The sequence below is a fragment of the Anolis sagrei genome, chromosome 1 (assembly GCF_037176765.1).
Source record: "Anolis sagrei isolate rAnoSag1 chromosome 1, rAnoSag1.mat, whole genome shotgun sequence".
In the NCBI taxonomy this organism is placed as follows: Eukaryota; Metazoa; Chordata; class Lepidosauria; order Squamata; family Dactyloidae; genus Anolis; species Anolis sagrei.
The window spans coordinates 133,737,398-133,881,576 of record NC_090021.1 but is presented as its reverse complement, the minus strand read 5'-3'; the positions used below and the strand labels follow the sequence as shown (position 1 = coordinate 133,881,576).

General features: G+C 39.6%; 1 protein-coding gene across 6 annotated transcripts; it reads left to right on the top strand.

Moving 5' to 3' along the window:
- The first annotated feature begins 62,228 nt into the window (after positions 1-62,228).
- CYRIA (CYFIP related Rac1 interactor A) lies at positions 62,229-119,104 on the top strand. 6 transcript variants are annotated; one of them, XM_067468678.1, is made up of 12 exons: positions 62,229-62,268; positions 67,887-67,934; positions 95,623-95,702; positions 103,543-103,664; positions 105,404-105,509; positions 107,600-107,736; positions 107,860-107,937; positions 109,246-109,362; positions 109,590-109,669; positions 114,847-114,973; positions 116,089-116,159; positions 117,343-119,104. In XM_067468678.1, exons 3-12 carry the CDS (start codon positions 95,633-95,635, stop codon positions 117,404-117,406), a joined length of 972 nt encoding a protein of 323 aa, XP_067324779.1. In that variant the 5' UTR covers positions 62,229-62,268; positions 67,887-67,934; positions 95,623-95,632; the 3' UTR covers positions 117,407-119,104. The 6 variants fall into 6 exon arrangements, with proteins under 6 accessions (XP_067324779.1, XP_067324777.1, XP_067324780.1 ...); XM_067468676.1 differs by lacking the exons at positions 62,229-62,268; positions 95,623-95,702 and adding an exon at positions 95,878-95,957; XM_060787363.2 differs by lacking the exons at positions 62,229-62,268; positions 67,887-67,934 and adding an exon at positions 72,641-72,767.
- Positions 119,105-144,179: the final 25,075 nt, after the last annotated feature.

The following is a 144,179-nucleotide window of genomic DNA, read 5'->3' as shown; positions in this document are numbered from 1 at the left end:
AGTATAAGAAAAGAGTGGGGGGAAAAGGGCGGGTTGTCAGGAGGAGGGGGGGTCGAGAGTAAAATAGGTCAAGGGAAGAAATAATAGAGGGGGGAGGGGTGGTAAAGAGAAAGTAGAGGATAAAGTGTGAAATTTTAAAAACAAAATAGAATTGAAGATTGAGGTTTCCCCCTTCTTTCAGTCTGACTTCCCGATGTTGTTGAAGAGAATTCCTTTTCTTTCTTGATATTAATTCTCTTATTTTTAATGTTGCCATCTTTTCCCGGGCTTCGGGGTGGAGGTTTTTCTTTCTCTCTTTCCACCTATCCTTTCCATCCGAAATAGTCATTTATCAATGTCCAATCCATTTCTTTCTCTAAAAATCCTTTACCCTTTTGTATTAAGTAACTTAATCTATCCATGTTTCTTATGTCCATTAGTTTGATTTTCCACTCCTCTATGTCAGGTGTATCCTCCTTTCTCCTTTTTTTTAGCGTAGCATATTCTTGCCGCTGTCGTGGCGAGAAAGAAGAGTTTATCTTTGTTCTGTTCAATTTTCTCCTCTGTAAGTCCTAAGAGAAAGATTTCCAGGTTCAATGGGATGTTTATCTTGAGTATTTGCTGCAACTTTTCTTGTATTTTTCCCCAGTATATTCTGGCTTTATTACAATGCCACCACATGTGGTAGTATGTTCCATCTGTTTCTCCACACTTCCAGCACTTTGTGTTGAGATTTTTGTAATACATTCCTAATTTCTTCGGCGTCATAAGCCATCTATAAAACATTTTTAGCCAATTTTCCATCAGATTATATGCTTTTGTATATTTCACCTTCTTAGTCCAAATATTTTCCCATTCTGTGAGTGATATCGATCTTCCAATGTTTTCCGCCCATCTTATCTTACTTTCTTTGACTCTTTCCTCTTCTGTGCTCCATTCAAGTAGCCTTTTGTATATTGTTTTTTCCTCTGATTTTATTATTCTGTCCCATGCGTTCTCTTCCATCATAAATCCCAGCTCCTTATCTTTATTGAAATACTCTTGTAGCTGTCTGTATTGGAGCCACGTCATGTTTGTATAGTCTTGTTTTAGCTCCTGTTGTGACTTCAATTGGAATTTTCCTCCTATTTTTTCTAGAACTTCTTTGTAGTTTGGCCAATTTCTCCATCCAGATTCCCTCGTTTGGCAAGCTTCCATAGGGGAGGTCGACTATATATTCTATCTTTGTACTTTTCCCATGGTTTTATAATGGCCGTCCTAATAAAATGATTTCCAAAAATTTTCTCCAATTTATTTTTCCCATACCAAATGTAGGCGTGCCATCCCCTTCTTAGGTTGTATCCCTCTAGATCTAATAATTTTTCCTTCTTTAATTTTATCCAGTCTAAAAGCCAGGTTAGAGCACACGCTTACGCATATAGACCTAAGTCTGGCACGGCTAGGCCCCCCCTTTTTTTCTCATCCATCATGTTTTTAAAATTTATTCTAGGTTTTTTGTTTTGCTAGATGAATTTTCTAATCTCTTTATTTCACTCCTTTATTCCTTTTTCGTTTCTTATTATTGGGAGATTCTGAAATAAAAACAGCATCTTCGGGAGGATATTCATCTTAATGCATGCAATTCTGCCCAATATTGATAGCTTTAAATGTTTCCATTTTTCTAAATCTTTCTTAATTTCCTTCCATTTTGTAATGTAGTTATTTTGTAAAAGTTGTGCATTCCTCGATGTTATAATGATTCCCAGATACTTTAGTTTTGACAATATTCTTATGTTCCAGTTTTCTTTGATCTTTTCTATGTTCGTTTTTGATATATTTTTTGTTAATGCCTCAGTTTTTTCCAAGTTTGGTTTAAAGCCTGCCAGTTTCCCAAACTCATTAATTATCTCTAGCCATTTTTCTAAATTTTTATTTGGTTCCTTAATAATGCAGATAATGTCGTCTGCAAATGCTCGGCACTTGTGATTGTTTCCTTTAATTGTAGCTCCTTTTAGTTCTTTCATCTCTCTAATCACATCCATTAGCACTTCCAATGTTAAGATAAATATCAGTGGTGAAAGAGGGCATCTCTGTCTTGTTCCCTTCTTTATCTCAATTATTCTGCTTTCATCTCCGTTAATTACTATCTTTGCTTGCTGATTCTTATAAATAGCTTCAATTGAGTTTTGGAAATAAAAATCTGTATCCATTTCTTTCATTAAAAATTTGAAAAAACTCCAATTAACATTGTCAAAAGCCTTTTCGGCGTCTAGGGCTAGGAACATAACTTCTTTTTAAATGTTTTTTTCATAATATTCTATCAGGTTGATAATTGTTCTCACATTTTCTCTTTGATGGCGGTTAGGTAAGAATCCTGATTGTTCTTCTTTTATTCTTTTTGATAGCAAATTTTTTAATCTCTCTGCTAAGATGCCACTAAATAATTTATAATCAACATTTAATAACGAAATCGGCCTGTAGTTTTTAATTTGCTCTGGGTCTTATTTTCTTTTGGTATTACACAAATTGTTGCTTGCTTCCAGGTTTCTGGAATTCTCTGATTTTCCCTAATTTCATTCATTACTCTTTTTAGATATGGGGTTAGCGTTTCTTGTAGAGTCTTATAATAAATGGCTGTAAGTCCACCCGGGCCAGGAGCCTTGTTTTCTTTCAGTTTTTTAATCTCTAATTTTATTTCTTTTTCTGATATTTCCTTATTCAGGAATTTTCTGATATTTCCTTATTCTTTGTCTTCTTCTGATATTGTCTGGATTTTCCTCTTCCTTAGATATTGTAGAATGTCTTCCTTCTTAATTTGATCATCTTGGTATAATTTTTTGGAAAATTTTTCAAATTGATTTCTTATTTCTGTATCCTGTGTATACACTTTCTCCTTTTCCCTTATTTTTATTATATAGCTTTTTTCCTTCCTCCTTGTTAACTTCCTCGCCAACCAACTCCCTGGCTTGTGTGCATTTTGAAAATGATCTGCTTTGATAAACTTTAATTGATTTGCTTTTTCTTCCAACTCTAAATATTCTCTTTTTTTCTGAAGTAGTTTTAGTTTTTTCACCACTTCTTTATTTTTGGGTTTTTTTTCTTCTTCCTTTTGTATTTCTTCCATGACTTCCCTTATTTTTCTTGTTTTTTCTTTTCTCTTTTGAGCTTTCTGTTGTATGAAGTGTCCTCTCAAGACCGCCTTGCTTACTTCCTATATTGTAAATATATCCGTCTCTGGAGTATCGTTAATTTTAAAATTATCCTTCAATATCTCTTTGTTTCTTTCTATGTCTTCTGGTTTCCTTAACAGATTCTCATCCAGTTTCCATCTCCATCTTCTTTCACTTCTTTTGATTTCAATTTCTATGGGGCAATGATCCGAATTTGTTCTTACCATTATCTTTATCTTCTTTGTCCATGTTACTAATGATCGGGAAGCCCATATTATGTCAATCCTCGACCAGCTTTGATGTCTGGCCGAGAAAAATGTATAGTCCTTTGTTTTTGTTTTTATTTCTCCATATATCTTCCATTTTTAGATCCTTTTTTATATTTGTTAGTGATTTCGGTAATACTCCTACTGCCTTTCCCTGTTTTCCTTTGGAGGTTCTATCTATTTCTTTGTCTAACACACCATTGAATCGCCGAGTATTATCAAATTCCTGATTTAGTATATGTGTTTCCAATGTTTTTGCAAATTTTGATTTTGTATTATTAGGGGTGTATATATATTACATATTAGTATTTTAAGGTTTTGCCAAATAATATGTACTCCTACCATCCTCCCTTCATGATCTCTGAAGGCCAATTCTGACCCAATTTCTTCACTAATATAAGTGACCACTCCTCTCTTTTTTTCGAGAGCTGATGAGTAATAAGTTTTACCTAGTTTCTTGTTTTCTAAATGTGCAACATGTTTGCTAGCTATATGTGTCTCCTGTAAAGTAATTATCTGAAACTTCTTTTTCTTTAATTCATTAAAAATATATTTCTTTTATTGAGGGAATTAAGTCCATTAATATTGTTACAGAATATCCTTAGATTAGTCATCCTTTAAAAAGTGTTTCTCAAGTCTTCTTCTTGTGCTTCTTCTTCTTCTCGTCCTTCTTGTGTTTCCTCTTCCTCTTTGTCTCCTTCACCTTCTCCTTCTTCTTCATTTGTTATCTCTTCTTGGTTCTCTATCTTTTTCTCTACTGTTGCTTTCGTTGTTATCTGGTTCATATTATACTTGCTTAAATCCAATTCGTCCCTTGTTGGAGATATAAATCGTTGTCTTTTGCTCTGTTTCCTCTTAATGTCGTATTCTGATTCCTCTTCATCCACCTCTTCTCCTTTGATTCCTTTGTAGAACTGCTTATCCACTGATTTTATCCAGTATCTCTGTCCTTTGTATGTTGTCATTAATCCTTCTTCTTTCTCCCAACGAAATCTCATATTCTGTCTTTTTAATTCATCTGTCAGAAAATTATATTTTCTTCTGTTGCTGATAGTAGAGGTCGGGTATTCTTTCAAGATCACAATTCATTTTTCTTTATAAAAAGCTGATTTTCTGCTGCCAATTCTAAGAATCTCATCTCTCGTCACTTTCCTTGTGAGTTGTATTATAACATCTCTGTCTGTCTTGTGTTTTCTTGCATAATTGGTGTTAATTCTGTAAGTCCTGTCAATTTGTTCCTCTACATATTGTTTGGTTTTATGCATTAGTTCTGCAAAGATCTCTATCACTGTCCCTCTTATATTTTCTTCCTTTTCTTCATGAACATTTCGTAGTCTCAATTGGTATTCCGTCTCTCTTCTTTCCAGGTTTTCTTGCCTCTGTAAAATTTTTTGGTTTAATGTCTCCAAGTTTTTCATCCTTTCCTTTGTCTTGTCCAGGTTCTCTTCTTGTTTTTGTTTTTCTTTCTTTAGGCTTTCTATGTCTTCTTTCATTGCTACTGTGTCTTTCTTCATCCCTTTTATTTCCTTTCTTATCTCCTCCTTCAGGTCCGCCATCTGTTCTTGTGACACTTTTTAAAAAGTGTCCTGTTTTTCGTCCATTGCTTTCAATTCTTTTCCGATATTTTTTATTTCTTTCAACAGTTCTTTTAATCTTCCATCTTCCTCTATTGAGAATTTTCTTCCAGTTTGAGTAATTCCTGTTTGAATTATATCTTTTTGTCTCTTTGTTTCCTTCTTTGTTTCCATCCTTATTTGTCTCTTTCGTTGTTTCTTTAACTTCCTTGGTTTCCTTAGCATTTTTGCCTCTTGTTGGAGGTCATCTATTCTTGCTGCTTAAGTTGTTTTTTCTGAAACAAATTCAAATTTTTGAAGTCCGACCACATCTATTATTGTTATTGTTGTTGTTATTATTTTTTCTCTATTGTTTTTCCTTTATTTTTCAATTTTCTATTTCTAAATTTTAATTCCGTTCTTTTTATTTTTTATCTACCTCTTAATATTTTTAACAATTTTAATAATTTCTTCTGTCTTTATATGGTTTCACTTTGCTCTTAATTTTATTCAGATTTTTCTCTTATATTATGCCCTTTCGTGGTGGACCGCTTCCTAGAATTAATAAATCCTTAAAATGGTAAGCCCTTTATGTCTCCTTTTTGTCTACTCCCTTGTCTTTCTTTGTCTAATCTTTCTCTCTGGGCCGCTCTTTTCTCTTCATCTCCCCGCCTTCCTCTTCTCTTGCCCTTCTCTCACACCTTTGCCCTTTCTCACCGCTCCTTACCGCTTCTTGCTTCTTCTTCTCCGAGATCTCTTGGCTTTTCTTTCTGTGGCTATCTTCTGGCCCTGTCTTCCCTTCTGTTTTGTAGTTCTTCGTCTGCTTTTGCCGTCACTTTTAAACTCCCGCTTGCCTGTGTCTATTCACTTTGCTTCCCTTCCGCCTTCCGTTCTCGTGTCTTTCTATTTCCGCCCTTCTTGAAGTTCTTCTGCCCTTTTCACCTGTTCTTCACTTCCGGCTTCCTCTGCGAGTTTCTCTCGCAGTCTCGCGTTGCTTCGCATCTCTGTTTATTGTCACTTCCGGTTTCCCCCTCCTTTCTTCCACAGCATCTCTCTCACTCTCTCATGAGGGCCGGGCCTTCTCTCCTCCCCGCGCACCTGCGGACCACCCTCTCTCCCATAGACACAACAATCTATGGACTCAAGGTCAGTTTTTACTGGTGTTAGAGGGAATTCTGAGGGGTCTTTGCTTCGTTATTTGTTTGTTTAGATTTTCCAGTTGTTTGAGCCAATCCTTACTTCTATTTTGCGACTGTTAACATGCCAGGAGTCCTAGGGGTTTCGGCGGGAGTTGTGGCATTAATGATATTAAATAGTTCAATAATGTTAAATGCTCCAAAGATTTCCCTTTTCCTTATTTGTCCTTTCTAAAGCATGCTTCTGGTGGGTGAGTCATCAGTCTTCACTATTCTCACAATTCCCAGTAGTTCTTTAATCTTTATATCACTATATTCTTAATATTTAATTGGCATTGACTAGTCTTTGAATTGAGATGGTTGAGAGTAATTCTCATCTCCTTTCCTCTTTTCTCTCCCTCATAGCTGGATATATTATTTTTTTTAATCCTCCTCCCCAACAATTATGGGGGACCTTTTCCCTCTTCTCTAACACCTTTTCTTTCACTTACTCTTTCTTGTCTTCTGTCTTCTTTTCCTTATAAAATGCACGTGGTCGGAGATGTTTCAGGAATTTGTTGCCTGGACGCCTTGCCGCGATTCGCCGTACCATGGACCCCTTGCTGGACCTATTTGGCGACCCCCTCTTGAGGAAAGAGCCTCCTTTTAGGTCATTGGCGTGGCCCTCACTTTCGCTTTTGCTCTACCCAGTCGCTTGGTAAGGCTGGCACTGCAGCGGAGCTCTAAAGTGCCTGTCTCTCTGCCATGCTCGCGCATGGTTTTTTTTTTCTAATTTGCAGTTTCTTGGGCAAAGTAGTGTTGTTTCTTAGCATATTTTGGAAGGTGCAAAATAAGGAATTTTCTCATGTTCTTTTTCACTTTACTTATATAATGCCTATGGCATCCTAATTTCTTTGGCCCCTTCTACACTGCCATATAATCCAGTTCAAAGAAGATAATCTGGATTTTATATGGTAGTATAGAAGGGACCTCTGTCTCTTTCTGGAAATGCAAAAGTCACTTAAGAACATCTTGGGTGATAATTTCCACCTTTCCATTTTTTAATTTAAAGTAAGCATTATGTAGTGGCTTGAGTGTTGAATTATGACTCTGGATGCCAGGATCTGAATCGCCACTAGATAACTGTGGGCATGTCACACTCTCTTGGCCTCAGAGGAAGGAAAAGGCAAGCTCCCTCTGAACACAACTTACCAAGAAGTTTTGCTTAGTGGAGGCTAGTGATAGATTTACCATAAGTCAGACTTGAAGGCACACAGCAAGAACAATTACCCACGTTCCCTCTGATCTTGCTCGACTTTAAAGAAAAGTTAAGTTGGTCTGTACCCTGAAGAACATTAAGATTGAATTTGGTGTATTGGGAATCTCTGAGTGCTGTTTCTATATGTGGGTTTAATAAAACTGTGATGGGAAATTATTGGAACAGTTTTGAAAAAAAAAATCTGCGAACTGGAATAACCTAGCTCCACTTCAATCATCCTTCTTTCAAAACATTTGCTCTGCTGCACAGCTAGCTTCAAAAGCTCAAAAAAGACTTGGTTGAGATGGTGATCCTTCCAGGGGAGCACAGCAGTAGCAGCTCAGCACCTGCTCAAGGGAGGAAAAAGACCTTTGATGTCTTCCAGTCATTCTGAATATAATATAAGTCATAGTCTGTCCCTTCATTTTGTGGCTTAGACCCCTAAAATTAAGGGAAAACAATCTTAAAGTTTCTTGCCTCTAAATTAACTATTTCCAGATTAAGTCCCAGAAATGATGAGCAGTTAATAACTTGGGGGTTTTTTGTTTGAAAAAGGAGGATTTTGTAGACCTTGCAGGGTTATCTTGACTGAAAAATGAAAAGTTTGACACCTTGAAATGCCATGGTTCAATGCCATAGCATAAAGGAAGTTGTAGTTTTGGGAGGCATCAGTACTCTTTGGCAGGGAAGGCTAAGGACCTTTTAAAAATACAGCTTCCATAAATTCATTACACTGAGCCAAGATACTTCAAGTGGTGTCTGACTACATTTATTCTACAATGTAGATGTACCCACAGTTAGGAGAAGTTTTGAGGGTGGGTTCTTTCAAACTATTGATAGTTGGGATATTAGACTATACTAAAATTTCTGGAATTCAGTAATAGGGAATTGGAGCTTGGAAAACCAACTTTTAAAAACGAGTTAATTCCTATGGACTTGTTACAGTGATTGAAAATTAATCCTTTGATGTTACTTACTCTGATATTGAAAAAGTATATCAGTATCACATTAACCATTGTGGTGAATACTTTTTAAATGGCTGTCTGTTTTGTCTTTTAGAAGGGAAAAAAATCCTTGAGTATAAACAATGTGGCCACTTCGCCGTTAACATACTATGCCTCTGTTTCAGGAGCACCTTGATTTGACAGAATGGTGATAATTTCTATAATCTCAAAATCAATCTTGATGGAAATAGCTGGGCAATGAAATAGATAAGGATACATTCCAACTCATACAGCTGGGAATTGTGAGAAAAGAAACTTCTAGCTATGCTTGTTTTTCCCACTATATGGAGTGCACACTCCAATAAACTTAGTATACATTTTTGGTTAATACTAAACTTAGCATTTTTGTTTTGTTTTAATGGCATAGCCATGTGTTTCCTGCTTGAGGTGTGAGGGACACATTGACAAGATATGAAATTCTAACATGATAAATGAAATTATTGTGTAGGAGGAAGTTCATTGGGGTTAGAAAGCAAATTATCCTTACTGTATTGTCACTTTCTCATTTCAGAGGAGATTCTGGAGAACATTAAGTGATACTGGAATTACACACTGGAAGTAGAAAGTTTAAGAAAAGAGGAAATTAATTCAGCCTATATTTGCTTTTTGGGGGGAAAAAGATGAATCAAGTCTTACTATGCCCCTTGGCCCATCATACACCACTTATTCTCCCCTTTCAGGACTGAGTCTGTTACACGATGCCTATGTACTTCTGGCTGGGCTCAGTCCAGAAAGGGGAGAGCAAGTTGTGTATGCTGCCGCGGCAACACAGGAGCCTTCCCATGTTATCTTACCAGCAATTTGGGATGGGGTGGGGGCAAAGTTATGCTTTTGGACTGTGTGATTTTAAGTAATTATTTTAAGTGATATGTTTTAATAATGTGATTTTTAAGTTTATGTTGTTTTACTTTTATATGTATTCAAGACATCAAATTGTGCCTCTACTGTGAGCCGCCCTGAGTCCCCTCCAGGGTGAGAAGGGCACGATATAAATGTAGTAAATAAATCAGGTAAGTCCAGGAGGTGTGGAGTGATGTGTTCTCCACACCCCCCATGGATTTGCCACAATGCATGATGAATCCATAGGCCCTTGTGGTTAGGTCCTTAGTATTGAGGGTGAAGCTTTTACTGCACAATCACCCTGTCTCATTAACCGGATTTTAAGGGAGGAATCCAAATGACCATTAGGACAAATCAGGGAAACCACCATTGTAGCTGGACCATCATGAAAGGTCGAATGCTGTGCACATACTGCTGCTGGTCTGCCTCTTCCCTGTGATTATCTTGTCCATAGTTCTACACCAGGCATGGGCAAACTTCAGCCCTTCAGGTGTTTTGGACTGTAGGAATTGTGGGAGGTGATGTCCAAAGCACTTGGGGGGCTGAAGGTTGCCCATGCCTGTTATAGGCAGTTCCCAGTACCACAATGTTTCCCTTTCCCTAGCTCAGTGCAATAGGTCTGTTCCCATTCTATGCCAGTATGCTGGCAGTGATATCAGGGGGTGGGATTCTTCTCTTCTGTCCTCTCTACTTGAAAGTTGTCAATTTTCCTTTTATTTTATACTAGCCACCCCTGCCACATGTTGCTGTGGCCCAGTCTGTGTATATGTGTTTTGTGTGTGTTTGTGTGTATATATGTGTGTGTATATATTTGTGTATTTTGTGTTGATATGTGTATATGTATATTGTGTATATATGTGTACTTGTGTATATGCATATAGGTGTGTATGTATGTGTATATGTGTTTAGGTATATATGTATGTATGTGTGAATGAAACACACGAGAAGGGGGCTAGAGCGCAAATGGAGGAAATCTCGAGACGTGTCTGATCAAGCACGGGCTAAAGCCTCTCTTAAGGCGTATTCCGTGGCTATACAGGTAGCCAGGGAATCTTTCACAACTACCCGTATAGCGTCTGCAGCAAATAGATCGCTGGAGTTGTTCTGGGTTGTTGGGGAATTCCTTCACCCACCAGTGGTGGAGGAGACCTTCGATGACCCAACAACTCGGTGTCGCAAGTTCGCACACCATTTTGCAGACAAAGTTCCTCAGATACATCTTGAGCTGGACTCCAATTTCATCAGAGTTCCAGAGGAGGTGATTGTCGCATCTGCTTGCCTAACTTTGTGGGAATCTTTTAGGCTTGTTCTTCCTGAGACTGTGGAGGAGGTCCTTGGTGCTGTGAGGGCGACTACGTCAGGTCTAGACCCTTGCCCGTCCTGGCTAATCAAATCGGCCAGGGAGGGGTTGGTAGATTGGTTTGTGTTGATCATTAATGCATCTCTGGAGCAGGGGTTTTTTCCATCTCAATTGAAACAAGTGGTGGTTCATGCATTCCTTAAAAAGGTTTCCCTTGACTCCACGGTGCTGAACAACTTCAGGCCGATCTCCAACCTCCCTTTTTTGGGCAAGGTGCTGGAGCGGGTGGTCGCCTTCCAGCTCCAGGGTTTTCTAGATGACGACAACTACCTAGATCAGTCACAGTCTGGCTTCAGGCCTGGCCACGGCACTGAGACGTCCTTGGTTGCCTTGGTGGATGACCTCCGTAGAGAGCTGGACAGGGGGAGTGTGACTCAGTTGGTTCTCTTGAACATCTCAGTGGCTTTCAATACCATCGATCATGGTATCCTTCTGGGACGACTCTCTGGGATGGGTCTCGGGGGCATGGTTCTGTCGTGGCTTCGGTCCTTCCTGGAGGGTCGATCCCAGATGGTGAACCTGGGAGACGCCTGCTCGGACCCCTGGCCTTTGACCTGTGGGGTCCCGCAAGGCTCTATTCTGTTTCCCATGCTTTTTAACATCTACATAAAACCGCTGGGAAAGGTCATCCGGAGCTTTGGAGTTAGGTGCCATCTCTACGCAGATGACACACAACTCTACTACTCATTTCCACCCAATTCCAAGGAGGCCCCTCGAGTGCTGGGTGAGTGCCTGGCCACTGTGGCTATCTGGATGAGGAAGAACAAGCTGAAGATCAATCCCGACAAGACAGAGGTCCTCCTGGTCAATCGTAAACCAGATCGGGGTATAGGGTGGCAACCTGTGCTGGACGGGGTTACACTCCCCCTGAAGTCACAGGTCCGCAGCTTGGGAGTTCTCTTGGATTCATCTCTTATGCTTTGAGGCTCAGGCGTCGGCGGTGTCCAGGAGGGCTTTTGCACAATTAAGACTTGTGCGCCAGCTATAACCGTACTTTGCAAAGGCTGATCTGGCCGGGGTGGTCCATGCCTTGGTCACCTCTAGATTGGATTACTGTAATGCGCTCTACGTGGGGCTCCCCTTGAAAACGGCTCGGAAATTCCAACTGGCTCAATGGGCGGCGGCCAGGATGTTAACTGGCGCTCCTTACAGAGAGAGGTCAACCCTTCTGTTTAAGAAGCTGCATTGGCTGCCGTTTACCTACTGAATCCAATTCAAGGTGCAGGTGCTTACCTACAAAGCCCTAAACGGTTTGGAACCTGCCTACCTGCGTGACCGCATCCCTTCGTTCATCCGGAGAGGCCCTGCTTACGATCCCACCTGCGTCACAGGCACGTTTGGTGGGGACGAGGAACAGGGCCTTCTCTGTGGTTGCCCCCCGACTCTGGAACATCCTCCCCAAAGATATTAGACTAGCACCCACATTGGCAGTCTTCAGGAAGAATCTGAAGACCTGGCTATTCCGATGTGCCTTTCCGGAATAGGATAATCTCCAACACCACGTCCCAGAAGCACTTTATTAGAGTTTAAGACTCTCTGCACATTGCACTTGCCCGGAAATCCAAAATACCACCTGCTACACCCAGCACTTTTTTAACCTGTACCCATCACTGGCCCGGCCCTGGTTTTTATTGCGTAATTGATGTGTTATTTTCTTATTGCTTATGTTTTAATTTGCTTTAAATTGTACTGTTATTGTTTTGCTGTTGTTGTGTTGAGCCTTGGCCTTTGTAAGCCGCATTGAGTCCTGCGGGAGATGCTAGCGGGGTACAAATAAAGTTTAATAATAATAATAATAATGATGATAATAATATGTGTATATATATTTGTGTGTCTATGTATGTATACGTATACGAATGTATGTGAATATGTATATATGGTTTACTGGGGGGGATTAAAATCCATTCTGCTGTGTGTGTGTGTTTTTTTAGGGGTGATGGACACTTGTTGGACTATTAGATGTATTGTGTCGAAATTTCATGTCAATTCATCCAGTGGTTTCTGAGTTATATTTCTCCCACAAACAAACATTGCATTTATATATATACTAGCCATCCCCTGCCACGCATTGCTGTGGCCATGTGTTGTGTGTGTATATATATATCTGTAAATGTGTATGAATTCTAGTTTTTGGCTTTTGCTGTGTTTTTATGAGTGATGGCCACTTGTTAGCCTGATACATGTATTGTGTCCAAATTTAGTATTAATTCATCGAGTGGTTTTTGAGTTATGCTAATCCCACAAACAAACATTACATTTTTATTTATATAGATAACATTTTTATAGTTATATTTGCTTCCTTTTTCAAAGATGGAATTGCAAAAATTCTCTTAAATAAAATAAAGGTACAGAACAGCAGGAAGGTAGCACAACTGTACAATTGAGAGGAGCTGAGATATTCACTATCAGTGATAGCACAGCTGTAATAGAAAAGCAGGTTCTTGAGGAGAGATAGATTTGGCTTAAATGAAGCCATGAGACACATTTCCTCCACGGTTTAAGCAAACTTGGAATGACTCATTTGGAATCTGAAAGCATCTCAGAATTGCTTCCTCTCTTCTTAATATAGCCCCTGCTTGGCTGCTAATAGAGATGTACATTCCTTCTGAAAAGATGAGTATTTTGAACCCTGTTTTTTCAATCATAGCTTTTAATGGATAGCGTGACATTAATATGACACGTTTTCTTGCAAATATAGAAAGTTTCATTCATAAACACCACTTTGATGCCTACATACTCAACCTAACCTGGCTGTGTAGACACATGTGGCTTTTACATTGCAGCAGGTTGGACTGGACAGCCCTTGAGCTGTCAACCAACTCTATGATTCTATACTTATTTTTCTCAGTGAATGGTCTTAATGATTAAGTATGATATGTTAAACATCAACCACAGATGCACAGGGTATGCCGTTTAAATGCACACACACCAAGACTAACAAAGGAAGAGCTCTGAGTGCCTTCTCCTTGACATGCAGATTGGAGATGAAAAATGAAACCCTGAGAATAAGGCTAGGATCTGAAAACGCAAAATCAAACTATTTCATCTCATTTGTAGATAAGAGCTTTCTCTCTATATTCCAATGGGGAACCAATCCCTGTATGCCTGTCCTTATATAGCCAATATAGGAGCTTCTAGTTCTAGAAGGAAGCATTTGTAAACCTCAAGGCTTGTTTGTAGAGAAGGCTGTATTAAAAATGAGAAAGTGGGAGCAACCCAATAAGGACTAAATATATTCAGTGAATTGTTGACTGACAGACAAAGTCAATGGAAAATTGGGAAGTGAAATGGAATACAGCGTTGTGAGAAAGGGCAAGGCTAAAAGCTCAAGAGCAGAACATGGTATTGAAATATTTTTATGACAGTCTGAACATCATCTGAAATTCACTATAGGAAGCAAAGATCATTCTGCATTCTGCCATAATGAACTAGATATAAAACAGCACAAGCAAATGTGTCGTTATCTCACAAGTCCACCCATTTAATGCTCTTTGTCAGTTTATCAGTTCATTGACAGATATTTCAGTTCATTAAAATCTACCTGGTGAAATGATAAAAATTGGCAATGGTAACAGAAATTCTCAATAGGCTTTTTAAGTAGGAAGGAAGGATGGGGGAGATAAAATGTAATGCCATACAACAAATGTAAGCAGCAAGGAAAAAACAAAAACAAAAGCCTGGCTTAAAAGAACGTGGAAGCAGCATTATTGAAAGAGGTTTAAGGATTGTAAAATTCAGCATCGGCCCTTGTCATTTTGCTATTTTCCAAAAGTGAGAGTCCCGCTACTATGCCGCTTTGCCACTTCTGTGCAAGAAAGTCTTTTATCACAGTATATAATGTTGGTAAGAGCCTTTTACAATGAACTACACATTCTTATAAAGTGATAATGGCTTTGCTATAGTATGCAACACACATACAGAAATAAGGTTTGCTCAGATATCTTAACATGGTATCAGCCTTAGGATGATCTGCTTACAGCCCCCCAGTTTGAACTACAGAAGATATGTCAGACATGGCAGTTATAAATATAGGCTCAAAATCCATTGCTATTTAAAATCATTTTAATCTTCTGAGATATCCAGGGGAAATGTATGGCAGAAAATGTTTTCTTTATAGCAGTGTCTGGGAATGGAAGTTTATTTTTTCCTTTCCTGTTTTCTGTGTGCATGTTTACAGGCCGAAGCTGACACAAGTCTAAGACTGCAGTTGAATTCTCCAGCCAGAACATGCGTGGGCTTTGTGGTTACTTTCTGCATAACCTCTTAAAATTTCCAGAGCTATTTCCTAACCTTTTCCTTATTTTGCCACAGTGAACATAGATATTTTTTCCCAAACTATAGGTGGTTGTTTTTACACTCTTACTCTGAAATGCTACCGGAACATAAATGTCATGAAGTGAATCTGGGCATTGCACTATTTCAATTATGAGCCATTCTAAGAGCACAATTTGTAATCCAAGTAGAAATTTAACCTTAAACTTGAAACAAGTATGAGCGATAGAGACAGTAGTCCCATCAAGTCCCCTTGAGGAGATAAGGCGGGGTACTAATAATATAGTAATAATAATTGATACCAGATAACAAACTCACAAAAGGGTGAGCAGAAGGAAACAATGTGCACTAGTGCTCTATGGTTTGCTTAATCACAATCTGGGCCTCAAATGGGTTCCAGGATTTCCTATGGACTCTTCTGCACAGCAAAACCACTTTCTTCAATACTGTTTTGAAACTGTATTAAATGGTCAGTGTAGATGGGACCTTAGTTTGGTTGTATCCTCATCCTTATCATAAGATGCATCCAGTCATTTCCATGATGTCTGGATTAGAAATATAATGTAATTACAAGTAATATCCACATCAGTTGTAAAGGAAAGATGTTTCCACATTTGTATTTCCCATTATGGATTCTTTCCGTTGGAGGAAACACTAGATAAGCAATCATTAAAATGAAAAACACAACTCCTTCCTGCTGCCTCCCCTGACTGTTAGCTCCTGAGTAATGTTTATAGTTATGTGTTTTTATGTTTACTCTGGTTTATAACTACCTGATGCTAGGGTTTTCTTGGTAACATTTAGTCAGAGATGGTTTGCCATTACCTTCCTCTAAGGCTGAGAGACTAACTAGATCTTCCATGGCTGAGCAAGGCTTTCAACCTTACTACCTCACCAGACGGAGTGATTTTAGTGCCTTAGAACACTTCCACCCCATCTGGAGGATTGATGTGCTTGCTGCCCATCAGACAACGAAAGGGAGCTTCCTGTGGTAGCCCCACCTCCAACTGGAGTGAAAGCATCACCAGATGCTTCCCTGGCAATACGAGAGGCTTCCTGTGTTGTGCTGGCTCCATTGGAGCTAGCATGGGGCCTCCTCACAATGGCAACACTTTCCCCATGTGATGGGGAAGGGTAGTGGAAAAAGTGCTGTGCGTGGGGTGACAGATTCACCTCACTGCTCCCTCTTTCCTTCCCAGAAACCCGGTGAAGTGAGATGCTTAGTCAGGATGAGGTAGTTGGTCTCCTGGTAGTCCCATATTCATACCATTAAACCAACCTGGGTCTCAGTGCATGTAATGATATGTAGCTTATGTTAAATCTCACCATCCCTTTTCTACATCTAGTAGACAATACAGATCTTTCTAATAGTCCTGCAGAGAGCTTAAGTTGGATTATCTAGAAGGCCGCAGTGATTTTCTTGATACATGAGAATGCCTATACTGTAGAATTAATGCAGTTTGACACAACTTTAAGGGCTATGGCTCAATGCTATGGGTTCAGGGACTTGTAGTTTTGTGTAGCATCAGTGTCCTTTGGCAGAGAAGATTAAAGACCTTGCAAAAACTACACCTCCCATGATTCCATTGCATTGAGCCATAACAGTTAGTGATGCCAAGCTCCACACAGTCCCCAATTTACAAACATCTGACTTACAAATGACTCACAGTTAAGAATGGGGGTGAAACAACAGGAAGTGAGTGAAGAGAAATTCACTCCTCTAAAGGTTATCATGGGGGAAAGATGTCTCCAATGAAGCTTTATCACCACTTCTGGTTTCCACAAGAAGCCAATTTTTTCAAAATCCAATTATCACAGGGGCAGAAAGTGAAGTGAACTCTTCTGAACAGGGGCACAGTCAGCAAAGGGAACACCACAGAGATGTTAACTCTTCTCTGTCCTATTCAAATATAAAAATATAGATATTTTTGGCTGGAGTTACACTTTAAAAATGTATGCGTTTCAACATACATACAAATCCAACTCATCCTGTTCTTAACTTGGGGACTACCTGTTCATGAATTGTATAATATAGAGGCTAGACAGAAGCCAGACTGGAGCATAATTGGAACTTTTCTTCATAATCTTTCACGGATGCTTACCTTCCCATTATAGGTTTTCTGCTTGTTGCAGCTCTCAAATGTAAAATGCCATTCCAGCGTAAACTTCAAAGCCTTGCAAAATGCTTCTTGACAATTGTAACATGATATCAGAGAAGGATGCCAAGTTCTTCTGGCAAAAGACAAAAGCGTGTGTTTATACTATTTCTGTCACAAAGGCAAGGCAACAAGATTTGACAAAATCACAACCTTTTAGACAGCTCCTTTTAAGGGGGTTCAAGAATTATGGCAGAATGGCAAATAAAGAGCATTGTTCTTTTGAAAAGAATAGTGACATGGCCTAAATCAGTGATTTACAGGCTAAGAGCATATTAGTTGGTACAATGATGTTGTTGCGAACGGCACAGATGATACAGTGACAGGAGTAGTAATAAAATGTCCACTAGCACTGTAGTGTTAAGGGAGAAAAAGAAAGCAGACCTAGCTTTCCTAATGGCTTCTAAGGTCCCTTCAACACGGTCAAATAATCCAGATTATCAAAACAGATAATCCACATTATCAACTTTGAATTGGATTGTCTGAGTATATACTGCCAGATAATCCAGTTCAAAGTAGATAATCTGGATTTCATATGGCAGTGTAGAAGAGGCCTGTTATGTTGTGTTTTATCTGTCCATTTCAACCATGTTGTACCCCAACTTGAGCCACAAGGAGATATGGGTTGTTGTTGTTGCCTTTGTTGTTACTATTCTCTCTGTTTGTGTCTCTCTGCATTTATCTAATGTGAATGGGATCTAAAATATGCATATATTGCCTGGCTGTCCCATGTTTGAAATAAACTGAAGGGGAAATAATATATATATTCTTAAAATCCATTTATTTCTGCACAACTAGAATAGACAATGTCAATGTGACTTTCATTCTAATGACGCAGGAATAAACATAGGCACAGCCTTGTGAGCACCTTCAGCAAATTGTTGTTCTTCACACTTTGATCTTACGTATGTGGCCTACAGCTAGCATCTTGCAATCACTTGCATACAATAAGCAGAATACTTTGTGATCCAAAAATATAACGTCGTTGCCAAGGATACGATTTTGAGATGCAAGTGGGACTGTGTTTCTACGAAGTCGCTGAAATCAGTTTGGTAACCTAGTGATATTAATAAGATCTAAGGGGAGATGGCAAATCCATTGAGCAACATCTGGCAATATAATTAAGAATAGCTTTTAAGTTATTGCCAATTCCAAGGGAATCATCTCAAACTTTGGCGAAATACAATTTATGCTATTTATATTATGTCCAGGTCAACTGTCACTATGGAAGAATCATCATGTTGTGTAACTTATTTTGTTTTGAACGTGTTTTCTTACATGAAAGAAGGCTGAACTGTTGTTTCGTATGGGGGTGAAAAATGGGCCTTCCTAAGGCAGAAGTAAAATAATTTTCTGATTCACTTTGTACTGTCCCTTCATTTATTTATTTATTTTGTTGTGGGAGGATGGTCGATTTTGATACATACAGTTTTGGCAAAGGATTTTGTGTGGGTGAGTGAGTGGGCCTTTTATTCTATGTTTGCGTTGTTATTTCCATAGTCATGTTCAGCCACATCTGTGGTACTCAGTGTTAAGACTGCAGGCAGGTTTACAGTGCTTTCCTATTTTCTGTGCCTCCTTCATACATATTAATCATCCTGTGCATAGAACATGAGCATTGTTGTTGCTTTTGGCAGCTTGCAACTATGTATGAAAATAGCAGTAGTATTGTTCAGCTATTAGTAGGGAAGGTAAAGCTCATCACAATACTTAGAAAAGTTGCTTTTTGGACAACAGCTTCCATGACTTTTCAGGCAATATGGCCAGTGGGTCCTGAAAGATGTAGCCCCAAAATATCAATTTTCCAAGTTCTTGCCAAATGCTAGACTTGTACTTTCGGGGTAAACCTTGCGCTGTTTTGTGTATCGGCTTTCGTTAGGTGCCCTAATTTGTTTTTTGTGAGCCTCCTGAAATTGGGAGTGTTGTTTTCGGTTCTTTTGTTTTGAGGCCCTGAAACTCCAACCATTATGCGTGGGGGGGGGGGGGCATCCCATTTACTTGCTCTCCACCCACTGGCTCCCCACCCACTGGCTCCCCTTTCTGGCATGCATTCTTCCTACCTGGCACCTGATGTTTCTACTGTAGGGTAAGAGGCACTCAGCTGTAGGCCCTGGTAGGCACACGTGCTTTCCGGTCCTGCCAACAAACCACGGCACACATGCATTCTCCTTGGAAAAAGAGCACATGTGTGGCGGGGCATGTAGGCAGGCTGGGAAAGCACACTTGCCTGCCAGTGCCTGCAGTCGAGCGCCTCTTACTCAAGAGTAAGAGGTGCTCAGCTGCAGGTATGTTTGGACCTGCATGCATGCCCCACCACATGCGCCCCACTACAGTCTCAGAGAGTGCATGTGTGGTGGGGTGTGCAGGCAAGCCCGGAGCATGCCTGCAGGCCCTGCCACGCATGCCCTGCCACACTCTCTGAGAGTGCATGTGTGGTGGGGTGTGCAGACAGGCCTGGAGCACACCTGTAGCCGAGCTCAGGACCTGCTGCCTGCGTGTCCTGCCACACACTCACTCTCTTTCCAAGGCAAGGAGGCAATTTCAGCTGCAGACGAAAGCAGCATTTGTGTTGAACAGATTTCCATGCAGGGAGGTGGCTTCTCATTTTGTGCTCCAAACAAAATGGAAGACACAAAAGAAATGGTAGGAATGAATTTCACACGCATCTCTACCAAATGCATGATGTTCCTAGGTGCTACAAGGCAGAGCTTTCCAAACATTTCATTTTGGTTTTAGACATGCATCATTTCACAACACAGTAATTCAGTTTAACTAGTAAAGCGGAGGTCAAACCAACCCCTTACAAGAGATGCAGTCACATATGTAAATTGTAATAACAAAATGTTTGGGGACACAACATATTTCATGGAAATCTTTCATTTTTTTAAAGTATATAATTGATTGCTTGTTTTACAGACTCTGAAGTTTCTCATTACGTTTGTGTGACACACCAACACAGTGCAGCCAACACACTAGCATGTCTTACTATAAGGAGATCAGGACCTGGGAATCCAGGAAAAAAATTGTATAAATTCAGGCAGGGCAACATTAGTTTGAGAAGTCCAGGGGAAATCCCTTGAGACAGTTGGGAAAGCTGTGCTGGTGTGTAAAGAAATGAAATTTTCTTTTGCTGGTAGTTAATGCATATAGCAATGGCAGGAAATTGCTTCCTGCTCTTACCCATCACTTGCTTTGCCTTGCCTTAGGCGCCTGGCAGGCTGCTGGGTGATGTTCATATGCTCACAGGCTGATTCCCAGCTGCTGCCTCTGCTGCTGTTTGCCAGTTCTCTGTACTCACTGCATTCCTTGTCCAATCCGTTCAGCACCGAAGCCACGACCCTGCCCTATTCTTCTCCTGACCTGGAGTTTATGTTGAGTCGTGGAGTTTTGTAGCCAGACCATTTCTTCTATGGCCTTTGGCCCTGTCTGCAGACAGCTGAAGGCTGTCTTTCTTATCCCAAACATTACACGCGGGCATCTATTCACCTTGCCATACAGTGAGAAATCTGTAATAAACTGTCAAGGCTTTGACTAAGATTTTGACTACTGGTCCTCCTTATCAAGGATCCTTTTGAAAATATTGCAGAACCAGCTCTCCATGAAACTGAGAGGGACAAGGCGCCATGATTAGATATTAAGGCTGATATTCTTGACTCTCCTTAAAACTGCTAGTCTAATGGCACAGCTCTTTAGGGTAGATTCCCATCACAGGACTTCCAAATGGTGTGTCGGCTGCAATGTGTAGGTGTGTCATGTGATCTTAATGAGAAACCCCTCAGGCCCCTTCCACATAGTCCTATATCCCAGGATCTGAATCCAGATTATGAACTGGATTATATTAGTCTACACTGCCAGATAATCTGGGATATACAGATAACTTAGGATCAGATCCTCGGATATAGGGCAATGTAGCTCAAGCCTACATCTATGTGAAATAAACAAAAATATTAAATACGCTTTAGAGAGTGAAAATGGAAAACAATATAACCTTGTTGGCCAGGAATTTTGGATATGAAATTTGATTAATGGTTGACTTGTAAAATGTTCACTGTTTTGTGTCTTGTTTACACTGTAAGTTGATAATGTATGTAAATAAATAAAACAAAAAATTAAAATAGAAATGAATGATTTCAATGAAATATGTTGCATCCCCATATGCTTCATTACTACCATTTATGTATGTGTCCCAGTCTTTTATAATGTGTTGGTTTAACCTCCATTTTGCCAGTCAAAGGCCCCATCTACTCTGCCATGTCATCCAGTTTTTGAATCCAGAGTATCTGCTTTGAACTGGATTATTTATGGCAGTGTAGACTCATATAATTCAGTTCAAATAAAACAATCTGGATTCAGATTATATATATGGCAGTGTAGATCCAGCCAAACTGTGTCTCAAAATGATTGCTGTCTAAAAAGTGTGCCACCAACATGAAATGTTTGGAAAGATCTGTCCTATCATGAAAATAGTGCCCAAATTTTAGGTGAGATGTGCAGTTGAAAGAAATTTTCTGTTAAAACTGTCCAGCTTTCATTAAGAATGCTTAACTTTATTAAATCACATAGTAGGAAATTTGAGTGCATCTACACTGTAAATATAATGCTATGGAATCATGAAAGCTGTGGTTTTATAAGGTTTTGAGCTTTCTCTGTCAGAGTGTTGGGGCCTCAACAAACTACAACTCCCATGATTTCATAGCATTGAGTCATGGTAGTTAAAATGGTATCAAACTGCATTCTGCCGTATAGATAGATACACCATTTGTTTTAAAGTGCCACACTTTTAAAACTGGTGCTATGGCATAGTATTCACAATATTAATTAAAACTGAATTGCAGATTAAAGTAACTTTCTATAATTATTTCCCCCCGAGGCATTTGCACATAGCTAAGTGGAACATTTTGTTCCTTTGTCACTTGTTTAACTTGTCAGCCTGCAAAAAGTGGGGTAAATATCTTTATTTGAACCGATTCAGAAGATGCTTGTATAATGGGAACATATGTAGCTCATATACATATGGAGGGGTGATTCATTGCACTCCCAGGCTTCTGGTTTGCCGTGTACTTTTAACATGTTTTTGCAAACTAGTCACCCAGAAAGGGCAGACTTTATCACCTCTTCAAGTAAATCTGTGAAATGCGAATTTTGATGAGAGTACACATCTTTTTTCCCTCTGCTGCTCTTAAATAACTTCACAGTGGCATAAATATCGTATTGTCTGCCATGCAAAAGAGCCCTGTTGTGGATATGAGACTAGAATAGTTGGCAATGGTTAGAGACCATGAACAGGAATGACAAGGCAATAGATGTCTGCCTCTTTCTCTGTTTCCATGATCAAAAGAGATGTCATGCCACTTCTACTTCAAATTTTTCAGTTGAAAAACTTTTTAAAGTATTGTTGAAGGCTTTTATGACTGGAATCACTGGGTTTCGGTGAGTTTTCCGGGCTGTATGACCATGTTCCATATATGGCCATACAGCCCAGAAACTCACAGCACCCCAACTTTTAAAGCCTTTAAAAATGCATTGTCGAAGGCTTTCATGGCCAGAATCACTGGGTTGTTGTAGGTTTTTCCGGGCTATATGGCCATGTTCTAGAGGCATTTTTTCCTGACGTTTCGCCTGCATCTATGGCAAGCATGACCTTGGAGGTGTCTACGGACCATGCCGGCTCTTTGGCTTAGAAATGGAAATGAGCACCACCCTACAGAGTCAGACACAACTAGACTTCATGTCAAGGGGAAACCTTTACTTTTTTATCTGTGATGGAATAGTTGTTTTTGTGACAATTTTGGATGAAAAATAATCTGTTTTGGGGAGGGAGGGGGCAGGAGATGTATCTTTTTAAAAACTATTTTTATTGATATTTTGCTTTGTGAACAGATTTATACAATGAATACATGCATGCTGTCTATAACCACATTTCTCTACACCCTTCCATTATCCTCCACCTCCTCCATTCAGTATTATCCACTCACTTATCTAGTATGTTTTAGAGTTCATTCACTCTTTTGTTTTAGTGAGGAATCGGAAGTCTATGAAAAAAGAGGCTCTAGACAGTAGTACATGTATTGTGGATATAGCACTTTCACACTCCTGTATTAGCATGCATCTACACGGTGAAATGATTGCACTTTGACATTGGTTTAACTGTCATGGCTCAATGCTATGGAATCCTGGCTTTTATAGTTTGGTGGGGCACCCGCACCCTTTGGTAGAGAAGGCTAAAGACCTGGTAAAACTAAAACTTCAAGGATTCCATAACCCTGGTAATTAAAGTATCAAACTACATTATTTGTACAGCACAGATGTACACTCAGAGACTGCAGAATCTCACCAAGGTAGAATGTAGCACAGAATGACTCATGTGATGGCACGCCGGAGCCTTTACTCGGGGGCTATCTGTATACCTTCTGTTAAGATCAAGACCCTTAGCACACAGAGGCACTTTAGGCAAGATGAAAAGATAACCAAAATAAGTTTACTGAAACAAGATGAATAAAGGGTTATCTCCACCAGGAATGATCACAAAGTAACTTAAAACAATACATTACAAAAGGAGATCTTGCTGGTTGCAGTCATCTTTCTAGGGTCTTTGAAAGTCTTTCTTGCCTGAGGTGCAAAGCGATGAACTGTCTTAATCTTCTCTCCTGTGAAGTTTAGGCTGGCCTTTGGACTGTGAAATTTAGGCCGGCTTCTGTTGTCCTTTGGACTGTTGGTATAGACATAATGCTAAACACAGCAGGTGCTAAGAATGCCCGTTTATGGATTGCTTGGCCTAGGATTACCAGACAATGTCCCAAGTCTCTAGTGACTGTAGAAAAGGGAGGAGTCCAGCAAGAGAGCTCTCTACGGGGAAATGGAATAGACCTACTAAGATTGGCCTCTCAAGGGTGTTATGCTCCACCCAAAAACTAATGCAAAGGAAGGTCTCTACGCTATTGGGAAGGCCTATAAACAGGGGGAACTAAAGCAGAGGAGAGGAAAAGGTTCAGGGTAGGGTTAGACAACTCTAGTAACAACTCGGTTACTAGAAAGACTGCAGTCCTAATATGGCCAAAGCCAAAGGTGTTGCTACCCCCTTTTTCTCTACACTTCCCTTTTCTCCAGTTCTCTTTCCCAAATCCCTCTCCCTTTTGACTTACTACACAGTGTCCTTGAAATGCGTCTTGCTTTTTAGACTTCTCCCCACCATTATGTTAAATATAGCATGTAGAGAGAGGGATCCTCCGCCCAGGTTTATGTAATCACCAATTTCATGCAGAGTGTAGAGTACGTAGGTGCAGCTAACTTGTATAGGACTAACTGTGACATTCAGTTCCAAGTGAGCATGCAAAGAACAAAGCTATTAGTATTCAGCTCACTGGGGGTGCATTTACAGTGTAGAATTAATACAGCATGTTATGGAACCATGGGAGTTGTAGTTTTATAAGGCCTTTAGTCTTCTCTGCTAAAGAGATGGGTGCTTTACCCAATGGCCCTTCCACACAGGCAAATAACCCATAATATCAAGGCAGAAAATCCTACAATATCTGCTTTGAACTCGATTATCTGAGTCAACACTGCCATATATTCCAATTCCAAGCAGAAAATGTGGAATTTTATTCAGCTGTGTGGAAGGGACTCAACTTTCATGATCCCATGGCATGGATGGCAAAGTGATGTCAAACTGCACTAAAATCACTACAGTGTAGATGCATCCTTAGGTTGTTTTCAGATCACTGCTCCTACCAAAGGGTGGGAACTGTTCTTCAATTGCAGTTCCCAACTCTTCTTTTTCTTTTTCATAGGCGATCCCTTGTAGTCCGAGGATGATGGTCCTCCAAGGTCGGTGTTGTGTCGGTGGGTCCGTAGGTGACTGTGGAGCCCAATTCTTGATCTGTATCTTCTCCTGCAGTGAGGGCATCGGTTTCCAGGTGGAAGGCGGTCCCGGTCGGGGTTGGCTTGACGCGCCTTCCTCTTGACATGTTTCTCTCTTTCGCCCTCCATTGCTGGTCACAGCTGACTTCCAGCTGGAGCGCTCAAGGGCCAGGGCTTCCCAGTTCTCGGTGTCTATGCCAGAGGTTTTAAGATTGGCTGTGACCTGGCCTTCTGTTTAAGAAGTTTGAGGACCCCTGATCTAAGTCATTAATGAAGATGTTGAACAGGACTGGGCCCAAGATGGAGCCCTGCTCATCACTTCTTTCCAGGACAAAGGAAGCATTAGGGTGAATCACCCTCTAGGTTCATTCACTTAACCCAGGGGTCCTCAAACTTTTTAAACAGAGGGCCGGGTCACAGTCCCTCAAACTGTTGGAGGGCCAGATTATAATTTGAAAAAAAGCATGAATGAATTCCTATGCACACTGCACATATCTTATTTGTAGTGCAAAAGATATTTAAAAACAATACAATAATTAAAATGAGCAATTTTAACAAATATAAACTTAATTAGTATTTCAATGGGAAGTGTGGAGCTGCTTTTTGCTGATGAGATAGCATTGTTGTTGTGTGCTTTCAAGTCATTTCAGACTTAGGTTGACCCTGAGCGAGGGCCAGATAAATGACCTTGGAGGGCCATATCCGGCCCCCTGGCCATAGTTTGAGGTCCCCTACTCTAATCTGTTAGGATGGTTTTGAATTCTTCTCCTGTCTTCTGGCGTATTGGCAATCCCTCCCAATTTGGTGCAAACTTGGTGATCCTGACTTCTAATCCTTCATCTAAGCCATTAATGAAGATGTTGAAGAGGACTAGGCCCAGGGCGGAGCCCTGTTTGTTGGCACTCCGCTCGCCACTTCTTTCCAGGATTTTTTTTTGTCGTGTCAGGAATGACTTGAGAAACTGCAACTTCTGGTGTGAGAGAATTGGCAGTCTGCATGGACGCTGCCCAGGGGACGCCTGGATGTTTTGATATTTTTACCATCCTTGTGGGAGGCTTCTCTCATGTCCCCGCATGAGGAGCTGGAGCTGATAGAGGGAGCTCATCTGCGCTCTCCCCAGATTCGAACCTGCAACCTGTCAGGGCACAAGGGTTTAACCCACTGCGCCACCGGGGGCTCCAGGATGAAGAGGAAGCATTGGGGAGAATCACCCTCTGGGTTCATTAACTTAACCAGTTACAAAAGAAAGAGAAAAGGGAGGAAGGGTGCTCACCAATGCTTCCTCTTCACTCTGGAAAGAAGTGACGAGTGGAGTGCCACAAGCAGGGTTCCGTACTGGGCCCGGTCCTGTTCAACATCTTTATTAATAACTTAGATGAAGGGCTAGAAGGCATGATCATCAAGTTTGCAGACGACACCAAATTGGGAGGGATAGCCAATAGTCCAGAGGACAGGAGCAGGATTCAAAATGATCTTGGCAGATTAGAGAGATGGGCCAAAACTAACAAAATGAAGTTCAACAGTGACAAATGCAAGATACTCCACTTAGGCAGAAAAAACGAAATGCAAAGATACAGAATGGGTGACGCCTGACTCGAGAGCAGTACGTGTGAAAAAGATCTTGGAGTCCTCGTGGACAACAAGTTAAACATGAGCCAACAATGTGATGTGGCGGCAAAAACAGCCAATGGGATTTTGGCCTGCATCAATAGGAGCATAGTGTCTAGATCTAGTAATGCTACCCCTCTATTCTGCCTTGGTTAGACCACACCTGGAATACTTTGTCCAATTCTGGGCACCACAATTGAAGAGAGATACTGACAAGCTGGAATGTGTCCAGAGGAGGGCGACTAAAATGATCAAGAGTCTGGAGAACAAGCTATATGAGGAGTGGCTTAAGGAGCTGGGCATGTTTAGCCTGAAGAAGAGAAGGCTGAGAGGAGGTATGATAGCCATGTATAAACATGTGAGAGGAAGCCACAGGGAGGAGGGAGCAAGCTTGTTTTCTGCTTCCTTGGAGACTAGGACGCGGAACAATGGCTTCAAACTGCAAGAGAGGAGATTCCTTCTGAACATGAGGAAGAATTTCCTGACTGTGAGAGCCAGGCCCGTAGCCAGGATTTCGTTTCGGGGGTAATTTTTTTTCAGGGGGGGGGGGTTCGGGGGGGCTGAGTTTCGGGGGGAGAGGCTGAGTCTGAGTGAAAGAGGGTCTAGCCTAGCAAACCTTTTGTATCATTACCCCAATACCCCCATGCATATGGGATATATTGAGTATGGTGATCAGATAATGATATGAATCAACGTAACAGTTTAAATAATGCACCAGGAAGGCCTTTTTGCAAACCACCATGAGAATTTCGGGGGGGGGGGGGGCTGAAGCCCCTCAAGGCCCCCTCCCTGGCTACATGCCTGCAGAGGCTGGATGGATGGCCATCTGTCAGGGGTGATTTGAATGCAATATTCCTGCTTCTGGGCAGGGGGTTGGACTGGATGGTCCATGAGGTCTCTTCCAACTCTTTGATTCTATGATTCTAAGAGAAGGAGGAAGAAGAGAAGGGAGAGGAGGAAGAGAGAAGAAAAAGGAAGATAAGGAGGATGTGAAGGAAGAGAAAGTGGAAGAGAAAGGGGGAGGGAGGAGAAGAGAAAGAGGAGGTGCCTGCAACCTACACTCCCTCCTTGGTGGCCCCTTGGCAACTGGCTGCGTCCTCAGCCTCTGCGGGGAGGAGGGAGGGAAAGGGGCGGGCTCCTCTTCCTGATTGACAGCCAGCCCAAGCACCTCCCTTCCTCCGCCCAATACAGAGCGAAGGGAAAGGAGAAGCTTCGGGAGGAGGGTCCTGCCTGCTGCTGGCCGCCTCCTCTCCCCCCCCCTCCTTTCCCTCCCTGCTTCCTTCCTGCTCTTCTCCCGCGCCGCTTTGCCAGAGGAGCGCCGGCTGGGCATGGCTGGGGTCTGCTGCTGCTGCGAGGCTCTGGAGCAGAGGACCAAGGAGCAGGTGAGGAGGAGAAGTGAGTGGGCAAAGAGGAAGGAAAGAAGGAAGGAGAGAGAGAGAGAGAGAGAGACTGACCTGGGCGAGGCTTAGTTGCAGGGCTGCTTAATTTGGGGAGAAAATAAAAGAGGGGAGTCAGCTGGAAGGGTTCTCTCTTTGCCCCCCTTTTCCTCGCCTTCCTTTTGGGAAGCTCTCCCCACTTTGGTGCATCCCATCCTCCCCAGTTTTTCCTCTCTAGGCGCATCTACACTCTAGATTCAATGCAGATTGATCCCACTTTTAGCAGCCATGGCTCAAGGCTGTGGGATCCTGGGATCTTCAAGGCCTTGGCTGCCTCATCCACTGCAAGTGATCTGGCTCCTTTGAGCCAGGGGTGCCACACTGCCTTGGCTCTGCAGCAGCAGATGCAGCCTAAGCACTTGGGAGAGGCTCAGCCAAGAGCCTCCCTCTTTCTGCCAAGGCAGTGTGGCCAATGGGGCCGGGTGGGTGGGTGGCACAGGCACCTGTTGCGGATTTGGCCTGGCCCGCCTGCTGACCTCCCTTTCAACTGTGCCTGGCTAACAGGATTACAGATCCCGCTGAGCTGCCTCCCCCTCCAGCCTCCACCCCCCAGCAGCACATCCACACTGCGGAATGGATGCACATCCACACCACTTGCACTGCCCAGGTTCTGTGTTGTCCTGCAAGTTGTCATTTTACGAAGCCTTCCTTTCGCCTGACTCCCATGAATCCCTAGCATTGAGCCATGGTGGCCAAAGTGCTGTCAAGTCACATTCGAGATGCCCCTTATGAGAGACCTTCACTGCTTTTCCTCCTCCTCCTCCCCTTTGGGGTGAACTGGCATTATTTGGGTTCCCAAGCCAGTTCAGATTCCTTTCTTTCTTCATATTACATCACAGTGACTTTCCTTCACCCCCCCCCCCCTTTGGTTTTGTTGTTGTTTGGTATTATCCTCTTCTTGGCAACTTGTTGACCAAAAGGTCGCAGGTTCGAATCTTGGGAGCATTGTGAACTCCTGTGGTCAGCCCCAGTTCGAAAACATGCAAATGTGAGTAGATCACTCCGGCAGGAAGGTAATGGCACTCCATGCAGTCATGCTGGCTACATGACCTTGGAGGTGTCTACGGACAACGCCGGCTCTTCAGCTAAGAAATGGAGATGAGCACCACCCCGCAGAGTCGGACACGACTGGACTTAATGCCAGGGGAAAACCTTTACCTTTTACTATACGGCAGTGTGGAATCAGATAACCCAGGGCCCTTCCACACAACCCTATATCCCAGAATATCAAGGCAGAAAATCCCACAATACCGGCTTTGAACTAGGCTATCTGAGTCCACACTCAGATATCCATGGACTGTCTGACCCTGCCCTTCCTTGGTTGGTCATATGAGGCTGGCAGATATTCTGAGCTGTTCAGGTGTTGTCAATGCCTGGCAAAATAGAATTAGAGGAAAATCAGGATCCCAACATAGAGTGACTTTCACATCACTGTGGGTAAGGCTCCTTTCAAAGATAACGGGCCTTTATACAGCCCTATATCCCAGAATATCAAGGCAGAAAATCCCACATGATCTGCTTTGAACTGGGTTATCTGAGTTGACACACAGATAATGTGGGATTTTCTGCCTTGATATTTTGGGATATAGGACTGTGTGGAAGGGTGCTGGTTATTTAAGGCCCCTTCCACACAGCTGTATATAATCCCATATTATCTGCTTTGAACTGGGTTATATAGCAGTATGGACTCAGATATCCTCGTTCAAAGCAGATCATGTGGGATTTTCTGCCTTGATATTCTGAGTTACATGGCTGTGTGGAAGGGCCCTGAGTCCACACTGCCATACATTCCAGTTCAAAGCAGATCATGTGGGATTTTCTGTCGTGATATTATGGGTTACATGGCTATGTGGAAAGGTCCTGAGTCCACACTGCCATATATTCCAGTTCAAAGGAGATCGTGTGGGATTTTATTCAGCTGTTTGGAAGGCACCAATGTGGAGGCTTCTTCTGGTGACAATGTTAGTCTGTCTTTCATGTGTGTTTCATTTGTGCCTTCAAGCTGCCTGATGAGTTACTGTGTCCCTATGAATTTCATAGGGTTTTCTTATGCAAGGAATACCCAGAGATGGTTTGTAAGCTCCTTCCTCTGAAATAGAGCCTACAGCCCCAAGTATTCATTGGGAGCATCAGAATACTAACCAGGGCTGATCCTACTTAGCTTCCAAGATAAGACAAGATCTGGTGCCTTTAGGGTATTTAGCCTCTGTCAGTCTCCATAATTCCCTCCCCTTCTGCATTTGACAGCATCATGGTGTTTATGAATACTCAAAATCAGCTAAGCATCATTCAGGTACAGGCAGTCCCTGAGTTACAAACATCTGACTTACAAATAACTCCGAGTTAAGAACGGGGGTGAGACAACAGGAAGTGAGAGAAATCTACCCCTCAGAAGGGAAATCCACTCGTTAAAGAGTTATCATGGGAGAAAAGTGTCTCCACTGAAGCTTTCATGCCAATCCTTGTTTCTACAAGCCATTTTCCCCCCAAAAGTGACAGAAAGGGAGATGAGATCTGAACAGGGACATAGACAGCAAAACAAATGCCACAGGAGTGTTAACCCTATCCAAAGCTAAAATATATATATTTGGCTATAGTTACACTTATGTACCTGTTCCAACTTATATACAACTTAAGAACCTACCTATAGAACCTATCTTGTTTGTAACTTGGGGTCTGCCTGTATACAGAAAGGATATATGATGCTGATGTCTCATGCCTGTACCTACTCAGTTTGATCTCTCTCTTACGTTCTGATGCTGTACAATTCTGTTCCATATCAAAAGAGAGAGGGAGAGAGAAAACTGAAGACTCGTGGGAGTTCTGCATTAAATATTGCATTCTCACACAGTGAGATGTATTTGAGAGGTGGGGGAAGGATATTAATGGACAGTGGGATGCTCTGAGCTAAAGTCCCTCATTTTCTAATTCAGATAATTTGCATGCTTGCTACTTAAGGTCTGCATTTAGCTTTGTTGTCTTCCTATCCAGAGTTGGTTTGTGGCCAGGGGAGGGGGGTGTATTGTGTATTTCAATGCATGTTGATTTTCATTCATTCTAATTTTACCATCATTCCGGAATTCCAGTTGAGGACGGTGCCCTGCCATCCCCACCACCTCCATAATAGTTTAGATAATATTTTACCTTGTATCCAGGTTGTTTTACATTCTGTTACTTAGCAGAAATCTGTTTTGAGGTTGAAACTAATATACATTGAGGATCTCTTGTCCAAAGTGCTTGGGATCAGAAGTGCTTTGGATGTCGGATATTTTCATGTTTTGGAATGCCTATATTTGCATATATGATCATAATGAGATATCTTGGAGATGGATCACAAGTCCAAATGCAAAATCCATTGGTGTTTCATATATACCTTATATACATAGTCTGAACATAATGTCATATATTATTTTTAATTGTGTGCATGAAACAAAATTTGTATACACTGAACCATCTGCAAGCAAAGGCACCACTATCTCAGGGCCCTTCCACACAGCTATATAAATCAGAATATCAAGGCAGATATTCCATATTATCTGCTTCGAACTGGGTTATCTGAGTCAACACTGTCATATAAACCAGTTTAAAGCAGATAATGTGGGAATGTTTACATCTGTGGGCCTCAGTAACCCATTTGGGCACGTTTTGGATTCAGAAGTTTCTTAAATGCACTAGATCCTGTCTGATCTCAGAAGCTAAGCAGGGACAGCCCTGGTTAGTACTTGAATGGGAGACAGCCAGTGAATATTGGACCCTGTAGGCTATATTTAAGAGGAAAGAACTGGCAAAAATGTCCTCTGAGTCTTCCTTGCCTAAGAAAACTCCTGAAATCCATAGCATTGCCATGACAGGGAACTTGAAGGCCTATAGGCACACAGATCTTTAAAGGTGCTAACTTTCCCATCCCTTGTATTCCTTTTTAAAAACAAATTAGTTGATTAACTATAATGCTGTGCTAGCGTTAACACATGAAATTGTGTCTCTTTTAATCTCCTATATATTTAGAAGGTGTGTCTATTTAGTTCGGTGGGGTAGAAGTTTCAGTGAGCCCCCTTCCACACAACTGAATAAAATCCCACATTGTCTACTTTGAACTGGGATAAATGGCAGTGTAGAATTGGATAACACAGTTCAAAGCAGATATTGTGGGATTTTCTGCCTTGATATTCTGGATTATATGGCTGTGTGGAAGGGCCCTGAGAAAGGAGCTGCCAGAGTTCACTGTGCTTTGATGTAATTCAGTATTCTCCCCTTTGCCACGAATGTTACAATCTTCTTAGCTTTCAAAACAAGGTTGGGATTCAGCAGTTAAGACTTTCAAGAAATTTCCAAATGTAGAAAGAGATTTTTGGAGCAGGGAGGGGGGCCTCACGAGTTGGTGATGTGGCTGTGATCCGTCCTAGTGGTTGCTACTTATTTGGGTCACAGCAATGCCTTGCAGTGCCAACAAGGGTTCTTGTGTTCCAGGATCTTCATTAATACATGAGCAAAGAGATGGAAAAATCCATTTCCCAGACAGCTTGTTGTCTTGTGCCAGGCTGTTGTGTGTGTGTGTGTGTGGGGGGGGGGGGGTGAACAGAAAATTGCAAAATAAAAATTGTGTCTGAGGAAAGCAAGCAAATGTTGTAAAGTTGGAGTTGCTTTTTAAAGGGAACCAGTGCCACCTTTGGTATTAGATGGTCTCATTTCTTATAGCCACAATGAATGGACACACCCAACCCCTCATTGGACAGGCAAATTTTATTCTGGTTATTTATACATGTAGAGTGCACGACAAAAGCATAATGCAATGATGTTTTGTTATTCTTGAATACCAAGTGCTGTAGGCTATGTTTCAGGGAAGTGCATTGGCAAAGCCTTCTCTTAGTATTCCTTGCCTGTGAAATTTATGGCGTCTCCACGAGTCGACTTGAAGGTACACACACACACAGAAGGAGGATAAAATGCCATTGGTTATATATCCAATTTCCTTTTGAAAAGCATGCCTGTGCCTTAATTACTCTCCAGTGGCCTGTTTGTCTTTTGGTTGCTGCTGGGACCTAGCTGTGACACTATGAAAGTTCCCTTGCCTTGAGCATCACAATTCACATTGTCTAAATTGAAGGCCAAAATGGCTAATGAAAGGGTCTTTGTAGTGTTTGTTGTGTTCAGTTAGTACAGTCTCCTTGTTCCTTTCTCTACACTGGTGATTTTTTTTTTCCAAGGGTCTGGCGTTGGGTTTGAGTTTATTATTTGCCGTTGCCCGGTTTAGTTTTACAGAACTCCCAATTTTTCCCTCCCGTCAATCTGCCTGTATGTTATAGGACTGCGCCCACCTATCACTTCTCCTTTCCCGTTATTGTGCAAAGCAAATAACCATGAATACAAAGCTGCTCTGCACGGATAACCCTTAAAAGACAAGCACTTCCTATTTTCCTGTTGTTTCGGTTTTAACATCCTCCATATATCCACCCCTTTTGGGGTTTCCCTTCTTTATAGTCAGAGATAAATGCTGGTGATATGCACTTCCCCTTCTTTGGTGGTGGGAAAAGTGGAAATGTATTTCATATCATTTTCTTTCTTAGAGTAGCAATTATTTTCCTTTTAACTCCTTCACAGTTGTGTTACCCTTATGTCATTCTCTTCCCTTATGTTAGTCCATAATTATATTTTTGTATTTCCTTTTCTAGTGTCATTGAAGTTCTAGTGGGCTTGTATCACTTGCATTCCCCCCCCCCCCCTTTTTGTTTTCTCTATGATTGAGTTATATCCTATGATGCTTAAGTAAGGCATGGATGTAAGTCTGGCCTAAATAAAGCTGTGCAATCCAAGAGAAATACCTAAGCAAGATTTTAGTTAAACCCCCTATTTTCTGCTATTTTTCATAAACAGATCTAAGGATCATATTTTCTCGCCTCCTCCCACCCCACACACCAAGCTGCTTCAGTGTGGCAGTATCAGAAATACCAGATTTCTTACTCATTGGCACAGTCAGAGAATGGCAGGTGTAGCTGGCAGTCATTGTTCTCTGTGAAATAGCAAGAGAATACAGATACAATCACTCCATAGAAAATAGTGAGAAAGTCTTGATAGCGCTGCTGCTATTTATTAGATCCTGGCCTTTATTATTATTTTTTATTACTCCCTGTGAAGAGAGTCAGTCACACTCACTCAGCTGCTGTTCCCTTTTTGGACTGCTTGGAACATGAAAGGCGCTTTCAATATTGCAAACCCCACCCTTGAAGACTTCTCACTCAAGGCATAATTTTAGCCTTGCCAGCGTCATGCTATGATGTCATGGCAATACACGGGTGGGATTTGTCATCGAACAACTTCATATCCAAAACAAGATAATGAAAGATTTGGCACTTGGCTGCCATATAACACATCTGCTCTGCAAACCTGCTGATAATTTGTGTGGGTTTCTTGTAAAATCTGCACATTGTCATTTTTTGCTTGAATTGTCACTGTTTTTTTCTCTTTGGGGAACCTAATTTCATTTGAACACTTAATTCCCATCTGCCCATTACAAAGCACATTTCTGTGCAGCGCTACTGCCTTCAGACAAATAAAGAACACAAGAATTAGTCAGAACTATACTGTAGGAGAGATGACTATTGATTTCGTTGTGTTGGCAGGATACATTGAGGTGGATGAGCAAAAATGCAGGCTCCCCAAAATGCTGGCTTGCCATTTCCATTTTTTTTACTCCCAATACATTTTCTATAAATAAGGTGATTTCAAAATTCATTTCACATGTTTCTGCTTGCCAAATCATTTCCCCCCATTAATTGTATGTAATGAAAAGTTTTTATACAAATCTATCATTATGATTTCCCACATCCCCTCTTCTCTCTCCTCTATTATTTGTTAAATTTGTTCTGTACTTTCAAGTTGTTTCTGACTGACCTATGATTATTGTAAGGTGAACCTATCACAGGTTTTGTCTTTGCCATTTTTATTTTGGTCAAGATTTGTTCATAAGAGATGTGTTGTTGCCTCCTTCTAAGGCAATGCGATTTGTCCAAGGTTGCCCAGTGGGTTTCCATGGCTAAGTGGGCTTCAAACACTAGTCTCTCAAGTTGTAGGGTGGATTACCACTGTAGAATTAATATACCACTTTAACTGCCGTGGCTCAGTGCTATGGAATCAGCGGGTTTTTGTCTTACAAGGTCTTCAGATTTCTCTGCCAAACAGTGGTGCTGTCTCACCGAACAACAACAACAATAATAGAACTTTGAAATTGAACTTTGAAAAAGGAGATAGAGGGTCTGATTCTGGCAACCCAAGAACAAGCCATTAGAACCAATGCCATCAAAGCCAGAATTGAAAAATCGATGACAGATTCCACGTGTAGACTCTGCAAGGAAGCACACGAAATAATGAATCACATTCTCAGCTGCTGCAAGAAGATTGTGCAGCTGGACTGCAAGCAGAGGCATAACATCGTTGCTCAGATGATTCATTGGAACTTGTGCCACAAATACCATCTGTCTGTGACAAAGAACTGGTGGGGTCACAAGCCTGAAAAAGTTATGGAAAATGAACACGTCAAACTATTCTGAGACTTCCGAATTCAGATTGACAGAGTTTTGGAACATAATACTTCTGACCTCACGATCATAGAAAAAAAAGAAGTATGGATCGTCGATGTTGTAATCCCAGGTAACAGCAGGATTGACGAGGAACAACTGGAAAAGCTTACACAATATGAGGATTTAAAGACAGAACTGCAAAGACTCTGGCACAAGCCAGTAAAGGTGATCCCAGTGGTGATCAGCACACTGGATTCAGTGCCTAAAGACTTGGTCAGCACTTAAAAACAATTGGTGCTTACAAAATTACCATCTGTCAGCTGCAAAAGGCCACCCTACTTGGATCTGCATGCATTATTCACCGACACATCACACAGTCCTAGACACTTGGGAAGTGTCCGATGTGTGATCAAATACAAAAACCAGCATAGTGATCTTGTTTGCTGTGTAATAGTCTTGTTATGTATCAAATAATAATAATAATAATAATAATAATAATAATAATAATAATAAATCTTTATTTGTATCCAGCTTTTCTCCCTAAACAAGACCTGAAGTGGCTCACAACATTTTAAAACAATGCAAATCAACCATGCATATAACAAGAGACAATAAAAAATAAATAAATAAACATTTAAAAATCATTTAACAAATGCAACTGTTGCAGGAACTCGTCGATTCAGATGATAAACTTTTCTCGACTCATTGAAAGCCTTCCTGTCATTCCAAATTAAAAGCTTGTGTGCACAGGAAGATCTCCAGCTATTTTTTGAAAGATGTCAGGGAAGGGGCTGTTTAACCTCCTCTGGGAGAGAGTTCCAAAGGGTTGGAGCAGCCAACGAGAAGGCCCTCTCTCTTGTCACCACTAACCACATTTGCGATTGTGGTGGCAGTGAGAGAAGGGCCTCTCCGGAAGATCTTAATGTTTGGGTGGCTTGGTATGAGGAGATACAGTAATCCCTCTGATTCCATAGCATTGAGCCATTAAAGTGTAGTCAAGTTCAAAAGTGTAAACACACCCATAGATTAAGATCCTCTGGGGAGGCCCTGCTTTCCATCCTGCCATTGTCATAGGCACGATTGGTGGGGATGAGAGACAGGACCTTCTCGGTGATTGCTCCCTGGCTATGGAACTCCCTTCCTGGTGAGATTACTAGGTTGGCCCCCTCTCTCCTGTCCTTTAGAAGGATGGTAAAAATTTGGCTGTGGGACCAAGCTTTCGGGACAGGGCAATAAAGCAGCAATAGGAAAGATTACCAGGGCAATTCGATTTGACGTGGATGACTAGGACGGTTTTAAATGGTGTATTTTAATATTTTGATAAGTGTTTTTAATGTTTATGTATGTATATCAGAATTTGTGTCCCAGCATTGAATGTTTGCCGTATATATGCAGTGGTCCGCCCTGAGTCCCCTTCGGGGTGAGAAGGGCGGAATATAAATATTTTAAACAAACAAACAAACAAATAAATAATAGCTGAATGCTCAAAAGAGCATTTGGTGAATGTAATCAGTGTACTGCATACAATTTAATATTTGGCTTAACTTGTTTTGAAATGGTCATGGTCCTCCGTATTTCTGGCATCTTGTGCATTTTGCCCAACAGGGAAATATTGCAGTTGGTTTTCATGTTTTCAGACAATCTTTGGTCTACAATGCATTTCTAGGTGTGATTTAAGTATACATACTTATCAGTTGTTATTTAGTCTTCAAGTGATCTTAACCTCATCCTTATGGAAACAAAATATTTGGTGGGTTTTTCTTCTTCCAATATCCTATCCTTTTTGCACCACTAGCCTCAATAAAAGTTTTGAAGAATTCAAAGAATAATAATAATAATAATAATAATAACAATCTTTAATAAATTTATACCCCACCACCATCTCCCATAGCGACTTGGGGCGGCTTACAGATAGCACACAATGGTGCCATACAGCATGTAAAATGCAATATATCAACATTAAAACCAGTAACACATTTAAAACCAGACATAAAATTAACAAGAGCAATAGAATCAATAAAATATGGCAATGGTCATTGATCAAAAGTCCATACTTTTGTGGTATTGTAGTTGATCATAGTAAAAGCAGTGCTTATCTCTGCATGTTGCCTTTTTTTAAAGTCTGAGGATTGTAAAACTTCTGGTTTGTCACATATTATATTCGCATTGAAATATTCAGCTAACACTTTTAACGTAGATCATTAATTCTTCAATACCATTTTCAGGAAGTCTGGGCCAGGGGGAGCAACACAGCTCCTGCAACTCCAGCATGTATTCAGTTGCATACATGCTGTTAATTAATCATTTTTTCTTTTTCATGTTGTTTCAGTCGCCTTTTTGTCTTACAGATATTTGCGTGCTTGCCATCTTGTTGACCTAGTTTAAAGTTGGCAGTGGCTCTTTAATATGACCCAATTTATTCCATAATCTTTTCCCCCCCTCTAGTGAATTTGGGACTATTTTATTATTCACAGTAGGAATACTGTTGAATATTGGGACGTGGTAATTATTTGAACCGATACTCCATTATGCCTGCAGATCAGATAGTATTTAAATCTCAGAGAGTAAGCTTGGTAATTAGATATATAATTTTAAAAAGAAAAATCATTAATCCAGAGAGTAAGTTGTAATGTTCCTGGATTTTTACCCAGGTGTTTTCAATATGTGACTTCCTGATTGTCTGAAGCTGTGTCATCCTTCCCTGCCCATCTCATTTGATGAGAAAAAATAGAAAGCATTTCAAATTGTATTTGCAGTTAATTAAAAGATTAGATCTAGGGCCTTTCTTCAGAGGCTTAAAGCAGAGCTTCTCAGGCTTTCTGATGTTAAAGGTTCCAATTTCTCCACCAATATGCCAGTGACTGGTGCTGTATTTGTGTCCATTAGCTAAAATGGCTTCTTTCCTCTGTGGAAACTCACTGCAGACTGACACCTGATGGCTTGAGGACCACCACTGTCTCCTGGATCACCACTTTGAGTAAACTTACATTTGAAGAAGGCTTTGGTATCCAATACAGCATTTTCATTGGGGGTACCATCCACCCATGGAGGAGGTGGCATTGGAAAATGCAGAAAGAATGGAAGAACTGAAAATGGTTACCTCTCATGGAAATGGAAGAGACTACATGGACCATCCAGTCCAACCCCCTGCCATGCAGGAAAAGCACATTTGAAGTAGCTCTGCCACAGTGGTTTTCAACTTCTGGGTCCCCAGGTGTTTTGGCCTCCAACTCCCAGAAATTTCAGCCAGTTTACCAGTTGTTAGGATTTCTGGGAGTTGAAGGCCAAAACATCTGGGGACCCATAGGTTGAGAACCATTGTCATACCAGATGACCATCCAGCTTCTGTTTAAAGGCTTCCCAGGAAAGAGCTTCCACCACACTCAGAGGCAAAAAGTTCCACTACTGAAAAGCTCTTACAGTCAGGAAGTTCTTCCTAATATTCAAGTGGAATCTGCTTTCCCATCATTTGAACTCATGGCTACAAGTCATAGTCTTATGGGCAGTAGAAAACAATCCTTCTCCCTCTTCCTTATGGCATCCTTTCACATATTTATACATGGCTATCATATCATTTCTCAATCTTCTCTTCTGCAGGCTAAGCATACCCAGCACTTTAAGATGCTCCACATAAAGCATGGTCTCCAGACCTTTGATCATTTTAGTTTCCTTCCCCTGGACACAATCCAGCATGTCAATATCCCTCTTGATTTGCAGTGCCCAGAATTGCACACTGTGTTATTCCAGGTGAGGTCTTTCCAAAGCAGAATAGAGGGGCACCATGCCTTCCCTCAATCTAGACACTATTCGCCTTTTCATGCAGCTCATAATCCCATTGCCTTTTTAAGTTCCTGCATCACATTGCTAACTCTCCTTTTTGCATGAAAGAGCATATCCTCCATTGAATTCATCCCATTCAGGTCTCTTAGTATTAGAAAAGAACCTGAATCTAACCATGTGTGGGATTTGTCAACATTTTGTTCCTTTTGATGTTTTGGATCTCATCCCAGGACCTGTTGTCATTAGCCACACTGGAGGAAGCTTCTGGGAGTTGAAGTGCGAATCAGCTGCAAGAACACTAGTTGAGAACTTCTAGGTTAAAATGCGATACATTTGGGATGGCCTGTTTCTTTTATTGAATTCAAAGTAAATTAATTTTACTTTTCTCTCCATTTAGATGTAACATACGGAGGGTTATCTTCTGAGTTCAAAATAGTTGCTTGGAAAAAATAGCAAGTTGATTCCAGTAGAATTTAAATATACTTAAGAATCTCATGTTTGACCTCAACTCAGTCGTTTGAATCTGAGTAATACAGTTGGTGTTTCTTTGTATTCAGAAGGTACTAAAGATCTAGAGCAATGATTCTCAACCTGTGGGTCCCCAGGTGTTTTGGCCTACAACTCCCAGAAATCCCAGCCAGTTTACCAGCTGTAAGGATTTCTGGGAGTTGAAGGCCAAAACACCTGGGGACCCACAGGTTGAGAATCACTGATCTAGAGTTTACTGAGGTAATAGTTATGAATGTGATATGTGATTTAGATTATAACAGGGCCAAGGCACTAACATTTAAAAAAAAATCATAGTATCTTACCAGGTCCATCTAGAACTTCCTGCTATGCAGGAATATATAAATAAAGCATGCCTGGAAGAAGCCTAAGTATCCAGCCTTTGTTTAAGGATCTTCAAAGATGGAGGGTTTACCTCTTCCTGAGGCAGTCTATTCCACACTTGAACAGTTCTCACACTAAAGAAGTTCATTCTCATTTTCAGGTGGAATTTCTTTTCTTGTTATTTGAATCCATAGACTTGTGTTCTAGTCTCTGAAATAGCAGAAACATGACATCCCACCAGGTATTTAGAAAGTGCTATCATGTCACCTCTCAGGCTTCTGTACTTATCTGTCTCCTTTCGTAACTCTCCATAAAGCCTGATTTCCAGACTTTTGATCATCTTGATCACCTTTATTTGATGAAATTGTAGAAATCACAAGCTGCTTTGAAACCTATTCATTGATAGGCATATTTCCCTTGCTCTACCAAATGAATATAGTGCTTTGCAATAGCAAATGTTCACCCATTTCTACATGCATATCATGAACAATTGGCCCTTCATTTTTTCTTTTTGCTTCATAACTATCTATATCCTGAGGCAAATAAGCTAGGTACAATAATCCAACTGAGCATATATCATACCTAGGTAGGACAGATAATTAGTACAATAGCTATTGGTAGCCCTTTCTATATAGGAAAAAATATTCTGCCTGCTCAAACTGAATGGCCGAAGTGCTTTCCACCAACTTCTCCTGTTCTGTGGCTTATATAGCTTTAGGGTTATATTGACTTGACTGTTTTATTCTAGAAATAGATCACTTCAGAAACGCTTCAATGGTTGGGAAGTGGATCAATTTAAAGTGAAAGGGGATGGTCTGTGATCGTGTTTATAGTTTCATGGGGATATTTTCTTGTTTGTCTTCATACACGAAATATTTACTGCAATGTAACTAATACGTTCATGCTCTTCACACTGCTCTGTGTCCACTTGAAAGACTTTTAGTAGTGAGAGTAGAAAGTTAAAATGATCCTGAGGCTTGTTCAGCTTTTTAGAAGTGCATCTTATTATTTATAAAACACTTGTGGAGTAGATGTTTTGGCCACTGCACTGCCACTCTGGAAACTAGGGTTTGAATATCTCACCATCTTCATGGCTTATCTAAACTGTGATTTCAAACTGTTTACTAATCTTTTTTTAAATAACTGCTTTGCATGGGAACTGCATTTCCTCTTCCCAGTGTGTTTGTACTGGACATGGACTGTAATAAAGAAAGATTACAAAGAATCCCTCTGGCTGACCTTGAGAAAGTCAAACTCTCTCGGCCTCAGGAGGCCCTGGTGGCACAATGGGTTAAACCCTTGTCCTGGCAGGATTGAAGACCAACAGGTCGGAGATTCGAATCCATGGAGAGTGTGAATCAGCTCCCTTTGTTAGCTCCAGCTCCCCATGTGGAGACATGAGGGAAGCCTCCCACAGGATGGTCAAACATCAAAAACATCCGGGCAACGTCCTTGCATACAGCCAATTCTCTCACATCAGAATCGATTTGCAGTTACTTAATTATTTATTATTTATTTATTTCCGGTATTTCTACCCCGTTACTTCTCTACCCCCAAAGGGGGACTCAGGATGGCTTACAATAGGCACCAATTCGATGCCGGTACATAACAATTACAATAATAAAGCCACAATTAAACATAATAAAACCACAATTAAACATAAATCATAATTAAAACAGTACGTAAACAATAATTAAAAACAGTAAAACAGTCTCACTCCTGACATGAAAACAAACAAAAACAAACACAGGGAAGGCAATAACAATCTCTTCGGTACAAATCTTTCCAAGAAAATCCCATGATAAGGTCATCTTGAAGGCACAAAACCTTGTGTTATGTTCTTGACTTTTTTTCTGAATGATCAGTTTTTCCCTTTTGGAGCTCGCTTTGTATACCAAGCGTAGTGCTTCATGATATGTGAGTACAAATGTTACTATATTGTTAATATTGCAGGGTATTTGAGAATATTCCATCTGCCTTTTGTCTGTTTTTCTCTTCTGAATTTCCAAGGTAAATTCTAGATGAAAGGCACAAATAGAAGAACATCTTGTGCTCCAAGCATTGTGGTTGTTCAGGGAGGCCTCTAGGTCAGAGGATAGCATTCAGCTCAATACAGTATTGCATTGATTAAATGTGCATGAATTAAGAGTAATGCTGACCACTGCTCTTCTTGCTTTGAGGCATCTGTAGGGGATGTTAGGTTTTTCTTTTTTGAAAAATTACACTAATGGGCTGGTAAGTACAGCCTAATTGCTTTACCCCCACATCCATTTTGCCAACAGTCAAAAACTTATTCCAGCGTGTCATGTGGAATCAAAAGCTTTTGGGGAGTAGGACAGAGATGAATCTTCTTAATAAATGAGGTGGGTTGTTGCTCTGCTTTTATTTGTTATGGTTCCTGTAATTATAGCTAGTTTTAAGCTTTAGGATTGCTGGATTTTATTCCTTCCAATTGGTAACTTTTTTCCCTGAATTTATGTAACTTTATATGCTTTATTATGGCAAACATCTTTTGGCAGGCTTTGATTTCTGAGAGTGTGACAAAATGGTAAGCTAATTTCTGAGGCATCCTTCTGTAAGGATCGTTTGCTTCGCATTTTGTAATTGTGCAATGAGAGTTAAGAGAGATTTAGTGGGAGTAGATGGATGCATTCTTTTTTTCTTCTAAATTAAGGCCATGCCTTGACACACAGATGTGTCCAAACTTTGGGCTTCCATGGGTCACATTGCAGGAAAAAGAATTGTCTTGGGCCAGACATAAAATACTGTAACACTAGCTGATGAGCAAGAAAAATAAAAGAAAAAAAGGTTCATTCATAAGCAAAAAAAAAAGAAAAAAAAAGTAATTGCATAATAATCCTAATTAGGCACCACTACATAATTGCATAATAATCCTAATTAGGCACCACTACTGACACGACAAATAAATAAATAAATACCACTACATTTGGGGGAGGGGTCTTTTAAAATTGTTGAGCTGGTCTTCTGGCTGAACTGTTTACAATTATAATGCAAATTTCAGATAACACTCCCGATATTTGTAGACTCTGATTTTTCCATTACATTCTGTGGTTGTCTAAAAAGTTTGCACTTAAGAACTGCACAGTGGAGCTACAAAAAACTTAATGTTTTAAGTAAGATAATAATAATAACAACAGCAATAATAATGCACTTTATTTATATTTTGCTTTATCTCCCCGGAGGGACTCAGAGCGGATTATAGTTTTACATATATAAGGCAAACATTCAATGCCTTTTTACACAGTAAACCATGACATATAATACACAGACAGAGGTAAAGGCTTTCCTCTTCCATTTCCGGTGTCTGGAGGCGATTCTCAACTCTGGCCATGGAGAGATGTTCTTGTTCCATTTTTCCATGCTGAGGAACCTATTGTTCATAGATTTCTCAGATTGTTTTGCTGGCTGCATGTCTCCATGGGGCGCCCTTTTGCCTCCCTGCCAAGGCAATACCTATTGATCTACTCGTATTACATGCTTTCAAACAGCTAGGTAGGCAAAAGCTAGAGCTGACAGCTGGGAACTCACCCTGATTTGCGACTTTGAACTGCTGACCCTCTGTTCAGCAAATTTGCTGCCACTATTGGTTTAATTCGCTGTGTTGCCGCGACCCCATTTTGTGTTGGGCTGCATTTGTAGCTATCCTGGACTGAAAGTGGCCCGCAGGTTGGACACACCTGTTGTAGTGTTTCCTCTTTACTATTTATATGATTTCTGAGTGTGCTAATAGTAGCTGTAAAGCCAGTAGTTCTCAATACAATGTGCAATTTAAATGCTGTGATCCATGTTCCTCATAAGGCGTTATGTTTCTGATTTTAGCTGTGAGCCTGAATGTCCAGGATTAGGAGTAACATTTTTCCACAGAAGCTACTGTGCTTATTGTAGCCATTCTTTTGAAATATGTGACATGCCTTGGTTACATCCCGCTTGGACTCCTGTAAGTTAGATAATGTAGAGATGCTTCTGTATTGCAATGTATGTTGGCATTGCCAACGTGTTTGTTGACATTGAATTTTTGCCAGTTATATGTTGTAAACCGCCTTGAGCCCCCCCCCCCCCCCGGAGTGAGAAAGGCGGTATATAAATATAGTAAATAAAGAAATGAATAAATAAATAGAAGTTAGCCAATCCATATGGCCCAAGAATTGATTGAGGAGGCAGGATATGATTGCCTTAGTCTAGGAACTGCACCAGTTTCCTAAGCACATATGGTTAACTAGTAAATAAACTGCATTACTGAAAATGGCCAGAATCATTGGTCTGGACTTAGGCTCCTGATCCATAGTATAACTGATTTCTAGTTAAACAGTCAAACCAGTACTTACAAAAAACAAAAACAAAAGGCAAAAAACAAAAGGCATGTGTTCAAATTGCCTGTCAACATAGGGCAGCCACATGCCATTTACAAACTTAGGTTGCCCTCCATCCAAGTACTAATCTGACCTAAATTTACTTAGCTTTCAAGATTTGATAGGGTCTAACGCTCTCTGGGTATTTACACCTGTTATCGTATCATAACTGTAATGCTATTTAAAAACACAATATGTAAAAATGTTGAGGATTCAAAGACTTAATATCATTTTCCTTCGTGCCTTGCTGAAACCAAAAAACAACATTCTTGGAAAACGAAGTACCGTGGGTTGTTTCTGTGAATGCTTTTCTGTGTTGAACATATTATTGAAGAGGCCTGCCCTCAATATCTACCTATTGTTCCCAGTATGTGAAAACATCAATGCTTGAGGAAAAGAACATCTTCAGAGATTGTGGTCCAAGCTATTAGATTAATTTAGTACTTTGAAGTGGTCTCAGAAATGAAGTGTTGACCCCTTCTGCAACTTCTAATGTGACAGGTAGTTTTCAGGAGATGCTTTTCAGAGCAGTAATATGTCTCGTTAGAATCCTGTTTTTGCAAACCTATTGTGCAGCCATAAAGCAGCCATTGGTTGGCTATTAAACCCCAGAACCTTTGACAAGATCTGTTTCCTGAGATGATGAATTTATTGTAATGTTGCTGAATGAGGTGCCCATTTCCAAGGTAAACAAAGCCCTTCATCAAGCACCATTGGTCAAGTCTGCTGTTGCGAATATAATGTGGTTGATGTGTGTGAGAGAGAAAGAAATGCACTTTCTTTAGGAGCAGTAGCCCATATGTTTCATGGACATGATTCAAGTGATGGGATATAAGACACAGATTCATATGCACATGTGTCAAATTGAAGAAGGAGCACAAAACATTAATAATTGCCAGATGTTCAGAGGAAGACATTTTTGTCCTGCAGATGTTGCTTTGCCGTTTCTGTTCCTGCAGGAAAAAAAGCATAAACTTCATTCTCTTTTCTCCGTGGGGATTTGTTTTGGCCTAGCCTTGCTCCAAGCCTTCAACGTGGGGCTTCTGAATAATCCTTGTAGCAAAGACTGTGAGAACAGTGTTTACAGTACAGGCAAGAAATTCAATACAAGTGATGACAGATTTGATTGAAACATGCATTCTAGTGTAGGAACATGGGGACTTCCTTGTGAAGCTGAATGGTGTGAGATTCAGGTCAGATAAATGAAACTCCTCCTTCATGTACCATGTAGTCAAACTGATAATCACACCTCCTTTCCAAGTCTGTCTTCAGCCTTGTGCACGATCTAAAATTCATGCTTATCAAGCATGTGACTGAAAGGTTGAAACATAATATTTGAAACACAACTGTGTCTCTTGATTGATTTATCCCACTGTTATACTTTCTTCCAACAGCTTGCAATGGCAGTCACTGGCTTGGTTCAGAAACCCGGAAACAAAGAAGAGTCTCGAAACAAACAAAACTTGAGACAGCTTTGAAAGGGATTAATAATTCAATGCAGAATAAGGCAATCAGTGGTGCTGCTTATGATGCTGTGGGGGCCGAAACTGCTTGAACTAGTTGGGCCTGATTCTGCAGGATGATTCTTCGTCAGGCAGAATAAAAATGATGCCAAATACTGCTGAAACAATTATGAGAAATTCTACCATGGGAGCAACAAAGGAAGCTTATCTGGCAGAGTATAAAGATGACTAAAAAGGCTAATAAAAACACAGCCTTTCTCTCTTTCTAAAATTGATCTACAAGTGGAACTAAGGGTGTATCTACACCAGTGGTTCCCAATCTGTGGTCCGTGGACCACCAGTGGTATGCAAGAATTAAAATATGGTCCACAGACTCACCTTTACTACACAGTTGTGACAAGTGTGACTGGTCTCGCAAAACCCTCTTACAGTGCCAAAGCTTATTAAATATGGTTTTCTGTGGGCAAGCAGATAGCGACGAATGGATGGCATGTGTTTTGTATCAGAAACTAGAGCTGATGTGGTCTATCCAATGCAATTTTCTGAATCAGCTTCTCAAACTATCAAACTGAATCTAAAGTTGACCAAAACTGATTTGTCACCCTTTTGGTACTCATGTTGGAGAGTGGTCCCTGGTCAAAAAAAGGTTGGCAACCACTGATCTAAACTGTGTAATGAATGCAGTTTGGCACAATTTTAACTGCCATGGCTCAATGCTGTGAAATCATGGGAGTTATAGTTTGATGTGGCATCAGCACTCTAGCAGGAAAATCTGAAAACCTTGTGAAACTACAGCTCCTATAGCATTTAGCCATGGCAGTTAAAGTGGTGCTAAACTATTCATTCTATAGTATAGACACACTTTAAGAGATAAGCAGTGTGATACGAACTATGTCTACTTAGAAGTAAATCTCACAGCGATACATTCCCAGGTACTTTTTACCACAGCATGAATTTCATTGATCGTATTCTTATCACAAAATGTTGTGATGGTGTCTTTTATTTTAAAATACACTAAAGAATTATTGTGTGGAGATCATTGTTGCCTTTATGTGTGGTTGTGAGCTTCCTGGATCAACCTTCTGTGAAAAGGAATAACATAAGATTAGATGACCTTTTGATCCAGTTCCCGTTTCTGCTTAATATGTGGTTTATGCTTAATATCCCAAGTGGGATGTAATCAAGGCATGTGCCATTGTGGCCAGATCACATACTAACCCCAACCTAACCCAATCCTAACCCTAACCCTAAACCTATACTTCTTCAGTTCTAGGACACTTTCCCCCCCATTTAAACATCTGCAAAATCAGGATGCTTTTTAGAATTGCAGGCATATCTTACATAATGATGTTGGTGCTGATTTTACGGTGTGTCTTACAATTGATGGCGTCTTACAATTGAAGCAATACAGTACTTGTGCATAAGTCAATTTCATGTATAAGTTGAGGGCAGGTTTTGGGGCAAAGTTAGGGATTTTGCTATGACCTATAGATAAGTTGAGGGTCATTCTGTAGAGAGAGGAATGTGCCAATGATGCCTCAAGGGGTTTAGTCACTACTGGCTGTTGCCACTACGTCCATTTTCCCACCCAGACATTCAGAAAGATCTTCTATAATGCTATATGTGTATTACTTCTGTTGTTTGATTTATGTCTTTGTTGCTAAACGCCTTCTTGTCTGTGCCACTCTGAAGGAGGGGGGGCACTTTACTTACAAGTACAGTAGAGTCTCGCTTATCCAACATAAATGGACGGTCAGAACGTTGAATAAGCGAAAATGTTGGATAATAAGGAGGGATTAAGGAAAAGCCTATTAAACATCAAATTACATTATGATTTTATAAATTAAGCACCAAGACATCATGTTTTACAACAAATCAACAGAAAAAGCCGTTCAATACATGGTAATGTTATGTAGTAATTACTGTATTTACTAATTTAGCACCAAAACATCACAATATATTGAAACAGCTGTTGATCGGGGCAGGAGTCAGACTCTGTTGGATAATACAGAAAGTTGGATGAGTGAAGGATGGATAAGCGAGGCTCTACTATAATCAAGTGGAGGATGACTGTTATTCCCCCTTTGCCAGAACTCTTCCCCTTTCACCCGTTGCTTTACTGGTGGCTGCTGTCATTGCATCCTTCTTGGATTGTGAGACCTTGGGCTTGTGCTCCTGTTCCAGCTCTTCTCTGGTAGAAAATTCCTCTTTTCCAGTGCTCGGATGGCAGAATGGGCAAGGCGCATCCAAAGGCTAGTATATCACAGCAGTAGCAATGGTGGTGGATCTGGCAGCTGAGAATTGAATGAGAGACACATGCTGCTACTGCCAGAAGCAGAAGAAGAGCCAGAACTGGAACATGAGTGCAGGGCCTCACTGTCCAAGTAAACCGCCCTCTCCCCACTCTGAGCAACACAGTATTCAAGGAGCTTAGACCAGAAGGAGTATTGCAGCAGAGAGAGATATTCACATTGTTCTGTGTGGAAGTCAGCCCAGTATTTTGGAGACAGTTTTTGTCATTTTTTTCCTGATTTATACATAAGCTTATATGTTACTTAAAGATGACATGAAAGTCATGAAAGTTTACTTTCATGTTCAAAATTCTATAATTACATCATAAGAAAATACTCGAATGAAGCCAGAAGTTTAACTCAAGGTAGTAAATATGTTCAGCTATGAGTTGTCAAAAGAGAAGATAAGGCGTTCTTCACTTCCATGCGTGAATCAGTGCTGCAGGTCAAAGGGGTGGAACGCTCACGTTGGAACATTGAAACCAGGCTGTAATTAGATTTTAAGTCTCCTTTTAGCTCAAAGATGGGTCAGGAAGACAGAAATGGAAAATAAATGAGTCAGTTGCTGAAGTTTAAATGGGAACATAAACGTCTACATCTTCTGTCATCTTGGTCAGTATACTAGCGTGGGTAGACTTTTAAGCTGGCATTACTGCTGTGGTTAATGGGCTTTGAAACGGTTGCGCCCTGTGATACATCAAAAGCCTGTTGATCCAGTGTGCTGCTTCTACTCCTGGGAACTGGACACTTTTTGAAGAAGGAGTCAAGAAAAATCACAAGGTTTCTTATTTTATGAAAATATTGCCTTATTTCCAAGGCTGCAATCCTGTGAACGCTTTCCTCAGGGCAAGGCTCATCAGGGCATGCTTTTGAGTCAATATGCATAGAGATTGCTTTGTTTCTTGGAGCTTTTCTATTTGGACAACAGCTTAATAGCTCACTGGAAAGGGTTCATTTATTTATGCAACATGGTATATTTTGAAAGCGTGTGTGTTTTCCGATAACATCTTATCTTTCCAAGATATTGATTGATCAAGTGTCAACATAGTGGCTCTTCCTAGAGAAAACTGAAAAGAAGGTTTGGGACAGGGATGAAGGTCAAAAGGACATTTAAAAATTATTGGAGCTAATTTTTAGCCCCAGGATGCATTAAAGAGCTCTCTCTAAGTTTCCTAACCCTCTGTTTTTTCCGATCTAGTCCAAGTTATTTATCCCTGTTCGTTACAGATTCCTTCGAGAACCTATCCTGGCTCACATTTTAACCCATATATAATTTTATCCTTGTTGAGCCTTCTAACACTACATATTGTATAGTGCTCTTTTTCACCATATATTTTGATAATATTATGACTATTATGACTATATTTTATTCCTGAAATTATTTCCTTTCAGAATAATTTGGTTTTGTTGCATCAGTCTACTCTCCTCAACCGTATTAAAATCTCTTAAACTCTCTTAAATGCCCTTGCTTGTGTTCCTACCCACAGCACAGCTGTTATAAGGAAACACATTAGTTTGGACACTGGTGCCAATGCATTGTGATTATAATGAGTAGCCACTGAAATCCCCATCCTATTTGAATGAGCCCAGCCCTCTTGTAAAGCTGTCCAAATTGGCAACAATCAGGTGAAATTATAGATTCCATAATTTAACTATAGACGTGGGCAGATTTAACTGGAGGAAGTATAGTTATGGGGGGAATGTTTGTTTGCAGGGTTATGGTAGGTGATCATCTCTCTGAGTGCATATGTACATGTGAAATAGATTGAAACCAGTGAAGAGTGTATTTCATGGCAGCTTTACTATGAATGTATAGGTGATAAGGGTGATCAGGAGTGGCATGCAAGCTTAGTAAGATGTGGATTAACTGAGTAACCTAGGGCCCTTCCAAACAGTCCCTATATCCCAGGATCTGATCCCAGACTTTCTGCATTAAACTGGATTATGTTAGTCCGCACTGCCAGATAATCTGGGATAAACAGAAAACCTGGGATCAGATCCTGGGATATAGGGCCTGTTTGGAAGGGCCCTTAGTCTGAAGACTATCCTGGGGCAATCCATGTTTAAGGCCATGTGTGCATTTTTTTTTCTTTGCCCACACATTATTTACTTCCAGATTTATGAGCGTGCTTAAGTTTCTTTCTTGTGTATGTTGGTTTCAAATCGAGAGAGCTGGAAAGAAATTTTACAGGCCCCAGAAAGGGTAAACAGCATTTATTTGTTTTTGTCAATTAACAGGGATATTCCTTTGGGTACTGATTTACTTCCGTGTACGTGGGTTTGTAGGGTTCAGTTCATATTAAGTGATGACATTTGAGTCTTTGATACTGGCACCTGTAAATTGGGCAGGGACCATTGTTTAAGAGACAGAGTCTTGGGAATGCTCCTTGTTATATCCATTGGGGAGTTGTGCAAAGGACATCAATATTGTGGTAGATACAATCTATTTTAATGTAGGAGCTTCTTGTCAATTATATCACTGGACCTCTTGGGTCATATACACATGGACAGGTGAACCTGGGATGGATGAGAATTGAACTTGTGGTGTCCACATGATACAGAGACCCTTCTCAACCCCGTTTTAGGCAAAGCTGTAGAATGTTTTGATGCTTTCCAGAAGCTCCAGAGCAGTCCCACACTTTGGAGTAGTATAAACAGTTGAGGTTTGAGGTTTGAATCCAGGGCGAGCGCGGATGAGCTCCCTCTGTCAGCTCCAGCTCCTCGTGTGGTGACAAGCCTCCCACAAGGATGGTAAAACATCAAAACATCTGGGCATCCCTTGGGCAACATCCTTGCAGATGGCCAATTCTCTCACACCAGACACGACTTGCAGTTTCTTAAGTCACTCCTGACACACACGCAAATTCTCAAGTGCATTCTTGTTGTCCCTAGTTTTTAAAAATCATTTGTTGTTATGTGCATAAAGCATCTAGGACAGGGGCATATGAAACATTTCACTTTCTATATGCTTTGACTATGTCAAAAATATATGTGTTCCCTATAGCTTTTAGTGTTATGGCTTTTTGCTTAACTTTGTATCATCCTTCCTTACTATCATTTTTTCAGTGCCATTTCCATTTGGACTGTTTTTAGATCCCCCTTTCAGTCTCCCATTTCTTTTTTTTTCTTTTTCTTTTAGTCTCCCATTTCCCATTTCTTTTTTAAATTTTATTTAAATAGTTGCGAATTTTACATACTCAGTGCTAAAAAAATTCTTATACATACCACTTCCCCATAACAGATTTATGGGGATTTGTAATACAGAAGTATCTATGCCTTGACTCCTATAATATGTTCATCCTCTAGCTCTGTTACATACTTGTTATTTGCCTCTATCTGCCTTCCCCTTGTTTACCCTTCACCTAGTGCTGACCCTTCATCCCAGATAGTCTCCCATTTCTGTATTTATTCTTTCTACTACATTTCACCCAGAATAGTTCTTTCCTTTCGTGATAACATCTGTCCTTTTGTGGGCAGATACTAGGCAGCTGTATGGAGGGGGAATCATTTTAATTGAAAAAAACGTTTTTGGGGAAAGGAAAGAATTCTGTTCATATCTAGTTATGGGAAATTTTGTTTCCAGGTAATCATGCTTCAGATATATCCAGAGTTCATTTGCAGAAATTCACACAGTACAACCTTTAAGAAAAAAATGTAGGCTGTATCTGTTTCAGATTTGGCCATAAGCTATACCTGTTCAGCATCAGCTGTAGTAACTACTCATCTGTTTGCTGACCCAATCTAAAGTGCTGGTGTTTTTCTTTAAAGCCTTGGAAAGTGTCTGATATAGCAGTATGCAAAGAGATCTTATAGCACCTCAGAGACTGAGAAAACAACGTTGGTAGCATAACCTTTTGTAGACTAAATCTGTTTACTCAGAAGCATCTGAGGAAGAAGATTTAGAGCAGTGGTTCTCAATCTGGGGTCCCCAGATGTTTTTGACCTACAACTCCCAGAAATCCCAGCCAGTTTATCAGCTGTTAGGATTTCTGGGAGTTGAAGGCCAAAAACATCTGGGGACCCCAGGTTGAGAACCACTGATTTAGAGCAATTGTTCTCAACCTGTGGGTCCCCAGGTGTTTTGGCCTTCAACTCCCAGAAATCATAACAGGTGGTAAACTGGCTGGGATTTCTGGGAGTTGTAGGACAAAACACCTCGGGATCCATAGGTTGAGAGCCACTCATTTAGAGTGTGTCTATCTATACTTATTGGAATCATCAAGATCAAAATGATCTGGAGCTGTCCTTGTGCAGCCAAATGGGTCTCTGGGGCACCCCTTGACTATCCAGGCATCTGGGTGGGCTGAAAGCACATTGGGGCTGCTGCTGCCACTACACTTTGGGACCACCAATATTCGAGCTTGCTGGTGATGTAACACCGGGGTGCCCAGCCATGTGATCAGAAATAGGACTGGATCTAAACCAATTCACAGCCCACTTCTCCAAAATACCAGATTTACTCTGGAGCTTTCTGGAATTTCTGGAGTAAGTTCCATTTCCTCTTGACTTGCATTAACAACTGCATGCAGTTCTTTTGCTGTGAATTCAGACAAGTGTTGTCTGAACTCCATATTGCAGTTTAGAGGTGCACCCATTTTATTTTGGCCTCAGTCTATGAAAGCTTATGCTACCAATTTCATTCTCTCTATTACTGAGAGTCTGAATCTCTAATGTGCTGCAAAGATCCCTATGCAGCGTGGGATAAAGTTATTTAAAGAAGTGTATACTCACATTTGAAGCCACCGTAGCATATCATATAGATAAATAGATTCACACACACACACGCACACACATATATATAGAGAGATAATGAATGCCCTACTGAGATGACCACTGGATTGGTAGCTAGAAGAGATGGCTTGTTGGTCCTTCATGTGGAAAAAAACATGCAATTACGTCCTTTGTTGTATTCTTATAGGCATGTTATAAAGATTAAGCAAAGTGTGGATACAGTGGTATTTTTGTTTTTTTCAATTCTATATTTTTTGTATGTCTGTTTATGATAAAATGTATGACTGATATTATTTTATATGCTTTCATAACTCTTTAAAAATGTATACTTTTTACTATTAATATGTGTGTTCTCTTGACTTTTATGTCACTTTGGGATAAATACTTTATTTTTGAAATTTGGCTTCTTAATTCCTTGAATAGATAAAATAAACATTAGAGCACAATATTCTCAATGATGATCTACAAATTCCAATAAATAGCTCCTCTCCCATCCCCTTCTTCATAATCAGTTCCATTCCCTGTACCCCCATAAAGAATATTATCTCGCTTTTAGATATGTAACAAAAAGCAACCAATATTTGCTTTCTCATAAGGAAAGGTTTTAGTGATTGAGGATGTTCAAAGTAGAGAGGAAGGATGTGTGAAATTATGCATGGTATGAAGAAAGTTAGTAAGAAGAAGCTTTTATTATCCTGTTATTATGTATCAGATACATTCATTGGGTGGTGGTGGTGGGGGGGTGGGTGAATCCATCAGTAGCTGCTAGTTGGGTATCATATCATCTCCATTATCAGCGGCTATATACTCATGTAGATTATATGATCAGATTAGAGTTCTGTTACAATTTTTTCTATTACGATTGGAGGAGACCCTGTTCTCGGTCCTACCCCCGTCTCAAACATGGCTGGTTGGAACGAGAGAAAGGGCCTCCTCCATGATCGTCCCCCCCCCCCCACCACCACCTCTGGAGCTCCCTCCCTAAGGAAATAGAGATGGCCTCCTCCCTTCCTGCATTCAAAAAAACAACTGATAACATGTTTCTGCTCATTGGCTTATAAAGAGGAGGAGGATTAGATCATGATACTGCTACTACACCTTTGATTAATCTCTGTTACATGTATCTGGGCTCTGTTTATCCTGTTAGCCCAATTAACATCTTTGCTAATAATTAACTTACATACCCCTAATGAATTGTGTTGGCTCTGGGAAATCGATGCTTCTGTTTGATTCTTTGTTCTATGTTGATATAATTTATTTGTTGTACCTTATCAGAATTTTAGATATTAAGTTATCGTATATGTTGGGTTATTATTTTTTTGCTATTATGTGTGTATTAGTGGTTGTATTCAGGCACTGAATGTTTGCCTTTTTGTGATTGGAATCCGCCCTGAGTCCCTTCGGGGAGATAGGACGGAATATAAATAAAGTTATTATATTTTTCTTCGATGAACCAAACCTAAAAGCAAACAGAGACATATTTAGAAAGTCAGATTTCACAAGACAAAACAATCATATCCCCCTACAAAAAAAGAAAAAGAAAAGAAAAGACATTTTTCCTTACTATAAAACACAAACCTGAGTGACTAACAAACTTAGTCTAACACAGTTGTGTAACCACTACCACTCCACGCAACCCTATTAAACACACCATGCACATAGAACAATGAAAACTAATCTGTGAGTCTCATACTCTCTGGATATTATTTTTTTATGTTAAGAAACAATGAGATCGGGCTGTGCTGGCGTTTTTTTAAAATCAAAGCTTCTATGCAGAATTAAGTGACCCTTGGTTATGCTGTGAAATATAGAGGAATTTTTGCTATTGCCATTCACTCACACATGCATACACTGGCATGCACATATGGAGAGACTGCACAGGGGGAAAAAATCCTTGGATCACTGTAAGTAGAGCTTTCTAAGATCTTCCCCAGACTAAAATACTAATGATTGTTCAGGCTGGAAGAATGATAGCTCTGGAGTTAGGTGTTAGGTGTTCAGCTGTTTTCTGGTTCTGAAATAAACAATGTTTGACAGGTCAGTAGTGGGGAGCAGATGCTAAAATGTTATGGGACTTCTGTAGAAATCTGTGGAATTGCAAATGCCAGATTATGCAAGCATGGTGTTTTGGTTGTTGTTCTATAGAATCCAGTACATCTGCTTGGAGGTGGGTGGTGGGTGGAGAACAAGCTGTGCGTATTAAAGCTGTGATCCCATTTACACAACAATGAATTTAAAAGAAGGCAAATGCATATGATAGATTTTCCAGTATATTTTCTATGCTTTATTATTCAGGCACTAATAGCAATTCATAGACATGTTCTTGAGGAGACAGTGGTGGGATTACTTTCCTGTGTCAGAATGTGTGAATGTGTGGGAATTGAAGGTTTGCGTTACAATTTACAGTCTTGTTTAATTCATGTGTCTAAAGGGAATGGTTTTTTGAGCCGAACGGGCTTCCTTCTGCTTTTTGACCATAAAAGGAGAAAAGCATTTCCATGTGACTTGTATAGTGAGGAGGAAAAAAAATCACAAGATCAAAACACTGTCTTATTTCAGAAGGCACAGTGTTGGTGTTTAGCCTGGATTTGTCACACTTCATTTCCATACAATTAACAGTGGAAGCCCCTGAGATGTAAGAAATACGTTCCTTGTTTTGTTACTGGGAACACAGAGTTGTAAAATTAGCATTGGATGTCCTTAGTATAATCTTTTATTTGTAGCATTCTGGATGGCTCTGCTGAATCGACAGATTTATTGCAGCAAAATACAAGGCAAAATACAAGTCAGCCCAAAATTCATATCGTTCAACCAGATTTTCTCCTACTTCCTTTTCATTGGATTTACTTATTTGTTATAGAAAGAGTCATCTGTCATTTACAGGAATGAAGCATCCAATTATCTCATTCAAAAACTTCCCTCTAATGGGCAATGATTTCATCTGTCTCTTGTTAAAGAGCAATTCTGCGTAACCTTCTGAGAAGACAGTCCTGATGAGGAAGTACTATAGCGTGACATTCTCGAACTTTATTCTTCCATGTTTCCGAAAGTACATAAAAACACTGAAAGAAAGAAACAATCCCCTATACTTCACCTGCTGTCATGAGTATCTGAATCATTGGGACAATCTGGCCTGATTTGCGGACTTGAATGATGTAATTTCTAGTAAGGATTTGTTACTTATCCTGACCAAGAGCTTTATCACACCAGCCTGTAGTCTTGTGGTAATCATTTGTTTAAGCAATTGGAAACATGTTGCTATTGAAACTATCATTTTCACACCTCACTGAATTGTGTTGTGCAGGCATTTTGGTGATGTGAATCCCCACGCTCAGTCTTTTACATAGCTTCACTTCCTACTGGTGTTCACCTTATCTAGTGTATACATGAACTGCTTTTTTTCTTTTGCTGCAGCGGCACAATTGTGCAGGTCCTTGTGAGACCTTCTTCCATTTCACAATATTGGAACTGCAGCAGAAGTGCAATGCAACTATGGTACAGACTTAGTGTCTTATGTTAAGCCCCAACCAAAGATTTTATCCTGATATATTGTAATTGTTCTTTATCAGCCTCGTGTGATAAAGTCCCAAGAGTAGAACAGTTTGGCTGACAATTTCAAACATATGTGTAAAATCTGAAACTTTTATTTGCTAGTAGATGCTATATTATAGTACTATTACAGAGTAGAAACAGAAAAAAATGCGGGTGTTTTCAAAAGACCTTCCATTAAAATACTTAGAAATGTTCCTTCTGAAATTTTGACTGGAGTAGCTGAAGAGATTACATGGTCCATGCTGTGTAGAAATATCTGACATTAGTACAAATTTATTATCTTAGTGTGATGCTGGGCTGCATGTGAATGAAATGAATTTTGCACAGAATAATTCTTCAACAGCAGAATTTTCTGCTTGCAAAATAGCTTGTCTTGCATAGAAAATGCTGTAATTGGGGACTTTTTGTGCAATAAAACCAACACATGGTGGATTTCCACAGCATCAGCGCTTTATGCATAGAAATCCTATTCAGTACAGAAAAAGCTGTGTCTTCTGTGCAAAAGAATCACATTCTGGTTTTGCACAGACTTAGTCCCAAACTACAAATATTCCAATTGTCTTAACAATTTAAATATGTTTTTCTAATGTTTTTCATAGAAGCATAGCATTGTGAGAGACCACTAGGGCTGTAGTATCCAAGCCCCAGTCATTTGGGAAGACGCAACCACATCATTCCTTACAGTTAGTTATTATGCTTCTGTTTAAAAAGCTTCACTTCCCCACACTCCAAGGCAGCATATTCCACTCTTGAACAGCCCTTATCATCAGGAGGTTCTCCCTAATGTTTAGATATAATTTCTTTTCCTGTGGTTTGATAAAATTGCTGTGTGTTGTGGGCTTTTGAACAGCAGAAAACAAACTTGTTTTCCTTTCATTATGACATGCTTTAAAATATTTAAACCTGACTATAATGTCATTCTTTAAACCTCTCTTCTACAGGTTAAACATATGCAGCTCTTTAAGCTGCTCCTCTCAGGGCTTGGCTTGTAGAGCTTTTATCATTTTGGCCACTGTTTTCTGTCGAAATCTTTCTTGAATATTTGTGCCCAGAACTGGACACAGCTTTATTCCAGATGAGCAGAATAAAGCAGAAAAAAACAAAAAAAGTTGTATTATTACTTCTCTTGCCCTAGACACAATTCCCATTGATGTGGCCTAGAATCATGTTGGTTTTCATAGCTTCTGTACTGCATGATTGACCCAAGTTCAGCTTGTGCTCTACTAACACTCCTAGATCCCCTTGTGAAGTTAGTGTCACCCATCCTATATCTGTGCATTTCATTTTTATTCCCAGAGTTTAGTAAAGTAAATTTCTCCCTGTTGAAATTCATTTTATCAGTTTTGGCTCAGCTCTAACCTGTTAAGGCCATTTTATTTTGTGATCCTATCCTCTAAACAGTGTTTCTTAAACTCTGTTCCTCCAGATATTTTAAACTTCAGCTCCCACAATTCCTAACCGCTGGTGAGCTGGCTGGGATTTCTGGGAGCTGAAGTCCAAAACACCTAAAGGAGCAGAGTGTAAGAAATTTTTAGTGTATCTCTTTGATTTACTGAGTGTGAGAAACAATCTGGATATTGATATCCCTCCCACTTCGGGGTCATCTCCAAATTTTTTCACCATGCCCTCTACTCCGTCATCCATGTAATTGATAAAAAGGTTGAATAGCACTGGGCTGAGGACAGACTCCAATGGCACCCCACTGGTCACTTCTCTCTGGGAAAAAAATATCCGTTTGTGAACACCCTTTCAGTTCAGTTATTCAACTTGTATTTTTGGATATTTTCTAATAGTCTTTTTAACCCAGGTGTGAACAGAACAGAACAGTGAAAGGTTTAGTGATTTACTGAGTTTAGTGGAAAATGAATATTGAAAGTAGGTTTAGGAATGGCCAACTCACATTCATTCTGAAGAAGCATAGCCTAAATTTCTGCTCCTTCTCCCTGCACAAATACTTGTCTCTAAGAGTTTAGACTAAGTTATTTTTGCTTGTCCACACGGGCTTACAATGTAAGCTAATCTTAGTTAAATGTTTCTTGCCTGTATTTTGTAGACTTCTGCATGGATCTGTTTACTTTCGGTACCTTTAGTACCTTCGAGAGCACGTAACAGGAAGGGCCTCCCGGTACAAAAATCCGCCCGACATGAAAGCAAGCGGGAGCCAATCCTGTCTCCTCTGCTTTTCAGGAGCACACGGTGTACGGAGAACTGCCGCGTGCTCTTTGCTCTTAAGCCCTTTCTTTAAACCCAGGTCTCCTTTGCAGATCGAGGGGAAAGCATCACAGGAAGAGTGGTATCTTAAGTAACTCTGATGCTTTTAATCCAGGTCGTAATGAAGGGTATAAGCACAAACTATTGCATTGCTTAAAATGATGGGAAGGGGAGGGAAATCCCCCCCCCCATTGCTGCCAATGGGCTGAAAACAGATGGTTTTTCAGCTGTGGAATGAAAATGCCCTTTCAGAAATGTGCCCGTGTTCAAGAGGTGCCTGAAAATGGATATGGGGGGGGGGGGGGCTTCTGGTATCCGACAAGCAGAAATGGTTCGAGAGTCACCCGAAATGCAGAAGCCTGTTTTGTAATACCTCTCTATTATGTCATAAGAAGAGGGAGGCAGACCTTATAAAGGGAAAAGCCATATTTAGTGATGGACACATTATCTCCTTTTTGAGACAGAAAAAGAGGAGTTCGAAACAGTTAGAGCAGGTGAAATGGTTTTTGGTATAAGAAGTTCTAGAGGATTCTTGTTGCTTTATATATGATTTAGGAAACATTATTTGTGGTTTATTTTTTAACTGCCATTACACTGTCTTTTTCTCCCTAATGGCTTAATTTTTAATGCATGCTGAGAGACTGATCATATGGCCTTCATTATTTCTTCCACAGCAGGAAGCGTCCAAAGCAGCAGCTGTGTATTGCCTTAAGTTAAATTGACTGTAAAGTATGAGTGCTCAAAATTGGCATGGATAAAAAGCTTGTCTCCCAGAACACACAGCAGATTGCTGTGTTACAGGTACTGAACTGATTTCTTTTTGGAAAAAAAAACCCACATTTTTAAAAGGACGTCCATGATTAAATGGATTTGTTAGGTGTCACTAAAGCTGTAATATGTATCAATCTATTTATTTATTTTTATTTTTGCTAGCCTATATAGACCAGTAACACAAAACTGTGTTTCTCTGTATCCACGGGCGCAATGGAGTTATGTTCCCCCCTTCCCTCCAGACTTCCTACACTGCCAAGTTCTTTTGGAACTACAAGGAATTTCAAACGCAATGTCTAATATGACATAGAGGCTTACTGTTCAGATATTTCGCCCTCCCCAGCATGAATTCTCTTGTCATGGATAAAGTAGCTCTTTGGCCACTAGCCACAACAGCTCATATGGGGATGAAAAGGCCCACTTTTGTTAACTGCGGAAAGCTTTCATTTTCTTCTTTTTCATTTTTTTGTTGTTTTCTGGTTAATTGATACTAAGAACTGGAGTCACCGCTGTAGTAAGCATGAGGTCATGTGGGGAATCCATACAGAAATGAAAGCCAAGTCACAGAACAAGTGGTATGATGCTTCCTAACAGCACAGTGCCTAACTTTGGCCAGGCAATCCATAATCTCCCATACTTCAGAATTAGATCTGCATATAGTTGGAACTATTGTTTACCTTTGCAATAACCTTACATATATATCTTACCTTCACAAGTTGGAGTGGTTTGAGCACTCCAACTTGGAGACCAAGGTTTGAATCCCTGCTCAGCCATGGAAACGCACTGGATGACCTTAGGCAAACCACGCTCTCCATCTCAGAGGAGGGCGGAGAGGGAGAATAAATCTTATCAAGAATACTCTGGGATAAATTTTCCTTATAATCTCCAGGAGTCAGAGATGGCAAACACACACACAACAATAACTTACCTTTACTCTAGGTCAGGTCTTCTCAAACTTCTAAAGCTGTGGAGCCCTGTTTGAAGGAAAGGTTTCTCATGGAGCCCCAATAAACTTTTGTACACATGAGCAGTATTGCATTTAAAATTTGACAGATGGGCCAGGCCAGAGGTTGTGAGGCTGCACATGCAGCGGGGCTCCAGAAGCTGCGTAATGGCAATGGTGTTATGAGGCCACGTGAATAGCAAGGCTCTGGAGGTTGCCTGGTGGCAGTGGGGGTGTTACGTTGCATGTGCAGCGGGGATCGGGAGGCTGCATGGCAGCAATGGGGGATGTCAGGTCGCATGTGCAGCAAGGCTTCAGAAGCCTCACGGTGGCAGTGTTAGGCCATGTGTGCATTTGGATTCCAGAGGCCACATGATGGTAGTGGGACTCACCAGGCCATGTGCTTCATAGGCAAAGGGGGGTGGGGGGCAGGTGCAGGACCCCAGAGGAACTCTTGACTATGCTTCGTGGAGCCATAAGGGTTCAATGGAGCACAGTTTGAGAACTGCTGCTCAAGATCAATCAAAGTAGAATTGATGGATCTTTCCTTTTTTTATCTTCTCAAAAAGGTACCGAATGACTGAAACAAAATATGGTATGTACTGATGTATAAGACAACCTCGTGTACATGAAAAGGACAGATGTTGCAACCAAAAAGATGGCTTTTTATATGACCTATGGATAGGTCAAGAGAGCCCCCCCGGCTGCTGCTCCTGTTTTTCCATTCAGGCTTTCAAAATTGTTAGAAGTAGTATTGTGATGGGGAGGGGACTGGCACTTCTTTTAGATTCTCCTGGAATGGATTAAACGCTTTTCAATCCTTTGCTCAGAAAAGAGGATGGTTCCTTTCTTTATAAAAGAGTTAAGGTGCAGTACTCACACTGACCCGTAAATGTAGACCGAGGTGTTTGTGTTGATTTTTTGATTAAAATCTCTAGACTTATACATGAATATTTACAGTTAACTAGTGAATCTTGTGGCTGTGTGGGGTTTGGATCATTGGAGGTCCCCAGTTCCAATGCCCTAATACGTGTAGACTCTGTCCAGAACAGTCTCATCACTTCATCAGCTCAGCCGACAGGTACTGATAATACTGAGAAAAAACCTTGTTACTGGCAAGCATAGATCAAAATGGCTTTTGCACTTGAAGATTTCTGAAAATGCTTTAAAAATGTAATGATTTAATATTACATCCATTCTGTGCTATGTTTCATAATTTTTTGTCCCTTTTAGATTTCCTAATCCTTTTCGACCTCTTTTTACCTCCCTTCTGCTTTTTTAAACTACGTGTAAATAGCTGTGTTCATAGTTTGCATTTGAACATTGTCTTTCCCGAAATAGTGCTTGTCCTCTTTAATGTCACTGGTGGGAGTAAGCAGATAATGATGTCTATATGATCCCAAAACGATGTCTACGCAAGCATAAGGCTGAAATGCATATTTAATAGCTTCTGTAATGAAAAGGGGAAAAGTCTTCATTTGGAAACGATTGGAATTATTAGAGTGTTTAGCAAAAAAATAATAAAAAACTGATTTGTAGGAAGAATTGTAGCCAAATATGTACATACCTAAATGGAGTTCTCTGGTTTCAGAGATTTAAAAAATGCTTTCTTTCATCTTCACACCTTTCTATACTTAGAACATAAACAAGGGCTTGAAAGCATAGTTAGAAGCAGGTTTGCAAGCCTTGGTTCAGGTGGTGTGACATTAATATTTTAAGAGCTTGTGTGATCAGGTGGACAGTGCTGCCCTTGAATAAATGATTGGTAATCTCTACAAAACTATACAGAATGTTGTTATTTCTTTTTCCAGGTATCCTCATCTATAAAATAAGCTTGAATTACCATTGAAAGAAATACAATAAATATTTAGTGTTAAATTGACCTTCTGATTTTCAATTTTGCAGGTTTCGCTCTTCTCTTAAATCTGTTTGGAGGATTTGGAATATCTCTAATATAGGTAAGATGACCCCAGTTAAATTGTTGTTATTGTTGAGTCCTTTTCTCTACGGAAAGTTATTATCTTTGTCAATTCGTTTTAGTGGGTATGCAGATCGAGGCATCCTAAAGTTATCAGATCCCATCTGATCTTGGATATGGCCATGGTTAAAATGTACTATGATTTGAAAACATGATGCTTCGTGCTATCCACCCTCAGTAGGGGTGCATCTAAAATTTAGGATTAATGCAGCTTGTCACCACTTACACTGGAATGGCTTAATGCTATGGAATCTTGGGGTTTATAGTTTTACAATGTTGTTAGCTTTCTCTGTTAAAGCGTTCCGGTGCTTCACCAAATTTCAAATCCCAGGATTTCATAGCATTGAACCATTGCAGTTAGTGGTATGAAATTGCATTGATCAACAGTGTAGATCTGGAGCCCTCGGTGGCGTAATGGGTTAAACCCTTGTGCCAGCAGGACTGCTGATCTACAAGTTAGTGGTTCAAATCTGAGGAGAGCGGGTTAAGCTCCCTCTGTCATCTCCAGCTCCAGCTCCCCATGCGGGGACATGGGAGAAGCCTCCCACAAGGATGGTAAAACATCAAACATCCGGGCATCCCCTGGGCAACGTCTTTGCAGACAGCCAATTCTCCCACACCAGAAGCGACTTGCAGTTTCTCAAGTCACTCCTGATACACACACACACACACACAAAACAAAACAGTGTAGATGCAACCTACAATAGTGGTAGGTTTTTCCTGCTCTGATTTGAGGTGGTTCCTTTGGTTCTGCTATTACTACTTTATTTTTTATTTATCGTGTCAGGAGCAACCAGACATTTGTATTACATTTTTAACAAAACAAACAAACAAACAGACAGACAGACAAAACACAAAGTTTGCAAGTTTGGTAGTTGATTAAATGTCCTCTGACCAGTATCTGGCCACTTGGAGTGCCTCTGGTGTTACTACTGACAGCTACAATCAGATTGGGGTAATAGTCATATAGGAATGTGTCCTTCCTCTTTTGGAACTATTTGAGTTCTGAGAAGTGGGAAGTGGGTGTGGGAAGAGAGGATTTTATAGTGAAGTCATCCTGTGAATAACCAGCATTAGTCGAGAGTTGGGAAGTGCTTCACTAAACACTCTTGGGAACACACTGCTGTGGAAAAGGCTGATAGCGCTAAGTGACATTGAATCAAGACATAATTAAAACACATACCATGTAAACAGTAATCGTTTTCTCAGTTGGAAGCCCTATGTCTTGTAGGAAGATCAGTCTGAATCTCATCTCTCAAAGCATTAGTAGTGTCAATAGATTCAAAGACAGAGCTACATTATTTTGAAATATTGATAGGCAAACACATCTTGTAGCACTTAGGTCAAAGAATGTGGTAGCATAAACTTTCGTAGATTAAGTACCTTCATGCATTTGAAATTGCTGAATATTGAAGTATTTCTACAGTCCTTTGTAGAACCATTTTGTGGTTTAAAGCTTATCCCAGAACATTGTGTTGTGTAGCAGGTTTTATGTCTTTTCTGGAGTTTCAGTCTTGAATTGAATAGGGGCAGATGAAAGAGGATCAAGGGACTTTCTTGGCTCTGGCTTCCTGTACAGCTTCTTAAAAGAAATCTCTTTGCCCTTCTGTCTCAGGTTTCAGGAGGATACTAACATTCTGCTCTGTCTTTATTTTCCAATCCTATTCTCACTAACCAGCAAATAAATTCCAGTGAACCCAGTGGGGCCAAGGATTACATTTGAGCACGCATTATAGGATTGTGCTGTTAATCTGTTTTAACTTCCTGCTGTGGCAGTGTATTTTGAAAATGATCCAGGTATTTTATTCCCCTCTTCTCTCTTGATCTGTTCTTTTAATGATATGCACAATCCTACTCAAACATAACCACCATTGAGTACAGTCGTATTTATTCAGTAGAGTCTTAATTGAAGTGTGTGTGTGTGCATTTGTAGTTTTGCATTTTTAAGTAATGATTGCTTTTGGGAGTCTTTGTATAAGGAGGGTGTCCGAAGAGTGAAATAGAATGTTTCTCAAATTAATTGAATAAATTGTAGAAAATCATCTCTCCTTCTCTGCCCTTGCTGCCTTCATACACATTGTGTGGCATGTGTTGCTCCACCCTGGTTTCCTTATGCCTTCATCTAAGATCCCAAGGGAAGGATGAGTCGCATCTGAACTGAAATGACACCTAGAGACCTTGGGCATGAATTGGTTGGCACAATCTTAGGGAGAGTTGTGGGAGCGGCTGCTTAAAATTGTCAAGTCTATTTATATCCAGCAAACATTTTTTTTCCCCCAAAACATGTGGTCACACAGTTAATGTGCATGGCTGATGTTTTTACATTTTCCTCCATACAAGGCAGGATTAAGATGCTTGGGGCTCTGGAGATGTCCCAAAAGCTACCAACAGTTTCTCAAGTCACTCTTGACACGACAAAAAACAAAAAAACCCAACAATTTGTGGACTTTTGTGAGCTTCCTCATTAAGTGGCCTGTTCAAAACAGAGTGGGGTGGATCAAAGGAATGTCAAAAGAAGATGACTAAAAGCCATCTTCTTTCAGGCCTATAGTTTGATACACACATTACCTGGCTTGTGTCCCAGCTGGGTTGACCAAGTAGTAAGGTGCATCTACACTGTAGAATTAATGTAGTTTGAGACCACTATAACCGCCATATCTCAATGCTATGGAATAATGGGAGTTGTGGTTTTGTAAGATGTTTATCCTTCTCTGCCAAAGTGTGGCTTCCATTATCCCATGGTGTTGATTCAAGACAGTACATATGAAAAAGATCTTGGAGTCCTCGTGGACAACAAGTTAAACATGAGCCAACAATGTAATGCAGTGGCAAAAAAAAAAAAAAAAAAAAGCAAATGGGATTTTGGCCTGCATAAATAGGACTATAGTGTCTAGATCCAGGGAAGTCATGCTACTCCTCTATTCTGCCTTGGTTAGACCACACTTGGAATATTGTGTCCAATTCTGGGCACCGTGATTGAAGGGAGATGTTGACAAGCTGGAATGTTTCCAGAGGAGGGCAACTAAAATGATCAAAGGTCTGGAGAACAAGCCCTATGAGGAGCAGCTTAAAGAGCTGGCCATGTTTAGCCTGAAGAAGAGAAGGCTGAGAGACATGATGGCCATGTATAAATATGTGAGAGGAAGTTATAGGGAGGAGGGAGCAAGCTTGTTTTCTGCTGCTCTGGAGTCTAGGACACGGAACAATGGTTTCAAATTACAAGAAAGAAGATTCCATCTGAACATTAGGAAGAACTTTGTGAGAGCTGACTGTGAGAGCTGTTCAGCAGTGGACCTCTCTACCCCGGAATGAGGTGGAGGCTCCTTTGGATGCTTTTAGACAGAGGCTGGATGGCCATCTGTCAGGGGTGCTTTGAATGCAATTTTCCTCCTTCTTGGCAGGGGGTTGGACTGGACGGCCCATGAGGTCTCTTCCAACTCTATGATTCTATGACAGTTAAAGTGGTGTCAGACAGCATTAATTCTACAGGGTAGATGCACCCATAGTCTCAATGACATTGGCTTCAATATATTGCCAGCCCTTTCCCTTGCTATGTTGCCCCAGTAGCATTTTTTTTCTTGATAGCATCATAGTATAAGAAGCATCTGCATGTAGCATTGGCAACAGCCCTAAATCATTTATTCTCTTTGCACAATTGATAATCCAACCTTGTTCCTATCCAGATTTCTGTGTTTCAGTCACTGAAACAGAAGGTAGTTTATATGGAAGAATCAAATTTCTTCTCTGAATCTGGGTCTGTTTTGATTTCCATATGCATATATCATGAGATGTCTTGGAAATGGGACCTAAGTCTAAACACAAAATTTATTTATGTTTCATGTACATCTTATATGCATAGCCTAAAGGTAATGTTATACTGTATTTTAAAAATACTTTTGTGCATGAAACAAAGTTTGTGTTCATTGAACTAACAGAGAGTAAAGATATTACAGTCTCAACTACCCATGTGGACAGTTTTGGATTTCAAAATTCCAGATAAGGGTTGCTTAATCTGCATTAAGTATTCAGAAGAGCTGTATATTCAGATTTGCATTGTAAATGAACCAACACAACTGCAAGCCGATCCCTTATATTTTGTGCCATGTGTAAGCTGCCTCGAGAAGGAGATGATGGCGGTATACAAGAATAAAGTTGTTGTTGTTGTTGTTGTTGTTAAAAGGTTACAACTGAGTGAAGTTAAATTATAAAAATGTTCCTTAAAAAGATTTCACTTTACCTTAACCAATTGTTAAAATGGAACATTTCTGCTTTTGTGCAGTTCACATTACTTTGGATGGCATCTTGAATTGTTGGCTGTGTATCTTCATATGATAAAACAGGGCTGGCCAACTCTAGTAGGTTTGGGAGTAAACTGTCTTCCTTTAAGACTCTGTCGAAGCCTCATAAACTGCAAAAATATGCCCAAAACAAAACTAGAAGTTGCCAGAAGTCTATTTCTCGTTATGAAAAAATGTATTTTTATTTTGGAATATTTAAAAGTTCAGTTTTGAAAATGGAATATTATTCCTTGATGCTTCGAAGAGAAGCAATTCTCTATCTTTGGGAGTAGAAAAGGGGGAGTTTGAGAAATCTGGACAGATCAAGGCTGCAAAAACAACTGGAGAAGTGGGGCAAGAGCTGCATACGGCCCCAGGATTTCACCCAGATGGGTAACACGGAAACTTACATAATGGTGAAGAATGGAGAAATGTGTAGTGTGGTTCCAGATGGAGGATCCTTATGCTAACAATTAGCTGGTACTGTGCAGTGATTCTAACTTCTTTGCCTTAATGGATTTTCTATGGTAAGGAAAAAGAAGAAGTCAAATAAAATGAAAATGAAAAAGCATTATGACTAGAGGACAGAGTTGTATGCAGATCACATTCACTTTTAGTGATGTGATAGGAACATTGCCTGACACTAGTCTCAAAGTGATGCTTGTCTTGTTGTAGAAGCCGGGAAGATATGATACAGATTTGGTTCAAAATCTTGAATCCTCTGAACATATTGTTTTCTTTTAACAGCACAGATTTGTGACCCCCACACCTCCCTTTTGTATCTGATAATAAATGCGTTCTTCTGGGCTGTTGGGTGGTTTCTGGACTGTATGACCATGTTCTGGCAACATTTTCTCCTGACATCTGTCATACTTTCTCCCATGTTGGACAATGTACAAGTATATATACTCCACTTGCTTTACCACCATCAGATCCATTGAAGATCCCAGCCATAGATGCACTTGAAACATCAAGACAAAATGTTGCTAGAACATGGCCATATGGCATGGAAACTACACAACACTCAAGTGATTCCAGCCGTGAAAGCCTTTGACAATACAATATGTTCGTCCATGCTCTTTTGTGTTTTTATGTGTCTTCAGGTCACTTGTTTGATGTACAGTGACCCTATGCAGTCTATAGAGTTTTCTTACAAATATAGTGAATGTTGCCACACAATTAGTAATAAGGATTTACAAAATCCCAAAGGAACGAGGAGGAAGTACAACAATTGAAGGTCAAAGAAGTGTAGCCTGAACCATTTCTTTGTACGCATGTATACTGTGAAACAGTGCCTGACTTTTCAATTACTTTGTTACAGGTTATTATTGTAGATTATTGGACCTGGTTCAGAAGAATACACACCAAGGTATGATTTTTTTTCAGTGTATTAATTGTTAAGCCACATAGCAAAAGAAATTTAATAATATATTATAAAGTTAGCTTTTTGTATTTGGTGTAAATATGCACTTGTCCTCAGTCCATAATCTGTGAGGTTATGCTCACGTGTAGCTCTCCATCAGGGGCTTCTCCATAGCTAAGTAGCCATAATTAATAAATGAATTTGCAACCATTTTTTCTGAAGCGAATGGAAAAATTTTCATTTTATAAAATTACTGATTCAGAGACTAATCAGAACTGTAGTACAACTCTTGAATCTGCAGGGAATATGTTCCCAGAACCATTGATAATAATGAACCCTACTGAAAGGAAAGGCTGCTGGCCCAAGAATATCATAAAGCCATGCTGAAGGACTCAGAAAATTAGAGAGGACATATTTTCTTGGACATGGATAATAAAACCACCAATCCCAGGGGGTTAGATTGTATTAATTCACTGCATTTGTGCTAGAAATATGTCTCACTAGAGGCTGGATGAAGCTAGTTGAGGGGAAATGAGGAGGAAGTAGCTTAGGCAACCAACAAGCTTCCCATCTAGACTGAGAGGGGAATTAAAACTGGGATTGTTCTCAATCTGGAAGGGAAATTTTGTTTATTTTCCTCAAGTGCGTTTATAGCTGAGATTCCCACTATATCCATCTGTGAATAGCTGCAGCAGTAACCTATCCCAAGGCTTGATGCTGCTCTGGAGAACAAATGTTTTAGGTGGCCAACAGAAGCTACTGAATTGCTCTTTGTGTGTCAACCAAAATAATAATTGCACACACATAACTCTCAGGTTGTGGGCTTGTATGCCACCAGTAAGGTTCTAGACAGTTTGTTTTCCATCAGAAAACATTGTTTGTCCATGCACAAAATATGTAATTTGTTTGGTGTTTTTAAATCAGTTAGATTTTCAGTTTTCCTAATACCAGTTGAAGAATAGTGTTGGGCACAGCGACTCTTCTCACAGCTAAACAAGGAGGATACTTGTTTCAAGGTGCTGACATTTTTTCTGTAATTAATGTTAGGGATGTTTGTGATTGTTGTCTGCTCATGCTTCAGTATATTTACCAGATAAAAGAGGCCTAGATGAACAAGATGTGTATAAAATTCATATTTAAGAAGGCAGTGCATATTTATGCATGTAAAAAGGCATTTCTGTTAAGTAATGGTAGAATATTGCACAACAGGGTGGTGTAGTTTGAGTGTTACAGTAGGACACTGAGTAAACAGTTTGAATCACAGCTTGGCCATGGAAACCCATTAGGTGACCTTGGACAAGTTATGCGTTCTCAGCTTCAGAAAAGGAGAAGGACAAGAACAAGAACAAATCTGTTTGTAATCTGTTGTTTTTAACTAACGTTTAATTGTGATTTTATTTCTACTGTTTGTTGGCATCTAATGGTTGCTGGTTGTAAGCCGCCCCTCCCCCAGAGTTGAGAATCACGGGATATAAATGTTTGAAATAAATAAATAAATAAATCCATTCTGAACAAATTCTCCCAAGAAAACCCTGTGATAGGTTCACCACATACTCCTCCTAAGTCTGAAATGATTTGAAGGCACAGAACACCATCAACATCATCACCAAAGAGTAGTATATGGGTTGATTTGTTTCATATTTAAAACAATTAAAAGTTATATTAAAAGTCAAACAGGAAATCAAGAAAAGAAATATAGAGTAGAAGCACAAAAATGCCAAGAAATAAGAATAAAGAAAGCGAGAAGAAAAAAAGTGGATGACCTTGGATGTGTCCCCACCTAACCAAAAAAGCTTCACCCTCTAGGTCTCCCAATGTTGACTCCTTTCTTGAACAACTTCACCACCTACCCCAATTATTCTTCAGAACTCAACATTGGCAAATTCTTCTCTTCCTAATACAAAAGTGAACAAAAGGTTTCCAGTCTTTCAGAATTTTTCCAATGTACCTTCTTTTTGTAAATAGGATAGTTTGACCATCTCAGCCAAGTCCATCGTTTTTATCATCCAATCCTCTGTTGTTGGTGCTGCTGAGTTCTTCCATTTCTGCATGTAGAGCAATCTGGCTACTGTGATTATCTATTGCAACAGTCTATCATAGTCATATATATCAGTCAGACCAAGTAGAAAAATCTCAATTTTTAACTGGATATTTTCCCCAACATTTTCTGGAACATCTTATGTTTTTGAATCCAGTATTTCTTGGCATGTTTTGATGTCCACCACATATAGTAGAAAGACCTAACTTGCCGTTTACATTTCCAGAAAGTCTTGACATTTGGAAAGTTTTTCAGAAGTCATATGCCATCAATACATAATTTTACAAAAAATCTTTTTTCAAATTATGACATAATGTAAATGTTAACCTCTCTGACCACATTTTCTCCCATTGGTCTAACATACTATGTTCAACATTTTGTGTCCACTTTGTCATCGATTCTTAACCTTGCTTGTCTATCATTTCCCATTTCAATCACATCTTGCACAATTTAGTGATTACTCAGTTCAAAACCAACTACAGGCAGTCCCTGAGTTACAAACATCCAACATACAAATGACTCATAGTTAAGAATGGGGGTGAGACAATAGGGAAAGAGAAATTATGTCTCAGAAAGGAAATTTACTCCTGAAAGAGTTATCATGGGGAAAATGTGCCTCCACTGAAGCTTTCTTACGAATCCTTGTTATAACAACAAGCCAAAATTTTCAAAATCCAATTATCACAGGGACAGAAAGTGAGGTGAAATCTTCTGAACAGGGGCACAGAAAGAAAAACAAACACAACAGGGGTGTTAACCTTTCCCTCTGTTATCCAAAGCTTATATTACACTTATAAAATGTACCTGTTCCGAGTTACAAACAAGAACAAATATTTTTATTGTAACTTGGGGATTGTCTGCAATTGCTTGTCTTGCCAAAATCTCTCCATTAATTGTAAATAAGAAATCCAAAACCCTTTGTAATCAGTTTTTTTAATTCTGTATTTTCCTTGTACATATTCTATGAGATCTTGGTAATTAGCCATTTCTTATTGCCTTGTATGTCTTTTCTGTAAAATGCTTCTTGCACATTGGCATCTTTGGGCATAAGTATAATCTATATCTCTTCCATATTCATAATAGAGCTCATTTAACATAATGATTTTTTTAAAAATCCACATTCACTTTCACAGTGTGTGAGTTGATTTGTGATTGAACACATATAGAACACATGGACCATGGTTAGAGTATTGTTGTATGTCTATAACCTGTGTAGACAGGATGGGGTACGTATGGCCTTGAAGATGTTACTGAATTCCCACTTTATTATCCTTCATCATTGGTTGTGTTGGATAGAGCTTATGGGCTTTCAATTCTAATATCTGGAAGTCCACATATTCTTCATTCCAATATGAATAGTAGTGAAAGCCAGTTGAGTAGGTAATAGATGGATGGACAGAATCATGAAGTCTCTGCCCTTCCAAGTTTTGGTGATGAGTTCCATATTTCTCTAAGCAGTTGTGACAACCTCATTATATCTGCCTCCATATAGTCTTCATAAAATGTTACGGTTTTGGGTTATTTATGGCAGGATGTCTAATCTTTAGTTCTCCAGATGTTTTAGACTTCTGCTCCTTGGAGCCCCAACCAACATATCCAATAATGAGGAATTCTGGAAGTCCAAAACTCCTGGAGGGCCAGAGAAGGACATAAGCAAGAAACTATGTTGCCTGAAGATTTTCCAGGATCATTGAACAGATAACAACAGTGAGACCTCCTGTATGCTTGTAGAGATGTTCATGAATAAGCACAGAGGGAGGAGGAAAGCTTTACTTTCTGTATTTTTTGCAAGTCTATACTCCAAACATGAATATGTTTGTAACTGCTAGGGAAAAAAAGCCTTGAAGATTTCTTCATGAACGCAAGTGCTCTCCAGTGTCACCTTCATAGTGTTGAACAGATGAGAATCATAGGGACTTCTCAACATTAATGGACTGTAGATCCATCTTTCTTCACCATTGACTCTGCTGCTGTTTGTCCAAGTGAGCTTAGACTCTTGGCCCTGGTGCAGAAGGTGGAAAACTCCTTTAGTTTTTGCTGTAACCTTTACTGGCCAGAATTATTTTCTGTCCTCAGTGAAAGCATTCTGGTAACTGCAGTGCTTTGTGCTGGTGATCTTGAACATCGGACCTTTGGCTAATACTGTGGGTGAGACATCTAAGGCATTGTATGTATGTGGTGTGTAAGAAAAGTGCTATTGCGTTAATGTCCTGAAGAGAAATCATGACTGGAGAGGAATGAGCTTCGAAGGGTTTATTCTTCTTCATTACTACCCACTGGGGATATCACCTTGAAAAGACTGTTTATTTACTATATCGGATGATGGAGTTGGAGCAGTGTTTTTCTCAAGTCATCTTAAAAGCTAATCCTAGCTTTACCTTAAGATTTCAGGTCGAAGTACCCTACTTACATGATGTAACAGTTCCTTTTTTCCGAGTTTTGGTGTTCAAGTGAGATACATTACTTTAAAAATAATGAGGAAAAATGAAACCCACTTGAGAAAGAAAAGATGCACTTTGGAAGTGTGAGCATGAAAAGTAACAACTGTCAATCAGAAGACTGTAAAAACATCAACTTACAGCTCAACAGTGACGGCCAAACGCTTTCCAAAATAGAAGCCTGTTAAGCTGATAACGGAAGACGTATAGGGTGAGGGGGCAGCTGGAACGGCTCGGCAAAGAATTCCAGTGGGAGAAAAGCATGACCACTGAGGATGCTTCTAGGAAGAAGGTGCCTGCCACTCACAACGCAAGAACATCGAGCATCTTTTCCTGCCATCTTTCCTTGAGGGATTTTCTCTGGTAAGAAAAATAACAGAAGGAAGAATGGGAAAGCAAGGGGAAGGAACCTGGAAGTTGAAAGAGTTGAGTTCTAGACTTACATCAACCTTCAGACAACACTGGGATTGTGCAGTTACAATTTCACCTAGAAGCATTACGGAAAGGTGATTTCAGGACTTTATTGTGCCTCAGACCTGCCTCAAATCTGGTATTCCATGCAGACCTTGAAGGGATTAATTTTGGAACTACAACTACAAGAATCTGACAGCTGTCGTTTAGTGGATTCTAGGAAGTGTAGTCCAAAAATTAACTTTTCAAAGTTGAGATTTTACAAAAGATCAGGTTGATACTGCTTTGTCATTCATATCAGAAGGTGATTTTTTGGCAGAAGTGTAGCGAGCAGAGGATTAGTTCTTTGCCATTATTATGGGAGAAGATACAACTAGAGTTTGATGTCAGACTTTATCCTACTCCTTCACTTTCTGATATGGCAGCACAAACTGAGCACATGTAAAGTGATTCATATTGAAGACCAAGTACATTCAAATGCTTATTCTGTGGCTAAAGTATTCTGTGTATATGGAAAAACATTTTGCTAGTCAAGCGCTGAAAATCTAGAGAACAAAAAAATCTGTTATGGTCCATTAAGTGAGGCAGATGAGCTAAATATTATTCTGTTTTTCCTGTACTGCAGGAATAAGTCTGGGTGCTAGGATATGTTTCCAGAAATGGATTTAGAGACACACCCAAACAAAGCTGCAAAACAGGATATGTCCCATAGCATGTGGAGTCCATCTGCAAATAGTGTAGATTTGATGTGGTCTGTAGGGAGTGGAAAACTCAATCATTTTTCACTGCTAGTTTTTATACAGCTAAATCGTTCTAATACTGTATAGTGTACTTCTCTTGCATGGCACAGCTATAAAAGATCAGTCAGTCTATCAGCTACTGGAACAAATTACTTTTCCTCTGTGGATCATATAAACCCAATAAGCAATTTCCAAATAACAGTGAAGAAGTAACAAACAGTAACCAAACTTGATAGAGTAGTTCTGTGTGTTCCACTTACATGGGAATCTTTCCTGGGTTTCCCAATTTGACGAGATGTGTTAAATATCAGTGATGTCTAAAAAACTGTAAAACAAAATTTAAAATTCTTCCAATTATTTAATAGTTACTTTCTTTTAAAATTATTTTAATACAACTTATTACATCTCCCTATATGAACCACAGGAGCCCCTGGTTAAACCGCTGAGCTGCTGAACTTGCTGACCGAAAGGTCGGCGGTTTGAATCCGGGGAACAGAGTGAGCTACCACTGTTAGCCCCAGCTTCTGCCAACCTAGCAGTTCAAACACATGCAGGTAGATCAATAGGTACCGCTTTGGTTGGAAGGTAATGGTGCTCCATTCAGTCATGCCAACCACATTACCTAGGAACTGTCTACAAAAACGCCAGCTCTTTGGCTTAGAAATTGAGATGAGCGCCACCCCCCAGAGTTGGACTTGATTAGACTTAATGTCAAGGGAAACCTTTACTTTACTATATGAGCCTTCCTGGGCCTTGAGAATTTCATGAGAGAGTCCCATCTTTGCAAACAAGGCAAGATAGTGCCTTTTTGTGGTTGCATCTTGGATCTGGAGCTCCCTTTCTTAAAGCCCTGTCCTTGCTTGCTTTCCAATGGCAAGCAAATACATTTTTAACATTATTTTAATACTGTGAATAGTTTCATTTTGTTTTAATATTGACTTTTGCATGATTTTAGCTATATTGAGGGAAAAGTGGGTCATGAATAAAGATAGAGGCTGAGCATCCTCTATCCACAATTCTGAAATTGTCCAAACTGGTAGCTGAAATAGTAACACCTTTGCACTCTAATGGTTCATTGCAAACAAATTTTGTATCATGCACAAAAATATTTTTAAAATTACCTTCTTGTTACATTTATGAGGTATAGTAAAGGTTTCCCCTGACATTAAGTCTAGTCGTGTCTGACTCTGGGGAGTGGTTCTCATCTCCATTTCTAAGCCGAAGAGGTGGCGTTGTCCGTAGACACCTCCAAGGTCATGTGGCCAGCATGACTGCATGGAATGCCGTTACCTTCTCTATTGATCTACTCACATTTGCATGTTTTCGAACTGCTAGTTTGGCAGAAGCTGAGGCTAACAGCGAGAGTGCACCCTGCTCCCCAGATTCGAATCACCAATCTTTCGGTTAGCCTTTTGGCCACCAATCTTTTGGTCAGTAATTTCAGCAGCTCAGTGGTTTAACCTACTGTGCCACCAGGGGGTCATGAGGTATATGAAACATATATTAATTCTATGTTTAGAGTTGGGTACTATCTTCAAGAGATCTCATGTACAAGTATTTCAGAATTCAAAACACTTCTGATTCCAAGTATTTCAAATGAATGATATTCAATAATAACTGTAACAAAGAATGCATGTTCCAAAAAGGCTTGTAAAAGTAAACATGCGCTATCTAAGAATTGTCATTGAGCAGTTCTTAGATCTTATTGCTTTAGGTGCACTGAAATGTGTGTTTTACAGGTGCCAGCCTCAAGAACTGAACTTGTAACTTTAGAAAAACACAATTTTGGCAAATGTATATAACTAGCCCCCATGTTTATATCATATATGCTAGTCCCTTTCTACCCAACTTCTTCCTTGTCTCTGTTTGTAATAATAATGATAGTTTAAAAATCCACAAATATTAAACATATTTGAAGTAAGCATAACAAAAATTATATTCCAAATGAATTTTACACGCCTTTCCACCACTCATCCAAAAATGTCCTGATTTAACTGTAGTCATCCTGTCATGCCACTCTCCTTTCAGTTTCCTGTTATCCTAAACATGAGGACACTGAAATAGAACAAGATGAAATTTACAGACTATGAGTGAAGGGAAGCAGAAAAGCTAATATGCTACTCTTCTTTCCCAAATGAGAGAAGCTGTAGAGAGCCATTACTGTGATATATACAGCAAAATCCAAAACAGACATCATGATGATAGGCCACACAGAAGGTACAATATACGTTACACTACCTTTTGTAGCTGACAGGTTTCTTTATCGGGTAAAAAAAAATTAAAATCATACAGGAGAAGACAAGTGACAGTGTTAAGTGTCACAGCTTTTCATCTTGTTTGAGATGTTTGCTTAACATGATGTTCACACAGAAATGAGGTGTTATCCAAATCCAGGGGGGAGACACAACAACGGAAAGGATTCATGGAAGAAAAATAAGCAAGACATGTTGGTTTAAAAAAAATATATTACGAACATATTAGCAAATAGTGTGCAAATAAAAATTACCATCAGTTTAATGTAAGAGGAGAATATTGAAGGGTAGAGAGCATTACACAGTACTGAACCACAAAGTCTTGCTGACAAAGCACATTGTTCATATATTGATTCCTTTTAGCTAGAGGTGATGCCAAACCTCTGCAGATATAAAGCTATCATATAAATGTAGACTCCATTGTAAAACCCATTAATAACTTTGATTATTCTAGCCAGATGAAATAGCACTAAGTGAATAAGAGAGGCATGTAATGCTTGCAGACTGTTCCGCCTCAGTTTGGGTCTTGAGGTGAAGGCATGCCATTTGTAGGGAAGAACTTTAGGATGAAAGCAATCATCTGTGCCTTTTTGTTCACCACTCTCTTTATCACATGGATATTCATGCGCCATAGCTCATAGAGATAGATATATGAGGGTTATCCAGAAAGTAAGGTTGCAAGTCATGTAGCTCTCATGGGGAATTTTCACAGAGGAAGTTGGTATCACTGCCATGTAGCGGGAAGCCAGTGGAAGCAAACGAGCAGTGCCAGTCGTCAGTAGCTCATCAACTGGCATTGTGGTGAAGGTTAGAGATGAGCGTCCTCATTGTGTTTCCCTCCAAGTGTGAAGTTCGCACTGTTACATGCTACCTAAATGCTAAGGGCATGAACACGCTGCAATTCATTGGAAAATCATTTCACTTTATGGAGAGGATGCAATGTCAACACTGCATGTGGCAAAATGGATACGGAATATATTGTGAGACCATGAAGAAACTTTTCAGAGCCATCAAAGACAAACGTCGTAGGATGCTGATGGTCGGAGTCAGTCTCCTTCATGACAATGTGCGTCTGCATACTGCTCATGCAACACAAGAGTTGTTGACTTCATTTAGTTGGGATGTTTTAAGCCATCCCACTCACAGCCTTGATCTCGCATCCAGTGACTATAATCTGTTCACTAAATTAAAGAACACCTTGGTGGAAAACACTTCTCAGATGACAACAAGGTGAAAATCGAAGTGATGAATTTGCTGAAAAATGGGGAGGGAGATTTCTATGACAGAGGCATCAAAAACGTATCCCACAGATAACATAGTGTATTGAACTGAAAGGTGATTATGTGGAAAAATAATGTAATACCTATGCTACAATCCTTCTAAATTTTATTAAAATATATTCATTCTTTGTAAAAAAAATCTTGTAACCTTACTTTCTGGATAACCCTTATAAGTTCAGTGATGTAGTTCTGCAAAGCATAAATATGACTGACTCTCATTATCAATAGGAGTGGAAACTAATAGCATCCTCACACCATATCTAGCATTGGAAGCACTGGACTTGAAATCTTTTTTAATCATACCAGAGATAATTGATCTATACTGGTTTGCTTTTTTTTAAAAAAAGAAGACTTTTAACATTTTATAAGAATTTGGAATGCATCTTTTTTTTTACTAATACCCTTTAAATCTAAGAGTGCATCCAGACTGATTGAAAAAACTCCCAGATTTTGCTCTTCTTCTTTCCAATTTTATATTGGTTTAAAATAAACCAATTTAGAGAGCTGATTTCAAAAGACTCTTGTCGTCGTACCAGGAGCTGACAGAAAAGAAATCTGGGATAAATCAAACATGTATGGATCTCCAAAATAAAATTGGAAAGATCAGGGACAAGATGTGGGACTTTATGATCTCTTTAACAAGTCTTTAATCCTTGTTCAATCTTGATTAACCTATAATAATTGCACTCTCCAAGCCTGATATAAAAAAAAACATGCTTGGTTCCCTTTCATCTGAAGATGTTCGGGTTTTGTTTGGGCGATCTAATTGCCCCCTCCTTACTTTTAATGACTTGATTCTGAATATACATGAGGAGGTGAACTCCATTGGTTCCTGAACAAACAATAGTATGGAACTGGTTATCCAGGAGCAGGATTTACTGTTTTTTAGAAGAACAAAACCAGGCATCCGCAATGCGATATTTGGGAGCTGTTTTCCACTTTGGTTGGGTAATATTGCCACTTAGTGGTTGACTCCTCAAACTGCATTCTCCTTAGAAAAATATAACAAAGGTTTTTTGCATTGGCTTTTTTTTCTGGTTGATTTTTAGGTGGGAGCAATTTGGGCTTGATTTCTGGGTTTCTCAAAAAATAAATCACCACCTTGTTCATAGCGTACTTAGGTTAACTTTGGCTGTCTTTTAGAGAAGCTTGTATGTGCCTCAACAGTCTGTCAAGCAGTGACATAAAAAACAGTGCTGAAAAGGACAGAACCAAGAAAAGCAAGATTAAAATGACAGCAATCGGGTCATGATCAGCAAGGTCATTTATTAGTTTTCCCTGTGACTTTTTCAACTTGTAAATATATCGAAGAAAAACCATTCTAATAGTTTACCCACAGAGTGATGCACCATGACACTTTCTTTCGTTTCCATCAAGCCCGTAGGCAAGGGGGCAGTTTAACAGTTCAAGCCACCCTCCAAAAAGGTAAAAAAAGAAAACCTGGTTTCTTCATGAATTTTACCTGGTTAACCAAATCCCCATGCCAAGTATATGAGAAGCAAAAATTAGAGTCCTTCCAGAACTGCAAGCAGTATCTCAACCAAATCTGGATTATCATTACCTACCTTTCTACCAGTTTACATTGCAAGAGAGGCAATAGCTGACATAGTGGAAGCGACCATAGTGGAAGCTGCCAAAATGTGGTAGTTGACAGGCAAAGTTTAAGGCGTGGGGGAGGACGGGATGGGGGGGAATTTGACCTGGATTGCAGGTAAAAACTGAGGAAACTGGGGTGTCTACCAGTTGTTCATCTAATCTAAGCCCTGCTAAAGAAATCATGGAACAGGAGCAAATAGAAGAAGCTGTGTCATTGTTAGACCTTGGACTTTATATGAACAAAACTGTTTCTGATGACCACATGAAAGTTCAATTAATGCAAAATCCACAGACTCCTTTGCTAGGATATGTAGGGTTTTTTGTGCGGAAAGCAATATAATACAGTAATATAATACAGGAGAATGTATGCTTTTCTGAGAAGGCAAGTGAATCCTCCAAGAAACTAGTGTGCATGTCTGCTGCATTAGTGCTGCCTTATCATTCTTTTCAAAAAGCAGAGTTACCAACAGGTGTTTTATCTGCCTAAGCAATGATAGCTAGCCAAAAGCTATATATTAGTTGTTTTGCTATTGTTTATATGCCTTAGAGTATGTGAAAATGCCAACTGTATGTGTGTGTTTGTGTGTATTATAGTTAAAAGTAAAGGTTTCCACTCAACATTAAATCTGTGTCTGACTCTGGAGGGTGGTGCTCATCTCCATTTCTAAGCCGAAGAGCCGACATTATGCGTAAATGTCTCCAAGGTCATGTGGCCAGCATGACTGCATGGAGTGCTGCTACCTTCCCGCCAAGGAAGGTAGACCTATTGATCTACATTTGCATGTTTTCAAACTGTTGCATTGGCAGAAGATGGGGTTAACAGCAGGAGTCACCCTGCTCCTTGGATTTGAACTGCTGACTTTTCGGTCAGCAAGTTCAGCAGCTCAGCGGTTTAACCCACTTCACCACCAGGGGCTCCATATACTCATGTATAAATCTAGAAATTTTAGTCAAAATTTGACCCCCAAATCCGGTGTCAACATTATTATTATTATTTTACTGACACAAAAACACAGTATGTCACAGCAAACGAGATATATATTCTGGATTTCATATCACAAAAGCACAAGTCAAACACTTCCCAAAAGTCTAGGACTGTGTGATGTATTTTCGAATGATGTGTGCAGATCCAAGTAAGGTGGCTTTTTGCAGTTGACAAATCATGATTTTCTCAATGTTTATGGTTTTCAAATGCTGGCTGAGATCTTTTGGCATGGCACCCCGTGTGCCGATTACCACTGGGACCACCTGTACTGGTTTATTCTAGAGTCTTGGCAGTTTGATTTTGAGGTCTTGATAATGGCTGAGTTTTTCCTGTTGTTTTTCGTCAATTCGGCTGTCATCTGATATGGAGACATCAATAATCCAAACTTTTTTTCTTTTCCATAATTGTGATGTTTCGTGTATTGTGCTCTTAAACTTCGTCAGTCTGGATTCGAAAGTCCCGCAGTATTTTTGTGTGTTCATTTTCTACTAGCTTTGCAGGTTTATGATGCCACCAATTCTTTACTGCTGGCAGGTGGTACTTGTCACATACGTTCCAATGAATCATTTGGGCCACAGAGTTGTGCCTCTGTTTGTAGTTTGTGAATTTTTTTTTTTTTTTTTGCAGCAGCTAGCAATATGATCAATCAGCTTCCTTGCACAGTCTGCATTTTGGGTCATCCGCTGATTTTTCGAACCTGGCCTTAATGGTATTTGTTCTGATGGCTTGTTCCTGGGCTGCAAGAATCAGGCCTTCTGTCTCCTTCTTCAGGGTTCCATTCGTGAGCCATACCCAGGTCTTCTCCTTGTCAACTTTTCCTTCAATTTTGTCAAGGAACTGCCCATCCAATGCTTTGTTGTGCCAGCTGTCAGCTCTGGTTTGGAGTGCAGTTTTCTTGTACTGATTCTTTGTCTGCTGTGCTTTATGAAGTTTCTGATTATTGACTTGAATTAAAGCAGGTTCTTGGCTTTCCTTTACATATTCTGTCAGGGTGTGCTTTTCTTCTTTGACTTCTTGTTTTACTTGTAAAAGTCCTCTGCTAGCAGACTTCTAGGCAGATATAGCCGGTCAACATCACTGCAAGGAATGGTCATGAGTTTGCTTGTTTTTCTGTCCAAATTGTCTAATTCTGCCTGTGTCCAGTTTATACGACTGGCGAGACTGTTTTTATTATTTATTGTTTTAATGATTGCTTATGTACTGTCTAATTATGATTTATGTTTAATTGTGGTTTTATTATTGTGGTTTGGCATCGCGTCAGTGTCCAATGTATGGCATTGAAGTTTTGTTAGTTATGTGTAAACCGCTTTGAGTCCCCCTAGGGGTGAGAAAAGCAGTATAGAAATACTGTAAATAAATAAATGATGCCAACAGTATATCTTATGCCAGGTATAGTTCAAGTGTTTATGGCTTTGATGGTATTGCCTCCATTGAGCTTGGTTTTTGTTATTTTATTATAATTATAATTATTTTATTATAACTTTATATTATTATTATTTGTACCCCACCTCGTCTCTTCACAAAGGAGACTCAGAGCGGCTTATATTAAAATCATTTCAATACAATATAAAATCTAAAAATATACAAACATTAAAATAGAATTAAACCTCAATTGTATTAACTGAAAATTAATAAGTTAAAATGCTTTAAAAACATATTCAAAGATAAAACCACAGCACCCCCTGACTAAATCTTAACTTTCTCCTTTTAAAGTAAGTGCAAGTATTCTCCCTACATTCTTATAGAAAAAGGAGTCACCTCTTTCTCTGAGTAGAATAGCGAAAGAGAGGAGTGTTGTCCATTCTTGGAAAACCCAGAAGGAGCGCCAGCTCCATTTACTCTCTCCACCATGCTTTCACTTGGATCAGAAAATGGCAGTAGTGGCAACAGTTCTTTTGTACTTCAGTTCAGAAGTAAGAGACTAGTCATTGCTTTCCATGGGTTCTCTCATGGTGGACTAAGCTCTTTTCTTTCACCACTCTGCTCAGAGAAAAGGGTGGTTCCTTTTTTGGATAAGTGTTAATACTGCACCATAATTTTTATCAACAAGATGAACCATCTCTTTGGACGTCATCACATGCAGGCTTCCCCCCATTTCTATACACTTTCAGAACAGAACTTCAGAAATGCCATCCAAATGATACATACTACTTCCAGGAGTTTCCCATGGGACTATGGTTTTAAAGTGTCTAGAAACTGGCATTTTGGAGTTGGGTAGCTATCAACTCCCGACCTCTCAAGTCACTTGGAAGTGGAGAGATGCGGGTACTTCAAGGTGTGATGGCAACTGTTGTTGGATGTCTCTGTTGTATTTTATGAAGGCCAATGAATGGGGGGATTACTGTTAACACAGTAGGAGTAACACGTTTGATGAGAGAGACAGCAATTATCTGGTTGTAAACAACACAGAAAGGCACAAAACCAGTACTCAAGAAAATGGTTCCCTTCACTTTTCCCCACTTGCCCTCTCTCATGGGACGAGGTCCTCTTGAGTCAGTGCTAATATACTCATCTATGTGTGGAATGTCTCTAATTTACCTATGCATCATATCAAAAATCACAATTTTGGCCCTAAAACCTGCTCTCGTGCTTGTACATGAACATATATAATAATTGCAGAGAGAACAAGAAAAGGAGTCATATGTTTCCTTTCATGCCTGTGCTGAGTCACAATAAGTTCAAGTTCTCTTGTAGGCTTTGGAAATAGTTGTGATCAATAAGAGTTGCATTTCTATGTGTCTCTTTATTCCTTGTGTGTCACTGCGGTGTCTTGAGTTCACCTGATACTGTTCTGTGTGCAATGAAAACATGTCTCAGAAGGTGCTTGATTTTTACTGGATCTGTGGAATCATGGTTTTTTTTTTAAAAAAAAAACCAAACAAACTAATAAACAGTCAAGAATCACTTACCAGTAGATGCTGCCATTTGGAGATTCAGTTCTTGGCTGGATACAATGTGCAGTGGGACAGGGGACAAGAATGAATATGTGAGGATCAAAGAGCGATGGGGTTAGTAATCCCACAAACAGTTGCCTAGTTCTTATTTTTGAGCACCTGAAAGGTGGCATTTCTTACTTCATCCTAAGTCGTACCTTCCCTACTCACTTCCTGTGTAACATCCAACAATAGGCAGGATTTCAGAATGTAGTTCCCATGAGGATGTTAGAACAATAACAACTCTTTAGCCCAAATCAAGTTGTTATTCCTAATTGAGGTAGATTTGTTGCATCAGTGAGGCCTTGGTAAGTCAACATTTTTGTTAAGGCTCATTGATTTCATAGGTCTACTCTTAGGTGGGTCTAGTAACTAGATCTTAGTCCACAGAGTACAAACTGTCTTTTGTTTCATGGGCTAAAAAAACAGGATATCTTAAGAAGGGTAGTTGAGCTCACAACCCCCTGTTTCAATTGCTTTGCTTTCATTATTTTTGCCAAGAGAGAAGTTACAAAGCTTGCTCTAATTTTGCATTTTCACTAGTGAACTAGTTTAAATTGTGATCTTAATCTGTTTAGTTGCATGTGAGAAAATTTTGACTCCATGGAGAACATTATCAACATACAACAAGCATGGGCAAACTTTCTAACTTGGGGGGCGCATGGGGGGCCAGAGCAGGATGGGCGGGCCAGGAGAGAATTCTCCCCAAGCCCCCTCCCCGCCCTTTCCTCTCCTTACTCTTTTCTTTCAGAGGCAGAAAGTGAAGAAAAAACAGGAAACATTTGGATCTCAAAAGTGTTGGTCTTGTTCAGGATGAAGATGGTGAATGGGAGAGAAAAAGTGTATCCATTAGATGCCATACTACCCACTCTTGATATAGAATCGTAGAATCATAGAAATGGAAGAGACCCCAAGGGCCATCCAGTCCAATCCCCTGCCATGCAGGAAGGCACAACCAAAGTACTCCTGATAGCCAGCCTATGTGGAAAGGCATCCAGAAAAGGAGACTCCACCACACTTGCAGGCAGCCTACGCCACTCTTCAACAACTCTTACTCTTATGAAGTCCTTCCTAATCTTTTCAGTTGAATCTCTTTTCCTGACATTTGAAGTCTTTGCCCCCTTGTGCCCTGGTCTCTAGAGCAGCAGAAAGTCCACACCCCACCTCAATGGGGAAAGGGAAGGAAGGGGGAGGGAGAAAGAGGGAATTAGGAAGGATGGGAGGGAGGGAAGGAGGGAGGAAAGAGAGAAGGAAGGAAGGGGATGGAGGGAGGGAGGAAAGAGGGAAGAAAGGAAAGACAAAAGGGAAGGAAGGAAGGAGAAAGAGAGTGAGAGAAGGATGGAGGAAAGAGGGAAGGAAGGGATGGAAGGGGAAGGGAGAGAGAAAGAGGGAAGTGAGGAAGGATGGGAATGAGGAAGGAAAGAGAGAAGGAATGATTGGATGGTGAGAGAGATAAGGGCCAGAAAAAAAAGCCCAAAGGACTGCATCCGGCCCCTGGGCCTTGCTTTTCCCACACCTGATATAGAATCTACTCAGTACATATTTTATCACTTTCTGTTTTTAATCTTTTTTTTTGTGATGTGTCAATCCTGTGGTGGGGTGTCTCTTACTGAATATAATACCAGTTGTACCGAATTCATGTTCAAGTCAAATCCTTTGGGTGTTGGGGTGGGGAAGAATGACATTGACGTTTTAATTTTAATGTCAGACAGCAGAGGGTGCTATGTAATTAATAAAAGCCATGCTGAGCCAGACTTTCCGCTCCCCCCACCCCATTTCTCTCCATTCCTCCTTCCCTCCCTTTCCTTCACGTGAAGCCATGTTGAATGAGCAAATGTCTATAGACTGGTCTGTGAGTTTTAAATGTCTCCTTCACAGGAAATCCACTGTGTAGCACTGCAGGGTTGTCCAAACAACTGCACAATGTCCACTTCTGTGCATATGTTTAACTTTGCTCACATCACTGAACAATGTCTGTTTTCTTTGTATAATAGATCACTTAAGTCACGTGCATCAAGCATTATGAAAGGAGCAAATGATATTTGCCATAAAGAGTGTCTGTGTGTGATTAATCATCGTGCGGATTTGTCATGGCTTAAAACTAGCCGCTTTAGGACAGACTTGATCTCGAATATATAAGTGGGACTTTGTATAAACTTAATTGTCTTAACAAGATGTTACTGTCTGGATTTTACTGCTAAACTGAGATGAGTTTCAAGTTGCTTACTATTAAATGTGCTACTTAGAAAAAAACCCCACTATTTACATTTTACAGTTCTTCACTTGGAATGTGTGCATGCTTGAATTTGAGAACATTTTTTTAATCTGCTGCTGAGCTTTTTTTTTTTTTTTTTACTGCCAGACTAGTCATTATTTTGCCTTTTCTAGGCAATAGGCTCTTGTTATAAGGCACAATAAGAATGTTTGCCCTATAAATTGATTGAACAGGACTGGCTGATGTTAAGCCTTTCTCTAGTTAAACCTGATTGATGTCTTGCCCAAGAATTTCTACTGTTTCAGCCAGGATGCAATGCAGAGGTGATACTTCTTGTTCATTAATATGTGTCCAGCTGCTATGTGATCTGTTCACTATTAATAATAAAAAGTGTGCATGGGCTGGACAGCTCTAGGCGTGTTTCCTGTAGACCACTATTCTTCCCTTCTCCGATTGCCTGCGAATAGTCAAAAGAAGAACCAAAAGAAAATTAAATGGAGCAAAAAATGTTATGGGTAGTTTTAAAATAAGTGCAGATGTCTTCCTTCGATACGGGCTTCACTTTGGGATGCATTGTTTTGGGTGCAAGGTGTTAAAGGATTTGTTTATTTTTTTTCTTTCCTTTCTCCTAATGGAACCCAAGGCAGCTCACATATGAAGTAAAACGAGTTACATGAATTAAACATTAGTACCAAATTAAACAAGCCATCATATTATGTAATAATAATAGTAGCAGTGATAATAATAATAATGATGATAATAATATAATTTATTGATATCCCGCTTTATCTCCCCGGGAGGACTCAGAGCAGATTACAACGTACTTACTTATTTACTTAGGCAATCCCTCGTTGTCTGAGTAGGATTGTCTTCCAAGATTGGTGTACTGGGGGTGGATCCATGGGTGATTGTGGAGCCCTATTCTTGATCTGCATCTTCTCCCGCACTGAGGGAATTGGTTTCCAGGTGGAAGGTGGTTCCAGTCGGAGTTGGCTTGACACGCCTTCCTCTTGGCAAGTTTCTCTCTTTCACCCTTCATTCGTGCCACTTCAAATTCTGCAGCACTGCTGGTCACAGCTGACCTCCAGCTGGAGCGCTCAAGGGCCAGGGCTTCCCAGTTCTCGGTGTCTATGCCACAGTTTTTAAGGTTGGCTTTGAGCCCATCTTTAAATCTCTTTTCCTGCCCACCAACATTCTGTTTTCCGTTCTTGAGTTTGGAGTAGAGCAACTGCTTTGGGAGACGGTGATCAGGCATTCGGACAACGTGGCCGGTTCAGTGGAGTTGATGGCGGAGGACCATCGCTTCAATGCCGGTGGTCTTTGCTTCTTCCAGCACGCTGACATTTGTCTGCTTGTCTTCCCAAGAGATTTGGAGGATTTTTCGGAGGCAACACTGATGCAATCGTTCTAGGAGTTGCATGTGTAAATAGTCCACGTTTCACAGGCATGTAGCAGGGCTGAGAGGACAATAGCTTTATAAATAAGCACCTTGGTATCCCTACGGATGTCCTGGTCCTCAAATACTCTGTGCTTCATTTGGAAAAATTCTGCACTCTCAGAGCTCAGGCGGTGTTGTATTTCAGTGTCAGTGTTGACTTTTGTGGAGAGGTGACTGCCAAGGTATTGGAAATGGTCAACATTTTCTAATGTTACACCATTAAGCTGTATTTCTGGCATTGGAGAGGGATTGGCTGGCGCCTTTTGCTGGAAGAGCACTTTGGTTTTCTCGATGTTCGGTGACAGGCGGAGCTTCCCATATGCTTCTGCGAAGGTGTTTAGAGTGGCTTGTAGGTTTTCTGAATTCGCACAGACGACATTGTCACAAAGTACATATATGAGGCAAATATTCAGTGCCTTTTACACACAGCGAACAATGGCATACAACATAGACAAAGGTATCACTGGCATCTAAAATAGGTAATCATTGAAGGATGCAGTTTTACAACCAGCCTTTTTACAATTTCAGGTGTTTGGGATACAAGAACCAAAAAAAAAAAGTGGAAAAACTGAGAATAAAAAAAATTGTTTTTAGTTGAAAGAACACCTTTCTAAGAATCTCTAGATCATTTAGCACACCTTTATGATCTACGTCCAGTGGAAATTAGCCATGGAATTGCACTGAAAGACCTAGGCCTCATCTACACTGACCATTTAATGCAGTTTCTAATTGATATTGAAGAATGTGGTTTCATTATACAGATGATTACATAGGGAATCTTGGAACCAGTTTGAGATCCAAATGGCGATTACACAAACCACAGAGTACTGATGTGCATTAAGGGTTTTCTTGTGCATTTTTTTTTTGGGACCCTGTTGTCTGGCCACGGCCATTTGAGCTTCAAACAGCATTAAATGATCACTATAGATCGTTTAATGCAGTCAAATTAGAGGCTGCAGTGGTGCAGCTAGTTAAACCACAAAGGTGCAGAACTTCTGCTGACCGAAAGGTTGGTGTTTCGAATCCGCGGATGGGTGAGCTTCTGTTGTTACCACCAGCTTCTGCCAACTTAGCAGTTTGAAAACATGCAAATGTGATTAGATCAATAGGCACCACTTTGGTGGGAAGGTAATGCTCCATGCAGTCATGTCGGCCACATGACCTTGGAGGCGTCTACAGACAATGCCGGCTCTTTGGCTTAGAAATGGAGATGAGCACCACCCCCCAGAGTTGGACTCAACTAGACTTAATGTCAAGGGGAAACTTTTACTGTTACTATCTCCCAGGAGTTCTTAGTGACATATTTTCTATAGGAATATCTCAGTCTTCCATCATGAAGTTGATTATGGTGAAGGTCCTAGAGATTCCCCTAGAGACTATTTTAATCAAAAGTGCAAACAATCAAATCCATAATAGACAAGCCTGTAAATGTGAATGGCCAGCTAACATAACTAAACTTCACTAAATTCAGTTGCACTTATTTCTATCAAATAATGAATCAAACTCTGCAAGTGTCATGTTCCTTTAGTAGGTAAGGCTACCAATTCTCACTTCTCATCTCTCCCAAATTTCTCTTTTAATTCTTCTAGTTTCATTAGAGATCTTGGGTGCACTGATCAATATGAACATCATTGTAGGAAGTGATAATCAATAGTAGCTGCTACACTTCCTGCTTAAGCAGTATTTGAGCGTCTGAAGGAAAGGATTCCGTGGCACACAGAGCAGCATGGGCAAAGCTCCCCCCACCCTCTCAAATGCCAGATCATGGAAACCATGTTTACCCCTTGCTCTCCGTCTCAGTCAAAATATTTATTTTGACTGAGACTGAGACTCACTCAAAATATTTATTTATTTATTTATTTACCATATTTATATACCACCTTTCTTAGTCCGAAGGCGACTCAAGGTGGTTTAGAGTCGGCAATCAATGCCTCCAGCAACATAAAATATAATTAAAAATATTAACATATAATATAAGTCATATAAAACAGTAGAAACAATAAAAATAATAAAAACACAAGTGCTCAGCATCTCATTATTAAAATAATTTTCCAGTCGCATCTTCCAGTCGTTCCATGGATCTAAATTAGCCTATTACACTGCATTTGCAAATGTGGAATAAAGATAAATTAACAACAATAACAACAAGGTGAGTTGCCATGTTTAAGGTCTTCCTCACTAACTTCGGTATCAGGAGCACCATGCCTGGAAGGGTTCTGTCCTTGTCATCAAACAGAAGTGGTATTCCACTTTTCTGATGGGGCTGTTAGGCATACTGATAAGGGTGAAATTTCCTGTTCCAAATTTCACAGGAAATGTAGCCAAAATGCTGAGATCAATGAACTTTATCAGGTCCCTAAGAAACCATTTTATACAAGTTTTAAGGGAGCACTAGACCTCCTTGTTATACCGCTGAGCTCTGAACTTGCTGACCGAAAGGTTGGTGATTCGAATCCGGGGAGTGGGGTGAGTTCCTGATGTTAGCCCCAGCTTCTGCCAACCTAGCAGTCTGAAAACATTCAAAGGTGAGTAGATCTGCGGGAAGATAACAGCACTCCATGCAGTCATGCTGTCCACATGACCTTGGAGGCATCTACAGACAATGCTGGCTCTTTGGCTTAGAAATGGAGATGAGCACCACCCCCCAGAGTTGGACATGACTAGACTTAATGTCAGGGGAAACCTTTACCTTTACCTTAAGGGAGCACTACTGGATACCAATTAAGGTTCTCCTTGCAAAGTGCTGTTGCAGTTTTTTAAAGTCCTAAACAATCTAGATCTATATTGTTTAAGATTGAATGCCTCTCATTAGTTCTTTTTTTGGATATTTAGATCATTGTCACTGTAGAATGAATGCAGTTTGACACCACTTTAACTGCCATGGCTCAGTAATTTGAAATCATGAGAGTTGTTGTTTCACAAAGTCTTTTGCCTTCTCTGCTGAAAGGTATTGGTGCTTCTCCAAACTACAAATCCCAAGATTTCACGGCATTGAGCCGTAGCAGTTAAGCTGATGTCAAATTACATTAATTCTAAACTGTAAAGTCAGCCTAAGTGTGCTTTACTTGGAATCAAAGAAGTAGCAACTAGGTCTAGAGTAATTTCTGTCGTAGCACATCAACACTGGCATGATGTGAGAAGAAGCAGTTGGTGTTTCAAATTACTGTGCAGAACAAGCCTTCCCTCAATTTAGTTTGGGATTGGTGCAGATGTAATCCAACTAATACTGGGTTGACATTACTAGATATAGCAGGTCAGTGAATGGTCAGTGAACATCTAAAGAGGAACAGTGATATTTTCTTGCTAAATTCTGGTCTGGTTCTGATTATTTTAATTTTCTGTGCCACTTCTAAGGCTTTGCTCTGAAGTGAAGTAGAAGAAGGGAAAACCACATAAGTAAATGAAAGGCAACAGCTAGCAACTCTCTAAACTTAGGTTGCTCAAAATGTGGTGTGGAATGAGATACTGTAGTGAATGGCATGTTCTCTTTTACTCCTACCCCCTTATCCTGTATCCTCACTCTTGTTTCTTGTATTATGCTAATTTATTAACAAAAATCTTTGAGCTTCATGGCTACGCATGCTGTGTCAGCCTTGCAGCCCTGCTACTCTCATATCAATGCCTGCCGTCTCTCATTGTCTAATATCCTCTAATCCCTTACACTGTAAATATTATTCTCCTTCTCTTGCCTTCTCACTTTCCCTCCCTCTCTCCCTGTGGTTTTCAAGGATTATTTTGAAAAAACACCTTCTGGAAACATTGGATTTATTCTCATTAGAAACAGTGTAAACTTTGAATTTAGCTAATGCTTCATCTATATGGTTGGGTTGAATTGCCAAGGGGCAGGCGGGACTAGTGATAAAAGAGATCTAATGAATTAATTAGAAAACCAGGCCTGTTTTGAATGTGATTCTAGTTCTGTCCATCACAGAAACCAGAAGCCACATTATAGCTCAAATGAAATTGCCATGGAAAGCAGATATAGTGGATCTTTCTCTGTGTCTTTGTTATGGGATATGTTTGCTTATATGCACCTTCCAAGACATCATGTGTAGCCCATATGATTCGTTATTGCCAGTTTCTCACCCTCCAACCCATGATCATCTTTTCCTCAGGGATGTTGGCTTTTTCCCTCTGCAAGAACCCTTCTCCCAATTCCTTCAGTCCCCAGGTTTTTTTTAGTATTATGGTAACTTAAACCTTCAGTTGAGTACTTAGGAACCCAATAAAGAGGGACAGGAAATATACCAAGGGAATGTAAACACCAAAAATCCAAGAATCCTCTTTGTGTCTGTGTCTGCATTTGATGACCCCATGAATTTAATGGAGTTTCTTAGGCAAAAAGTTCTTAGAGATGGTTTGGCCTGTTCCTTTCTCTGAAAATATAGCCTATGGTATCTATTACTTGTTGTCAGTTTCTCCAAATACTGGGTGACCCTTATTAGCTTCCAAGATCTGGTGCATTTGGGGTATTTAGGCCCCAGTGTATCACCTTCTGCAATGCAAAAAAATGGGAGATAGAAGGAAAATCCCACGGAAGGGGAAGAACAGAGTTCTTATTTGTAGGGACAATACCCTCGCTTTATCCTCCCTAAACTACAATGCTGATCAGTGGCCTGGAAATATCTAGCATGTCCATATCTCCATCTCAGTATTGGGGGCACGAAGGCAACAATCCCAGCTGGGTTTGGTGGTGGAAAGGCTTTAGTCTTCCCCTCCCCAAGTGATCATGAAACAATAGGAATTGCTCTCCAGTTTTGGTGAGAAAATTGTTGGTGTGTTACATTTGCAGTTGAACTTTCCAAAGTGGTTCCAAGGAAACATAGACAAGATCTGCCAGCTATTCACAGCCTTATTCTCAAATAACTTCCTTCATGGTTGCTTGACTTTTTGTCCACCCGACACCATCATGGTGTAGCAGAAGCAGCAGCAAGGTTCTGGCCCTCTTCTCAGAAATGAGTATCTCATAATGAGAAAAGAGCTTCTCGAATAACTCTTTTGATCATATCTACATTACACTGTATGTTGTGCAGTTTTTAGAAGAAGTAAAATGAATGCTCTCTTTGTTTTCCCGTACTTTATTTCAGAGTTTTTGTATTGGCTCTTAGTCCACCAAGGACCGCAACATGGTGGCACAACTGTTTTTGTATAAATTAAATAAGTGCATAACAAACTAAAAGCCCATCTTAAGAATAAGGCTTGCATTCAGTAGAAAGAGAAATAAAGCCGAAACAACAGTTAAATTGTCTTATAATATAATCATTTTCCAGCGGTGGAGGGAAAAACATCCTAACATGGGTTGCTCCTTTGTGTCACGTCAATCAGCAGGAGTCAGAAGCTGGAAAAGAAACCTTCACTGCTTCTCAGCCAAATTCCAGCTTTTGCTTCTATGTAGTAGGCTGTTGTTTAAACTGCTTTTCTGCCCTTTTTCATTCTAGATCTAATTACAATCAGTCTTCCATATTCACTGGTGCTAGAGGCTCAGGGTCCCCATGAAAGCTTGCATTAAAAAACACTGAATTTCTTTTTACCTGGGAGAACACCTCTCTAAGAATCTGTAGGTCCTGCAGTGCGATTCTGTGATCAGCTTCTGATGGATGCTGATGATAAAGTTGCACTGGTGCACCTTAGAGATTCATAGAGAGACCATGTTAATCAAATCTGCAAATAATCAAATCCACAAAAGTGAAACCTGAAAATGTGGAGGAACTGTATTCACTCAATTTTTCCATTCAATTTCTAATCAATTGTAGCTTCCTGTCTGGGAAATTCTGAATGTCCCTCACAGCATTATAGTGCTATAATTATGTAGAGTTAAAAGGTCCCCCATTTATACTCATCCATTCACTTGCTCTAATGGACCTTAGAGTGCATATGAAACTGGATCTGTGTTAAGGGAAAATGTCATTAAATTGGTGACTTCTAAGAAGGGAAAAGGGTCAAACTTGTTATGGGGCTGAAAGTGGGGTCCACATGCTCTCATGGTACCTTCTGGCTTAGTTAACTATGTGGCCCACAACCTTTCTTCTTCCAGTAGATGAAGACTAGTGGAACAATAACATTGTGTGTAGTGGAAGATCAGCTGAAGCTGGTGGCTCCATAAGAGTCAAACCTGTTGTATGTTTTAACCTGAACTGTAAACAAACTATCTGAAATGCTGCACCCAATTCCCAAAATAATTTCAGCACCTTGGATAAGTTCTTTAAAATTAGTACAAAAACTAAGAGTGTATTCAGTATCCTATTGATATGGAAACCACCAACCACTATGGGAAAAATACATGTTAACAAACATATAGCTTCACAATTTTGCATTTAAACTATTTATAGCAAAGAATAAAAAGCGTAGATATTTTTCTTTGTGGGAGAGATGACACAAATCTGTGTGTAATGTTTTGATTAGGAAGCAAGTTCTAGAAACTGTAGTCCCCAAAGCTGTGTGCTTTTCATGGGACTGAAAAGAAAAATGAATTGGTTGTGACTGTCAAATTCAGGGGAAAGAGGGAAAATGTATTTCCAGTGGTGTCCTGCACATATCAGTAGGCTTGAGACAAAGTGGGATAGAGCATAATCATAGATGTTATGTGGAAATGCAAAGAGCACACATGGAACACCCCTTGTTAATTGTCTGGAGATACTGCCTTAGGGTGCATCTACGCTGAAATGCAGTTTGATACCACTTTAACATCTGTGGCTCAATGCTATGGAATCCTGGAGGTTGCAGTTTGGTGAGTCACCTGTATCTGTCAGCAGAGAAGGCTAAAGATCTCAACAGAGTCCCCAAACTTGAACAGCCATTGGCGAGAGGGTTCTGAGAACTTGTATCTACAAAATCAACTTTTTTGTGTCCTGAGTATTAGCTGACTTGAGTTCCCTTTCAGGTTGAGAAAGACAGGGTAGAAGTGAAGTAAATAATTAATAATACATTAGTTTTGAAGTGTAAGTTTGTAGTTTTTGCCCTTAGAAAGAACCCTGTTTTTGTTGTCCAGTACCTCCTTTCACATGCCAGAATTATAGCACTATTATTCCACTTTGACTGCCATGGTTCCATCCTATAAAGTCCTGGGATTGACAACTTGGGAAGGACATTTAGAGAGCTTTTCTGATGTATATGGTCTAAACTCCTAACCCCAGAATTCCATTGGAAGCACGCATGGTAGTTAAAGTGCAATAAAATCACTATAATTGTACAGTGTGGATGAACCCCTGGTATAGGCTGCTGTATGTTCAGGCATTGCTATTACCATTTGTCTTGAATAACAATGCCGAGATACGAATGAGAGGTGTTGTGGCTTTGGAATTAAATACACTCTGGGGTTTAATTTAATTTCATTTTAATAATGAGGTAAGTTTCTTTTTAAATTAACATTGAAAGCATGTAATCCCTAATTACATTACACTCAGAGATAAATTGATGTTTTCAAAGCATGATTTGTGTTCTGTATACTGTCCCTTATGCATGGTGAGATCAGCAATAGTGTGAAGCTTAGAGAGGATTAAGTACAAAGTTTGTAATAACTTTCAAAGTTTTAGTTGTATGTTAACTTTTTTACCCTTGTTGCATCAGATTTCAAACTTTGATTTGAAAAAGCAAATGTGATTTCCCCTCTTACTTCCTTTTAATCTGGTTATGCTTTCTTAAAGTTGTGTTGATCTTGCATGTTTTAATACATTGTATGCAAAATGTTACTAATTGAAAGGGTTTGACATGCCTCCTACTAGAGAGAGAGTAAATGTATTGTAACCACAATATGTGTACACAAAATACGGAAGACTGGATTGTATTGGTAGTTGGAAATTAATGCCCCATATATACTCGAGTATAAGCCGACCCTAATATAAGCCAAAGCACCTAATTTTACCACAAAAAACTTGGAAAACGTATTGACTCGAGTATAAGCCGAGGGTGGGAAATGCAGCAGCTACTGCTAAATTTCAAAGTAAAGATAGTTACCAATAAAACTACATTAATTGAGGCATTTGTAGGTTAAATGTTTTTGAACATTTACATAAAACTGCAATTTAAGATAAGGTTTTCCAACTCTGATTAAATCATTCTAACCTTCTTCAATGTAAATGTTCTTATGTAACCTTCCAATAATAATAGAGTAAAATAATAAATGTACTAATAATAATAAAGTGAAGTAATAATATAATAATCGAGTAAAGTAATAAATGTAATAAAATAATAATAGAGTAAAATAAAGTAAATGTAGTAATAATAATAATAATAGAGTAAAATAATGTAAATGTAATAACAATAATAATATTAATAACAGTAAAATAATAAATAAATTTGACTAAAGTTTATATCAAGGGGGAATTTTCAGCCTAAAAAAGGGCTGAAAAGCTTGACTTTTACACCAAGTATATACGGTATATATCATCACATCATATTCGATTTCACCAGTGAGCCTTCTGTTGTTCATACCTCTTTCAATGATAAATTTCTTATAAATATTGGTGAAATGCTCCTAATGTGGCTGTCTTTAGCAACTTTTAATTTCAGCCTATGAAGAGATCCCATTTTAGATAATATTAGAGTAACTTGAAGTTTTCCTTTTAATATGATTAATCAATGCTTTGTTGAACCTTCTAGGATTTTTTCAGTACATAAAATTGATTGTTCAACATGTATTTAATAACTAACATTGCATTTACATCTAAAATCAATTATGAGTTAATTTGGCATGGCAAACAACACAGTGAAAATTATTTATTCAGAAACATTGGATTGCTTGCCAATATGAAAATGTAAGCCATTCTCAATGGCTACTCTGAAAGGAACAGAAAACAATCAACGCTATAGATTACAGCTATGATCACATACATTTTGTGTGAATATATGTTTTGTGTTCCTTGGATATATAGGCTAAGCATCTTTTATCCAGAGTTCCAGAATAATCCCAAGATCCAAAGTTGATCACATGGCTAGCTGAGATAGCAACACCCATGGTTTTTAATGGTTGAATATACACAAGATTATTTAAAATATTGTGGATAAGAATAGCTTCAGGCTAAGTGTATAAGGCAGTAGTTCCCAACCTTTGGTCCTCCAGGTATTTTGGACTTCAGCTCCCAAAATTCCTAACAGCTGATAAGCTGGCTGGGATTTTTGGGAGTTGAAGTCCAAAAACAACTAGAAGATCAAAGGTTGGGAACCACTGGTATAAGGTGTATATGAAACATAAATGAATTTCATGTCTAGATTTGGATCCCAACTGTATACATGCCAATAGAGCTGTTGCAAAATCCAAAGAGAATTCAGTATCCGAAACAATCAGAAAAGCAATGCATGTCAAGCCCTTACTATTTTCAACATTCTAATTTTGCATATATAACTCTTTATGATTTTGTTGCATTCACTAGGTTTGCTGGTATGGGTAATCTTCTTAAAGTCCTTACCAGGGAAATTGAAAACTACCCACATTTTTTCCTGGATTTTGAAAGTAAGTTCAAAGATTGGAACGTCATTTTCCCTGATTTAGGAACTGGTTGAGAAAGGAATGTTTAAGCTTGATTTGCGTTGACAGATAAACATGTTCAAGCAATACAAATGATCTAACCCAATGCTTTTAAGAGTTGTTGTCTGAGCACTTTTCCTGTTCCTTTTCTATTTTCCAGGAACCAAATGGGAAATCTTTTAAAAGTTCTCACTTGCACAGAGTTTGATCAAGGGCCATTTTTTTTCCTTGACTTTGAAAGTGAGCAAAACTCATTGCCTGGCTTGCTTCATTTTCTCGGGTTCTTTATCCCTGTAATAATTGCATGTGTTATTCCTCTTAACAAACAAGAAGTACAGTGCACAACACTTGTACTTTTCTTGCTTAGTCCCAAATACTAGCTACTCAGCTTGTCGCAAATCCCAACTATTTTTTTGCTGTTCTTAAAGCACTAATTAAAAAGTACTTCGCTAATCAACTGGCATTGATTTATATTCCGGGATGGTAAATGTTTGATATAATGGTTTTGATACTGAAATATCCTGTTACTACCGTATAGCCCCTATATTAATGCTCCTGGATTTCACATGGATACAAAAAACAAACAAACAAAAACATGGATAATAATGATGAGCCCTATTATTTTCAATGGGATAAATATCAGGTTATAACACATACAGCAGGGCCTAATTAAAAACCATGGATAAGTAAGACTGCCTATGTCATCTATACGCATATGGGGTTGTACTGTATTTACAAAGAACAGAAAGCTTAAATGAATCTAATTGGATACCTTCAAGACCTATATTTCCTTCCTGGGTTTTCCCTGTAGGGACAAAGATGAACTGATCTCAAGGTCAAATGCTTGCCCTCCCTTACTCTGTCCTTACCACAGTCTGTGCAAATTGGTAATTATATTTAGCTTGGCTGTATTTGGAAGAGACTTTGCTTGGCTTTGCCCTTTTAACAATTTACTTAAATGCCTACAGACTAATAGAATGCTGTTATGCATAGTATATATGGAAGGAGATATCTTTTTCTCTTACGCCTGTCTGGGCTGAAATATGCGGTATAGAAATAAAGCAAATAAATAAATAAATAAATACAAAGAAAGAGAGCGAAGCTCAGAGATTTCTGATACAGCTCTGAGATTTTAATATATTGCTCTTACATTTTCTGAAAAATATTTTGGATGTATCTGTCTATGAAGGATAATGCTAAATAATGGATTAGTCCAACATTGAGTAGTATATGGCCTACGGGACTTGTGACACCTGGACCCCATTTTTGTGGCCCTTGACCCCTCTGCCTGACCCAAAGGACTACCAATCCTTCAATTTTAAATTAGTAGGATTGTGGTGTGATTTTAAGGCCTGAACACCCAATGGAACGCTCCTTCAGATATGTGTAAACAGACTCCCCTTCCTCACAATCAATCTGTTTTTGTCTGGATCCTTCTTAAAATGGTCAACAGAAAGTGAAGTGGCATCATTTCCATTCCTTACTCTGAGGAAGATACAGGTATCTGCGAGTGCTATGGGTTATGCGCCCCATAGTGGGTTGAAGGTGGAGGGAAATTGGCCTCTGGGCCTTGTACAGTTGCCTGCTATTGGTGTAGATGGCACTTTTTAAACCTTTTATGAATTTATTATGATTTTTTTTATGAATGCAGAGGTACATAACCTTTTTCATCCCTGAGTACAGCATGGAGACTGAGGGGATTGAGGGGTCATAGGCCAGTTGTAGACACAATGAGTCCCCAGTAGGTAGGGACTGGATCCCACTTCCAGCTTATGGATCTCCCTGCCAATCCCATCTATGCATGTGGAAAGGATGCATATCATCTTCAATTCTTGCATGTTGTGCTCTTATTGTGTGCTTCTCCCAACTTTATGGTCCAGCTCATTGACACAGGGAAGAGTTAAGGAGCACATTGTGTGGCACATTTCTAAACAGCTGGCAGCAAGGAAGATAATCTGTTTATGAACTGGAGAAGTCACAGGTCACACATAGATGGGGTATATGTTGTCAATATGTGATTCAGTAGGATTGCCTTCATGAAGTGTAAAAAAAAATATAGCAAATGAAATGAACCCTTGGTTGCATTTTTGTTAGCTCTGTACAGATTACTTGATGAAATATATACTCTGCATGTTAATTATCTAATCACATCTTGCATTGAATTACAACTAATGCAGGCTTTCTGCTTACTATCTATATGCATGTAGCTTGAGCACTGCCTTGGAAACTTATTAGCGAGTCCGCTAGACTCACTTCATCCACTAAAGATATGTTACATCTCAGCTTTGATTCCTATATATATATTTTTAAAAAAACACAGACGAGACAGGTGACTGTTATTTTTCAGCAAAAGCTGATCTATTTTGTAACTCACGTTTTGTGGAAAGAACTTTGTAGCAGCTGCTCTGCCTGTTTCAAATCCACATCTGTGTTACATTAATCAAAAATAAATACATAAATTTGTCTAAACACTTGCACCCTCAAATCTTCCTGGTAATCTTGTAGAAGGCTACCTGTGGTCATTTGTAGGTTATTGGGACCATTTCTATCATGGAATTAAATAGGATAGTTATAAGAGAACTGACCATTCATTAGCAAATGATTGGAGAAGTGGCTTTGTAAAGTGTGGTTTAAACCATAGGTCAAGGACTTCTGGAGAATTTCCACTACTGGAAAGTTTTTACCACATCTGGAAGGCTAAAAGTTCCCCATCTATGGTTTAAATGAGAAGGGATGAGTTTGCACAAAATTGCATTTCCCTGAAGAATACAGACACAAAACATTAAACGAGAGTCCCTTCCTGATAGCTTCCTAAAACATAAACTAAAATGGGAAGTGATTACACTGCTGGATTGCCCCCATAGCATGATCCTTTATCTATAGGGCATCTAAAGTATATGTGAGGAACCTGTGGTTCTCCAGTTTCCATCACTTTCAGTAGATATGAGCAGAAGGAAAAAATAAGGTCAATGTGAAATGAGGTCAAACTTGAGGATGACACATTTCCCACCATTGGCATGGACCATCCCAAAACTTGAATACCTCTTCTAGTGACAAGGTTGTGGTTTGTCAAATGTTTATGCTATCTTGATTCTCAAAGTGAAACATATAGCCAATTGGAATATTGCACAATCTCTTGAGTGTTCAGAAAAGTAAAGAAGGTGAAAAAAAGCACTTTGTATAACTTCAACATGAATAGATTTTTCTGTTTTAAGGAGTTATAAATTGCCCGTGGCCTTCAAAAGTCACTGGGGCATGAGAGGTAAGAGGGTGAATGCTTAGTGGACAAAACCAGCACTTAGGGCAGTGGTTCCCAACCTGTGTGTCCCCGGGTGTTTTGGCCTACAGCTCCCAGAAATACCGGCCAGTTTACCAGGTGTTAGGATTTCTGGGAGTTGAAGGCCAAAACATTTGGGGACCCACAGGTTGAGAATCACTAACTTAAGAAAACAAATGGCAGAATGACTGCCAAATAAATAAAACTTAACATTTTATAGGGCAAACCTCTTGGATATATCTAACATGACATTGCTTGTGGTTTATTTCAAAAATACCTTCTCCCTCTCAAAAATCTCCTCTTTTGTAGAAAAATGGAGGTCAAAACTATTTTTCAGAACCAAGATGTTTTGAGTCCTGATACTTTTCAATACAGTATGTTTGCACAAACTTTTCTATATACAGGCAGTCCTCAGGTTATGAACAAGGTAGGTCTGTAGGTTTGTTCTTAAGTTGAATTTGTACGTAAGTCAGAACAGGTACATTTTTAAAGTATAACTCCTTCCAAATGCATTTTTAAAGCTTTGGATAGCATAGGAAAGAGTGAAAACCTCTGTGTGATTTCCTTTACTGTCTGTGCCCCTGTTCAGAAGATTTCGCCTTATTTTCTTTCCCAGAGATTATTGAATTTTGAAAAATTTGACTGGTTGTGGAAACAAGGATTGGTGAGAAAGCTTTAGGGGAGGCACCTTTTCCCCATGAAAGCTCTTTCAGGAGTGAATTCCCATTCCTAGAAGTAGATTTCTCTCACTTCCTGTTATCTCACCCCCATTTTTAACTATGAGTCATTTGTAAGTTGGATGTTTGTAACTCGGGGACTGCCTATATGTTTTGCTGTACTTAGGACTGATGGCGGCTTTTCAGTTCGGAAGCTTACTTTAGAAAAGGAAAGAGGTAGAACAGAGGTGAACCTTTCAATTATCTTTTTCTTTCTACTTTTCTTTCTCCCTCCCCCTCTCTTTCTCCTGATTCTCCTTTTCTTTCTTTTTCTCATTGTCGTACTTCTTCCTTTTCCCCTTCTTTTCCCTTTCTCTCTGGTGGTTAAGTCCTTAACTGTGTGAGTTAATAGGCAAGTTTTGTCCAGGAGAAGTTACTTTTTGGAGTACAATTCCAAAAGCCCTGAGCAAGCATAGACCTTGCTGGCTAGGGGATTCTTTTTGTCATAATTTGAAAAAGCAATGTTCCTCTCTCTGGATTTGTCACCACTGTAGCCATGTTTCCGATTGCTCTAATTGTCAGTTTCCGTTGAACAGACTGACAGCTCTGAATAGGTTTGCACAGAAGAAATTGACTTCTGTTGGAAACATTATTTATGTGGAAATTAAACATATTCTCAGCCCCTGGCAATCTCAGTTGTTCAGGTCGACTCTTTCATTCTCGCCAATTGTTCAGGTCAATTTTGGGTTCATATTTTCAGCCCACAAACATGATTAAAGACTATCTTGGGATGTACTGTTTCACTCCTAATTAGCTATCTGTACCATTTAACACATACAACATGCAAATGTGTGTGACGGGCTTGCCTGTGTTCTAAAAACAGGATGACTTGTTCAGTATGCACTGACATTCAGAGCTTGGAGAGGTGAGGCTTTTTATGACATTTCCCAGAAATCCATAGCTAACATGGCCACTGGCTGGCATTATAGGAATAGTAGGCCAGAAAAATAACTTCTCCCCTGATGTGTGTGAAGGGCTTTTTAAAAATAATTCTGCTAGCCAAATTCTGACATTCAGCATTGCTGAAATGATGGGGCAAAATCTTAGATCATTTTAGGGTCTGCAGTTCACCCTCCTAATGAAGGCCCCCTTTTTTTGCACCTGCAGTGAATTCCATCACACTGAATCTTGTTAAAACTAAGGATCTCTCTAGGCCTTTTTAGACCTTATACCTGCCGAAAATTAATAACCAGTAAGCCGAATTCTGAACACTTAAGGCTATTTTGCAGCAGGCATTTTTCTCATAAAATGTGTACTGTTAGATTTTATAGCTGCATTTAAATATTGGAAGCCTTTCATTTGATTATGTGAAGCTGGAATAAACTTATCTTCAGGGGGAGTCCTTCTTGCAATCCCCAAAATTGATCTCCAAGCCTTGTTCCATGAAGGTTTTGGAATATTAAATAAACACACATCATGACTGATTTAGGGAACTTTGGATGATGCAGAAGGTTGCATATTGGGGTTTGTGCTTAGGGAATACATACATTCATAGAGCTTCAGAAAGTTCCCTTTTTTTGGACTGCAGCTTCCATAGTTCCTAAACCTATGTGTCCCTTGGCTATACAGGCTGGGACATTCTTGGAATTATGGTTCAGAAGACCTTGTCTAAGCTGTAGTCTATATCTCTGCTTTGTAAACTGTGGGTCGCGACCCAAATTGGGTCCCCTTAGCTCAGTGTTGGGATCCCAAAAAATTGGCAACAGTAAACGTTTTCTAAACATTACCTAGTGGCTGTTCTACATTTATACAAGTCTGTTGTGCACTGTTTGCAGTGGACTCTTGGACGATCCTTCAGCTGTACTTTATAAAAAGGAAAACCAGCCTGTTTAACAAGCTTTGCAAATGCTGGTTTGTTATTAGGAAATGTATGATTTTTTATATTTTTATATACCCTCGGTCAAAAGGGATCACAAGCCCTGGTCTATATACTACATTCTCCATTATTTTTACCACTGACCAAGCTCACTAAAACAAGAATCAAATATCTCTTGTAGTGTTGTTTAACGTATTAGTCCATAGACTGATGGTAGCCCAAGAGCTATCTGCTGCTGGCCCATGGAGAATTTCCAAGAAAGAAAGGAATAGATTTAGTGATACTGGTCCTTGAGGGGTGGGGATTAATAGTCCTCCATATTCATTGATATAGAAACCATATGATATAGATAGGTATACTAAATACTCTACTAGAGTGGGAGGTCATTAATACACTGAATGTATTTTCAAAGCATTGAAGTATATGTTTTTGCCCGTATTGAACCCTCAATTTGAGTGATCAGACAAGGCAAAGTTAAGTAATTTGATTATTACCCACCAAGAGACCAAGGTATTGTTGGAACATGAGTGGTGTTGGTCTACAGCTCCTATCATGCCTGACCATTGGCTGTAATGGCTAGAGCATATTGCAGATAAAATCCAGCAATAACTGGATCCTAATTTCCATGCATTCTTCTTTGTGGTGGAATGACCATGAATTCATGAATCTTTGAAAGCATTGGAATGCATCTGTTCCAACAAATGCATTTGTGTTGTGCCTTTACTGTAGTTCAGTTGAAGCAACATAAGCAACAACTGGGCAAAGAGGGAAGTGGATATAGCCATCAGCTGCCATAAGAAACTTATTACCAAAAGGACTCTTTTCCTAAATGTATGGATCAGGTATGAAACCCACTGGGTGATCTTAGACAAATCACACTCCCTCAGCTTCAGAGGAAGGCAATGCCAAACTTCTTGTGAACACACCTTGCCAAGAAAGCCCTATGATAGGATCTTTGTGGGGTTACTATAGGCTAAAAACAACTTGAGGGCACACAACAACAACAAGCAGGGAGTGGGTGGTTTTGGCTTCCATTTGTTTTGGAGATGTCAACAATAAGCTTCCGCTATTTGTGTGCTGTGGTTCTGGGAAAGATCATGAATCCTCTCTCAGAACTCACCCCAGGAAGCCGTAACTTACTTGGAAAAACCAAAGCCGGTATATCTAACTGAAATTAGTGCTCAATGTGTAGGATTCTGGCAGACCACTAGTTCCAGACATTTTCCAGGTGATGTAGACTAGCCATTTGTTCTAGATTGTATCCCTTTCTGAAGAGTTATCCAGTTTAAGCCCTGTTTAAAGAACAATAGGAAATGAGAGTAAGTGTCTTGAAATTGCCCATCGGTAGTGAGCAGTTAAGCTCCCTAAAGGCACCAGACCACATCTGATTTTGGAAGCTAAGTAGAGTCGGCTCTATTTTAAGTAGCATAGTTGCTCAGGAAAATCTCTTTTAATTAATGAGTATTTGTTGATTTTGTGAAGGGTGGACTGCTATCTTTAGCAATAAGATTTGCTGGTGATAGATCTTTTATTTGGGATGTTTAGGCATGCATATAATATGGCATTAGAAGACGTAACACAGAACTATCTTAAATGGGGGATTTTTTTTATTTGCAGTTTCTAGCATCATTTCAGGTTAGAATTAATTTCATTGACTTTTGGCCAGAAATACACACTAGGAATGTGTTAAATAATATATCCAGCTTCTGGACTGGATGAGATCCATGATCTCTTCTTAGTTGCAATTTATTTAAATTAATGGATGTCCATTTGTTTCTCTCTGTAAATAATCATTTTTATATCTTCTGTGTTTTGGAGAGTAGAACAGAGAAGTAATCCCACAAATATAAGTAATCCTACTTAGGTTTGACCTGAAAACCAAGGCATCACCTGAATTGTCTGTTACCCAATGAAGCATAAATCAAATAACAGTCTCCTGTAATCTGCAGAAGTTAATTGTGTTTGTATACCTCTGCCAACACTTATTAAAATACATGTTTTATGTGTTTTGCTTAGATGCTCAGCCGTCAGATGGAGAAAGGGAAGTATGGAACCAAGTCAATGCTGTCTTACAGGATTCAGAAAGCATGCTCTCCGACTTGCAGTCTTACAAAGGAGCCGGACAAGAGATTAGAGATGTGCGTTAAACTGTACACCGACACCAAATCTTTTCTAAAGAGAAGAAAAAGATTTACAGTCTGAAGTGTTTCTTTCTAATTTGCAAATTCAAATACTGATTGAAAGATTGTTTTAATGTTTGTGTTCATAAACTTACAGTTTAAAACTGCAAATTATGAAAACCTTTAAGTTCATAGTGCAGATGTCATTCATAGACAAACACATTCTTCTCTAAAATAATAATAATAAATTTTATTTATTATCTATCTCTCCTTATGACTCAAGGCATGGCACAATATGGTGAAGTCACCAAAATAATAACCCAATTCAAACGTGTGCCAATATTTCTTATATGCACTTTATATACTCATGCACAACTTTAGAATCTGTAGTCATAAAATCGCTCCAAAAAAAACCTGATTTGACTTATCCATGGCTCAATGTAAGTTATATACCTTAATGTCTATCAAAAAAGGAATCGCCTAATATTCAGGGTAGAGTAGCAAAAGACGAGAGCTTAATCCATCCCATGAGATCTTAAAAAAATCACTCATCTCCTCAACTTTCCCTGGCATGGCACTACTTCTCGCTTTTTTGAATGACTGGGTAGGAAAGTGGCAGAAGCTCTCGCAGTTCTTTGGCACTTCTTCCCAGAAAACTGGGGGGGGGGGGGAGGGGGGTCAGTGCTGCTTTTAGGATCTTCCAGGATGGACTAAGTTCTCATCTTCTGCCACCCTCTGTAGAATGATCTGCAGTTTATCCATAAGTCATTTTAAGATCCACAACTTTGTCCCTCAAATTTGCCCTTGATTTATAGATGAGATTGATCTATCCATGAGTATATACAGTAGCACCAAACTCAAGTTGACCATACTTCAATTTACACAATATGTATGTGGTACAAATGTTGATCTGATGTGGTTCATCTGTACCTGAAAGTTTTGAGAAGTAATTTTTGTTGTTCTTTTTGGTGTTGTAAGACTGCTACTATTAATGACGCAAGTAATGAGTGGTAGAGCCTATTCACTTACAATGACAAGAATGTAACATATGTTCCAGGGCTGTGGTAAACTTCAAAGATAGGCTTTAACAAAGCATGATGTGGTGATGTAGGTGCCTTTTTGTTTTAATTCACAGAACCTTGTGATTGATGATGTGCTCTTAATGTATAAAGTGCATATATATATATATATATATATATATATAGAATAGAATTATAAGGAGAGGGTGGATGAGAGACATATGATAAGGTTTTGCCCTATGAGTTTAAGAGTGTAAAGGGGAAGACAAGGGTAACAAAGAAAAACAGTTCTATTGGAATAGTTAGCATCCTCTTCTTCTAAATTTGGGGTGATTCACATTGTCAGGAGGCAAATGTTAGTGATGAGTAAGTGCAAAGTTGGTCAGTCATAAAGTAGGGTTCATTTTTTCTCTTTCTGACACCCCCTTTCCTTCCTTTCCATAAGTTGCAAGTGAAAGGATCCACTTGGGTGATGGTTTGATGGTAGGTTTGGGTTGCATAAACTTAGTCCTGCAGCCCACGAATCCCCATGATTTTGAGACATTTTCTTTCAGGTATACTAAAATATGATGACAGCTGTGTACCTTTCTTTTGGTTGTTTTATGTAACCTCATCTTTTTGATATTGCTCAGATGCTATCCATCGGAATAATGCATATCCGCCATATATATAAATGTATGTGTGTGTATATGTGTTTGTGAATGAATGAAATGGATGAAGTTCTCACTTGTTTTCCAGGCGATACAAAATCCCAATGATATCCAGCTTCAGGAGAGAGCCTGGAATTCAGTGTGTCCTCTGGTTGTGAGGTTGAAGAGGTTCTATGAATTTTCCCTTCGACTAGGTGAGCAGCTACCTGGTGGCATCAAAAAGGTGTAATGGCTTTTAAATGTTTAGTGAGATGATCCACTTCTTACAGGCATTCTGTTTTGACGGAAAGGCTCCTGAATGTGTTTGTTTTTCTGTTTTTGTTGTTGTTGCTTAGATTACTAAACTTGTGCGTTGTCCTGTTTTCTTGTCTAGGGGCTTACTGCTAATCTTAAAAATCTCTTTAATACCTTTAGGAAGAGTAATGTTGTGTTAGCCATCTGTAAGCAAGAAAATGATGCCTCTTTAAGACTCAGGTTTAGAAAACTAGAAAGAGGCCACAAAATAGCGACGTCTTAAAAATATAGCATAGCATTTCCAGAAGAAAATGCATGTTCGTCTATGGTGACAACAATCTTGTGGCAAATTAATGCTAGTTCATTTATTATAGCATAGCTTTCTTTGGTACAGGTTTCACTGAATCATTTTCATATGAAAAAAGTATATTCTATTTCATGGGAGTTTATGCTATAAAACAATTTCTTACTGTTTTTTAAGACACCCGAACTCAGAAACTCAGGCTACTGCAGAAAAACAATTGGATGATGGCCAGTTCATGCATAGCCCAATCATCTAGAATCATGCAGAAATAAGTCAGGAAGATCTGCCTTTTCCTTTTTTTCATATTAAATAGGCTTTTATTAGTTTTTTTTAAATCGACAATCAATTTGAAAGGAAAATAGGTAAAGTTAGAGCTGGAAATAGACAAGGGTGTCTAATATGTGCTGGGTTTAAGTAAGGCAAGCAATTCAGTATATATATTGAGAAAAGGAAAACACAGAGGAAAAATACTAAAGATGTAGGAAAGGTAGTTAAGAAGTGAGAAAGTAGATATAGATCAGAACTAACACCAAGAGTAATTGAACAACTCAATGTACCTTCATATTTTAATTTGCTAGATTAACAGTAAATGTCATTTTCAGGATTAGGGATTCCTGGTAAATTATTTGATTTTCTTGTGTTTCTGTATGTAGAGGAAGAAGTGTTTCCGCTTAAGAAAAACTTAACACCATACCCTTTCTTGCTGGATGTTCCCATATATAAATCTATACATTTTTATATAAAAAAATTGACTCCCCAAATGTGGGTCAATTTAACCATAGGCTAATGTAAGTGTTATATTATTCCTTAATTTTTATCAAAAAGAAAACTACCATATATACTTGAGTATAAGCCGACGCAAATATAAGCCAAGGCACCTAATTTTACCACAAGAAACTAGGAAAACGTATTGACTTGAGCAGCAGCTACTTGTACATTTCAAAATAAAAAAATAGATTAAAATAATAAATGGAGTAAAATAATGTAAATGTAATAACAATAATAGAATAAAATAATAACTGTAATAATAATAGAGTAAAATAATAAATGTAATAACAGTAATAAATAGAGTAAAATAATAAATATAATAACATAATAATAGAGTAAATATTGTATATATAAGAATAATCATAAATAGAGTAAAAAGAAATGTAAGAATAACAATAACAGTAAAATAATAAATAACCTTTACTTAAGTATAAGCCGACGTTGGGGGGGGGGTCAGCCTAAAAAGGGGTGAAAAACCTGGTTTATACTCGAGTATATACAGCATCCCTTTCTTTGAATGGCAGCAAACTTTTTTGAATGCCAGGGCAAAAAAAAAAAATGACAGCAATGGTTAGGAGCATCTGGCCTCTGACAATAGCATTCGCATTTCCCCTTTCTACAGAACAATGAGTAATGTCAAAATCCACCATTTTGGACCTAAATCCTGTCCTTGACCTATACATGAGGTTAAGTTATACATGAGTATATTACAGTAAATTATGTTACTTCATATACTAAGTAACTTAACCCCTCCTTGGGGATCCTCTAGTCTGTTTAGATTAAAATGTCTTTACACCTTTTATCAGTCAAGCAAAAGCTAGGCAGTCCATTAAAAATAACCCACTGTATTATTAACTGACAAAGTTGTACTGAAGGCAGGCATATAGATGTTGATATGTTCTAATATGAGGGACTCTTTTCCCTGAAAAAGAAAGATAAACTTACATGTCTGTCTGTGTGTATATTGTTTTTCCTCAGAGAAAGCACTGCAGAGCTTACTGGAATCTTTGACCTGTCCTCCCTATACACCAACTCAGCATTTAGAGCGAGAACAGGCCTTAGCAAAGCAGTTTGCAGAGATCTTGCATTTTACTCTCCGCTTTGATGAACTCAAGGTTAGTCCCAGGAAGAAATAATCAGCTAAGACAGATATATCTCATTGCTTTATTCATTTTGAATGCTCTGGAAACTGATCTCTCCTCTTTTGTTTTCTTTTTTATTTATTCTCTTTTATTAAGATGAGAAACCCAGCAATTCAGAATGACTTCAGCTATTATCGGAGAACACTGAGCCGCAACAGAATAAACAATATGCATGTAAGTAATTTTGGAGGGCTGCACAACCTGTGGCTCTCCCAACTCCAGAAATCCTAGCTTTGTCCAATAGCCAGGAATTCCGGGAACTGAAGTCCAAAACACCTGGTGGGCCACAGGTTGTACAGGCCTAATGTATGTTGAGACTGTGGCCAGAATCCAATGCTATAGCTCCATTAATTCTCCATTGGTTCATGTACCCTACTTTTCTTGCTATGTATCCTAAAAACCTTATCTAGCGGTCTGGGAATTGCCCTAGAATAGCCTTTTGACCCTATAGAGAACTATAGTGAGAAGAAGAGGAAATATCTTGGTTCTGTATGCATGAATATGGTTATACTTGATTGGATAGGGAACTATCTTGGGTCTTGTATATGCAATTGTGTGGTCAGATTTTCGCAATAGCAAAAAGGGACAGCCACATAGGGTTGACAATCAGGAAGTAACTATTAACAAGTTTGTTCTAACTAAATACCAGTTGTAAGTCTTGACCTCAATTAACTTAGGCCCCTTCCACACATCTGAATAAAACCCCACAATATCTTCTTTGAACTGAGATATATGGCAGTGTGGACTCAGATAACCCAGTTCAAAGCAGATATTGTGGGATTTTCTGTCTTGATATTCTGGGTTATATGGCTGTGTGGAAGGGCCCCCAGTCATGAGTATGTATGGATATGAACAAATTCTCCATATCCATACATTACAGAACAAACATATTTTTGTCTTTATGAAGGGCTCACATCCAAAAATACAGGATTTTTACGTATCTTGATCAGTCTATATAACAGGAAAAGTTTTATAACCTAGGCCCCTTCTGCACTGCTGAATAAAATCCAACATTATCTGCTTTGAACTGGGATATATAGCAGTGTGGACTCAGATAACCCAGTTCAAAGCAGATATTGTGGGATTTTCTGCCTTGATATTCTGGGTTATATGGCTGGGTGGAAGGGTCCCTAGAAACCCCAATAAACTAATATAGGAAGTAGCCTTTCACTAAGTCAGCATTGATTGCAGTATCACTTGAATACACTGTTTATCTCAAGAGGAAAGTTAGTAAGAATTGCAAGTTGTCTTTGAAACTTCTCTCTTGGTACATTCTGCTTCTTGTACTGAATGGGAATAGTATTCAGAAACAGAAATGCAGATTTCCTTTGTTAGAATCTGGCTATTAGGTTTAGGAGAACATTGTGGTTTGAACATGATGGTCTGGTGATTTGTTCATCTTACCTATCATTGTTCTGGCAGCCAATATGATAGAAGTATTCTTTCATTTAAAAAAAAATATTCCTGTGTTTCTCTTATCAGCTCGACATTGAGAGTGAAGTGAATAACGAGATGGCTAACAGAATGTCCCTGTTTTACGCAGAAGCTACGCCAGTGCTGAAAACTCTGAGTAATGCCACAACACGTTTTGTTGCAGAAGTGAGTGGTGCTTTTATGGTTTTCTTTTTACACTTATTCAGTTAAAACATGTTGATACCACTTTTCTTCAAAGTGGTTTGCAGTAGTGCAGCGTTAAGAACAAAAATGTAATAAAATTTAATTGTGATTTTTTTAAAAAATTGTTTATCAAAGATGGAGGCAAATTATGATGAATTATATTATGACTGGGGTTATTATTTCTTCTTGTTTGTTTTTAATCTCCATAGAACAAAACTCTGCCAATTGAGAATACAACAGACTGTCTGAGCACAATGGCTAGTGTATGTAAAGTCATGCTGGAAACACCGTAAGTTGTTTATGGGCACATATGGTTTCATTTTATTTATGTATGTATTTACTTTGATGTAATGCCTCAGAAAAATCTACATTTACTAAAAGTGGTTCTTTTATAACCTTTGGGAGTACCTTCTTTCTTAAGCTAGAAGCAGACAGAATATTTCAGAGAGTATGAAAGAAGCATTGTAGATCAGGTAGCACACTTTCGTTTCACTATTGTTAAAAGTTTTAGGAGGTTCTTCTTGTGCTTTGGGAAAATATACAAAATGCATGTGAACAAAGATATTTCATGCATATATACACTCACAGGATACCTTCAGAGGTTTGTCAGATGAGGCAACAACAACAAAAAAAAAAAGGTAACCAAGTGATGCACTCCAGTGTTTGTCAGAACAACTTGCTGCAAAAGAAACCACTTCTCAATCTGTGACCATACCTCATGACTTTAAATGGGAACTGAATGTGTTAATGAACAAAAAAAAAACACCTAGCTTACACTCAGCAGAATACAAGGACCTCATAGATTTGACATCTCACAGTGAACTAAAAATCGCGGCTCGAAACCAGTGTACCATCATTTCGGTTGCATTTACAAGACAAATTCAAAATAATGTCTGAGAAAGTACAATTACTATTCCCTCCTTTCCGAATTACATATCTCAGTGCAGTGGGATTCTCTGCCTGTACAGGGACCAAAACAAAATGCAGAAGCCGTTTAAATGCAGAATCAGACATTTGCCTGCATTTATCATGAATTAAACTGAAAATAAGAAAACTGCAAAAAATGTAACCACAGGTGTCTCATCAAACCTTTACCTGGTTATTTTATATTATGTCCTAATTTAAGCCTACAGTGCGCTCTACTTCTATTTTAATACAAATGGTTTGATTTCTTGAACTCTGGAATTTTTTATGTGTGGCCAAGCTTTGACAATATAATGTGTATTGGGGTTGTTGAGAATAAATTGAGATATTATGGTAAATTTCAAAGTTTTAAAAATACAATTTCATTGCATGGACTTTGTGTAATTGTTTAGATTTTGTTGTTTATTCATTCAGTCACTTCTGACTCTTTGTGGTCTCATGGACCAGCCCATGCCAGAGCTCCCTGTCATACTCCATCTTTTCCTCTAATATCCTTCCCTCCAGTGAGCAGCCGGGCATTATTTCCTGGAGTATGGACTGGTTTGATCTTCTCGCTGTCCAAGGCACTCTCAGAATTTTTCTCCAACCCCACAGTTCAAAACGTATATCTTCCTTCGCTCATCCTTCCTTATGGTCCAGCTCTCACATCCATAGGTTACTACTGGGAATACCATTGCTTTAACCTTTGTTGCCAGTGTGATGTCTCTACTCTTCACATTTTATTGAGATAGGTCATTACTCTCCTCCCAAGAAGTAAGCACTCCTGATTTCCTGGCTGCAGTGTGCGTCTGCAGTAATCTTTGCACCTAGAAATACAAAGTCTGTCACTGCCTCCACCTTTTCTCCCTCTATTTGCCAGTTATCAATCAGTCAGTTGCCACCATCTTGGTTTTTTAATGTTTTAACTGCATCCCAGCTTTTGCACTTTCTTCTTTCATCTTGGTTAGAAGGCTCCTCAGCTCCTCCTCGCTTTTAGCCATTGAATTGTTTAGATACCTCTTTACTTTACATTCCCTCGCTATTCCCTCCTCTATTCCTAAACACCATTAATTTGTAAAACATAGGGTAAACCTAAGAGTCTCTGTCATAGAAACAGATTCTTAAAAGGGCTCTTCGTATCAAAAGCTTGGGAGCCACTGACTTAAAGAAAACAAAAATACTATTTCCAATAGCTTTTGCTAGCATTGGTTCAGTTATAATATAACGCCTATTAAAGTTTTTGCTCTTCAGCTCAACACCAGATGGATCTGGATCCCAGAAAACTCTGCCTCCCCACTCGTCCTTACTGCCTCACATGGCAAAGCATCAGACCTGATTTTAAGAGTTACACCAGAGCCTCCTATTTCCTGTAACAACTGGACATGGTTATAGGCCTAGCGTCTGTGTGTCGTGATGGGATGCAGGATTCAGTTCCACCCTGTGGGAATCTGTAGAAACTGAGGATGGGTGGAGCAGTATGATTTAAAAATAGGGTTCCCAGGGTAAAAACTGGAGAGGGCTCCTGTCCCTGTAATGTTTATGCAAGAGAAGGGATTTCAGAAAAAGTTGCTTGTTGTCTGGTTGTGTGACAAGGGACACCTGCAGAAATGCCCTCTGCTACACAACCATTAAAGAAGCAGGAGTCTGCTTTATGTTTTAATGTGGCAACTCCACATTAAAAGGACAAAACTTAATCCAATCCAGCCATGTTTAATAGGGCTGGGCGGTTTCGTTTCGTTAATTCGTAATTCGTTAATAATTCGTTAATTTTTTTAATTACAAAACGATAACGAACCATTCTGGAGCAATTTTTTAAAAAAACGAATTTTTAAACACGTTTTGTAAATGCTTCGTATTTTGTTATTGTATTCGTTTCGTTGTTGTTCTGAGGTCGTTTCGTTATTATTTCCGCATGTCTGGGGCAAGTTTTTTGTTTAATTAGTGAAAAAAAATATAATATCACACGAACAGTCAACAACAGAGGGAGAGGGAAGCTTCAGAAGTTTTTGGAGGTTTTTTAGCGTATTTCGCGGTCGCGTCTGCCATTAACGAATCGATTCGTTATTGTTTCGGAAATCGATTCGTTAATGTTTTGTAATTTTTTTCACATTTACGAAATTTCGTAAATATCGAACTTTTTAAAAGGAAAATTTTGTAATTATTTTAAATAACGAAACGCAAAAACCCTCAAAAAACGAATCGATTTTAGAAACAATTTTTTCCGTTGTTACCCAGGCCTAATGTTTAATATTAATCCAGTCATTCTTGTGTGCTGCTTTGTTTTCAAAAGGTACCTTTTCATAGAAGGGAGGCAACAACATATAAAGATTGTCTTCCTCTATGTTGACAAGTACTGTGTAAGAGATTAATGCTTAAGTGAATTACACTGGGTCTCTTATCCATATATCTTTAAAATATAAATATTTAAACTTGTGGGAGGGGGGATGATGCAGCAGGAGAACAAGAGAGGGGTCGGAGTTCTTTAAAACAGGTCACTTTCCACATGACTTACCCTTCCAGCCAGTTGTATATTTTTACAGGCTTTGATGTTTGGAGATTGACCATTTTGTCTGGGAGACCTAATGAACCCTGTACTCTTCACCCAGGCTGACATGACTGTATATAGACAGTGCAAACATTTACACTTCATCTTTTCCTAACTATTTGTGTATTTATTATTCAAAGCATTTTTACTACACTTTGCAGCTGAAGGCATGTCCAGATTGGTTTGCAACGGTGCCATTTCCTATCTTCCCAGCTGCTTGAAATCTTAGTGCATACATCCATGTTTTGAATCTCTAACCGTCAGCATTCCTGTAAAATTGCCTAAAATAACAGTTTTGTGACACAAACTGCTGAAAAGTTCCTATGACAACATTTAAGTACTGAATATTTTAATTTCATAAAGCAGCTTATTCAGCAAAATAGTGAGATGTTCCAAAAGCAGGCTTTTGCTTGCTTTGAAGAGAGAGCATTGGAGATTTATGGCGTCTTTCTAGTACTTGTTTGATGCCAGAACAGGATTGGGCAACTGCAGGGAGGTGGGACCATTAACACCTCCTGGATTCCCTTGGGGGCCATGTAATACCTATTCTGGGATCTGCCCAAAATATGGCGAATTTCCACATTTATTTTCAGTTTTGAAATGACAGTGGGAAGACGGGGACTCAAACTGACACCGTTTTGATTGATATTAAGAGGTTATTTTGGCTGGAGCACAGAAAATGCATGTGGCCTTAGGGCCACATTTTCCTTGATCTGTTGTAAAAGATACAATGAAGCCGTTATAAAGGCAAATTCATTTGTGAGAACAAGAAGCAAAATCCCTAATATTACATTAGGTCTACAGAGAGATATTTTCATCCGTAGCCTCTTCATTATGCCTTTTGTTCTTCCCAGTTAACGTGGCAAATTTCCTGCTAGCTGGAGGATGGTTGCTTCCCATTCTAGATATTATATTTTTAAGTACTATAAATTTATTTATTTATTACTGGCATTTGTACCCCGTCTCTTTTCTACCCCTGAAGGGGGACTCAGAACAGTTTACATTAGTAACGGTGCAAGACCACTACATCACAATTACAATAATATAACACAATCAAATACAAAACAATCATACTGACAATAAAAGAATTGTCAGTATTTCAAGGTATATTATTATTGGCTAGGATTTTATATGGGATAGTTAGGATGCTGTAGTGAATCCCAGACTGATGCATTCATTCATATCTGCTGCAATCGACAAGAGTCTGTTCCCCAATTTCTTGGGAAACTACATCCTTCCTTCAATGATTTCTAGGTAGGTGGACAAAAGCAGAACTCTAGGGAGTGTGGGATTGTCAAACAACCCAATCAACTGAAGAACAGACCTCCATCTATTGCAGTAGCTGCTTCCTCGTGGTTTGGGGAGTTGGTCCAGGATTCATTCCATAGCACCCCAACTACATTCCTAACACATATAGATTCTGCTAAGTAAAGGTAAAGGTTTCCCCTTGACATTAAGTCTAGTCATGTCCAACTCCGTGGGATGGTGCTCATCTCCATTTCTAAGCCGAAGAACCGGTGTTGTCCATAGACGCTTCCAAGGTCATGTGGCTGGCATGACTGCATGGAGTGCCGTTACCTTCCTGCCAAAGCAGTACCTATTGATCTACACACATTTGCATGCTTTTGAAGTTGTAGGTTGGCAGAAGCTGGGGCTAACAGCCGGAGCTCACCTCGCTTTCCAGATTCGAATCTCCAACCTTTCGGTCAGCAAGTTCAGCAGCTCAGCATTTTAACCCACTGCACCATTGGGGGCCTTGTAGATTCTGTTAGGCATACATAAATATATGTCATCTTTGTGAACTGCTGTAGTTTGTTTTCTTGTGTTACATTTTTTTTTATTTTCCAGAAATAAGTGGGGTGCCCTTTTGCTTGAGATCATTGGCTGTTATTTTCCTTTAATTTCATCGTGGTTTAAATTCCTTTGCTCATTTGAAAGTGAAATAGTCAAATTTGAAAGAAGAAGTTGATGCAGAACATAAGCTGTGATTGATTCCACTCCCCTCTGTTTTGTTCCAGAGAATACAGAAGTAGGTTCACGAGTGAAGAAAGCCTTATGTTCTGCATGAGAGTCATGGTTGGCGTTATCATTCTGTATGACCACGTTCATCCTGTGGGAGCTTTTTCCAAGGCCTCCAAGATAGATGTAAGAATAACGTAGAACCGAGTTTTATGGTTCTCGGCAAAAAACTATCATGGGTATTGTCAAGAGGGCGCTCAATGTGTTAGTCATGAGCTGTTTTCCAGCCTAAGAAAAATAATAGAATAACCTTGGCAAATGCATATTAACAAATCCACATCTGCTGATATGATGTATGCTGAGGGAGAGGGCAGGCAAACGGCAGGGGTTTGTAAGCACACATTCACTCTTGTATATACCTGTTCTCTGCTTCAAATGCTTTTCCTGAGTTCACTTCTCAGTTCATAAACTGGCTGCAGTAGGAGAGCATAAAAGGGGCATCAGGAGATTGAGGAGAGACTAGGTTGCTGTGAGTTTTCTGGACTGTATGGCCATGTTCTAAAAGCATTTGTCCTGACGTTTCGCCCACATCTATGACAGGTGTCATCAGAGGTTGAGGGGTCTGGTGGAAACTAGGCAAGTAGGGTTTATATATCTGTGGAATGTCCAGAGTGGGAGAAAGAACTCTTGTCTGCTTGAGGCAAGTGTGAATGTTGCAATTGGCCACCTTGATTAGCATTTAATGGCATTGCAGCTTCAAAGACTGGCTGGTTGCTGCCTGGGGGATCCTTTGTTGGGAGGTGTTAGTGAATTTCAATGGCTTCTCTGTGTAGTCTGACATGTTGGTTGTTAGAGTGGTCCAACATTTCTGTGTTCTCAAATAATATGTTGTGTCCAGGTTGGTTCATCAGTTGCTCTGCTATGGCTGAATTCTCAGGTTGAGTTAAACTGTAGTGCCTTTCATGTTCCTTGATTCAATATTATTTGAAAATACAGCAATGCTGGACCACTCTAACAACTACCATGTCAGACTATACGGAGAAGCCATTGAAATCCACAAGCATGCGGACAATTTCAACAGAAAGGAAGAAACCATGGAAATGAACAAAATCTGGCTACCAGTATTTTTTTAAAAAAAACCCTCTAAAATCAGGACAGTAAAGAAAGAGCAGCACTAAAAAAAAACCCCAGGAGAATAGTATAGTAGCATGTGGGCTTTTTACTCACCCGTAGATTATGTTTTTAAAGAAATGAATGTATCTAACTAGTAGTATTTATTCTTGAATGTGTTTTTCCCCTAGATGAAGGGTTGCATAAAAGTTTTAAGGGAAGAGCCACCAGACACAGTTGAAGGACTCTTGAATGCTCTCAGGTAAGTATTTCATTATTATTCTTTCATAATCTTATTCCTTTATATTTATGATAAGTGTTTCAAAAGAAAACTTAAAGTTGACAGATTGCAATTTGGAGTACCTCTCTTGTCTCTTGTTGGTATAGATGGATGTCTTTGTTGTAAGAGGTGTAAGTGGAGCAAAAAACAGGCTGTGTACTGGTTTAGAAGTGTATGTGGATATTCATAACCAGAGCTTTGGAACATTATTTTGAGGACTAAATTCCGAGAATTCTCCAGACCAGTGGTTCCCAACTTGTGGTCTGTGGACCACCAGTGCTCCACAAGAGCTAAAATAATGGTCTGCGGCCTCACCATTACTACACCATTGCAACGAGAGCGACTGGTCTCGCGAAACTCTCTTATAGTGTCGAGACTTATTAAATATGGTTTTCTGTGGGTGAGAAGATGGATGGCATATGTTCTGTATCGGAAACTATAACTGATGTGGTCTATCCAATACAATTTTGTGAATCAGCACCCCAAATAACCAAACCGAATCTAAAGTTCACCAAAAACTGATTCTTAACCTTTTTGGTACTAAATGTTGGAGAGTGGTTGGAACCTGAGCTAACAGACAAGGTGTTTTTGCTCTTCAGCTGGAAAGGAGATGTACTTGCAGTATCTAGAAGCAAGAATGCACTATTGTAGCACGGACAACCAACTTGACAGTTTTAACAATTGCAGATTTGATTATGAATTGGATTAAAATATTCTCTCTAGGTATCCCTAGGTCTTCCAGTAGGACTTATGATCACCTTCTTCCTGTCATGCTGGAAAAACTAGTTATTTCTAGAGCAAATATCTCTCTAGGGATCTCTAAGTCATCTAGTTCAATTCTGTAGTCAGCCTCCAGCAAAAGTCAACCATAGCTTCATGCTGAAAGACTTAGAAGTTCATGGAGAGGTGGATCAAACAAACAAAGCAATTTCTTCATTTGTGGCTTTTCATTTTCATCGGGGTCCAGTGCCCCTAACGCTAGTGAATGTGGAGGGCAGATTGTCTGTATTTTTCTTTATAAAAAATCATTCTGAGTCAACATACATAATATCTGTCTGGTTGATCCGTACTTTGTCCAAGCAGTGAATGAAACTTGAAGGTGAGAAGGTGATTCTGGCTCACATTGATATGATGGAGTTTTAACTGTCCCTTTTGTTACTTCCAGGTTCACCACGAAACATCTGAATGATGAATCAACTTCAAAACAAGTTCGAGCTATGCTTCAGTAGCGCCCTCCTTTGACAAATGGACTTTTGTATTATTTAGAGAACATGTTTGTTTACATAATTTAATAGTGTGTGGTGTTAATACATATGCGTAGTTTACATAATAGAACAACTGGTTTCTTCCTGTTGCTGTAATATGTGGACTTTGTATCAATAACATGACTGACTGACTATAGGGCACAGCAACCATTTATATGGCTAGTCTTGCTACTATTCAACGGTTTTAAAAGGTACCTTTAATTTGAATATATAAATAACAACATTGTCTATGTGCCTTGCTTTCTTGTTGGTTGGTTGGTTGGTTGGGTTTGTTCGTTTGTTTTTGTGGAAGTATCCAAAAGTTTTTTGTTGTGGCCTCTGAGCAGTTCTACAAATGGACACGTGCCTATCATAGAGCTTGGAAACATCATTTTTGGGGGTGAAGCTTCCAGAATCCTCTAGACAGATGACTAGTAGAGACATTTGTTGGCGATTCTGGCAGTTGTAGTCTCAAGAAAGTCGGTGGTTTCAAGTTCTGGCTTGTAAAGACCTTGGAGTACAGAATTGTGTACAGGCTGATAGGACTTGATCAGTCTCCCCTCAACTCAATCTGTAGCCATTGAGTGTATCACACAATGGATAACTGAGTACATTACTCCCTTTAACACTAATACACAGATTGTGTAGGGTGTTGAGGTCCTCTGTTTTGGTGGAAGAAGTTTCCTTTTCCTAATAACTTCACCAGGTTCTGCACTGGAGGCCACCATTTTTTAAAAACAAACAAACATTGATATTTCTGTAGCTGTATATCTGCAAAGAACCTCTTCACAAGTACGTGTAATATGAATTCTTGATACAAAGAAATACTGGCCCAGTTCAGATGTATATATGTTGGATTATTAAGCCAAGATGTGCAAAAGCCTTGTGCCTGCACACTCCCTAACTGTATCATGTATTCCCTCCTTTTTCTCAACATGCCACAAATCAGCAGTTCACATCACTGTTTCATTTCGACTGGGAAACTCTCGTTTCTGGAGTTCAATGAAGCCCAGCTCTTAAACTAACCAAACCTTTAAAGGAAATGATTGCAAGGGCAAAATGTTGGAGAACAAAGCTCTTGCCTATCTCAACTGAAGCCAAAATAGAACATACGTCTGGATCAGGCCAATATGTGGGACTGCGCAGAAGCCCAGCAAGAGATGGGCAGCACTGCTGTATATATCTTTGCCTGGTTTTGTATGCTCTTGTCATAAATTGCACTGAGATTGGCTTTGTTCTATATGAGATTCCTTGCTTTTCTCTTTATGCTTTCTCTCTACTGCTCAGAGAGCTCTGCATGCGATGGGGGATGCCACTCATATTTATTAACAACATGATGGACCGGGCTTGGAGTTCACACTTTCTCTTGCCTTGGAAATCTATGGATTCAGGCTTAGACTCAGAACTAGGCCTCCCAGCTCATCTGATCTATAACTCCCAGTAAAGTCAGTTGAGACCCACGTGGAAGAAACTTTCCCCAGAACCAATTATTTTTACATCATTGACTGAAAGATTTATTTAGTGGCATCTTCACATCATTTGATGCTCACTATGAGCCATTGAAACCGCTAGCTCAGTAACCTCTTGTGTTTTGTATATTTCAATGTTTTGAGATTCCTTCCAGTTTCTGTTGAGCCTCCTGACAGGATATTAGAAAATTCCAAAATAAAAAAATAAGCAGTTTTCTGTTTTTCAGCTCCTGTATTTGAAATAGCGGGTCAAATCTTGGTTATGTTTGTGGTGTAATAAGTGGGTAGAGAAAATCCCAGAGATTTGGTGACCTTGGGAGAAATACATCATATCTTGTTTTTAACTGGTTTCATTGCTGTGATATACTTGTAATTTTCCTCCTTTCCTGCCCAAACTTCTCGGTTTTGGAAAATTACTCTGAAAACTAAGTATTTTCTTTCCTGGCAGCAACCATGTCCCATAGATAACATATTTGTCTAAGTTACTTTCAGTATTTTATAGTTTTACTAGAAGGAAATCAACTCATAAATTCCTGGTTAAATAAACAGCAGCCCATTCATTTTACGCATAATGAAACAAAATGTCTAGAATCAAATATTCTGAGGTCATGCTCCATGAATCCTAAAATTGTTTAATGTTTAGGAATATCAGGTAGTTTTAAAGTGTGTTCAAATTGCCATTGCTTGTCTTTAGCTCAGGTGTTTCATGCCACCCACCTATAGCAACATGAGAATGAATGTTATTGCTGGTTTGTTTTTGTTTTTTTGTTTTTTTTGTTTTTTTGTCGTGTCAGGAGCAACCGCTCCTGTTGTGAGAGAATTGGCTGTCTGCAAGGACGTCACCCATGGGACGCCTGGATGATTTTTGATGTTTTTATCATCCTTGTGGGAGGCTTCTCTCATGTCCCCGCATGAGGAGCTGGAGCTAATAGAGGGAGCTCATCTGCCTCTCCCCGGATTCAAACCTGCGACCTGTAACAGATGCAACAGATGCAGTGCTTTCCTTAAGTTCAGAGACTCAGTGCAACTCAACTTCAGGACACACATTTTACATAGCACTAATGTTTGGGGCTGCAGTGGCACAGCGGGTTAAACTGCTGAGCTGCAGAACTTGCTGACCAAATGATCAGCAGTTTGACTCTATAGAGCGGGGTGAGCTCCCATTGTTAGCCCCAGCTTCTGCCAACCTGGCAATTCAAAAACATGTAAATGGGAGTAGATTAATAGGTACCACTCTGACGGGAAGGTAACAGCACTCCATGCAGTCATGCTGGCCACATGACCTAGAGATGTCTACTGATGATGCCGGCTCTTTGGCTTAGAAATGGAGATGAGCTCCACCCCTCAAGAGTCGGACTCAACTAGATTTAACGTCAAGCGGAAGCCTTTACCTTTAATTTCATATTTGTACATTATGGTTTTCCCTCACTTGTAGCAGGTGTTACTTTCCAGAACCACCCACAAAAAGTGAAAATCCGTGAAGTAGGGACGCTATATTTATTTTAATATTTATACATTATTTTAGTAGTTATACACTATTTTAAGTCTTTATAAACCCTCCCCACACAGTTATGCACTATTTTCCTTTACTTTATAAACAAAATCCTTCAGTCACTTTAGTTGAACAGCAACTTTTAGAAAGCGCTCCACTTCTATTGGGCATATATAAGAAGCCTGTTGGCCTCAGAAAGGAAAAACTTCAAAACAGCAAGTCCATGCAAAGCAAACTGCGAAGTAGCGAGGGATTACTATACATAGCACATGTGTTCAGTTCCACCTCAGTGACATTGCAGGTGCTTATTTCAAGTTAATAAAGGGTTAAGCAACAGGCAAAACATGATTCCATTATGTCAGAGTTAATTTGTTTACAACAGTGGTTCTCAACCTGTGCGTCCCCAGTTGTTTTGGCCTTCAACTCCCAGCCAGTTTAACAGCTGTTAGGATTTCTAGGAGTTGAAGGCCAAAACATCTGGGGACTCACAGATTGAGAACCACTGGCTTACAAGAAACCCATTCAATTCCAATTTATTGCTGTGTTCATCAGCTGGCCTTTATGTTTCAATTCCAGGCCGGTCCAAATAATCACATTTTCAGGCAGTAAAGTTTCTGCAGTGAGCTGCATTTATCTTACTACAGAGGAGAATCCCCAATCAAAGAACACTTTTGGCTGTATCATGAACATAATACAGTTGTGATGCTGTTTGCTTATACAGTTTTTTTTAAAAAAAAATGAAAATGCTAGCTTTTGGATATGGTAGAGTTTGCCATATTCCTTTGCTGTTGTTCCAAATTACCCAGGATCTTTGCAGACTGATTTGTATGTCTGTATTTGAATTGGTGGAAACTTGGGACTCTGATGACATAGACAGGTAAGATGTTTTAGGCTCACTACAAACCCAAAAGCTACATATTTCAGATTAGTCGTGCTGATGTTGGTTTGGACCAAGCTTTTTGAGTTCCAAGCTTTCTTAGTGCAAATTGCTTGGGGCAAGGATTTATATCTGTCCTTTAATTTGTACAGGAAGCTTTTCTAGCTGTGAACCAGATTCTGTTCTGAAATAACATGTAATAATATATGTTATAGCGTACATTTGATTGCATATAAAAACGAAAACCTAGGCTGCTCTTGACATGTTCAGAGGAATTGGTCATTGTGACAGATATCTTACATCAAGAAGGATTCCCATCATTATGAGAAAGCATTCTGCTAACAATGAATGAACAACTTCAACACAGCGTGTATCAACACTAATGCAGTTTGACATCTCTTTAACTGCCATGACTCTGCTATGTAATTTGTAATTATTGGCGTTTCCCTTGTTTCATGGAGCCCTGGTGGGTTAAACTCTTGTGCCAGCAGAATTGCTGACCGTTAGGTCAGTGGTTTGAATCCAGGGAGAGCATGGATGAGCTCCCTCAGTCAACTCCAGCTCCCCATGCAAGGACATGAGAGAACACCCGGGCGTCCCCGAGGTAACGTTCTTGCAGATGGCCAATTCTCTCACACCAGAAGCAACTTGCAGTTTCTCAAGTCGCTCCTGTCATGAAGATCAAACCTTGTTTCATGCAAATACATTATGTGTGCCATTCTCCTGACCAATCAAATTTCCCATCAGACTCATAATTCATATGCATTTTCAAAATTTTCTGTGTAGATTGGAGGGACAATCTGGAACAGATTTTGGGGGTTATTTTATGTGAAAGGAGTGGGAACTTCCTCACAAAAGATTAGCTTCAGCACTTGGATAGAAATGGTGATGAGGGGACTTGGCCCAGGAAATCAAGGGTATGAAATTATACAAGTGCTCACTATCCTAGATAATATAAATGGCAGATAAAATTCACACTTGTCCTCCACGCATGCTGTGTTTCAAGACTTTTACATAATAGGGTTTATTCCTGATACTTTACGCAGATTCACCTGAAAGACCATGAAATAAATAGTGGGTTTCATTATGGCACAGATGAAATCGGATGTTTTACAGGCCTCTTCCAACTCACTGAATATTCTGTCATTTCCATACCATGCATTTAAGGTATGAAAGCAAAGGCCCTCAAAAACAAAAAATATGTGGTTGCTGCAAGGATTCAAGGACACACCTTATTTTTTCCTCTACAAGCAAATGTGCAGCAATGTTTTCTTATCAGTATACTATGCTGCTAACCCATGGCTGTATAACTGCAGAGACAAGAGGATTAATGCCCACACTAAGGCTTTCATACTCTGGAAGCATGGCCACTTAGTTCCATCTTTCGGTGAGACAATTTTGAGTAATAATCTTTTTGAATCAGTTGTCATTTTGCCAAGGTTACCATTCCCTTTTGTCTCCTACTGGACCAGTCTGCAACATTGCCCAGGAAAACTTGTATCATCATAGAGTTATAGCACTCCTAAAAGATGTGCATCCAGCTCAATCCAAGTTGTTTCTCCTTTCTTTCTCTTAACTCTGATCACACAGAAAACCATGACTTTGCATAGGAATATATTTTCTTGTGCAGAATTTTTTTTTTCTGCACAAAAGAGTCACATGCAAATTTTGTCTTGAATTTCTCCTGAACTGCAAAGATTCTTGCCAGTCCAGGGTTATCAGAGTTTCTCGAAGCTTTAAAAACATGCTTTACAGCAGATTATAAAATATTTTTGAACATTCGTTCTGTCTGGGTTGCTGTGAGTTTTCTGGGCTATATGGCCATGTTCCAGAAGCAGTCTCTCCTGACATTTTGTCCACATCTATGGAAGGCATCCTCAGAGGTTGTGAGGTCTGTTGGAAACTTGGCAAGTGGGGTTCATATATCTGTGGAATGTCTAGGGTGGGAGAAAACTCTTGTCTGTTTGAGGCAAGTGTGAATGTTGCAATTGGCCATCTTGATTCTATCTCTAGCATAAAGATCCAATGAATACCTCCTTATGCAATCATAACCAGTGGTACAACCCATAGCTACACTGGCATAATGTCTCAACAGGATTCCTGCCATGGACACTTAGGAATGTCAGCCCCAATTTCCCTGTGACATCAGATTTCTTCCAGAGTTATAAAGCTGACAAACCTAAACCTAGCCAAGTACTAGCTCTGTATCCTTTCATTGTTCGCTCTGTCTTTCTCTATGTATGGACACATAATCCATGAACAGAGGCTTTTTGTGTGATTTTTACACTCAGAAACATATATCAGAAGTCTTCATTGATAAAAGTTCTTTCCTTTGAAGACACCATCCAAACCTGGTGGAAAGGACATGCAAGGAGGAACAGCATGGTTGTGTGTTTAGTATGTTTGGTTTTTGAATGCCCCAACAGACTCATCAGATCCACAATATTAAAAGGGATTGAGTGTGATTGAATTCACCCAAATGGCAAATGAGCAAGCTTGTCAGGAGCAGTTGGTAGCGGGGCTTGAATTTCATGTGTGAAGGTTGCACTAGATCTTAAGTTCAATATCCCTCCGTGCCAACCTACCCACCAAATCTGCAGACTGCCTCAACCAATATTTCTATCTGCAGATGATGACACAGTGAATGTACCCCAAGAACCATCCACACACTTTGCTTTTTGTCAAGGCCAATGTTTTCAGAGATCACAAAATACATAGTGTGAATGTTGAAGGTTGTCAAACTATTCACCTGAAAGGCCTATCCTTCAAATCTATAAATTGTAGACAGTATTAGGCTGTTTTGTTTTGTGACCGCTGTGTTCAAGTTGTTAATCTAGATGCAATTAAAACACCGAGGCTCAGGGTTTCAAATTTATTCTATTCTGGGTTGCTGTGAGGTTTTCAAGCTATATGGCCATGTTACAGAAACATTCTCTCTTGATGTTTCACCCACATCTCTGTCAGGTATCCTCAGTGGTTGAGGGATCGGTTGGAAACTAGGCAAGTGGGGTTTATATATCTGGAATGATCAGGTGGAAGAAAGAACTCTTGTCTGCTTGAGGCAAGCGTGAATGTTGCAAATGGACATCTTGATTAACATTTAATGGCCTTGTAGCTTCAAAGCCTGGTTGGTTGCTGCCTGGGAAGAGTCCTTTGTTGGGAGGTGTTAGCTGGCCCTGGTTGATTCTTATCTGGAATCCCCCTGCTTTTTGAGTTTTGCTCTTTATTCGTTGTCCTGGTTTTTGAGTTTTTTTAAAAAAATACTGGTAGCCAGATTTTGTTCGTTTTCATGGTTTCCTCCTTTCTGTTGAAATTGTCCTCATGCTTGTGGATTTCAATGGCTTCTCTATGTAGTCTGACATGGTAGACATGGTCCAGCATTTCTGTGTTCTCAAATAATATGCTGCGTCCAGGTTGGTTCATCAGACAAGAGTTCTTTCTTCCACCCTAGACATTCCACAGATATATAAATCCCACTTGCCCAGTTTCCAACAGACCCCTCAACCTCTAAAGATGCCTGCCATAGATGTGGACAAAATGTCAGGAGAGAATGCTTCTGGAACATGGCCATAGAGTCCAGAAAACCCAATGATTCTGGCCATGAAAGCCTTTGACAACACATTATGCTATTCTGTTTCTTTTTTTAAAAAGTGAATATGGCTTTTTGTATTTTATTGTACTAGAGCATCATTTTTTGGTTGAATTCTGAGGCATAATGTGCTATATTCAAAGCATCCGGTGCCATTTTCAGTCTGTCTGATCTGTTTCCCATCAAACGTATTTCTCTTTTGTTGTTCCTTTCAACTTTTTTTTAAAAAGCAGATTGTGCCCGATCTCAAAAACTTTTCTTACACTTCATTTCTTAGGAACTGGAGCTTCTAAATGGTAACTTTTCAATTTGTATATGCTTCAAAGTCGATCTTTTGGGCCTTGGGGGCATGGGGAAATCTTACACTGTTGTTTTGCATTTCAACTAACGCTAATGTTTATTTGCTGAGGGCAGAGGAAGAACTGGTTGGAGAAAAAAGGAAAATGTCAAAAATGAATAATAAAATGATATATAAACAGAAGCAGATTTACTGTGATACATCCCCCCACCCCCATAAACCTGGTAATGTTTCCCAAATGTGTTGGGTGGTTTCAGAGCCAAGATGACTGGTCAGGTTTTATGTGCTATTTTTAATTTGACTGCTTAAGAAACCTGACATCATCCTCGAGGAATTCCCTCCTACTGCATCGCTGTATCTAGTTATTTGTAGGTTAAAATTCATCTTAATGTAGACTCATAGGAAACATGTGTTACCACAAAAGCAGATATGGGTGGGTAAAACAATCGGAGCTTCCAAGGAAACCATATTTCTGTTTAGGGAGTTGGTTCCTCCTGCTCTTGTTTCTCCCTTCACTTTCTCCCTTAAAGGGATATGTTTTTCTTTAAGGTCACTTCACTGTTTGATATTGTAGACTCTAAGGTCTCTCTGTTCGGTAAACTTCCCCTGCCCTTTAGCGCAGTAAAATCAGGCTGTGAAATGGGAATACTAACATCCTAGGAAAGAAAGTGAAGGAACACATGCACATACAGAGAGGAGAAAGTTCACAGAAGCTGTCTGGATTGCTGCTGTGATATGGGTTTGACAAAATAATTTACTGTGTTGTCTGCTGTGTCGTAATGAAGGACTTTTCTTTCTTGCTTTTGCTAGCATCTGTATTGGTGCCCTTTTCAATGTATTTATTGCAGGCGAGCATCAAGGATATGACTGTTGTCAAGCAGAAAGAATGTTCAAATAATTAGCTTTTTCAACAAGGAAATAGACAAAGGAGAGCAATGACCAATCTCGATAAAACAGTGAAGAGTCAAGACATCACACTGACAATGAAGATCCACATAGTTAAATCAATGGTATTCCACATAGTAACCTATGGATGTGAGAGCTGGACCATAGGGAAGGCTGAGCAAAAGAAGATAGATGCTTTTGAATTGTGGTGTTGGAAGAAAATTCTGAGAGTGCCTTGGACCACAAGAAGATCAAACCAGTCCATTCTTTAGGAAATAAAGCCCAACTGGTCACTGGAGGGAAGGATATTAGAGGCAAAGATGAAGAACTTTGACTACATAATGAGAACACAGGAAAGCTTGGAGAAGATAATGATCCTGGGGAAAATGGAAGAAAAAAGGAAGAGGGGCTGATCAAGTGCAAGATGAATGGATTGTATCTTTGAAGTGACTGTCTTAACCTTGAAGGAGCTGGGGGTGGCCACGGCCAACAGGGAGCTCTGGTGTGAGCTGGCCCAGGAGGTCACGAAGAGTCAGAAACGACTGAATGAATAAACAACAACAAACCTATTTAGCTACCAGGAATCAGGATAGACTTAAATGTATGAAGAAGGAGGATGTGCTAGCTTTTATCTCTGTATGTCCATGGCTGTGTGTTTGTGTGTGTGTGATGCATAGCTTTCTGAAGAATTTCTGTACATAGAGACTATTCTCTTTAGGAAATCCCTCTTTGTGTGAGAGAGCAGAGTAAGGCCAAATACAGTTTCAGATACATTCTCACAGCTGCACCCCAGTGATGAGTGAGTCAAAGGCAAGAAGGTGGAACCAAACATGGCTGTATATTTGAGCTTAAAACTTGGAGCACTAGCAATCAACCCTCTGGAGGTTCACTAAGGTGTCCAATAATGGAAATGTTATGAAATCACAAGATAAACTGTAAGTGTGATTTGCAACTCTATATTTTTGACAATGCAGGGACTGTGTTGCTGCACAGGGATGACAATTTGAACACCTTACATAACATTCTAATTTAAGATTGAAATTGCAACTCTGGTTTACTTAGCCTTCAAATAGTCATCATCATAGCTACTATTAGCTCTTGAAGGGAGTATACAGTTTTTGGGACATTCTATATGTGCAAAAACTGCCCCAGGGATACCTATAGTGGGCCACGTTTAGGAGGTGGTTGCAAGAGCCTTCCTTGGGCCTAGTCTAATGTCACATTAATAGGATAGTGAGACTGTTCTTACAGCTGCAACCAGAAAATTGTCAATTTACAGATTAGACACTGCTCAAATAGGCAATACCTAAAATCATTTTTGGAGTTTGGTTTCACACCAAAATAAGACAAGAGTCCTGCTGAACAGACTAACAGTCCATCAAGTCAAGTTTCATGGCCCAGCTGATATTCCCAGCAAGTCAGGACTAAGGATGAGGAAATCATAACCAAGGTACAAAGCCAAGTCTTGCTTCTCTAAGGTCCCTTCCACACTGACATATAAAATCCACATTATCTGCTTTGAAGTGGAATATATGACAATGTAGACTAAACTAATCCAGTCCAAATAAGATAAGGTGAATTTTCTACTTTGTTAACCTGGATTATCTAGCAGTGTAGAAGGGGCCTAGGCCTCTGAATCTCAATCAGTGACAGTTGGTAGTTTTGAAACCAATGAGACAATGAGTCCACTCTGGATTTTTCTCAGAACTTTAAAGGATCTGTTTAAACTACTGAACAATATACTCAAGAGGTTCTCAGCACTTTGGATAGCTCCTTTGAAGCTTACATTAAATGAATGAGATTTACAGCTCTATTGACAACAAACTCACCAACTGCCACTGACTACTAACAGCACACCTGATTATGGGCACCGTCACGTAGGGAAAAAATAATATCCCAAAATGTTCAAAGAATGGTTAGGAAATGTATTTCTCAAATTCCAGAAAATCCTGTTGAGGAAAAACCTGAACTACCAAAATCTTTACCATTCATGACTTACGTTGTACAAAATTCGCGTCACATAAAAAAAAATCCATATTTAAATGTCACACAGAATAAGTCCTGAGTTAAAATGATTTAGTTTTAAAAGGCTCTCTCATAGAGAGAACAACATTGTTAAAATTACTTGTTGCAACCTTTGAGAATTACAGCCTTACATCAGTATGGTCAGAGGCATATACCTCTCTTCTGAAACTGACTGTAGTTTGTTTCCAGGCACAATTTGAAATGTAGTCATGACCTGTAAAGCCCTCTATGGCTTTGGTCCAGACTCCTTGGAAGACTGTTCCTCCTTACATGGATCAGCCTTGAGTCTTAAGATCCTTAGGGGAAAGCTTGATCTCAGCCCTGCCACCATTATAGGTCCATTTGGTGAATACAAGGAAGAGAATGGTTGCTTCCATCTTATGGAATTATCCTCCATGAGAGACTACCCTGGCTCCCTCCCTGTTTTTTGCTTTTACTGGTAGGCACTGGTACTGCTTTTACTGGTTGTTTAACCAGGCTTTCAACTGAATAATTGCTAGGAACTTTGTTATGGGGTGGGTGGACTCTCTAGTTCAGGGGTCCTCAAACTAAGGCCAGAAAGCACACAATAACAACAACAACAACAACAACCCTATCTCATCAGCCAAAAGCAGGGCCACACTTCCTATTAAAATACTAATAAGTTTAATACAATTTTAATTATTGTATTTTTTAAAGTTTTTTTTTGCACTACAAATAAGGTATGAGCAGTGTGCATAGCAATTCATTCATTTTTTTTTCCAAATTATAATCCGGCCCTCCAACAATTAGAAGACCTGACCTGGCTCTGTTTAAAAAGTTTGAAGACCCCTGCCCTAGTTGAAACTTTAGTATATGTTAAAAATCTTATTCTGTTTTCATTTTTATATAATAGCTATATTTTAGGGTTTTACATCATTATTTGAGATACATTTGACTTCTATATCAGGGGAAAGCATCATATAAATGGAATGATATAAATGAGGGGGGGGATCCTAATTTTCACAGAAGCACCAAAAAGGGGGTGGTGTGAGTGTAGGGAAGGCATCTTCAGAGTTTGTTATTTCCCACTTTATGGTTGGTATGGTTTCATGCCTGGAAAAAAGCACTCCACTGCTACAGACTGGCTGTACAGTATGACTCCCATATCCACAGGACTTTTATCCACAATGTCTCTCTACATGTTTTTTTTTAGAAACTCCAGTGGGATTCTATGATATACTTCCACTGGACATTGACTACAGAGTTGCACTTGAGGTCCCAGATATGCTAGAGTGGTGTTCTTGCTAGCAATTTTCTATGTTCTCCACCACGATTCAAAGTTATGCTTCAACTGGAAGTGGCACTGGAAGACCTACACTAGAGAGGTGTTCTCTCTAGGCAGTTCTAAGATGGCAGTGGGATTCTATGATATGCTTCACCTGAATATTAACTGCAGAGTTGCACTCGAGGTCCCAGATATATTAAAGAGGTGTTCTCTCTAGCCATTTCTATGATGTGATGTGCTTTAAGTGACCATACAATTGAACTAAAGAACCTAGAAATGCTAGTGGTATGCCCTATAGGCATTTCCTAAGTCCTCCAGAATGATTCTATGGTATGCTTCTCCTGGATGTGATTCATTTCAATTGCTTTTGCAATTATCTGTTGGTTCATATTTTCGTGATTAGTCTAAGAACACATTCGCCACAGAAAATGGGGACTATATTGTATGTATATCTTGTTTGGGAAAAGAAAACAACACTGCTTCACCGGTATCAACAGCTCCATGCTAGTAAAATGCAAACACGCAGTAGCAATTTCAGCAGCAGGGGCTTGGAGAGCTACAAAACGGAGCAGTGGGCACACTCAACTCTGGGAATATACAATATGCATTTATGCTGGAAGTCCTGCTTCTCATTAGCATTGACAGAATAATCTTTAATGATTTCATGTAACCCTCCTTTAAAGCTCCTCATTTTTAACAAAAGGCTGCATAGTTAAGAAGGTAGTTTTTGAGCTGGAATCATTGGATTTTCCTGTTTGTACTGCTCAGTCACTAGATTTAATGTCCATAATTCCTCTTCCTTGTAGCACTATGCTTCTGTGCACAACTCAAGGGATTTTATCATAAAGCCCAACAATCTGACTTAACAGCTATAAGGCAAAGAAGGTGACAAATGTTATAGCAAGCCTGACAGTCCAGGAAATATTCCACCTTAATGTCTGGCTGTGCTTAAGAGGCCGCTTAATTCACAAATGCTGACACCATCTGCCAGCCCCTTTGATGAATGGATAAAACCAAAGCAGCCATTTCAGCAGGACCTTGAAAACTGATCTGGTTTGGAGGCTTGAAGATCAATGAAACCAGTTTCAGCTCCGACCTAAAACTGCATTTCGTCTGACCAAGTGCCATCTTCCAGGCGGCACAGCACCTAACATTAGATAGCCGCAGGAAGAGTAATGCATTAATAATGTATTCCACACTGTCGGGTGCTGACCATTTTTCGATCCTGAGCCAAAAAAGAAAACCAAATAAATAAATGAATCCATTTCCCCGCCTTCCAACTCAATTTCTTTTAAAGCAAGCTGTTTCAGCTGTCTAGAATCATCTGCATGCTGGAAAAACATGTGGACACTCACAGATGCAAGGAGAATAAAGACATTCTGTTAGCTTGCTTACTTGCTTTTAGAAGAGGAATGGCATACGCAGAACCCAGGAGAAGACGGTGGCCCACTGCAATATATATATGGTGTTTGGCTCCTGCCCAGTATTATCAGCTGCTGGCTGGCAAACCAGATATGCTCTTCACCTGTCTTTGCAGCTGTCAGCAAATGTGCCTGGAAATCAGAGTGATGCTGTTGTTCATGGCTTTGAGCCATTTCATGTCTTTGCTGGAACCAGCATACACACAGGGCAGCAATGCCATGCAGAACAAGTCAGATGCTTGATGCTGTACCACAGAGATAAGCAATGATGCACTTAGAATCTCACTTTGCTTTTTTTCCCTGCCCAAGAAGGTCTGTTTTCCTCTCCAAGAAGGTCTACATCAAGATGAGGCAACATGGGGCTCTCCAAGTTGCAGCTCCTGTCATTCTGTACTCTTGGTTTGCTATGTGATTCCCCATCCAACATGTGCAGAGTCTACAAATTGTCTCCATTACATTTAGTGGATAGATTCATAGAATAATAAGAGTTGGAAGAGTCTGCTGGAACTGCACCAGTTCCAGATCCCTTTGTCTGGCTTCCTTGCCCATAATTTTAGAGCAGTTCCTTTTATGTTAGTTTTTATGAGGGTGGAGGTTAGGAAAACCCTTCCTAGTTTGTGTCAGCCATTTCATTTGCCCTCTGCCTGAGGAAAAAAGAGCAATTTTAGGTCATAGAGGCAGAGCGTGTCTTCAAGTCAATACTTTAACCAGTTATTTTATTTAGTAACCAGTACTCTTCAACCTGTATACTTCAACCAGTTATACAACTACTACATAGAAACAGTTGCTTCAAACCAGTTGCCTACTACAACCAGTACTTCAACCAATTAATCAAACAACAACTGGTTAATGGCTTGAGTCTTGGGTGCCTCAGAGGTCCCTATACCAGAGACGGAGAGCAAGGAAACCTGTCATCTATTCTCCTCAGAAACATCCATGTCTGACAACTTCAGAATCAACAAGTTATGTTTCAAGTTTTAAATTTTGAACTTTGTTGTTGGGAACTGAAGGTAGTTCCTGGGTAGAGTTAGACACCAGATCTGTTAATAAATCATAACCTTTTCCTCAAAGCAACAGCATGGACATTGATTATGTGGGGTTCCTTGTTCCAAAAGAAGCAGCCCAGCATTTCCTAAGCTGACAAGGAGTTGACACATTAATGCCAAAGAGGTCTTAAAAGCAGCTTGGGTGTGACTGCACAAAGAGGCTTAATTCAGAACCTCCATCTAGGCTGTAGTTCTCAACTTGTGGGTCCCTAGGTGTTTTGGCCTCCAACTCCCAGAAATCCCAGCCAGTTTACCAGCAGTTAGGATTTCTGAGAGTTGAAGGCCAAAACATCTGGGGACCCACGGGTTGAGAACCACTGACTGCTAGAGCATTCTCAGCAAGTAGCTCTCTAGCCTATTTTTGATGTCTTACAGAGAAAGAAAATTCTCCAATTACCAAGGCAATTGGACCCATTGCCAAACTGCTCTTACTGTCAATAAGTTCCTTCTAACATTCAATCAAAATGTGACTTCTTGTAATTTAAAACCATTAGAACTAGTTCTACCTCTGGGACAGAAGAGAACAAGCCTACACTCTCCTCCATGTAGTTCTGTACACTCACAATAGTATTGTCAAAGGCTTTCATGGCTTTCACAGGGTTGTTGTAGGTTTTTCGGGCTGTATGGCCATGTTCTAGAAGCATTCTCTCCGAGTCCTGACGTTTCACCTGCATCTATGGCAAGCATCCTCAGAGGTTGTGAGGTCTGTTGAAGACTAGGAAAATTGGGTTTATAATTGAGTTTCCTCACAATAGTGTCCAAAGAGAACTTATTTGTGAACACGTCACAATGATAAACAGTAACATACTTTCTCAATGGCACTGTCTGTTACATTTTTGTTACATGGGATAATTTTGTTTGGGAGAGGGACTTAAAATTGATCTGAGAATAAAATAAAACTTGGAAAATTTCTGTAAAAAAAACTCTCACATAATAATTTCAATAAAGCTATCAAGTCTTAAATGTTATTGCTGTAACTTTGTTCCCACCAACCACATTATTTTTGAAATGTAACTTCATTCTGTCCCTGTTATGAAAAGGTAACTTTCCCAACTGAATTGAGTCCACTGATCAAATTGCTGATCAGTCAGCCCTTAGATAAACCTTATCTAAGGGCTGATGAGTCAACCCTTAGATAAATCCTATGAATGCACTGAGTCTACTCTCATTTGAGGATGTCTGTAAAATTCTGGCCTATGTTACTGGCAACTGGTTCCTTCCGAGCACTGCTTTTACCCTAGCCACTGCAAAGAGAACAACTGAACTTATACTTGGACATGAATGCAGTAGATTTACCCAGTTTGGCTTCTAGCCATGTTTTAAGTGTTAACACTCCATGCCAGAAAACTGCTTGAGGAAATTATTTATGTCAAGGGCTCTGAGAACAGAGCTTAAAAAATACCTCCTGGGGGACATCAATTCTCATGCTACACATTAGTCGGGGCACCATTTAGATCTCTCCAGATGTTATTCTTGTTTCCCCCACAGTAGTGAGTAGCGCCCTGTTATCACAGGTTGGAGGTACCATGCAATGAAGCTGCAGTTAATGAGGAATACCCATATATGTATAAGATATAAGGAATAGGCAGTCCATGAAGATCTGCCCCTTAAAATACAACCTGTTTAACATGTTTCAGGAGATAAGTCACAACCCTAAACTGGAAACACACCAGAAGACACAAATGAGACAGAGCAGCAAGTGATATTGTACCACCCCATGCCAAAGTTAGGTAATATATATTAACACCTCAGTACCAAATCTCAGCAGTACCTCGCCATGGAAATAAAAATGAAGAAGAACAAAATTAGTAATTAGATTAATTTACAATATGCTGTCTTTGAGGACACCCAAATCAAAATGAGTGGCAGGATGGTGTCCCATACAGAAGAAGAAGAAGAAGAAGAAGAAGAAGAAGAAGAAGAAGAAGAGGAGGAGGAGGAGGAGGAGGAGGAGGAGGAGGGGAAAGAGGACTAGGAGGTGGTGGTGAAGGAGGTGTTTCAGACTAATACAAACTAGTTTGGTAACTCCTACAGAATTGGGGTAGAATTTCTCTCCCCCCCCCCCCCTTTGAAATGTACGTAGCTGCTGAAGACAAAATAACTTCCATGGACCAGGATCATGATGTCAGACTTTAAGCTAGGAGTAAACTGGCTTTAATTAGTTACTTTGGGAAGGATCTTGCTTGTAACAGCAGGGTTCTAATTCATTATCTCTCAGTGGAAAGTAACCTCCAGCAACTTATTTGTGACTGTGTATAGCACTGGCAAAACCACTTCTGAGCATTCCTTGCCAAAGAAAATCCTATGAAATTTATGGGGTCACCATGAGTTGATGGGCAACTTGAAGGCATATGTTCTGATTCAGTTTCAAGAAAAGGAAAGGGAGGAAAAAGTCACTTGGGTAGCTGGCTTCTGATACTGCTTTATGAAGTATTGTGCAGTTTAAAAGGAGAAAGGAATACGAAACCAGCCAGTGACAAGTCAATAAGGTGGAAGGGAAAGCATAGAGAAAACAATGAAAATATAGTTAGCATTGGACATTCAAGTTATTTTTTAAAATGTGTTCAAACCATCAGCCTGGTTCTTCCACTTACCTTTCTTTTGTCCAAAGAAAAGAAAATTGCTGCCACCACCAAAGGAAAATGAGAGTCAGTTTGTGTTGATTTTTGCAGAGGTAAAGCATTGTTTTGTTGAACAGCAGACTACTTAGAATCATAGAGGTACCGAAAATGCAATTTCAACTGTATGTTTTAGAAAAAAATGTAAACCCCATGTGATGGAGGCTGTTGCCCAAGATCCTAGATGGAAAGGGCTAATGGGCTTGTGCATAATTTTGTTTTTAATTCATATTTCGGAAAACATTGTAAAAATTGTGCATACGAAGAGACATCCGAAGCATAAAAGAAAGGTGACGGGGGATTTAGAAATTGAAACACTCACCAATCATTTTGTTAATGTTCTGTAACATTCAGATGTCTCCCAAGGTCAGTTCAATTTTCAGTATAAGCAGTAATTTATTTTTTTAAATGACATTACAAGCTCTGATCAAACTATTGACACAATAGAAATAATTCTTCTGTCTCATTCTTGTTGAAATATGCAATGAATTGGAAGAAAACAAAGCAACTACCTCATAAAAACATATCTATAAAGTGTCTTCTACTGAAGATGTTTGATTAACTGTGAAGCAGCCCACAGATATTTCTGGCACCTAGTATTTTGCTCAATAATAATCTTTCTATTGGGCCCAAAGTATTTTGAGTGTCATGTATTCATTTGTAATGGTTTCTTTCATATTTCTCTGCTGCTAATGCTTCCCTTCTGGAGAAAATTCAAACATTTTAAAAAACAGCATTGCCAGTTTGTTATATTTCCTATGATATGGAGATAGTTCAAACACCACAATGCTCTTTGATTTTCAGTACAAAAGGGCTGTCTCCTCCTCAGTATATCCCAAATAGTGTAATGAAGTTTACTCCCTAGTAAGTGTGCATGTTCAGGACTACTCCTGTAGCCTCCACTTACTTGAGAGTAAATCTAATTGAATAGGACTGATACCATAAGTTTCTGGGGGTGCGATATGGCAATTTCATGCTTCTGGATGACCCTAAGTGCCATCTACCCATATGAGAATGAATGGACTGGTGTGGTAATTCCAGGTCACAGAATGTGACCTGAATTCCAAGATACAGTAAGCTCATAAACCCATAATACTATAATGCATTAGACTTTATGGTTTATGTTCTTTTCTTAAATGTACATTAACATTCCCACACAGAAACCTGTCATGTTTTAGAGCAGACTTCTCATATGGTGTGGACAAAGTGCACTGGACTTGTAGCAGAGAGATCTGTGTCCAAATCTGAGCTCAACTGGATAAAGGTCACTGGATAACTGGGCTAGCCACCCACTCACAAGCAAAACCCATATGCAACAGTGTGTAAAGCAAAGCAATTTCTGGTTAAAGGGATATGAGTAGCACTTACTCAATTCACTTGACCATAGTGCTTATCATCTGCCAGCCAGTGAGACTGGCCCAGTAGTCAACATCCCTATTATTCCCTACTGTTTGGCTGGGGCTTCTAGGAGTAGTATTAAAAATAATTTTGGTATGTTCTCGGGTTGAATGCAACAAGTCCCTTTTGTCAACCTGGTGCCCTCCATGAATGTGGAATATTTTTTGTCATGTCAGGAGCGACTTCAGAAACTGCAAGTCACTTCTGTTGTGAGAGAATTGGCCGTCCGCAAGGACGTTGCCCAGGGGATGCCCAGATGTCAGATTACAACATTGTTTATTATGGTCCAATATTGTGGATCCAAGGTGACAGGAGGCTAGTAGTAAGTAAACTATGACCAAGATTCTATTTTGGTTTGGTAAAGTGTACCATTTCACTACGATGCTTACTCATAGATCTCCTGGAAATATAGGATAGTGAAGGTGGCCAGTGAGGTGACAACACAAGGGAACTTTCTTGGAACACTTCCATGTATCCCCATGTCAAATCAGTGATTTTTTGACTCAAGACAGATGTTATTGTGCCACTGGGCAAAACTATGGCTCAGAAAATACTGGATACTTTCTCACACAATTTCTGTAAAATCATTATATTGGTGTAACCTCATTTATGTCACCAATAATATTAAAGGCGTCTGGCAGGGTTGTATACTTTCCCCCAACCTATTCAACTTGTATGCAGAACACATCATGCAATGTGCGGGGCTTGAGGAATGCAAGGCTGGGGTGAAAATTGCTGGAAGAAACATTAACAACCTTAGATATGTAGATGACACCACTTTGATGGCCGAAAGCGAGGAGGAGCCGAGGAGCCTTATAATCAAGGTGAAAGAAGAAAGCACAAAAGCTGGGTTGCAGTTAAACATAAAAAAACCCCTCAAGTTTATGGCAATAAGAATGATTGACAACTGGGAAATAGAGGGAGAAAACGTGGAGGCAGTGACAGACTTTGTATTTCTAGGTGCAATGATTACTGCAGACGCAGACTGCAGCCAGGAAATCAGGAGACACTTACTTCTTGGGAGAAGAGCAATGACCAATCTTGATAAAATAGTGAAGAGTAGAGACATCACACTGGCAACGAAGATCCGCATAGGCAAAGCAATGGTATTCCACACAATCACCTACGGATGTGAGAGCTGGACCATAGGGAAGGTTGAGCAAAGGAAGATAGATGCTTTTGAACTGTGGTGTTGGAGGAAAGTGCTGAGATTGCCTTGGACAGCAAGAAGATCCAACCAGTCCATACTTCAAGAAAAAAAGCCTGACTGCTCATTGGAGGGAAGAATAGTAGAGGCCAAGATGAAGTACTTTGACCACATCATGAGAAGAAAGGAAAGCTTAGAGAAGACAATTATGCTAGGGGAAATGGAAGGAAAAAGGAAGAAGGGCCGACCAAGAGCAAGATGGATGGATGGTATCCTTGTAGTGACTGGATTTATCTTGAAGGAGCTGGAGGTGGTGACGACCGACAGGGAGCTCTGGCGTGGGCTGGTCCATGAAGTCGAAAATTTGAAAATGACCGAACGAATGAACAACAATATTACTAAAACATGCTTCCTGTTTAAGATGCTTTATTTCAAGGCAATTTGCCTTAGATTCCCTTGACCATTTTGCGGCACCCAAAGCAATATGGTTCCCTCCCCCTTTTTCAGGTTTTTTTTTTTTGTCCAGAAGGCATGCTGACAATCAGCCCAATAACACCGCCTTTTATTGATCCACCTAGATTGGCTTGAGCTCTGGCTGGTCTGTGGGGATGAGGCTGCACCATCTGTCAGCAGAAATTTATCTGGCTGGCACTAACAGCTGAAAGCATCCAACAGTGCTCGCTCTCTCTCTCTCTCTCTCTCTCCCTTATGCTCTTGCATGCACATGCACACACACACACACATACACACACATACTTAGGCTTACATGAAGACAAAAGAAAGTGCCCACAGCAACAAGCGCCAGTGTTCGCAAAAGGAGGATGCTTCAGCCCTCATGCCGCTAATCTGGCGCTCTGGCGATTCATCTGCAATGCAGATCCTATCCATTTTCCTGCTGTGACAGCAGCCGGCTAGCTGCTGATTAAGGGGATTCTAGCGGCCTTGGAGAGAGAATGAGAGGGAGAGAAGGATAAACCAAGGAGAAGGAACCAGCGGCAAGAGGAAAATAGTAGGATTAAGGAAAGCAGGCCCCTGCAAGAGGCAAAATAATGGCCACAGTGTGCCTGAAGATAAACCATACAGTGTTTCTATGAAGACATTAGGAAGTTGTGTTAGTTTCTGCTAATCCATCACCTGTCAAGGGGCTGTTTCAACAGGCCTGAGATTAAAGAGAGCAGCATTGTCTATTGTCTTGATTACTGGTCACTCTGGAGCTGTTCCCACTTTGCAGCCTTGATGTTAATCCCAGTTTAGTAGGGGGGCTGTCAAGGAAAACATTCTTTTTAACTGCTGCAATTTTGCAAAAACGAAAGAAAAAAGAAAGATAAAAAAGAAGGGTGGAAGGAAAGGGGAAAGGGGTGAAATCATTTCAGGAAGAGACTCTCTGCTGAGTTATCTTCCTGATCATATTGCTTGGTGTCTCGGTCAACAGGCATAATCTTTTCCCCATCAGTGGAAGGGCCAGGAGGGCACGCTCTCCCCTCTGTCCTGCTTTCGCATAGAGGCACTCCCAATGGGATCATTTAAATTATGGACTGTGAAAAATCTTCACGCCACTTCCTGAAAGGTTAGCGGGGAGCACCTCTGAAGTTCTGAAGATCTGGTAGCAAGAAAGGTTCAATTTAGCACAGGCCTGAGACAGCTTTGGAAATGTAAGCTATGTTTCTGGCTTTGTGACCCATAGAGAGTTCCCTCTTCACCTTTATTATTTTAACCCATATTAAACATATAAACTTCCAATTCAAATTCCAACCAACATGGACCCCTATATGCCTTGGACAACCTTTGAAAATGTATATATTTTTAATGGCCTCAGCCTTCCCACCTGTGGTTTTGTGAAAATTTTGCAAAGCTGATCAGACTTCTTTGGGAGGAAATTCCAATTAAATTTATGGAACCTACTTCTCTGTGTGGGATCCCCAAAATACCATTTGTCTTTCCTCCTAAGAAAGTCACAAGATCACACCAGAGACAGAGGAAAACATTCATGCTCACAAGTCATCAATGAGTCATCCTTGTTAAAGTAATTGTGTTATAATTGGTTAACTGCTAGCGACATTTTTTCCTTGAACAGATGAATTACACTGGCCAGCACACATTTCAGTGCCTTAAATGTTAGACATGTTTCTGGATATATTTCACTTACTGATTACATAAATTGGCACCAGTTTTCCCCTATCAGCTCCAGTTTTTGAGAACATATGTCATATACCAGTCTTTATTTGCTTGTCCATAGAAAATCAGGATAGCCACATCTAGGAAACTAGAGCTGATGCAGTCTATCCAATGCAATTTTCTGAATCAGCACCCCAAATAACCCCAGAAACAAGCCTAAAAACCAATACACCAAACATGTATATTTGCTGTGCTGTGTTATCTATGGCCTTCCATATACAAGTTTAGCATCTCTTATTTGAAATTTTGGAATCAGAAATACCCCAAAATCTTAAATTGTCCACATGCATGTCTGAGATGTCGACACCATTGTTTTCATGTGCAAAAGTATTACAAATATGTCTAAAATTATTTTCAGGCTATATATGTAAGGTTTGTATGAAACATAAGTGAATTTAAATATTTCACTATATATGTAGCTGCAAATTCCATAAATTTTTAAAATCTGAAATCCAAAACACTTCTGATCACAAACATTTTGAATAAGGGATACTTGGAAGATCGCAACACCTATCAACCCTAGCCAATGAATGAATGAAACTTTATTTATAGCCTGTCCTATTTCCCAAGGGGACTCAGAGCAGCTTACAACAAATACACAGTGGCAAACATTTAATGCCAATCAAGAATATGCAAACAAAAAACAATTCAATGAATGACAAAACAATTCAAGTAAACCATATTTGACACAATATACATAATTACAAACATATTCAATGCTTAAAATCTCATTAAAACTTTTCTAAAATTAGGCTAAAATTGTGGAGGGGGATGGTAAACAGGGGGGATATTAGCAGCTAGGCAGGAGTGCATATAAATAAGTGGTTTCCAACCTTTTTTTGACCAGGGACCACTCTCCAACATTAGTACCAAAAGAGTTATGAATCAGTTTTTGGTCAACTTTAGATTTGGTTTGGTTATTTGGGGTGCTGATTCAGAAAATTGCATTGGACAGATCACATCAGCTCTAGTTTCTGATACAGAACATATGCCATCCAGTAGTTGCCATCTGCTCTACCAAGGGGGCAGGGCTGGTCAGCGACAGAGAAGGAGTGGCAGGTGACATCAAAGGAGCAGAAATAAAATAAAATAATAAAATAAATAAAGAGGAAGGAGGCTTATGGACCAGATTTTTATCCTTGTGGCCCACTGGTGGTCCACGGCCCACAGGTTAAGAACCACTGATATAAATGTATTTAATCCTCCACCAATGCAGCTGGTGGTGTGAGATGATGAGGCTACAGTCCAACAACATCTGGAAGGCCACAAGTTGCTCAGTCTGGCTATAAAAGTTTAAAGAAAAAAATGCAACCATGTAATACACATTATAAATTACAATGTTTTATTCACAGTCCAGGAGGGACTAACATTGTCAAGTGGTTATTGTCTTTTTGCAGAATTCTGTGGGTTGAAAATAGCAGCAGCACAAAACAGAAATGTCCTAAGATTACACAGCCCAACCACAAGAACATCCTGGTGCCTTGGTTTTTTAGGCCTGTTCCTGAGATGCTGATTCTTTTGTAATTTAGCTGTAAATCGCCTGGAGCATTCTCGGATGGAGGGCGATTAATAAGTTATTAAATGATGATGATGATTCAGAAAAGTGCATTAGATAGACCCCATCAGCTCTAGTTTCTTAGATATGACTATCATGGTTTTCTATGGGCAAGCAGATTGCAATTGGTAGGTGCTATATGTTCTGTATCTCAAAAACTAGGGTTTATATAGTGCCATTTTTAGTATCAGCAAGTCAAACACACCAGAAGAAGGGGAAATAGTTTAGGCAACAAAATGTGTGTTGGCCAATGATTTGATACATTCTAGAATGGGATGGGAATCAAGTGGCTCTCCAGAAGTCATTGGATTACAGCTCCCATCAGCCCAAACCAGGATAATCAATTGTGAAAAATGCAGCCACAATCCAATAACATCCTGAGGACTGCACAATTTCCACCTCTGTTCTAGAAAGACCAATCAAATAATGGAATTGGGTTACACAGAGTTCTCAGTGGTCTCTTCTGCTCATTTGAGTATGACAAAACTGATTCAGAGGTGGAACTGTGGGACCACTTAGTCATGTTTTAAAAGAAATAATTAATTTCTTTCCACCCTCACTATCTTGGCTTTCATGATTACTACAGTCTCTGCATAGCAACCTATTCTATTTTCAGAGCCAAGGCACAGGGTAGCAATATCCTGCTGTCTCCCAGGAAAGATGGATCTCAGATTCATTCTTTTGTTCCTAGGTTATCAGCTTCCTCAATGTAAGGATTACAGGCTGAGACAGCATGTGTGTATTGTATCACCTGATAATCATAACACTGTGCTAAGTAGTGAATGACGTGTCCTGACCCAACCATGTTGGGCAGAGAAACGTTTGTCAACAAGATGGTGTAATTCATGCAACCAATCTTTTTCATTCACCTGGGACACTCATTTTACAACTCCCCCCACAGTTGGCTCCTTAGGGTGAAATATTCTGAGCTGGACATGATTTACAGAAAGTCAGTGGGGGTAAAGAGATAGATGATTGGCTTTTGACCTGAGTGTAAATTCCACTTCAGCTATCGACTCTCTTGGTGGTCTGGAACAAGTCTCTACAGTGACCTTTTGGGTATGTTCTCATGGCTCTTTTGTTCAAGGAGTTATTTCTGTTGCCACAAGTATATTTCAGAAGTGCCTGGCATGGGATAAAAGGGCAGTCAGGTTGCTACCTGTTTACCCAAAAGGCTCTGTGTCCGCTAGAGCTATGAAGTAGGCATTGCTTCCCACATAAATACACCTGCATGCCATGAAAAACTTCACTTGCTGAATTTCTGCCCATTGTTGAGTAACAAAACTTTTCTTGCAATCTTTTTAAGAATGACTTCTCCCCCACCTCTTCTTAAAAGTAACTTTTTCATGTTGCCTCGGAGGTAGAAATATGCAGTTTGCATGGGATATTTTAACATGTGCATTATGCATAAACTGGTTTGTTAGCTGAGATGTGTGTTTATGAAAAAGCAGTATGAAAAGTACACTATGAATAACTGCAGTTCCTTATTTGTTTTACCATCTAAGACATACACAAGGGAAGACCAGAGACACATTAGCTCACATTTCCATTAGCCATTGGAAATGGTCTCCTATTAAAGACATTTTTGGGGAAAAGACTGGCTCATTCCTTTTCCTATTCACCTAGTATCATCAGGTCAGGAGGTTAGTAGAAGTCATCACTGACAGCTTTTAACCAACAAGTACCACCTCAGAAAATGTTTTATGGCTGAGATTAGCTCAACCTAGCCTGAATTTTAACCTGAGGTGTCATCTGAACCCCTCTTCATGTCAGCTAAATTGACTGTTTATAGAGCTCAGCCAGAAAGGCTTGACTGAAGCAATGTCAGGAATGCTGTTGGGGTCAGCTGTGTGAATACTTGACTGACTTCTCCTGAGGATGTGAGACCTAATCTGAGAGCTATGATAACAGCCCAGCATTTGTCAGGGATGGATAGAAAATGATCAAGGAAGCCCTTCCATTTTTCACTGTCGATTTTTGCCTTTCTTCTCCAGTGAAGTGTTTTGGAAGAAGGTTGAGGAAAGAACAAGGATGATCTCCTATCATGCTTCTTTATTTTGAATTTTGCCATTTTGTTCCATATGACAGAAGTATGGCCAGTACTTGAACTTTATGCTTTCTTAGAGGCCAATTGTTCTTCTCCCCTGACAATCCAAACAACCTGCACTGTTTGAATTAAAACAGCTCAGGTTGTCAGAGTCACCCTTCACTTTGATCTCCCATTGTTATCGAACCATGGCACACAAACACCCTCCCAAAAGTCTAAGAACAATAAGAGGATTTCAAGCAAGAAATATGATTTTTCTTTATTTTTTAACAATTACTGCAATTTTAAGGTTTCACAATGTTAAAGCTGCTTGTGTAGTGGTTCTCAACCTATGGGTCCCCAGATGTTTTGGCCTTCAACTCCCAAAAATCCTAACACCTGGTAAACTGGCTGGGATTTCTGGGACTTGTAGGCCAAAACACCTGGGGACCCACAGGTTGAGAACCACTGTGCTAGAGGCTCTGGCAAATCCTAGCAGCAGTTGTACCCTGAACTCTATCAAATCTGAACTTTTTAATAAATGTATAAATTGATACTTTTTTGTGTAACTTGTATTGCTTGTATACAATATCAATTCCTAAATGCATAAACTTGTTATAAAATGTATCCTAAAGGTATCTGCTGTCCCTGGGCCCATGTTCACATAAGTTCCTGAGAACAGAGATCACTACACAATTAACAAAGATCTCTCTAGTGATCCCAAGCCAGGTAAAGGCAAACCTTTTGTTCTCTGATTTCGAACAGATGGTCCCTTTTCTCACCAAGATGAGCTAAAGATGTTTACACATGGTTAAAGGCTCATCATTCCCACAGAAGAGAAGGCTAAACTAATATGAATATACTAGTCTTCTGAATAGGCAGCCAAGCCTCTAATTATTTGGTATTGTCACTCATTGTATTTCCAGACTTGTACCTTTGTCTCCTCAGAACTGGACACTTAAGTTAATCAAAGAATCATCTGCATACCCACATCACCACTTCCTCTAGTTTTGCACTCTCCCAGATGGCATCTATATAACAGACTAGACCTTTAAAATTTCCAACCATCACCTGTTCTTTTTTTTATAAGAACATCAAATCATCTGGGCGTTCCCTGGGCAACGTCCTTGCAGATGGCCAATTCTCTCACACCAGAAGCGACTTGCGGTTTCTCAAGTCGCTCCTGATACAACAAAAAAAAAAAGCTGTTCTTCTTCTTGCCATGGGAATTTCCTCCTTCTGTCAGTGACATAAAAAACTCTGGCCAATTCCTGTGTGAATCCTAGCTGGCACAGTTTCTCAGCTAGTCAGTGGGAGGCATGGGAAGTATGGCTGTCAGAACTGCATACAATGTATTGTATTTTTCTTTATGCCTATACCTTTGAAAGTGTGCTGCTTGTACTTGCATCCCTTTTTTGGCAAATCGTAACAAACCTCTGTAGCTTTGCCTTCAATCTAGTGCTAGTTCCCAGTCTTGACTGATCTGGTTTA

What these genes read in the sequence shown, in the direction of transcription:
- CYRIA (XM_060787363.2), top strand. Translation starts at nt 72,667, where the DNA reads ATGACCACTGAGGATGCTTCTAGGAAGAAGGTGCCTGCCACTCACAAC. An exon ending in ACAGAATAAACAATATGCAT is followed by an intron (nt 107,938 to 109,245) that starts GTAAGTAATTTT and finishes TTCTCTTATCAG; the next exon opens with CTCGACATTGAGAGTGAAGT. An exon ending in CCAAGGCCTCCAAGATAGAT is followed by an intron (nt 114,974 to 116,088) that starts GTAAGAATAACG and finishes TTTTTCCCCTAG; the next exon opens with ATGAAGGGTTGCATAAAAGT.